The following is a 144179-nucleotide window of genomic DNA, read 5'->3' as shown; positions in this document are numbered from 1 at the left end:
CAAATGCAGTGGGGAGGAGGCACTCTTTCTTGTTTCACCATTTGTTCATCTACTGTGGGAAATCCTGTTTAGTATTTGATTTTGAAGCAAGGCTATTAAGCAAAGGTATACCTCTGAATCTGAAATCCTAAGCCCATTTGCTAAGTAAGGCCAACCAAATATATCAGGACTTACTGTAGAAAGAGGGCTGCCCTCAGTGAGGGATGTCATGGGACCTGGGGATCCCCCTGCAATGACAGCTTATCTTCAGACTACAGAGATCATTTCCCCTGGAGGAAAAGGATGTTTTGGAATCATGTCCCACTGAGGCCCCTGTCTTCCTGAGGCTCCCTCCTGACATTTTTAGGAGTTTCCCAGCCTGGATCTGGCAATACTATGCCTCTCTCACCCACTGGAAACAAAGGGGAACTGAAAACCCTACCAACAACCTAGAGGGGAAAAGTCTTGCCCCTTTAACTGAGCCTTAAAGTTTAGAAATAGGCACTTGAAACTTTTACTGGCACAAAGATAAAGAACATCATTTGGTAAATAACATCTCATTAAACTTCTGCTAAGAGGCAAGACTTGCTTTCTAGATGATGTGTTTATATTCCAGTTCTTCTGTTCAAGGATTACATCTTAGTCCAGAAACTTTTAAAGGTAAATCCCGCTAACTTCAGCTTCCTCTTCAATAAAACTAGAGCAAGAAACACATCTGGAAAGATTAAAATGCAGAAACTAAAGAAGAGTAAACTGTTGCAGTTTGACAGTAATAACTATTTTCAGCTTAATAGTCTATTGTCCTGCACAGAAAACGATCATAAAATCCCATTAGTGAAACAAAACAGTTATTCTACAGTGTTGTGAGTTTATCCTAATATATCAAGTTAATTATAATAAATTAAAGAGTACAAGTCAGTGCTTGGCCCAAGGACAATAACCCTTTCTACTCTCATTTTAAAACCACTATTTAAGTTGTAGAAGTGTACATATATCTGTATCAGACACTACAAGTACTACATTATCATCTTGAATGACTTGGCTAGTATTACAGAATGAATGACTGCCACAGGATGAATGGCCACTACAATTACACAAACACAAAGGTGCAACTTTTGCTCTATTTCCAGAATTTTGCTTAAATTGTTCTGCTTCTGGTAAAAGAACTAGAATCCTAACGCTGATTCTCACATTCTTTTTTCCTTACACGTTAGCAGCTATGGCCGATCAAGCAACTATACGGATGGGGCAACATCAACATGCCATTTTGGTAAGAGATAAAGATTAAGATTTTTTTACAAGGTTGACAAGGCCTATAAGTTTTATCTTCACAGCAGCCTTGTGAGGTGGTCAGTCCTAGAGGGCAACATTTCATGGTGGATTGTTGATCTAAGAGACACTTAACAGGTTGCTTAAAAGTTCTCATTATATGTTGTCTGCCGTGAAAGTAAACTGGTTCAGGGTGTTCTAGTTCCCTTCAATTTTGGCACTGTACCTTCCTTCATCATTCTAAGGTTAATGGCCAGTTTTCAAACATGTAGCAATGTTTTCTGAGTTATACATGCTGCAGAGACTTAGCTTCAATTGCAAATAGCATGGTGTACTGGTGGTTTGTCCTATCTGGGCCAGGATTTTCCCAGGCCTTTCAATTTTGGCCACAATCATCCTGCAGCTGGTGGCCAATTTGAGTCTCCTAGTTTTATTCTCTGATGAGTTATGCCTGCCAATGTGGCATAGTGTTTTAAGGTGTAGGACTAGGATCTGGGAAGCTCAGGTTCAAATCCCCATTCTGCCATGGAAACTTGTTCGGTGACTTTGGGCCATCACACACTCATAGCTTAACCTACCTCACAGGGTTGTTGTAAAGATAAAATAGAGAAGCAAAGAATGATGTAAGCCACATTGGGTCCCCATTAGGGGAAAAAGTGGGATATAAAGTAAATAAATAAGCAAACAAACATGGACCAGCCAATTTTTTTATTCCCATAATTTCATGAAAACGGCAAACTATGAGATTTATTCATTTTGTTATGATATTTGGGATGGATCCGGGTCATAATAAGGAGAGGATCAGATGGAATCTTAGTCTGGGGGCCCATGGTGGCTCTTGATAGCACAGGGATAAATTCCCCTCAAGAAAACTACAGCTTTGGAAAACAGACTCTGTGGCATGACATTCCTGATGAGCTCCCTCCCCTCCTCAGCTCTGCCTTCCTCCATCTCCAGATCTCTAGGAATTCTCTAGTACAATATTGATCCCATCCCTTTGCCTGAAAAGGAGAAACAGACAAGTGATTCTGGTCTTCCACTAAGGACCAGTATTCCTTAGTATTTCTGCTCTTTGCTGCAGAGAGAAATTGGCAGTGTAAAGATAGTAAACTAAACTAGTGTTCCACCTTGTTCAATACTTAAATCAATTCATTTATTTTAATTTATTTAAAATATTTATTAGCTGCATTTTTATCTTGTAGAACTCAATATGATTTATGTTGTAAATAAACATTTATAAAAACCTCAATTTGAAATCTCAATTAGTACAGCCAAAAAATAAAAACAAAATTAGTCGAATGCAGTTGGTAGTCAACTGTATCTTGAAGATCAAAAGTGAGGGGGCCAAGTACAGATCTCTAGGTCCCATAATTGTGGGGCTGCCACTGAAATGGCCATTTCTTGTGTGCCCACCAGACGAGTTTGCTTGATTGGTGGGACAGCCTCTCTCTTTGATTATATGTTTTGGACCGAAATGCATTGGAGAAGATGGTCCTTCAGGTCCCAAGGCCTGGTAGATCTTTAAAGAATAAAACTAACATACTGAATTGGGATCAGAAGTGATTCCATAGTAAGTGTGATTACTGTAGTCTTGTGTTTACATGCTCCTGGTAACTGGGTTCAACCAGCAGTCTCACCACAACATCCTGCACTAGCTGCATCTATAGAACACTCTTCAAAGACAAACCAAGAAGACTCATTGGAATCGTCCAGCCTAGATGTAACTATAGCATAGTTCACTATGGCTAGATTTGTCTGAGTATGAAGATGTGGGGCTGACATGCTAGCTGAAGCCAGTTGAAAGCACTTCAAGTCACTGCAGTCACCTGATTTTCTAAAGTGACTGCTGTGTCAAGAAGTACTTCTGAGCTGCAAATTTGGTATTTCAAAGGGGATATAAAATAACTACTAGCAGCTCTCCAGAACCTCAGGCAGATAAAGGTTGCTATCTAAGAGCATTTAAATAGAGATGCTAGGGACTAAATCTGGTACCTTTTGAAAGCAAAGAAATAATTTCAGCAAGTTCAGTTTTTCTAATCCCTGCCTCACAAACTCTACCAGCTGGAATTTCCTTGTGAGAGTAGAGGAGCCCTGCCCTCCTTTGTATCCATTCACCCAGTCTAAATGTTAGACACCAGGAAAAACAATTTTAAGTTGACTCCTATTACTTTGGCTAGTCAGCTTGGGTTGCCATCTCTGAAGCCGTGCCCTGAGAGGACAGAATTTTCTGGGAGGGAACTCAGTAGGGGTGTGATGCCGCCGAGTCTAGCCTCCAATGCCACCATTTTCTCCAGGGAAATGGATCTCTGTAGCATGGAGATAAGTTGAAATTCTTGGAGAACTCCAGGCCTCACCTGAGAGGGCTGGAAACATTACTAGTCATTCATATGAAGTGGTTTACATTGTTGATCAGGTGCATTACTTAACATCTACAAAAACTGTCCTTTCAAAATGTTCAAAATAGTGTTTGAAAATGTGATAATCCGTGTGATAATCCATTCCACACTAGGGGGTAGCCCCAAGGTAACAGTTACCCAAGAGAGAAATTTCAAATAGCTTTCATTTTAGGGTTAGTTCATACACAAAAAGCACTTCTGAAACTATCTTACTCACCAAGGAAGCAATTGTCAAAGCATCTGAAGATCTTATCAGTGAGGATTCAAAAACTCCATCTTCTATTACACTTGGTGTCCAAATGCATACCAGTTATGCCAACTGACTTTTTCCTTTGTTCTGACCTAGTATCATTGCCAAGCATTTTTAGAAAACAAAACCAGAACTGATTTTTCAACAAAAACAATTGTTCTGTATTTAAAATGCTCTTGTCTTGCCTTTCTCCATTTCATGTGCCCCCAAATGATGCATGCACCAAATCTATTGAGACAAACTTGGCATCTCTGTTCATAGGCACAAGAATTTGGAAACTTTTCAAATGTAATATTTACTATATGACTGAAAATCTGTTGGTAATAGATCTCATTGCAGCACATGCCCCATGCTCATCACTTGCTATGTCAAATCAAATCAAGTCAAAATGTATTGTATTTGCTGAAGGCGATTAGCCAGTATTACTTGAGTATGGTTTTTATGCTTTCCTTTTGCTTCACAGTTCATTTGTTGTTTGGGTCATTGTTCCAGAGCTTTGCAACAATGTGACTTTATACATGGCACAACAGTAAAGCAAGAGATACCTAGAATTTAAAAAATGATTTTCATTATAGATCGAATAGATCGAAGAGGTGGAGGAGTGGCACTGTATGTGAGGAAATGGCTTACCTGTCAGGAAATTCTAGTGGAGGAGAACATATCTACAGTGGAAAGCATCTGGGTGAAAATAAGCGAGGGGAAAACAAACAGTGTGGTGGTTGGTGTCTGCTACCGACCGCCTGACCAACGAGAGGATGTGGATGCTGCACTTTGTGAGCAGCTTGAGAAAATATCCAAGCGGCAGGACCTTGTCATCATGGGTGACTTCAATTTCCCAGATGTGTGCTGGGAAACAAACTCTGCGAAGCGTCCTCAGTCATGCAACTTTCTGACCTGCCTGGCTGACAATTTCATTTATCAAATGGTAGATGAACCCACAAGAGGTTCAGCCATACTGGACTTAATACTGACCAACAGGCAAGAGTTGGTGGATGAGGTGAAGGAGGTGGGGACCCTAGGGGGAAGTGACCATGTCCTCATAGAATTCCTTTTGAGATGGAGAGCCAAGGAAGCTTGTAGCCAGACGCGGATGTTGGATTTTCGTAGGGCAAACTTTAATAAACTCAGAGACATGATGAGTGTCATACCATGGACGAGAATGCTGGAAGGGGAGGGAGCATGTGAAGGGTGGGCACTACTCAAACAGGAGCTATTGCATGCTCAATCAATGACTATCCCAGAAAGACGAAAACACTGCAGGAGCTCTAAGAAGCCTATATGGATGAACAGAGAACTTCAAGAGGAACTAAGAAAGAAAAGGAAAATGTTCAGGAAATGGAGGGAAGGACAGAGCTCTAAAGAAGAGTACCTACAGGTTACTAGGCACTGTAGATCAATCATCAGAAAGGCCAAAGCTGAGAGTGAGCTAAGATTGGCCAGGGAAGCCCATTGTAACAAGAAAAGATTTTTCAGTTATGTGAGGAGCAATCGTAAAGTAAAGGAGGCAATAGGCCCACTGTTGGGTGCGGATGGACAAACTCTAACGGGAGATGCAGAGAAAGCAGAAAGGCTTAGTGCCTATTTTACATCTGTTTTTTTCCCACGGGTCAAAGGGTTTAGGCACATCTAGAGATGGCAGTAGCCAAAGGATAGTGTCTGGATGGCAGATTAACATGGATAGAGAGGTTGTCGAGAGGCATTTAGCTGCACTGGATGAGTTCAAATCCCCTGGGCTGGATGAAATGCACCCGAGAGTGCTCAAAGAACTTTCCAGAGAACTTGCACAGCCCTTGTCCATCACCTTCGGGACCTCTTTAAGGACTGGAGATGTCCCGGAGGACTGGAAGAGAGCAAACGTTATTCCGATCTTCAAAAAAGGGAGGAAGGATGACCCAGGAAACTACAGACCAGTGAGTCTGACCTCTGTTGTGGGGAAGATAATGGAGCAGATATTAAAGGGAGCAATCTGCAAACATCTGGAGGACAGTTTGGTGATCCAAGGAAGTCAGCATGGATTTGTCTCCAACAGGTCCTGTCAGACCAACCTGGTTTCCTTTTTTGACCAAGTGACAGGTTTGCTGGATCGTGGAAATTCGATTGATGTCGTTTACTTGGATTTTAGTAAAGCTTTTGATAAGGTTCCCCATGATGTTCTGATGGATAAGTTGAAGGACTGCAATCTGGATTTTCAGATAGTTAGGTGGATAGGGAATTGGTTAGAGAACCGCACTCAAAACGTTGTTGTCAATGGTGTTTCATCAGACTGGAGAGAGGTGAGTAGCGGGGTACCTCTGGGCTCGGTGCTCGGTTCGGTACTTTTTAACATATTTATTAATGATCTAGATGAGGGGGTGGAGGGACTACTCATCAAGTTTGCAGATGACACGAAATTGGGGGGACTGGCAAATACTCCGGAAGATAGAGACAGAGTTCAACGAGATCTGAACACAATGGAAAAATGGGCAAATGAGAACAAGATGCAATTTAATAAAGATAAGTGTAAAGTTCTGCATCTGGGTCAGAAAAATGAAAAGCATGCCTACTGGATGGGGGATACGCTTCTAGGTAACATTGTGTGTGAACGAGACCTTGGGGTACTTGTGGATTGTAAACTAAACATGAGCAGGCAGTGTGATGCAGCGGTAAAAAAGGCAAATGCCATTTTGGGCTGTATCAACAGAGGCATCACATCAAAATCACAAGATGTCATAGTCCCATTGTATACGGCACTGGTCAGACCACACTTGGAGTACTGTGTGCAGTTCTGGAGGCCTCTCTTCAAGAAGGACGTAGATAAAATTGAAAGGGTACAGAGGAGAGCGACGAAGATGATCTGGGGCCAAGGGACCAAGCCCTATGAAGATAGGTTGAGGGACTTGGGAATGTTCAGCTTGGAGAAAAGGAGGTTGAGAGGGGACATGATAGCCCTCTTTAAGTATTTGAAAGGTTGTCACTTGGAGGAGGGCAGGATGCTGTTTCTGTTGGCTGCAGAGGAGAGGACATGCAGTAATGGGTTTAAACTTCAAGTACAACGATATAGGCTAGATATCAGGAAAAAGTTTTTCACAGTCAGAGTAGTTCAGCAGTGGAATAGGCTGCCTAAGGAGGTAGTGAGCTCCCCCTCACTGGCAGTCTTCAAGCAAAGGTTGGATACACACTTTTCTTGGATGCTTTAGGATGCTTAGGGCTAATCCTGCATTGAGCAGGGGGTTGGACTAGATGGCCTGTATGCCCCCTTCCAACTCTATGATTCTATGATTCTATGATTATGCATCCTCCTATAAATTAATTTGTAAAAAAAGGAGAACATGGAGAATTGTGTCTTTGTGAATAACCAGGATGGCAATTCACTTTCCCAATTCATTAGTTTTTTAAAGCAGACAGACTAGGGCAAGAAGTAGTATATATAGAAAAAGCAGACTTTACAACCGTTCCAGATCTGTACTACTTCAGCCTGCAGATGGAAGAGTTTATTTTTGAATGCCACATCACATTACCAAAGTACTATTGGATCTTGAGATCATTCAGGATCCAACCAAACCATTCCCATCTGTAAATACAGTAAATCCTTCAAATATAAACAGAATTCTTTCTGGCATTTGGGAAGCATTGGAAACCTTCTGATCTCACTGACTAGTTTCATGTTCCCAAGCTTCAGGAGGTACAATGAGGGAAGGTACAGTGGTTTTGTGCCTGACAAGCTAAGGGTTCTTTATGGAAAATGTCCCTCTCTTCTTGACAATTAAGGAACACATCTAGGTGTTTTTGGGCACCATTCTGTATTTTCCATCATTCTGTATTTTCCTACTACCTCGGGGTTTGAGGGTAATGATGGCAGCTTTTGTTTTGATAAAGTACGGGCCCTGTATTTGTGTGAACTATTTCATTTCTTGGAGATTTTGCTGCCGACAGGCATGCAGGGCAGATGGGAAGCACATACTATGGCTTGATTTTCCACAATAAGCTGTGGTCCTGCATACTAGGGAGTGTAAAGCAGAAAGCTAAGGCTTCCCCCAGTTCATGGTTGGCCATATTGTCTGGCCCTAATATCAGTTGAGTGTCAGAATATTTGTAGAACTAGTAAAATAAAGAGTGGTGGGCAACTAGAGTGCAAATGTTTCAAGACTGTACTTCTGTTGTAGGAATACTATGCTTGCTCAGTGCCATATTTTTTTTGGTTGAATCCAGTCAACATGAAATAAAGGCAAGGGGGAGATTTTCACTGGCCTTTCTCTTCCTGTTCCAGGAGCTTTGACTCTTTCGCATGCTGTTCATTGCTATTGTCACTGCAATGTGGAATGCAGGGGCTCAAATGTTATGAGTTCCCTCCCTCTCCTCAATGGCATTTGCTAATGTTTAACATTTTATTTTAATGCATTTATTTGTAGTGCCTTAAGAGTAGTGCTTCACTATATACAACGGCATCTAGAATCCCTTGAGGTTTAGGGCCTAGACTTTTCAGTACTAATGAAGAGTTTAGAAAAAATGTGTGGCAATTTTTTAAAAATATAGTTTTGACCTTTGATTATAAAATATGCAAAGGAAGAAATATTGGATCTTGAAAAAGAAACAGTTACTCTCAAAGACAAATTAAAACCATCAGAGGAAGATTATGACCAAAACCTTATTGATTTAATGACTGAAGATTTAGAAATCAAAATACAAACTTACAAGAAAAAGAAATTTGAATGTGATGCTAGAGACTGTACAGAATCAAGCATTTATAAGTTCTGTATTCCAAAGGTTAAATCAGTTTCTTTGGCTAATCCCCTCTCTTCCTCAGACTTAGATTCATCTGAGGGAGAATCCTCTGATTAATCTTTGAAAAGTGAAAACAACAGATCTAGAACTTATTATTTTTGCTCTGCTAGGACCAGAAATAATCAATATTTTAGACCAGCATAAAAAAATAAAAACAAAAAACAAACAGAAGAGATATTAGTAAATATGTCCAATAAGATTTTTTACAGACGATAAAAAGAGAGTTCTTAGTTTTAGATTAAATTATGTACCTACTCCCAAGCATGACTCTTTTGGTGCCTGTGTTGATGTCTTTAAATTGATTAAACAAATAAGACAGAAAATTTCCACAATTCTGAAACATAATAGAAGTGCATTAAGGCCTAAATCTGTTTTTATTCCATCAGGCCAAACACCAGAACTTTTAAGAGACTTAGAACAAATGGGGAAAAAATTTACAAACCTAGATAGTCCAATTTATCTAAAAAAAGAGAAATTCTAAAAAATTTAAAAGTAAGAGAAATAATATTTAAGCAAGCTGATAACGGTGGTGCAATTGTATGTATGAACACTATAGATTATATAAAGGAGTGTGAAAGATAATTGAATGATACCCTATTCTATAAAAGAATATCAAATTATATACATATAATAATCAAATTTGGGCCAAAATTTTGCCTCTTCTGAGGCAAAATTAGTTATGAAAGAATGGGAAGCAACAACCATTTTATGCCCAGGAGTTAACCTTTTTGCCAAGGAGATATTATTTTTCAAAAGATTCACAGATTACTTGGTTTTTGTACTGCACTCAGATAAAATAGTAGTCCCATTCATGAATTGGCTGAATAGTCTTGATACAGATCTTAAATCTACTTATCATTGTGATTGTATTTTTCTTCCATATTTGGACACAACCATTTACATTACGGACAATAAAATTTGTATCAAACTTTATTCTAGATAAAAATACCTATCTGCATTTTCAGTCTTGTCACCCAAGACATATGAAAGAAAACTTGCCTTATAGTTTATTTATGAGGTTAAAATGTAATGTCAACAACCAGAGGGAATTATGAGGAAGCAGCAAATAAACTGAAAGAACAATTGTTAGAAAGAAAATACCCTTTGCCCATTATAAATAGAGCAGCTGCCAGAGTTAATAATTTGAAAAGAGAAACTTTCTTTAGACCTAAACTGGACGAGAAGAACCATAAAAGGATAATATGGCATTTAAATGTTATACCTATGGCAGCCAGAATTAAATCCATAGTATATAAACATTGGCAAACATTGGCCGGGCTGCCAGGAGTACAGTGCTGTGGAGCTTTATACCCCATGAGGAACACATTTCAGTGCCAGATCTGCTCCAGTGCGTTCCACACAATTCCAACTTCCTGCAAAAAATAATTAAATGTCCCCATCCACTCCACAGCACTGCAAAGCTGACCTGGGCATTTTTAGCCCCCTCTGGGCCATCATAGGATGGGGAGGCTCTTTGCTGCCCACACGGAACTGCCACGGGACAGCCCTGGTGGTCCCCTCAGCAGGCTTCTCCCGCGTTCCCTTAGCCCAACTGATGGCCCAGTCCATGGCAGCCCCGGGAGGGGGCAAGCCTGGAAGCTGCCTCATGTGAAATGGGGATTAGCCCTGCTTCCATGTGAGCACCCTCTCAGCCTTTTCTGCCCATGTGGAATCGGCCTGTGTCTGTTTTCTATTCCTCCTAGAAGGATGGTTGGGCTTTTCAGGAGTGACTGAATTCATCTGCATTTTCCCCTGTGTCATGGATGTCCTCACTTCATTCCTGCCTTTCTCTTTGAGAAAATCTCAGGCAAGGTTGCCTTTCCTGGAATCCTATATTCCTCTAGCACTAAAACACATCGCACTAATTAGGCAGATTCATTTTAAAGATGTTGTAGACTGTTGTCTTCTGTATGTTAACTTCGCTGCAGTTAAAGGTGGAGGGAAAAGCTTGAAAGCTTTTTTTTTTTTTTAACTTGCATGATGAATTGCATTGTCGAGTTGGAGATATGTGGGCCAACTATGATCTTAGAGTTTGGAGACCAACCTTTTAAAAATTGTTGTTGTTAGTGATACTTTGGCCATTTGATTGTTTCCTGCAATTTGAAGTCATTTTAAGCCTTGGCAGATTCCCGTGCTCTTTGTAAATGCATAATTAAGGCTTGTCTGTAAGTTTTCAGCTGTGAATGATCCTCTTATGTCAAATATAACCCATTCAGCAATGAGTTAGCAACTTGCCTTGGAACTATGATGAATAATTTGATGGCTCACACACAAAGGCTATTTTCAAATGTATATAGGTATATATTCAAGTGGGTAGCCGTGTTGGTCTGAAGTAGCACAACAAAAATAGAGTCCAATAGCACCTTTAAGACCAACAAAAATTTATTCAAGGCGTGAGCTTTCGAGGGCATGCACTCTTCCTCAGACTGAGGACATATATGCTATTGGAATCTACTTTTGTATAGGTATACATCTTTATTATCTCTTTGATGGCTGCCAGTACCAGGATGTTGCTAATTAAAGGTCCTAAACATGAGGGAAGATGCTCATCCTCCACTGCAATCCAAGTAATGAAAGAAGGCCAGCATGGCCCTTCTGGGCACCTCTGAAATGCCCTTTCCTCTCAGCCATGACCATGATTTGACCTTCAGTAACAGCTAACACTCCCAGCTAACAGGGACCATATATCAGTTGAGGTCTGGACACCAGGCTGCAGTATTGCACAGATAATGAAATTCTGCTGACACACACAAGAGGCTTGCAGAACTCAGCAAAGGCACATTAAAAAATGCCACAGACAAAAGAAAGCTAGATTTTCGGAGTTGAATGCCTGGATGCCAGTAGAAAAGGAGAGAGACAGACTTTTCTTTGTTTGGGCTGCCCATGTCTCTGTTCCAGGGGAATGATATGAAACCAGGCAGGCATTGTGTGAACAAGCCTGTCTGATACTACTTGTGCTAATCATTGGACTGAAAGAAGGCAAAATAGGAAATTCTTCAGGATCCTAGGCAATGAAGCATCAGTGAGAACAACTGGACATAAATGCCTGTGATTTTTTGTTTCCTATTGAAAAAATGCTGAGCAACAATTATTGCCTGAGAAGGCATTTAAACATTGGACTGACTGATGGTAACAAATAAAATATGCTGGATACTGATCTTTCCAAGGCCCTGGCTTTTCTTAATCATTTTCTGTCTCACCAAATAAAAGTAAGGGGGAGAGAGAATGGAGGGGAACCTAAAACATCTATTTCATTGCCAACACTTAAATGAGTATAAAGTAAACAAAAAAAGAGCAAAAAGATCAAATAAACTGAGTTCTGAAGGATTTTCCAAGTGAGGACAGTTCTCTAGAAGCATCGTGCAAAAGGTCACATGTAAGAACTGGTGGCAAAACCAGAAAGTGTCCTCTTGTCTGGTGTCTCCTGCCATGGAACAAGATTTAAAAAGATTGGATGGGCCTGCAACACTTTGTGCTAATATCTTGTTGCAATGCATATGAATGAACAAAGCAGCCTTATACCCTCAGACCATTGGTACACCCAGCCCAACACTCTCCACTTGGGTGGAGAAAGGTTGTTTCCTTACACAAGCGACCTGGAGATGCAGTGGAGATCTTCTCCATTGAAAGCATACCATCCCACTCCCCAGTTTTCTAGATGCATCTCTTACCTTTATTGTTCCTTGGGTCACAGTGCTCTTCTTCTTTTTCTTTTTTTTCTTTTTCGGTACATGTGTACTCCCTTTCCTGGGACTGTGGTTACTCCTTGAAAAACTGTATCTTCGAAATGTGCTCAAAGATCCTTGTGCATCCCACCATGCATCTCACTGAAGTAGGGAAAATGGAACAAGGCATTTCTGCAGTTAACAACTTGCATTAGACAAATTAGGTAGCAACTCCCACCCCCCTAACAGGCAAAAACCATTTGCCTTTTGATGAGAATTGTTCCCTAGATCAATGTATAATACCATTTTAAACACCATTATTAAAGCTACAGTAATGGAGAAAAAGGATCAAGAATAATAGCTGGGATGAATGGCATTCTGAGGTGTTTGTCCAGGGTTGAATCTGCACTTACTTTGTTTATTACGTCGTGGATCCTGCTGAATCCAGATCAATTTGAATGTGGGTCTCCCCCCCCCCCCCCCATTGAAGCAGAAATATGTTCTGCATGTGGTTAGGAAGGCTTAGAAGGGGAGGGGGGAGCCAAGCACAGCAGGAGCCTCTTTCTTTTCTTGAAGGGGGGGGGAGAGGATTGGAGACAGCAGAGGAGGGAGAAAAAAACCAAGAGGCAAATCTCTACTGAGAGAAGTTAGGGCTTCTGGAGCCTCTGCTGAGAGAAGTTAGGGCTTCCCCTTTAAGACAAGCTTGCAAAAAGGAACTGAAGCTTGGCCAATCAGGGAGTCTCTACCATGGAGCTCAGCAGCAAGAACAGGCAGAGTTCTGCATGCTTTCTCATGCCGATTTTTCAAATATTGAGGGTTATATCCACTCTAGGATATTGCAGGGAAAAGGTAGGGTCACTTCGGATCAATCATGTTTGTTGCAGAGGGAAAATTTAAATCGGACAAAATCAAAATGGAAATCGCATTCAGTGGAGATAGCAGGGACTGAATGGACCTGGGATAGGAATAAAAGCTTCATGCAGATTCAGCCCAGGGTAATGTAAAAGCCATTTAATTATGTTTAACAAGGTGGTGTCATGCAAAGAAATTTAAGCACAGTGCTTTAATGGGCTCTGGGTTGAAATGTAGGCCCTTTTCACATTACCATTCTTAACTGGTCTGTGTCAGAAAAAAGCAATATTTGGACAGGGGTTTCATAAGGTGAATTTCATTCCATTGATGAGCTGTCTCTGAAAACAGCACTTCTCCCCCCACCCCCACCCCACACCCCACACACACACTCTATTTCACGGTGTGACCTTCGTCAAACATTTTTGAAATGCTTTAATTTGAGTGTTATAGCACTGGACCAATATAGCACATCAGTAGCACCATTGAGATGCATTGAGTAGCCCCATTAAGATGCATTGAGATCACAGCTATTGTTACATGGAAACAAGAGGAATGGATGAAGCTGGCTGAACATTTGCTGTGGATATCTTAGATTAGCAACTTCTGTAACACCGGTCACTGACGCTCTGGTCACCCACTGCCCAATGAGCTACTTCTCTTCTCCTGTATCCACATAACAAAAGCTGCGGTCTCAGTGTCCAGACATCTCAGTGGTATCCCTATAATACTGAAGTGCTATAATGGTCTAGCGCAATAGCATGCAACTTAGAATGTTTTTTTTCTTTTTAAGTTTGATAAAGATTGCGCCACAAAAAAGGGCTTGTGTGTGTTGGGGAGCAGCACTGCTGGAAACACTACAGACATTTTAAATTATGCACTGCAGTGATTCAGAAGCGGAAAGAAGAGGTGAAAATGGAAAAACGCAGTTTCTCTCAAGAACAGTTCAGCCATGTTTTACTAATGCAGCTTTGTATGAAAAGGTAAATAGAATTCATTAGCAGCCTGTTGGTAAAATGGTAGTGTCTGAAATGACACAAAAAATCCATTAGCAACCAGCTACTAAAATGGATTACGAAGGCTGTTTGAAAGGGGCTACAGATTTATGATGAGTGTCACATATTTAACATTTGCTGAACATGTTGCCTATGAGTCTTCTTAAAGGACCAGAAGGTACACACACAAAAACCCACAAACCATTTATTTATTTAAAACATTTTGTGCTGTCTTTTCACCCAAAGTAAAGACCCCAAGGCAGAGAAGAATCAAACATTAAAACCAGCTTTAAAAAATAAATATATACATTGAAAACTATTTTAAACAACAATTTAACAAAACACATCAACAGGAAAGAGGGCCAGTGAGGGAACATCACACAAAGCAGATAAGTCTTTACCCCCCCTCCCCCCAGCAGAAGACAATGATTTTTTAAAAATATATTTAGATTCTGGACAGATTCTGAGAGAACCTTTAAAGATAGTAGTAGAAGAAGAGTTGGCTTTTCACTACCGAAAAGTGCCTCAAAGACCGTTTATGTACTGGAGGTTTCATGCTGGGCTGCAGGCTGCAGTTTTAGTTGTCGCAGGTTGCCCAACTTCTTCCTGCACCCACATGGGGAGCATTTGGCCCAGTGTGCCTCATCCACCTCCAATTTGTGCTCCTGCACGGGAGCTGGAGCAATGAAGTTCCCAATGCGTAAACGGTCAAAGTGACTTAGAAATGCCTTCCCTTCCCCTCCCTACAACCAACCTCTATACCATTCTTCCCACTGGTAGGTTTTGCTGCAGAGGTTTCTTAAGAGACGGAGTAACTTGTAGGCAAGCAGTTTGGGTAGGAGAAGAATTGGTGAAAAGTTGCATGAGCTACATTACAAAGAACAGGGGTATAACATTTTGTGTAATACCTAATGTACAACAAAGGTATACTTCAACTACTGAAGTGGACTCCAGCCCTCTTGATAGGGATTAGCTATTTTACTTATTTGTGACTTTGATTGTGATGAAAACAGGTTTGGGAAGTCACTTTTTACTTTATGTAGGCCCCACTGAATAACAGAAGTAGGCACATTCTAAAAACATAAATGGGTCATACCTGCTTGAGAGCATGTAGAGCTCTATTGGGTTATGGCCAACTTACGGAAACCCCCTAGGGTTTTGAAAATAAGTGATTAAGCACTTGTGAGCTATTGTTGTCTTCCTTGGTGGTCTCCAATCCAAGTACTGACCCCACAGCTTCTCAGATCTGATAAGATCAGGCCATACTATACCTTTCAGAGAGCCAGTTTGGTGTAGTGGTTAGGAGTGCGGACTTCTAATCTGGCATGCCAGGTTCGATTCTGCACTCCCCCACATGCAGCCAGCTGGGTGACCTTGGGCTTGCCACGGCACTGATAAAATTGCACAAATATCAGAGCTCTCTCAGCCTCACCCACCTCACAGGGAGTCTGTTGTGGGGAGAGGACAGGGAAGGCGACTGTGTGCCGCTTTGAGCCTCCTTCGGGTAGGGAAAAGTGGCATATAAGAACCAACTCTTTCTTCTTCTTCTTCTTTCCACATTAAGAAGAATAAATTGATATGACAATTTCATGGTGTACTTTTTGTATTTCTTTGTAATAGTAGGTTCTAGCTTTTTTGCCTGTCATTAACTGATTTTCTCTAGTTGTGTTGTTGTTGTTAGTTGCAAAGTCGTGACCGACCTATCATGACCCCATGGACAATGATCCTCCAGGCCTTCCTGTCCTCTACCATTCCCCGGAGTCCATTTAAGCTTGCACCGATTGCTTCAGTGACTCCATCCAGCCACCTCATTCTCTGGCGTCCCCTTCTTCTTTTGCCCTCAATCACTCCCAGCATTAGGCTCTTCTCCAGGGAGTCCTTCCTTCTCATAAGGTTGCCAAAGTTGTAACATGTAACATATAACATATGTGAACTTAATTATTCAAAACTTCAGGGGGGGAAATATTGAAATAAATGTCCTTTGAAATTATCCGTTAAAATTATATAGAAACATAACATTAACCTGGAGCTATTTTCCTCAACTACAATATTATTAATGATGAATGGAAATCATTCATTAAATCAAGGGAGCTCGTTCTGTGTATGTCTGTGCATGTCTATAGCCTTCGCCCTCCCTTTAGCCCGGGAAGCTCTCCCACCGTGGTGAGAGAGCTTCCCGGTCTAAAGGGACCCTCCCGCGGCAGCACCGTGGCAGGAAGGGGCTTTCCCACTCAAGGGAGCCCCAGCCCGCCCCTTTCAAAGCCCATTTTTACAATGGACTTTGACACTAGTACATAAATAAAATAATATATATGTTTAAAAGCACCTTCTAAAAATGTTATGGGGAAGCTAATTTTCATTGGGCAGATTGATATTTTGTGTGAGGGGTTCTTAGGCAGGGAGGCCAGCATTTCCTCAATGTTAACTTTTTGGTCTCAACCGCAGACCTGACAGAACTGCTGAAGGTCTGGGAGGCCCTCATCTCACCAGGGATAACATTCCACCCGCAGGGGACATTCCATACATGATAGGAGTGAACAACACCTGGTTGTGAAAAATATATAAAACTCTTTGACTGTGTTCTATATATTTAATGTATTTTTGACCACTGGGGACGGCTGTAGAGGCCCAAATGCATCTGGTTTCATGCAGTTCATCAGACATACTCATTCACTAGGAATGGTGGTAAATTGTGCAGTCTTATATTTAAACATCTGATGTTTTTAATTTTACGTATGTTCATACTACATAATAAACTTACTTAGTTTCATATTATTTAACTTGACCCTCTTGACAAAACTGGAATATTTAGGCTGACTAGGCATCTCTCTGGGCAATTCCAGATTCTCATACATAGCATCTATATGGATCTCGCAAATGTAGCGATGCAAAACAATCTTTCAAGATTATTATATTATTTCAACAGTGAGGATTCAAGCAGGAAAAATATATTTGTCAAATGTTTCTTTTCAAAGGAGATGATCAGTTCCAGTTGATTCTGGAACTGGAGCATTTGTTTCTCAGGCTACAGATGTAGACAGAGCACCCCCTTGTGGGTATTGTTACATGTACAGGAACCAACATATTTTAAAATCATCACAAAGCTAATGGCATGGTAAAGAATCATAAGAATTTATTTCAGCATAAGCTTTGGTGGATCACAGCCCAATTCCTCGCGCACCTGATAAAGTGGGCTCTAACTCAAAAAAGCTCATCCTGGAATAAACTTTTTGTCTTTAAGGAGCCATTAGACTTCAGTTCATTTTTGTTGTAACAGGTGAATACGGCTACTCCTATGGAATCAGACCCAGCCATCCTCCATGTAGTCTTCTTCCAGTCTAGAAGCCTTGTTCCAATTTAAGCTGCTCTTCCTCCAATGAAATGCCTTTACATTGGAATAAGGCTCCTTAGATTGGAGAAAGGCTTCAAACATGAGTAAAAGCGAAATGTAGGGCATAAATATTTTAGTATATAAATAATTAAATAAATTTTGCTCAATAGTAGTAAGCTAACAACACTATGTACCCCATTAATGTGACTCTATAAGAATTACCTTACTGGCTTAGATTAAAGTTCATCTTGTTTGTCATTCTGCTTCCGGCAGAACATTAATCGTGTTCATCATTCTGTTTCCGACCAGATGCTTCTAGAGGCTGATAATCAAACTATGATTATGATGATGCCTGCCTTCTGTTTTTTGTTTATTTGGTATCTTATCTGAGCATGAAAATCCAGAGCTTTTTAGTTATTATTTTGAGGTTGAAGAACAGCAAAATGACATTAAGAAAGAAGTTCCAATTCAGTCTCGGCATGCTTTAGAAGGGCAGACAGCAGAAGCATTCTAAACTAGTCTGTCATTATATAAAACAGTGTTGTCCAGGAGACATTTTTATAAAGATAATAAGGCTCTATTATAGTGGTTCAAAGAGTACCCAGCTTGCTGGGGGGTAAACGGTAATGACTGGGGAAGGCACTGGCAAACCACCCCGTATTGAGTCTGCCATGAAAACGCTAGATGGCGTCACCCCAAGGGTCAGACATGACCCGGTGCTTGCACAGGGGATACCTTTACCTTTTTATAGTGGTTCAGGAAGGTGCTATAACAAAACACTTTCTTTATTACAGGCGATATAATTCAAAGAGGTGCAGTAATAAAGACTATGGGACTGTGGACTACATTACTGGGTAAAGTGTGTGATCTGTTTGCTTGCATGTATTATCTTGCTTTCATGGCATCATTTTCTTCTCATGTAGTGTTGTTATCTACATGTCCAATACTTACACAAACATTCTGGTGCTTCTTGGCAGACGTGAAAATTGGGACTATTGCAGATCTCACCTGTTTATTTCCCCTTTTCCTGTGTCCCAGATGGAATCAAATCTATTTGTGCGGCAGTCCTAGGGGCTGGGAAAAGAGCAAGGCTCAGAAGGAGAACAAACACAGAGACATGACTGGAGAAAAAAATCAGTCACAGGTTTATCAAACACAACTACAACATAGGGCATGGATTCAGATTCAGACAACCCACCTATTGACCTGTGGCACCAACCATCCACCCACCCCCCCTGCTGGGGAGCAATGTGGGATGGCAATTCTTGGAGCTACACATGTGTGGTTCCCTTGCCATCTAAGGCAGTGGTCCCCAACCTTTTTATCACCGGGGACCACTCAACACTGGGGACCACTCACCGGGGATCACTCAATGCCTTTTACTGAGACTCCTCTACTCTCAACCACTGCCCTAGCGCTCTCTGATCGCTATGGTAATGTTTAAACATCCCTTCAAAATAAGATACAGACACGCCACAACAATGAAGTGTGTTGTAAAGGGCTGGGGGGGATGAAGTAAAGGGCCGGGAGGGCGGGGGAGAAGGCGTCCTTCGGGGCCCACCTCCAATTAGTCGAAGGACCACATGTGGTCCGCAGCCCAAAGGTTGGGGATCGCTAATCTAAGGGAGAGAATTGACTCTCACAGAATGGTCCCACCCCCAAGAACCCTTATTGGGATCCTCACATTAGGAGATGCAGCCAAGCAGGCTCCAGCCCAATACCCAAACTGCCTATTAAAGCTGTGAAGAGAACATGTAAAAAAAACACAATTCAATTACAAAGCACAAAGAAACAAGGGACAGTGGGTAGGAAAGCTGGAACTAACTGCCCAGGGCCCTGGCAATATTTGGGGGCAGTGGACCAGAGTGAAGACTCTGACTTTCCAGTTAGCTCTGCCCCTCTGCAGGCAGCCCAGATGCCTGATTGGCTGGCCTGGCCTTTGATCACGCCCTGCCCTCCGACCACAAAAGCAAACTCAGGTGTGTCCAGTGATGTTGCATGTAAAAAAAAAGAGGTTGAAGTTCTTTTTGTTGTTTGTTATCCTCAGTGAATAAATACAACATGGATTAAATTGAGAACAGCATCATGTATGCCACTTGGGGTCCTTAATGGAAAGAAAAGTAGAGTATAAAAGAAGTAAGTAAATAAATATACATAAATGTATCCTCATTTATTTAGAACATTATAATGCTGACTTTCCAACACAGTTAAATTCTCCAAGGCAGTGAACCATTAACACTAGGATTGCCATTTCCAGGAGGAGAAATTCCTAGAGATTTGGAAGTAGGGCCCAGGGATGGTAGAATTTGGGGAGGGGGTTCAGTAGGGAAGCAATGCCATAGAATCTGCCCTCCAATGCTGCCATTTTCTCCAGGGAAACTAACCTCTCTAATCTGGCCATCAGTTGTAATTCTAGCAGCTCTCCAGGACCCACCTGGAGGTTGGGTTGCCATCAAACCCCACTTCTAAAAAATATACATATTATAAAAACAAATGAGTAAAACACATAAACAACTTAACCTTCAGGATGGCAGCACAAACTTCAACTTTCCTCACTCCCTTCCAAGGTTCTGGAGGGCCTAGCTGAGAGCCATGCTGTCATTTTACTCTCCTGTGATGAAGGCAATGTAAGCTGCTGTGTAATTCCCTACTGGGAGAGAGGTGGGGTGTAAATTGAGCTAATAAATAAAAAGGCAGCCATTTATGAATGGGTGCTCGCTACAAGGTGATGCTTCCCAGGTTCTTCTGAAGCCTTTCCTGCTCAGATGAGATGGAGGAAAGCCAAGAGCCAGCTTGGTGTAGTGATTAAGAGTGGCAGCCACTAATCTAGAAAATCAGGTTTAATTCTCCACCCCTACACATACAGCCAGCCGGGTGACCTTGGATTAGTCACAGTCTTGTTAGAGCTGTTCTTGCAGAGCAGTTTCTCTCAGCTCTCTCAGTCCTACTTACCTCACAAGATGTCTGTTGTGAGGAGAGGAAGGGAAGGAGATTGTAAGGTGCTTTGAGGCTCCTTCTGATAGTGAAAGGCAGGGTGCAATAAACAGTTCTTCTTCTTCGTCTTTGTCTTCTTCTTTGCTTTGGGGAAGAGATGCTTTATGAAAAACCAAAGAGGCAGCAGGAAACCCATCAGTGGCTGCCACACTGGAGATCACGGCATTATAATTTTCAAACCTCCCTTCTCTAAATCTACAAAGACAACACTTTACCAAAAGATTCCAGGAATCCGTGGGATCAGAATTGCCTAGTCCACTTTCCTCTCTCCCAGGTAGGGTTCCTGAAAAGGATGTGAAAGCAGAATCAGAGAGTCCAGTCATATTCCTCACAAGACTGCAGGTGTCAGTGTTTGACATGTTTTCAGCTCCTCATGGTCCAGTTTTTCTTGAATGGTCTTGAATTGTCAAACACACCAACGAACATAATTTCTCAGGTGGATTATGTGTAGCTACATACTTTAAAAATAAAAATAAGAGAAGATCAACATTGGATAATGTGTTGAAAAGTCCATATAATCAGTCTTCAGTAGAACTGGCCTGAACAAAACGATCAAGGAGTTCGTAAATATGGTATTATTGTGAATTTGGGGTATGGTGGCTCTCCTATGGTCTTAGCCTCTAGTGACATGCCTATGGCAAATGGTAATGTTGCTCAACTGGCCTTCAGTGGTAGGAAATAGCTCTTTCCAAGCAGCCATGAGGGCTTGGGGAGGGGGAGTCACTCTACCAGCTGAAAAGTTGGGATGATGATCCCCAGGTGGGATCTGGAGAGCCACTGGAATTGACAGAGATAAGTTTCCTTTGAGAAAATAGCTGCTTTTGAAAGTGGGGTCCATAGCATTTAGGCTCCATTGAGGTCCCTCCCTGCTCCAAATCACACCCACTCCTGGGTCCACCCCCAAGGTCTCCAGGTATTTCCCAATCCAGAGCTGGCAATCATAGGGGACCTGTGTGTCTGTATTGGCAGTGGGGGGAGGGCAGTTTATATTTTGGGAGAAGCAGAGTGAGAAAACAGACTGCTTGGATTTTACTTAAGCACATGGGGGGATGGATCTCTTTGGACTGTTGTTTTTGGTGGAGGATATGCTGCTGCATTGGAGTGTCTTGCATATTTGTAAATATTTTACTTGCATATTTGTAAATAATTAGGGGAAGCACTACCCCTGGAACTTCTCACTACTTACAGAAGTGAGGAGCAAAACAAAAATTGAGTCCAATAGCAACTTTAAGACCAACAAAGATTTATTCAAGGCTTTTGAGTGCATGCACTCTTCCTCAGACAAAATGGAACAAGGGTCATAAAAATGTGATGTAAGGCAAAAGTAAATTCGTGGCAAATTAGTAACTGTGTCATAATATCCTAAGTATGCAGTATGGTAATTCTTTGCAAAAACAGCTAATTAGTCCTTTTGGGTTCAGTTGTAGTTCACAAAACCATTGGAGAAATAAAAATGTTAAGGTTAGTAAATAATGGCAGACATTTCCCTAATTGTAAAAAGAAATAATTAAAAGAAATTAGCTGCTTGTTCCATCCATCTCCACCCAAACATGGAAGCATCCCCACAAGTGACAAGGTGCTCAGTTTGTTATTTTGTCCTGAGACCAGAGAGTTAGATTCTGAATTACATTACATACTACTTACATTGCATTACAATTACATTGTCCCAAATAAAATAATAAGAAGAGGGGATTGTAAGGGATGTGGATATAAGAGTTGAATGACGTTAGCATACATAAAGGTAAAGGTTAAAGTATCCCCTGTGCAAGCACCGAGTCATGTCTGACCCTTGGGGTGACGCCCTCTAGCGTTTTCATGGCAGACTCAATACGGGGTGGTTTGCCATTGCCTTCCCCAGTCATTACCATTTACCCCCCAGCAGCAAGCTGGGTACTCATTTTACCGACCTCTGAAGGATGGAAGGCTGAGTGAGATTAAAAAAAACCTATGTCCTTGTTGAGTCCAGGGTATTCCATTGTTTTGAGGGTTATAATAACTTGTATTTCTGCAATCTCCCTTTCTAGTCTGTTCTTGAAGTTCCTTTGCAATAAAACAACTACTTTGAAGTCCCTTACTGAATGTCCTACAGTGAGGAGGGCATACCTGTTTTGTTTGTTTGTTTGTTTATATGATAAGAAATGGTTCAGTATAGAGAACATTATGGGCACAACAGCCCTCCATTTTCAGGCTGATTTGGAAACCTAAAAGAGTACACAAATTCTGCAATCAGAGATGAGCCCTGAAATCATTAACAGTGTGTTTTTGGGTTTGTGTGTGTATGTGTGTTTTGTCCTCTTTTTTTTTTGTAATGCTTGCTTTATTCAAAAACATTCTGCCTTACTTATCAAGCTGAGGAATGGTCAGTTAGTCTCCGTTACAATAGGAAAGAAAAGTGTCCTTGTGTAGAATGTCATTCTCTCTTTATCCAAGTAGTTCCAGTTGGTCACTGGTATTGGAATACGCAAGATCTGTAGTTTGCATGATTCAAAATGGATATGATTAATATTTATTTATTTATTATATTTATTATATTTTATACCGCCCTCCCTTGCGGCTCAGGGCGGTTCACAGGGGACATGAAACCAATAATACATATGCAACAAGGTAATGTTGCATCAGTCAAACAATAATAATGTTGAACTTTTAATATTTGCTTTATCATTTCAACCATAACCCTACATGTTGGTTAAGTCGGGGGTGGGGGTGAGATTCTGGAGGACCCCATAGCTGTTGTCGGTTTCATTGGTCTCAACCAAATGCTTGGCAGAAGAGCTCCGTTTTGCTGACCCTATGGAACTGTGCTTGTTCCATCAGGGCCTGGATCTCCTCTGGGAGTTCGTTCCCCCAAGTGGAGGCCAGGACAAAGAACAATCTGGCCCTGGTTGAGGCCAGATATGCTTTCTTATGGCCAGGGATCACCAGCTGGTTGGAATTGGCTGAACATAATGCTCTTTGAGGGGTGTAGGCAGAAAAGCGGTCCTTCAGGTACACTGGGCCCAGACCACAAATGACCTTAAAGGTAATTACCAGGACCTTAAGCTTGATCTGGGATTCAACTGGTAACCAGTGTAGCTGTTAGAGCATGGGCCAGATATGGCCCTCCAAGGTGTTCTTGTTGGAATCCTGGCTGCTGCATTCTGGACCAGTTGTACTTTCCAGAGCAGGGATAAGGGTAGGCCAACATAGAGTGAGTTGCAGAAATCCAATCTAGAGGTGACCATTGCATAGATATTACAGGAGGCATTGGAAATCTGTATTTAGCATAGATCAAGAACTTCCTGATATTTTTCAAATTATCTCCTCCTATGTCCTGATGGGTTTGTTGAAGACTTTCTGCTCCCTTGAGCACACTTCTTCCCTGCTAGCCACTAGAATAGATGAATAAATGCAGAACAGAACAGTTAGATAGTCAGGACTATCTCCTTTCTTTCTATACATAGTTGTTTCTCCTTATAAACTATTTTAAGCAGCCTAGTACTTTGTTCCTCTTTGCATATTAAAACTCTGCCAACAACTGGAAGTCTGGGATTGGGAACTGAGAGCCTTCAAATAAAAAAGGATAGCTTCTGGGCAGCATTAGCCCTTCTGATTCCAGAAAATAGACAGTGTCTGAAAGTCAAACCCAGGGGCTTTCCACACAAAGGGCAATGTGGCTAAATCTGTGCGCTATTGAAAAGCGCTGCAGGCAAAAGTGGCAGATCGTGGTAACGCTCACAGCCGTTTCTAGCGAAAAAAGGCTCTCCCACTAGCACTGTTCTCATAACGCACAAGTTTCCGGTCTCGCTGAAATCGCAGTAGGGGGGGCAATATTTTTCCATGCTTCCTCCCGCCCCTTAACAGCCAGTTAACTGTTGTGTTTGTGTTTCCCTTTAAGAACTCTTTTTTAAAAACCTGAAAACACCCGTAGCAACACATATTCGTTCCTTCGATGTATCAGAAAGACCTTTTCCGCAGGCGTAGGAGCTGGCGCTTAATCGTTTACAGGCTCCTCAAGTAACGCCCCCCCCTCCAATGGGCAAGATTTGTGGCCGAAATTATGGGCAGTGGGGAACAAGGGGCTGTATTGTGCTTGGGAACTTTAAAGACACTTGCAGTAGGGAGCTTTGTTTAACTTTTAATCACTTCTGTGGAGGGACTTTAGCCGGAGAAGCCTCTGAGAAGCCTCGCTCGTTCGTTGCTTTCCCCGTCTAAGGAAAAAAAATAGTGATCGCTTCGCTGGAAATTCGGCGGTGAGAGCGGGGGAGGGACATTCTTTCTGCCACTACATTGAGAACGCACATGCCTTTTGCTGATGTGTTGCAGCTTGTGCGCAGAAGTGTAGCGGTTTTCTCAGGCGGAATCCACTTTTCCCGATTTCCCGAAAAGCGCTACAACGAAGCGCTTTTTGCGGGAGTGTTGCAGGAGTGTTGCAGATTGTGTGCGACATCATGTGGAACATTGAATTAGTAGTGTTTACCAAAGGTAAGACTTCTGCTACATTTAAGTCGTGCGGAATGGCTCCCACAGTTGTACAGGTCTTTCATAGCATAGCATAGCTCTTCTTATTCTGTTGTAACCGAGGCAATACAAGTTCTGGGAGAAATTAATAAGACTAGTTTGTCCTTCCTGCTCTTTTTCCACCTCTTGTCCAAAAGGAACAAACTGCTTTGTGCAACCAGCCATCCTCCTTGAAATGAACCTTCAATTAATTCAGAAGGGCTATTTAACAGAGCGCTAAAGATTTTCTTGTCTGAGAGGAGAGCTGCTCAGTGAAACTGATTACACCTAATGAAACCTTTCCTTGAATTTTTACCTGCCACCCCAATGAAGGCTGTTTGGCATATCTAAGAATTCTCTGAACATATCGAGAAGGAGATAGGCCAGGCAGTCCTCTTGTCCTTTCACTTGGGCTTTGTGCCAGCTCCAAAATATCTTCTGAATTAAGTCCCAAAGCAAAGTCACAGGAGAGCAGAAAGAATATGGATGTTGATGCAGTGCCCTGTTCCAACCTTCTACCCTCTTCCTTGAGTGGGGCCTAGCTCTCCTTCTGTGTTGCTGACTTGAATCACTCTTCCCCAGGGACAGTGAGAGCCCTCAGCTAGGTTCCTAGTGTTTGGGGGTTAAAACATTGAACCTTCAGGTCCCACCAGGGGAGTTGGCAACCATCCAGTTTTGCCTTGACTGGGCCTTTCAAAAGTGCCAGCCACTATATCCAATCAGAAGCTGAAGGTCCTAAGGCAGGGCAGGCTGATTTGTCCAGTATCAGCCACTGTAGAAATTAGTTTGGAGAGGGCTTGCAGCTTCTTTTATCTTCCTCCTCTCAGCACTGGGAGGTAAATAGCCAGGGGGGAGGAGGGAGGCAATGTGCGGGACCCCTGAAAGAGTGGGGCCTGAGGCATATGCCATGTGTGCTACATTGTTAAACCACTACTGATCTGAGGCCTGATTCTTCTCAAGCTTCTGCAACAGCCTGTACATTTTTTACCTTGGTAAGTGTTACTGGGTTAGAGTTGCCAGGTCCCTCCTGGCCACTGCTGGGGATGGTTTGTTTTTGGGAGTTTGGGGAGTTTTTGCAAGATCCAGATTGCAAGATCTCCTGGAGATTTAGGGATAGAGCCTAGGGAGGACAGGGACTTCAGTGGGGTACAATGCCACAGAGTCCCCCTTCCGAAACATCCGTTTTCTCTGGGGAAACTGATCTCTGAAGTCTGGAGATGACCTGTAATTCCAGGGAATCTCCAGTCCAACTTGGAGGCTGGCATCCCTATACTGAGTTCTGATTAGGGCTGTAGCTTCAAACTGAATAGCAAAATGCTCCTTTAATTGAAAGAACAATTATTTCCCCTCTGTATTTTAGGGTCTGTTTGGTCCTCACAGCAAAAAGGTAAAGATACAAATTACATCATGCTAAGATGTTCCCATGAGTCAAAGAAAACCTGTTTGAGGTGAATTCCATATGTCAGCAGTTCTTTGTTAATTATTGTACTTGCAGATTAGAACATGACATTTATAGGAACAGGTCAACCCAAAACTTCCCCAGAACTGAACACAGTGATGTGTTTATAGCCTATCATCAATAACGTCTCTCAAACTCTGAAGCATCCTTCTTATTTCTTTCCTCTTAGCATTTTCGGTGAGGAGAAAGACTCGGAATGGCTTTTCCATTTGTTCTCCCCACCTCTGTCCCAAGAGATCTGCAGCATGTTTATGGTTATTAAAGATCCTAGTATAGTTCACAGATTCAGCATGGGTGTGTTTGGCAAAAGGGATAATTCAGACTTCCTTCTGATCCTTGTGCGTCACGCTTTGAGGCAGACTTCCTCCAGAAAATCAGGGGGGAAAATAATCTTAATCTTTATGAGGCAATATTTCTGGTTCAGCATTGGATTATTTGATACCAGATGGGATATGATTTAATTACACTGTCTGAGCAATGAAAACATGGAACTAAACGAAGACTCCTTTTTTGCTAGTTTTAAAAGCTTGGTATGAAATGCTCAGTAGATATCTAGCAAACGTAAAGTAAAGGAGGCAATAGGCCCACTGTTGGGTGCGGATGGACAAACTCTAACGGAGGATGCAGAGAAAGCAGAAAGACTCAGCGCCTATTTTACATCTGTTTTTTCCCACAGGTCAAAGGGTTTAGGCACATCTAGAGATGGCAGTAGCCAAGGGATAGTGTCTGGGTGGCAGGCTGACATGGACAGAGAGGTTGTCGAGAGGCATTTAGCTGCACTGGATGAGTTCAGATCCTCAGGGCCGGATGAAATGCACCCAAGAGTGCTCAAAGCACTTTCCAGAGAACTTGCACAGCCCTTGTCCATCATCTTCGGGACCTCTTGAAGGACTGGAGATGTTCCGGAGGACTGGAAGAGAGCAAACTTTATTCCAATCTTCAAAAAAGGGAGGAAGGATGACCCGGGAAACTACAGAACAGTGAGTCTGACCTCTGTTGTGGGTAAGATAATGGAGCAGATATTATTTTCAGATAGTTAGGTGGATAGGGAATTGGTTAGAGAACCGCACTCAAAGAGTTGTTGTCAATGGTGTTTCATCAGACTGGAGAGAGATGAGTAGTGGGGTACTTCAGGGCTCCGTGCTCGGCCCAGTACTTTTTAACATATTTTTATTTTTATTATTATTATTATTATTATTATTATTATTATTATTTAATTTTTAGACCGCCCTTCTCCAAATAGGTCTCAGGGCGGTTTACAACATAAATAGTATAAACACAATAAAATCCCCATAAAAACCCCAATTAACATCAACAACAAGTCACATATAACATATAGCGGTGGTGGTCACAGTTCTGATCGTCGTTACCTGGGTTCCCCCCAAGTTCAGCCTGGTGGAGAGAATAATATTCAGAAGAGCGTGGCATCAATACAATAGATCTAACAATGATCTCGATGTTAGAGATCTCAATATTGGAGGGGATCCTCTGATGAATTAGTGGGAAAGCTGCCCTGGCCTCAACCATATGCCTGGCGGAAGAGCTCCGTCTTGCAGGCCCTGCGGAAAGCTGGTAGATCCTGCAGGGCCCTTAGCTCTTCTGGGAGCTCATTCCACCAGGTTGGGGCCAGGACTGAAAAGGCCCGGCCTGGGTCGAGGCCAGGCGAACATCCCGTGGGCCCAGGACAACCAGTAAATTCATACCCACAGAGCGGAGTGCCCTGCGGGGGGCATAAGCAACCAAGCGGCCCCACAGGTAGACGGGACCCAGGCCACGTATAGCCTTAAAGGTCAATACCAATACCTTGAATCTGATTCGGAAACAGACTGGTAACCAGTGCAGATGACGAAGCACCGGCTGAATGTGGGCCCTCAAAGGTGTTCTAGTGAGGACCCTGGCAGCCGCATTTTGGACCAGCTGTAACTTCCGAGTCAAAGACAAGGGAAGGCCCGCGTAGAGCGAGTTACAGAAGTCTAATCTGGAAGTGACCGTTGCATGGATCACTGTGGCCAGGTGTTCTGAGGACAGGTAGAGCGCTAGTAGCCGGGCTTGGCGAAGATGGAAAAATGCCATCTGAGCTACATTGGTGACCTGAGCCTCCATAGAGAGGGAGGCATCAAATGTCACTCCCAAATTCCTGGCAACTGGTGTAGGTGTTAATTGCACCCCGTTCAGGCATGGGAGGTGCGCTTCCTGGTCCTGCCCTCTTCTGCCCAGCCACAGGACCTCCGTCTTGGAGGGGTTGAGTTTCATTTATTAATGATCTAGATGAGGGGGTGGAGGGACTACTCATCAAGTTTGCAGATGACACCAAATTGGGAGGACTGGCAAATACTCCAGAAGATAGAGACAGAGTTCAACGAGATCTGAACACAATGGAAAAATGGGCAAATGAGAACAAGATGCAATTTAATAAAGATAAGTGTAAAGTTCTGCATCTGGGTCAGAAAAATGAAAAGCATGCCTACTGGATGGGGGATACGCTTCTAGGTAACACTGTGTGTGAACGAGGCCTTGGGGAACTTGTGGACTGTAAACTAAACATGAGCAGGCAGTGTGATGCAGCGGTAAAAAAGGTGAATGTTCAGCCTGGAGAAAAGGAGGTTGAGAGGGGACATGATAGCCCTCTTTAAGTATTTGAAAGGTTGTCATTTGGGAGGAGGGCAGGATGCTGTTCCCATTGGCTGCAGAGGAAAGGACATGCAGTAATGGGTTTAAACTACAAGTACAACGATATAGGCTAAATATCAGGGGGGGAAATTTCACAGTCAGAGTAGTTCAGCAGTGGAGTAGGCTGCCTAAGCAGCTGGCACATTCACCTGTATTGTGACCTTTCTGGGTTCTGCCCCTCCCCTAACTCTCTGCTCAATCTTGAGATCCAGTGTGGTGAAATGGTTAAAGAGTAGCAGACTCTAATCTCAAGGGCCAGGTCTGATCCCCCACTCCTCCTCCATATGCCGCCAACTGGGTTGCCAACCTCAAGGTGGAGTGATGGAAACCTTTAGGAAGATGAAAAAGAGAAAGGCAGGAAGGAAGAAAAAAGGATAGAAAGAGGGGGAAGGGGAGGGAGGAAGGAAGGAAAGTATCAGTTCTCCAGGAGAAAATAGCTGCTTTGGAGGGGTACTGGCACTCCTACCACCACCCCCATACAACAGTGTCTACACAGCTCCCCACTGTCCTCACCTTCCCATCTAACTCCACATCTTCCAAGGGCCAGGCTGGGCAGCCCATGGAGGGGGGGCTGCCACCTTCTTGCCCCCAACATCTTCCAAAGGCTGGACCAGGAAAGGCCACAGCGGGGCTGCCTCCTTCCTGCTCCTTCCTCCACATCTCCCAAAGGCCAGTCTCGGTGGGGAAGGCCACAGGGGAACTGTCTCTTTCCCACCAACCCCCATCTCCCAAAAGGCAGGATGGTCAGAGAAAGCTGTGGGTGCTACCTATTTCCCCACACCCCCACATCTCCCAAAGCCTGGGTCAAGCAGGGAAGGCCATGGAGGGGTGGGCTGCCCCTCCCAACCTCCCCACATCTCTAAAATGCCAGGCCTGGTAGGGAAAGCCATAGGAGAATGGGCTGCCTCCTTTCCACCTCCTTCTCATCTCCCAAATGTCAGGCCAGGAAGCGAAAGTCACAGGGGAGGCTGCCTCCCCCCCCAAAGGACAGGTAAAGCTCCTTCTCATCCCCCCACATCTTCCAAGGGCCAGGCTGGGTGGGGAAGACTGCTGGACCCCCCATCCCTTTTGAGGAGATGGAGGGTGCTGAGGAGAGGGAGGGTGGGGGAAATCAAAGAGTGCTCTGATGGCCAGCTATGGGACCATGGGGAGGTGTTGTGAGCCCAGGTCCTGTTAGTGAGGACTCCTCAGAGGAAAAGCCTTGCCAGGAGCTACCAACTTCACCTGAGCCTCATATGGATGAGAGTTGAACCCAACCATGTTCAACAGGCAGAGAGCTCTGACAAGCAAGAGGTAATGGAAGTGCAGACAAACCAGGGCTTAGATTCCAAACTTGGTGCTGGAACTCGCCGTTGCTCAACCCAGCCTTCAGCTGCAGCTCCCTTTCTTGTTAGCCAACCTGGCTCACTTGAGCCAATTAAGCAATGCCAGCTATGTGCTGGAAGAGAGCTCCAATCTAAAAGGCACTATATCATGTTAGCAAGACTGTTGCTGACTGCAGAAGACTGTAAATCAGAATACCTTTATTGGCATATAGCAGAAGACTATGAGTCATCACAGAGTCAAGACTAAGAGGCTGCTGACAGTCTATATTAATTTGAGGCTGGAAGGCCTGGGTTGTGGAACTGCTCCTTCTTATTATGCCCTTGGGCAGCCTGAACAAACCCTTCACTAACTGGACTGAGTTGAGACATTCAGTGCATTCTGACTATCCTTTGGCATTGTTTTTTGAAATACCAATTCTCTCTGCCTTCCTGTCAGCTTATCTGTGCCTCTTTCCAGCAGAGACCTGCGACCTGAGACCAACACAGAAGACCAACACAGAAGGTCCCTCCCTTGCCTGGGGGAGATGGGGGATGGGAAGGGGCTGAAGATGGGGCAACTTACTAGGAGCAGGGCCTTTCAGAGAGGCAAGCAGCAGGAAGAGGAGGATAGATAAGCCCCACAATTGGCCCTCATTGGGAGAGTTCCCTCTCTCTATTGTCTTCACCCCCCCAGGGAAGGCCAATCAGGTAGGAAGTGTCTACATAATATTTGAACTGCTTGGCCCTCATTGAAGAGTGCTCTCTCTCCCTAATGGAAGCACACCCCCAGAGAGGGCCAATCAGGTAGGGAGTGAGTTGTCTGCATGCAATTTTAACTTTATTATATTTACTGATAACATTGTGAGTCAAATAGGGGTATGCTAAACCACTCCCAGATATCCACACCTAATGTGTATGAAAACACTTCTACAAATCCTTCTGATATTTCTTAATTTTCACCTTGGGGTCAGAAAAATATTATGTGGGAGGCACACTTGGGCTCCAAGAGGGAAGTGTAGATTTCCAAAAGATTGAGGGTAGAGGTTAGCAAATTAATGTCCCAAACAGAAACAGAAGGGGAGTGGGAAAAGCCAAACACAGTGATCATTAAGCCTTTTATGGTGTAGTTCTAACTGTCTTTGATGGACTTGGCAGGAGATAACTCTGGTTAGGATTGTGCTGTTAATATATGCTGTGGCAATGCAATAAGCAGTAGCCTATTTCTTTTTTAATGAACCAAAACAATGGACTATGATCGCACATGTTCTCCATCCCTCTTCTGGTATGGTCTTGTTGATCCCACCAAAAGGAATACAATTGGGCCAATTAGTTTTGATCTTAATAGCTCTCTCTGACTATTCAGAACTCCCCTTCAGCCAGTATTATTCACCTGTGCATCAGTAAGCAGCATTGGTGTTTCATCACACCTAGGGGCTTTGCTTCTGGAAGACACAGGAAAAAGTTCTCTTTATGACATATACTTGCAAAAAAGTCTGAAGTATGGCATACACAGAAAGTGCAATTTTCAGATACAGGTTCTAAACCACCAATTTTACTGTCATCATGTCATTTAGGAACCAGTTAAAAAAAAACAACCTACTTCCAAACCTGGCCTGTAGTTACATCTGTTTCCTTTAATAACCAGAAAGAAAAGTTCCTGTGGTTTCCCCAGATAAACATATGAACTGAGGTTGTGAACTGCAGAGTTGAAAAGGTGCAAAGTCACAGAGAGTGTATTAGAGAGAGGTTGTGGGATAATTATTTTGGAACCTCAATCTAATTGTTTCTGGGGGCTGTGGAATGGTGTAGTGTAGCCCAGTCTCCTCAGATCTCAAACGCAAAGCAGGACTTGGATGGGAGAGCCCCAAGGAAAACTTTGCAGAGGAAGGCAAGAGTGAAACCCTCTTGGCTTCTCACTTGCCTTGAAAACCCTATGTGGTCATAACAAAAGAACAGGGAACCCTGTGGAAAAATAAGTTGGAGGAAAATTGACAGCATTTTACGCATGCATGCGCGCATTCTGAGTTAGCAGAATGGTACACATACACAAAGATGCCCACAAACACACACTTTTTCATTCCAGCAGGGCAACCAAACATTTCTGAGGATCTAAAATGTGTTACTAAATTATTTTAATATTAAGTTCTTCAAATATTATAAGAAAGAAAAAAATTAAAAAACAAAATCATATAATCAAAAAGCAGCCATTTTGCATTCCATCCAATCTGAAGAAGTATTTCTAGTACCTGCTGCCATTACCATGATGCTTGCTTCTTCCTTCCTTCTGTTAACTCATTCTTCCTGGCCCATGATATCTCTGGATTTGGACTTCAATCCTGTACATAGTCTGCTAAAGGAAAGCCATTGTGGAAGTTATAGCATTGGGAGACCTAGGTCAAGTCTGAACTTTGCTTTTTATCCTCTTGCAGCCCGAATAAACCCCTCCCCTCTGAATTATATTCAATTTCCATTTTGATTTTGGGCACTTTAAATTTTCCCTCTGCAACATCCATGATTACCTTACCCTACCTTTCCCCCCGCAACATCTAGGAGTGGATATAAGTCACTATGTTTGAAGAACTGGTTTTTAAAGCTCCCAGTATAAGTGTAGATGTCCTGCACTTTGTAGATTAACTTCTTGCTCATGCCTGCAATGCTGATGTAGCAAAGCAGTCTTCCCTGATTGGTCAGGGGATCAGTTCAAAGACTTCCTGGTTCCTGGTTGCAAGACTTCCCTCCCAAGACTTATTTTTGTCCTCATTTGGGATCTCCAGTAGCCCCGTTTCTCTCAGCAGAGATTTGCCTCTTGGATTTATTTTCCCCTCCTCATTCTCTGTGAGGCTGCTGTCTCCAATCCTCCCCCCCTTCAGGAAAAGAAAGACAGAGCCTCCTGCTGTGCTTGGTTCCCCTCCCCGCTCTGAGCTTCCCTAATCAAGTGCAGAACACTTTCTGTTTCAATTCGGGGGGGGGGGATAGGAAGGAGGAAGACCCGTGTTCAAATTGATTTGAATTTATCACAATCAACAATGGAAAAAACAAAGTAAGTGTAGAATCAGCCCTGGATTCAAACCCCCACTTTGCCATGGTAGCTTACTTGTTGACTTTGGGCCTAACATACCTCACTGGGTTGTTGGGAGGATAAAATGGAGAAGCAGAGAATATTCTGAGCCATCTTTCAATAAACTTATCACTCCTTGATTAGGAATCCTATCTTGGTATGTCAATACAGACACAAGATTAATTTCCCACATGCTCACAATCCAATTGTTAATATGGATTTCCGGAAGAATATTACCCCTTTTATACCAGAAAAGGCGACCAGCCATTGAGGGAAGGGGGAAGAATGTTTTGAGAAGAATGTACCACAGCTTTATTGATTATAAATCAAAGTGGATCAAAGTCACTGAAAGCAAACTAAATAGCCAAGGCTTTTCACCCTTAGCGATTCTACATTTGGACCATGATCAAGCTAGACAAACAATAAGTCAAAAGGTCAAAGATACTGAGCGTCAAAAGGACCTTGCTAGCTCCTAACATGTATTATATATATTAAAAAAACCTGCTCCCTATCTCTATCTGCTGTAAATAAATAGTCACAGAAGGGCATATATGCTTGCCAGATGCTCAGCCCTACCCTCTACTATTCTAGAAGGAAAATGTAATAACATCCCTAGGGAGAAGAGAATCTAGCCAACACTAAGGAATTGGAAACTATCAACCATGTTTTCTTTGGATGCCCTTTTTATAGAGAATGTTGTGCCAAGATTATTGAGCCTTTTATTAGAGATATGAATGCTGAGGATGAAGAGGACTAGATTTAAAATCTCTTTATGGGAGAAGACACTCCCACCACCTTCCAGGTTGCAAAGTACTGTGCAATTTTAATTAAGATCAGACAACTAAGAATAGTTGCTGTATAGTTTTTATCTCTTGGTTGATCTGTTTTATTAACCATTAACTTTGATTCCAAGCTTACTCTTTTATAGTTTTTGTTAATTGCTATAATAAAATTTGATTGATTGAGCTTTATTGATTATAAAGTCCTCAGGTCTTGGCACAGCATTGGCTGGGGACAAGAGACAACCAGCACAGCACACAGCCCAACAGCTGTCAATTCCTTCTCCAATTCACTGGTTGTGGTAACTGAGGGCAGAAGGCTGGTATCAGGGCTGGAATTGGTAGAAGCTATTGTTCTTAGTCCTCACCACCTTCCTAGGTATGTAGTCAATGTGTCATTCCTGAGTTTGGCTGTTGTGCATCCTGCCCCATAGAGCCCTTTAAGAAGACCTTCCCTTTTGGCCACACAAGGAGCCTACCCTGAACAATCTGCACTAGGTTCTGCAATCAATTTCTAAACATCACAGGAGGCAGACAGCTTAGTTTGCCTGACTCTGTTATCAAACCAGCAGAGCATGTAAAACATGTATTAAGCCATCTCTGAAATCACTAATCCTACATTCCTTTTCAGTCTGAGCAAAGGACCAGAGAAAAGGCTGAAACCCCCAAGGCTGCCAACACTTTGGTTTAATTCCTGGGGATTGCCAGGCCCTGCCTTGAGGATGGGAACCACACGCCCTTTCACTTTATACATGATTGGCTAGAGTAGCATTTAAAGAACAATCTGCTGCACCTGTTAGGTTTACCAGGTCTCCCCTGGTCAGGAGCAGGGGATGTGGGTGTAGGGTTGCCAGATACAGGTTGGGAAACTCCTGGAGATTTGGAGATGGAGCCTGGGAAGGATAAGGACCTCAGTGGGGTACATTACCATACAGTCCACCCCCCAAAGCATCCATTTTCTCCATGGGAGATTGATCTCAGTAGTCTGAAGGCATTCTGTAATTCCAGGAGATCCCCAGGTCCCTCTTGAAGACTGGTATCCCTAGTCCTGTCTGATTTTGCCCTTGTGCTGTACTTAGAACAGTATCCCCCCCCCTCTCCCCCAGGAATCCATGCCACTGGAAAAATATTCACTATCTGCTTGCAGACATTTAAAAAATGTTCCTGCTCTAGCACAATCCACCCATTCCTTGGCACCAGAGCCTCAAAATAAATTCAGATCTTTCTGTCTTAGTTGAGTGGTCCTTCCAGTTTAATCATCTGTCTAGAGGGAAACCATTAGGACATGATTTACTTAAGAGCTGTGCTGCTGCAGTGCCTGCTTCCTGCCAGTGACTGTGCGAGCAGAGCAGACGAGCCCGCCTGTTGTTCTTGTTTACTGGCCTCGCTGTCTGTCAGCCATCGGTCTTGAGTCCCTTTCCCCCCTCCTGCTCTGTGTCAACTCGTGGTTTTAGACTGAGGGGTGGTTTCTCTTCCCACTGCCTATAAAACAAGACAGCAGGGAAAGGAGCTGGGCAGCCACCAGTGGGATGAGCAACTCAGCCAATTGACAGCAGACTTTTGCTTCTTGGGTAGCAAGGTCTCCGGACACAGTCTTGGAAGCTTCCCAACAACCTGCTATATGCATGCTGTGGCCTGTCACTGCTGTACTCTGAGAACTGCAGTAAAAAAAGAAGGAAGAGGAAAAACTCGCATCACCGAGGGGAAACTACAGGCAGCATCCAAGTGAAACTAGACAGGAATCTGGTAGGAGACGAAACCTGCAGTAGTGCTGGCAGATCTCCCTCCCAGTGCTCAGCCAGAAGAACCTGCCTCCCTGACACAGACAGCAAAAGGCTCCGACACCCTCTGCTTGAAGGCTGTGGAAGCAGGTAAGGAAACAGGATAGGATACAAATCCTAGCGAAGGCATTGAGCCAAAGAAATATGGATGGGAGAAATGGATGAGGGAAGTGGCAGCTACTTTAGGTGATCTGGTCCATGCACAGGTTACAAGCTCTTGAAAACAGATATATACAGTTCAGAAGACTTTTACTGGCATACAGTAACAGATATTTGAAAATGCCAGGAAACAACATCCTACATTTATTAGGTTTTGTAGTAAAATAGATTTCCACTTATACTTTTGTACCTGCAGAACATGTATGGCAAAGCATACACATACCTATGGATGGAAAGAGGAGAAAATGCTCTGTTCCGTTAATGGAGGCTAAATGGGATGTTATTTATTGGGTGGCATTGTTTATCTCCATGCCATGAAAAGCTGTCCATTTCTACACATTGGGTTTCTGACAGTTTTCTTCAGGACTCTTGGAAACCCTAGAAGCCATTAGAATCAAGAAATGAGAGTTCAGAGGGAAAATGCCTATCCCGATGTGTATACTCACACCTTCAGTTGTGAAAAAAAATGGCTGTAACTGGATACAGATAAGTTTGTGGCAAAGTTCTGAACCAGAAGACTTCATGGATAAGTTTTGTTTAGATGCTCAGTATGTAATTACCATAAAATTATAGCTAAATCATGTGATAATATGGTGATCCTTGTGGCTTTGTAGTTTAAGGAATGGCTTGTTGTGTTGAATCAATTCAGGGTCAGGCCATACAAGGTATGGTATAGTGCATCATACCAGTATGTGGCACTTTATAATCCGAATGATATAGAGCATTTTCATACATGGCACTGCTGAAAAGTATTTTTATGTGGTGCATTAAAAAATAAAGACAATATAATACAACACAACCAAATTTGGTAACATTACCTAGTAGATGGGCATATAGGCACAGCTCTATTATTTACTGTTGGAAGATGATTTTTCTCCCATTCTTGATATTGGCTAAATTTTTTATTCTCTGAACCAGACAAAAATGTCATGGAAAATTATGCATCCTTTAATGGGTGGAGTTTGGGAAGGGGACAGACCTCAGCAGGGTATAATTCCATTTTCTGCAGGGGATCTGATCTCTGTCTTCTGGAGATTGATTGATTGATTTATTACAGTTGTAACTACAGGAGATCTCCAAGTCCCACCTAGAGGGTTGGAACTCTGTAGAACAATCAAGTAGCTCCAAGATCTTCTTTATATCTAGTGTAGCCTAATTATTTAAGTATGCATAGCACCTCCTCTGCTCCATTTTAAGATGGTTAAAATTTGTAAATATAATCGTTTCATCACATCCAGCAACATCTCTTATCTACCCTTCCCATCATCTTGTTTACAACCCAACCCAAAATAAGACTTCTGATGGATTCAAAGCTTGTTTGTTATTTCATGACATTTTAGTTGGTCATAATACAAGTCTTACCTGCTTTAGTGGGTTTTTGTGTTTGTGTGGCTAGCATAGCTATCAGCAATTTTTGTCTTCTTTCTTGCCACAATTAACATGTTTTCCTTTCAGTTATGCTCACCTGTAAATCAGTCACAAGTTGTCCTTATTTGAGTTAATTTTTAAATGAAGCAAGGAATCAGACTTCATTCCTGGTGGTTAGAATGTCAAATTAGGACTGGAAAGACTGGATCCAAATTGCCATTCTGCCATGATACTTTCTGAGCCTCTGTCTCTGAACCCAGTTCACCTTATAGAGTTGCTGTGAGGATAAAGGGGGAGGGGAGAACACTGTAAGTCATTCTTGGAGGGACAAGGTAAAATATAATAAATACAAAGGAACAGACCAACAGAAAGGGAAATCTATGGGATTGGAAACTTCTTGGACAACAGAGTAAATATTGTCTTTTCCATACTGTACTGGATGGCATCTCTCACTCCCCCTGCCCCAGCTTTAAGTCCCATAGCAACTTGCTTGTCACAGTTATGTGAAACCATGGACTATCACAGCCCAGTATCCCAATTCATGGCAGTAATTACTCTAAAGAAAAATGCTTAGACTGAATAGTTTCCCTGAATACAGGGTTGTGCTATGGACCCCCAAGGCAACTCTAGCTGTGTGTGTTTCATGCAACTAGCAGCCCCACTGAAGGATGGGAATCCTCTCACCAGGTACTGTGGGGTCCGGATGAGGACCATAATGAGATGCACAGCTGCCTGATCTGTATCTATGGACCCCTATTGGGTTGTAATGATTTCTCTGGATAGAAAGAGTGCAGTTCAAATGTTAAAATAGATATTATTATTATTATTATTATTATTATTATTATTATTATTATTATTATTATTATTATTATTATTATTATTATTATTATTCCAGTAGTCTCAATGTCCAAGATTTGCTTTTCCTGTTAAAATAATTGACACATGATTCTTCTCAGCCCAGATTACTCCTAGCAGCTGTCACCAGAATGCCTTTTTCACAGAATGTGATCTCAGGGAACAGCTGCCTCCTCTGTATTCTGCAGCCCTTCTCCATCACTTTGGGAGGATGCTTATTTCAGTTTCACATATACAACATGAGAAGTTTTCAATACAGTAAGGATGCAAGCTCATTCCAATTGTTTAGGAGCTCTGGGAATTACTAACCAGGGCTTTGAAGAATAAACAGATTTTGTTTTTAATGCCCTGTTTGAAAGGGATTAGGGCATTTGTTACAAATGGTATTGTCTGTGTGCAATAGGGTATATTCCTCCATCTCCCCCACATCTGACACAGGCCATCTCTTTGTTTGGGGGTAAAACTGCCAGCTGAACTATTCTGCTGAAACCAAGCCCTATTTCCAGCTTAGTGCTGAAATCACTTTGCAGGCATATCCTGACCATAGTACCCATGAGGATTGTGGTTTGCCTGCAATGGAGAGCTCATTAGCTCACATTGTAAGGTGCATTTCCCTTCCCACAGGAAAATAATCATAAGAGGGCCTGCCAAATCATTAAGATAAGGAGCTCTGAAGACAAGTGGCAATGGCATATTTATCACATCAACAGGGACTGACAAATGCACTATTGATGGTTAATAGACAATACAGTGCAAACTGATCAAACAAGCTCCCAATTTTTTAAAAAAGAAGAAAAGTAAGCATGTGAAGCTAATCCTTTACTCTTTCTTCATTTACCACTAAAAATTATCCCTCAGGATATGTGTTGTGTATGTAGTTCCCCAAAGGACCAGAGCTTGAGATTCCAGCTGGGGATTGTAATTACAGCCAGTGGGGAACAAGGATTACCACTGTCCTGTAACCAATGAAATGCCAGAATTAATGGCCAATGAGAGTTTTTCGCTGAGGAACAATGAGGATACTGGGTGGCGGGATCCTTTTGTTCTATGTTGTTGTTATGTGCGAAGTCGTGTCCGACCCATCGCGACCCCATGGACAATGATCCTCCAGGCCTTCCTGTCCTCTACCATTCCCTGGAGTCCTTTTAAGTTTGCACCTACTGCTTCAGTGACTCCATCCATCCACCTCATTCTCTGTCGTCCCCTTCTTCTTTTGCCCTCGATCACTCCCAGCATTAGGCTCTTCTCCAGGGAGTCCTTCCTTCTCATGAGGTGGCCAAAGTATTTGAGTTTCATCTTCAGGATCTGGCCTTCTAAAGAGCAGTCAGGGCTGATCTCCTCTAGGACTGACCGGTTTGTTCACCTTGCAGTCCAAGGGACTCGCAAGAGTCTTCTCCAGCACCAGAGTTCAAAAGCCTCAATTCTTTGACGCTCGGCCTTCCTTATGGTCCAACTTTCGCAGCCATACATTGCAACTGGGAATACCATAGCCTTGACTAAACGCACTTTTGTTGGTAGGGTGATGTCTCTGCTTTTTATGATGCTGTCGAGATTTGCCATAGCTTTCCTCCCTAGGAGCAAGCGTCTTTTAATTTCTTTGCTGCAGTCCCCATCTGCAGTGATCTTGGAGCCGAGGAAAATAAAATCTGTCACTATCTCCATTTCTTCCCCATCTATTTGCCAGGAATTGAGAGGGCCGGCTGCCATGATCTTTGTTTTCTTGATGTTGAGTTTCAAGCCAACTTTTGCACTCTCCTCCTTCACCCGCATCAACAGGCTCTTTAGTTCCTCTTCACTTTCTGCCATTAGAGTGGTATCATCTGCATATCTGAGGTTGTTGATATTTCTCCCTGCAATCTTGATCCCAATTTGTGACTCCTCTAATCCCGCATTTCTCATGATGTGCTCTGCATACAAGTTAAATAGGCAAGGCGACAGTATACAGCCTTGCCGAACTCCTTTCTCAATTTTGAACCAGTCAGTGATTCCATGTTCAGTTCTCACTGTTGCTTCTTGACCTGCATATAAATTTCTCAAGAGACAAATAAGATGCTCTGGTATTCCCATCTCTTTAAGAACTTGCCACAATTTGTTGTGCTCCACACAATCAAAGGCTTTAGCATAGTCAATGAAGCAGAAGTAGACGTTCTTCTGGTACTCCCTAGCTTTCTCCATGATCCAGCGTATGTTGGCAATTTGATCTCTAGTTCCTCTGCCTCTTCGAAATCCTGCCTGTACTTCTGGAAGTTCTCGGTCCACATATTGCTGGAGCCTAGCTTGTAGGATTTTGAGCATAACTTTGCTAGCATGAGAAATTAGTGCAATGGTGCAGTAGTTTGAACATTCTTTGGCATTGCCCTTCTTTGGGATTGGAATGTAAACTGACCTTTTCCAATCCTGTGGCCATTGTTGAGTTTTCCAAATTTGCTGGCATATTGAGTGTAGCACTTTTACTGCATCGTCCTTTAAGATTTTGAATAGTTCAACTGGAATGCTGTCACTACCACTAGCTTTATTGTTGCTCAGACTTCCTAAGGCCCATTTGACTTCACATTCCAGGATGTCTGGCTCCAGGTCAGTAACTACCCCATTGTGGTCATCAGGGATGTTAAGCTCGCTCTTGTATAGTTCTTCTGTATAATTTTGCCACCTTTGTTTGATCTCTTCTGCTTCTGTGAGGTCCCTACCATTTTGGTCCCTTATCATACCCATCTTTGCATATCTTCATATCTCCAATTTTCTTGAAAAGATCTCTGGTCCTCCCCATTCTATTGTTTTCTTCTATTTGTTTGCACTGTTCATTTAAGAAGGCATTCTTATCTCTTCTAGCTTTTCTCTGGAATTCTGCATTCAATTGGGTGTATCTTTCTCTTTCTCCCTTGCCTTTCACTTCCCTTCTCTCCTTAGCTATTTGTAAAGCTTCCTCAGACAGCCATTTTGATTTCTTGCATTTCTTTTTCTTTGGGATGGTTTTAGTTGCTACCTCTTGTACAATGTTGCGAACCTCCGTCCATAGTTCTTCAGGCACTCTGTCTATCAGATCTAATTCCTTAAATCTATTTGTCACCTCCACTGTGTATTCGTCGGGGATATGATTTAGTTCATACCTGAGTGGCCTAGTGCTTTTCCCTACTTTCTTCAATTTAAGCCTAAATTTTGCAACAAGAAGCTCATGATCTGAACCACAATCAGCTCCTGGTCTTGTTTTTATTGACTGGATAGAACTTTTCCATCTTTGGCTGCAGAGCACATAGTCAATCTGATTTCTGTGTTGACCGTCTGGTGATGTCCATGTGTAGAGTCGTCTCTTGGGTTGCTGGAAAAGAGTGTTTGCTATGACCATTGTATTCTCTTGACAAAATTCTACCAGCCTGTGCCCTGCTTCATTTTGTACTCCAAGGCCAAACTTGCCTGTTATCCCGGTTATCTTTTGGCTTCCTACTTTAGCATTCCAATCCCCCATGATGATAAGCACATCATTTTTGGGTGTTGCTTCTAGAAGGTGTTGTAGGGCTTCATAGAACTGATCAACTTCATCCTCTTCAGCAGCAGTGGTTGGGGCGTAGACCTGGATCACTGTGATGTTGAATGGTTTGCCTTGGATTCGAACTGAGATCATTCTGTCATTTTGGGGATTGTATCCCAAGACTGCTTTTCCTACTCTCTTATTGATTATGAAGGCTACTCCATTTCTTCTGCGAGATTCTTGTCCACAGTAGTATACCTGATGGTCATCTGAATTAAATTCACCCATTCCTGTCCATTTTAGTTCACTGATTCCTAAAATGTCGATGTTCAGTCTTCTCATTTCTTGTTTAACCACATCCAGCTTGCCTTGATTCATGGATCTGACGTTCCAGGTTCCTATGGAATAAAAATCTTTACAGCATCGGACTGTCTTTTCGCCACCAGTTACTTCCACAACTGAGCGTCCTTTCGGCTTTGGCCCAGCCGCTTCATTCATTCTGGCGCTACTCGTACTAGCCGTCTGCTCATCCCCAGTAGCATATTGGACACCTTCCGACCTGAGGGGCTCATCTTCCAGCGTCATATCGTTATGCCTATTGGAACTGTCCATAGAGTTTTCATGGCAAAGATACTGGAGTGGTTTGCCATTTCCTTCTCCAGTGGATCACCTTTTGTCAGAGCTCTCAGCTATGACCTGTCCGTCTTGGGTGGCCCTGCACGGCATAGCTCATAGCTTCACTGAACTACGCAAGCCCCCTTGCCACAACAAGGCAGCGATCCTTGAAGGGGGTTTTGTTCTATATTTGTATATAAATTGGGGCTGTTGGTGGGACTTTCTCAGTTCAGTGTTGCCTATTATAACATCATGCTGAGATCACAATAAAAACCTGGTTGACCTCCCATTGTCCTGACTTCATTTGAAACCACAGATTTAACAGTATGTACCTTTTTCCTGAGGAAAAAGAGGCTAAGAATTGTGCAGCCCCTGTACTATTCTGCCAGGCCTCAGCTTCTGATTGCTGCCTTCTTACCTTTTAAAATAAGAAATAGTTATATGTGTCTCATGTAACATCTAGTCTAGCCCCAAGCAATTTCATTTTGCAGTGCAATTCAAATATGAAAATGTTTTATCGAATTATGTCAACAATAAGGTTTGATTTAGTAACACCTCTGCGCTCCTGACCTGCCAGTCTTCTTCCGCATAGCTTCCTGTAGCTCCACCCATTTCAAACAGTCTCATGGTTTCTGTGGAAGTTTCTCACAGATACAAACTGAAGTAAAATTGTTCTTGTCATAGCAGTTTTCGCAAGGGAAGAACTCTCATACGAGTCCACTGCTCTTCTTTTGCCTTTCCCTTGTCAGTACAGAACTTATAGTCCTGGGGGACTTCAATGTCCATGCGGACGCACCATCCCCAAGCCATGACTCAGACCAGGTGTCGACCATTTTTATTTATTTATTTATTTATTTTTCGATTTATTCCCTGCCTCTCCCTGGCCGGCTCATGGCGGGTTACGATGTCTTATAAAATCCCCAGTAAAACACCCATTAAAAGACATCAAAAGAACCCAAGATGGTAGAAAACCCAATCTCAACCCCCACCACCAAAGGGGTGGAGAAGGAGATCTAATGATGTACTACTCAAACTCCGGGGGGGGGGCATATACCTACCTCGCCAACCCCAACCTCAACCATAGACCTGACGGAAGAGCTCCGTTTTATAGGCCCTGCAGAACGCTGAAAGATCCTGCAGGGCCTGCAGCTCGCCCAGGAGCTCATTCTACCAGGTAGGGGCCAGGACCGAAAAGGCCCTGGCCCTGGTTGAGGTTAGGCATGCTTCCCCAGGACCAGGAATGAACAATAAGTTTTCACCCACAGAGTGTAAGTCCCTGCGGGGGGCATAGGGTGATACGCGGTCCCTCAGGTATGTGGGTCCCAACCCGCGTAAGGCCTTAAAGGTTAAAACCAAAACCTTGAACTGGATCCGGACAGCAATTGGCAGCCAATGCAGCTGCCTCAGCACAGGCTGGATGTGGGCCCTCCAAGATGTACCAGTAAGGACCCTAGCAGCTGCATTTTGCACCAGCTGAAGTCTCTGGATCAAGGACAAGGGTAGTCCCGTGTAGAGCGAGATACAGAAATCTATTCTGGAGGTGACCCTTGCATGGATCACTATGGCCAAGTGTTCGGGGGACATGTAGGGCCATGGCAACACTGGGGCTCTTGCAAATTGTTGCTGGGCCCACTGATCAAGCTGGCCACACCCTCAGTTTGATCTCCAGTGCTGGGATAGAGGTAGATCTGGAGGTGGCATCAGCCACTCCACTATGCTCTGTGTGCCCAGCTCAGGGTGCCACCTCTTCCCTATTAGGGCAAGGGTCGTATTTTTGCCCACCCATGGAGACTGATGGATCTGATTAGATTCTGGAATGCTCTGCGGGACCCAATGCCTCCTGGTGACTTGTTGATGGCGCTTGTGGAGGATTGGCAGTCCTGCCTGTTGGTGGCCATAGACAAGATCACCCCTAGACTTCCTCTCAGCCCTCGCCTCAAACAAGTCCCTTAGTATACCGAGAAGCTTTAGGAGAGGAAAAGCAAGTGAGATAACTAGAGTGAGTGTGGCAGAAAACTTGCAACAAAGTGGCAAGAACATTTTTTCACACATTTATGAGCGCATACGAGATGACAGTGAAAGTGGCGAAACAGGACTTTTTTTGCCATCAGCTAGCTCTCACCCAGCACAAGTATTTAGGGTAGTACGATAGCTTACCGCCCTCGAAGGGGGGCACCAAAATGTTAGGAAATTGGACTTATGCTGTGAGTCATTAGCGAGCGTTTTTGCAGATAAAGTCTTGTCACTCCACCAGGACTTTCTGGCCACAGTTGATAAAGAAAGGGAACAGGAGGCCTGTTGGGCACCTTTGGAGGTTACGTTTGATGATTTCAGACAGCTTTTAGTATCCAAAGTGGACAAGTTGCTGAGGTTAGTGAGGGCAACCACCTGCCCCTGCCTGTCTTGGCTAGTCAAAGGGGGTTGCCAGCATTTATGAGGTCCTCTCAGGGATATTATTAATCTCTCCCTATCTACTGGGGAGTTCCCTCAGCAGGTGAAGGGGTGGTGGTCTGTCCTCTCCTTTAAAAAACCATCACTGGGCCTGCCAGCTACCACCCAGTCTTGCATCTTGTGTTTCTGGGTAAGGTGGTGGAAAGGGCTGCTGGTGTTCTTGGATGATACTTCAGCACTTGACCTATACCAGTTGGGCTTCCATCCTGGCCACAGGGTGGAGACCATATTGGTCACCCTGACAGATGATCTCCGGTACCAGCTAGTTGGGGGTGGTACAGCATCCTCATTTTGTTGGATCTGTCACCTGACCACAAGTTATTGGCCCACCGCCTGGCTGGGGTGGGATTACAGGGCACAGCTCTTTGTTGGCTGTGCTCCTTCCTGCAGAAGGAGGGTAGCAGTGGGGGATAAATTGTCATGGCCATGTTGACTCCCTTGTGGGGCCCTGCAGGGAGCAGAACTGTACCTTATCTTGTTTAACATCTTTATGCGCCCTTGGGCACAGCTGGTCTGGAGCTTTGGGTTGGGCTGTCATTACTATGCTGATGACGCCCAGCTCTATCTCCTTAAGGATGGCCATTGGGATTCCTCAGCAGAACCATTCGCCAAATGTTTGGAAGCCGTAACTGGATGATTCAAGCAGAGTCACCTGAAACTCAACCCCTCTAAGATGGAGGTCCTATGGCTGAGAAGGAAGGGGGCAGGACTGGAAGCGCGTTTACATTCCGCAGGGTCACAACTGACCACTGTGGCCCAGGCCAGGAACTTGAGAGTGATCTTGGATGCCTCACTGACCATGGAAGTGCAGGTCACAATGGTAGCCCACTGGATGTTTTACCATATTCACCAGGTAAAGCTACTAGCATCCTCCCTGTCCCCTGAACACCTGACCATGGTGATCCATGTGATGGTCACCTCCGGAATTGATTCCTGTAACTAGCTCTATGTGGGCCTGCCCTTGCCTCTGACCCAGAAATTACAGCTAGTTCAAAATGTAGCTGATAGGGTCCTCACAGGAATATATTAGGTTTGGTGAAGTTAATCTTGAGTTGGTTTTTATTGCAGTAACTTGAACAAACTTGAAGAAGAGCTTTTAGGCCAACCTTAATACAGGAAAGGAGGACTGCATCGTCCATGTACAAAAGGAGGGGGACTGGAGAGGTTCCCAGCCTTGGGGCATGGCATTAGATTCCCGTAAAGTTTTCAGCCAGATTGGATACATATAGGTTGAATAGATATGGGGCTAAAATGCAGCCCTGTTTAACACATTTGTTGGCAGATATACTATCAGAAAGCTTTCCTGGCACTGTGGATTCAACAGCCAATGTTTGTGGAAAAGTTACAAATAGGGTTGTGCGGTTCGGCCACTGAAGCAGCCATTCCCACCCATAGCAGGCAGTACACAGTGCAGGCGGGAGGGGAGGTGCCGGTGCCAGCGCCAGCATACTGGTCGACACACACATGCAGGCGTGGAGCTCCACACTTGCGTGTGTGTGCCCGCCACCGTGTTGCCGCCTACACCTCGCCCCTGACTGCGCCACAGCACTGGCAGCTACATACGGGAACGGCTGCTTTGGCAGCCAAATTGCACTACTCTAGTTCTACAATACAATACAATACCTTTATTGGCATAAAGCAGATAAGCAGGATAAACAAAGTTAGTCAGGATACGTCAGACAGTTTAAATTTAAAAACTGAGGCCAGAAATTCAGCCATAATAAAAGTGACGTCGGCATCCTTATCACTCAGTAAAAATTGGCAAATCAGGTCTCTTGAATGGTTTCTCCATTTTGGTGTAAGAGGTATGATATGCCTTCTCTGTTCAGTGAACAAGGGACAATCCAGTAAGATATGTTGGATGGTGTCAGGAGAACTTGATTCACAGGTGCATAGTCTGTTTTCGAAGGGGATCTTGGCAAATCTCCCTTGTAATACTTTGGATGGAAAGGCGTTAAGCCGAACAAGCGAAAACGCTCTGCGATGGAGGGGATTTGCCAAGTTATGGAAATAAGCCGGCATTATCCCGTGCTTCACTTGGAGACCAAGCGCACAGGGAGAGCAGATTGCTGGCACAGTGGGATGGATTTTTTGAAATTCCTGATCAAGTAGCCTTTGTTTGATCTGGTACATAATGGAGGATTCATTCAGAGATAAGATGTAATCGTAGTCAATGCTAATTTGTTGGAGTGTAGTCAGGATGGTAGAGAACCATTTAAATTTAAAAGTGTCTCTCAGTAAACAGGCCAATAGACTATCTGATCGAACCCTAAAATGCAGTTTTAGCCAATATTTAAAGGTGAAAATCCAGGCCTTAGTTTCGAGAAGATTGTGTCCAGTTTCAAGACATAAAGAGGAGTAAGGGATGCAATTTGAAGTTCTCAAAATCTGCCGGAAGAAAGCAGACTGTAACCTCTCTGTGTTTTTGTTAAAACCTGAGATCCACAGAGGGATACCATATAAAATTTGGGGAAGAATTTTAGAGTCAAACACACGACAGACAGCTGGGACAAACTGATTGCTTTTAAGGAAGAAAAACCGGTTTAGATGGGTAATGGAACAGTTAGCCTGCAAAGTAATCCTATTTCTGTGTTTGGTCCAGTGCAAATTATGTTGGAAGGTGATTCCTAGGTATTTGAAACATTTGACCTGCTCAATTTTATGACCACCAATGCGCCAGTTTGAGGGAGACCACTTCTGTGCAAAGACCATCACTTTGGTTTTTTTTAAGTTTATCGATAGGTCATTGAGTTGGCAATATTCGTGGAAAGCATTCAGATATCTATTCAGACCAATTCTGGAATGGGAAAGCAAAACGGTGTCATCAGCATACAGAAGAAGTGGGATTGGCAGTTTATCTAGTTTGGGTGGATAACCATTTATGAGTCTTAGGGTTTTTGGGAGATCATGTAAAAAGAGGTTGAATAAGTGAGGAGCAAGGACGCAGCCTTGTTTAACTCTTCTCAGGATGGGAATTTGATTAGTTAAATGACCCTTTTCAGTAAGTTTAACCTGACAGGTATTGTTGGAATGGAGGTTCATTAGAAGTAGTAATAGGCGCGAATCAATATTAAGGTCTTGCAATTTTCTCCATAGTAAACACCTGGAGATAGAATCGAATGCACCCTTGAGGTCAACAAAAGCTACATAGAGTTTCCTCCTACCTGTATGGAGATATTTGTCTGCAAGAGAGTAGAGGGTTAAGCAGTGGTCTAAGGTGGAACAGTTTTTAGTGAAGCCAATTTGTTCAGGACCTATTAGGTCATTTGAAGTCACCCAATCTAGTAGCTTAAGTTCTAGATGTTTGGCATACATTTTGCTGGTTATAAATGAGATGTAAAAATTGGCTGTCCCATATCTAATAATTTTGTCCATTATCAAGATCTTGGGATAGAATCAAAAGTAGTTTGAAGGTCAAGAAAGGTGGTATAGAGCTTGCCCTGCTTGGCTTGAGTGTATTTTGCTGCAAGGTGGTAGAGAGTTAGACTTCCCCATCATAAAACCTATATTTTCTGGCCCCACTTTAGTAGCTAACCACTCCACTAATCTGGATCTGAGATCGCTGGCATAGATTTCTCCAGCGACAGAAAGGAGGCTAATTGGTCTGTAGTTGGCTGGGAGGTTTGAGTCACCTTTTTTGAAAATCAGAATGACTACCGCTTCCAGGAGGCAGGAATGGTTCCACTGGAGTTTATTTTGGTGAAGAGAGAAGCAAAGAAAGGGGCTCAGTAGTTGGCAAATTTTTGGAAGATTTCTGGTGGGAGACCATCAGGGCTGGTGCCTTGCCACATTGAAGTTTGGAAATAAATTCCCTGGTTTCATCTTCTCTGACTGAAGGCCAGTAGGGAGTCCCAGGTATTATCAATTTTTAATTTCCATCAGCTGATAGGTTGGAATCATAGAAAACTTTGGAGAAATAGCCTACTCAAGAATCCATATTTTTGGTGAAATTTGGTGTGGATTGAATACCACAAAGGCCCATGAGTTATCAGAACAGCCGAATGTCATGAGATTGAAGTGCCTATGTTAAATTATCTCAGGACTTGGATAAGGCTAGTTGTTTTTTGAATTTAGGCTGTAAAATTTCTTTCTGTCTTTGAACTATTCTGTAAACCCTTCAGGCGTGTTCAAGTGTTTGCTATATCGAAACAATTTCCTTAGTCTCTGTTTCTCAGCCCTACAGTGTTTATCAAACCAGTAATGTGCAGAATCAGTAGGATATTGCTTTTGGTGAGAAAACCAGATCAAGCACAGTTCAGCTGATTGAATAACAAGAGTCAAATAATTTTGGAAAGCATTGTGGATAGTTCTAGCCTCTACTCCGCACTGACGGAGTGCAGGTGAGGCATTGTTGTTAAAAAAAACTCATGGGCTCTATCCTCATATTTGGAAGACCATCTATAAGAGAGAATATATTCTGCCAATGCAGGAGAGGGCAATAGCCGAAAGCAGTTTGGGCTTATTGTCTTTAAGGTTAGTGGATGATGGTTGCTCTCCCTGTGTTTGTCAACTTGAAGGTTGATGATGTTTCCCTTCAAGATAGAGGAGATGATATTATAATTGATAACATCTTGGAACATCTTGACCTGAACATGCTCTCACCTGGCATGTCTCATATAGTATGCCCATTTAATAGAATTTGATTTGCAGGGAGACAAAGATCAGTCAAATGATGTGCTGCTCAATATAAATAAATAAATAAATAAATAAACAAACAAATCAATAAAATAATTCTTTGTCTTTGGAAACCCAAGTAAAAGAGAGGGTATTGGAGCAGACTTCATCTCAATTTAAACCATTATAATTACATAGGTCCAAATCATTTGCACCTAGTCTTTGAAGTAGCTAGCAATTATTGTAAGTGTATTTAAGAGTTGTTATGTTATTTGTCCACTGTGTCCAGTTGTCCTCTAATTGAGATGGCTTCTCTGTGAGAGGCATGTAGACATTTACCAAAATAAAAGAAGATTTTGTTACCTTGAGATAGGTTGCCTGTGCAAGAGGAGCACAACTATCCAGATTTGCGGGAATGGGGCAAAGAATTTGAGATGACTGTGCAGATACCTTATTTGTTTGATCTGTGAGCCAGAGTTGAGAACACCACATAGCCAGGGAGAGAGATATCCTCTCTCAACCAAGTTTCTTGGAGCATGATCACCTCAAAACATGAAAGGATCTAAAGTCAGGATCTGATGCATTTTGTTTCCACCCAGATATAGTGCAGGATAGTAAAATTAAAGGAGCCTCTTGTGGCGCAGAGTGGTAAGCAGCAGAAATGCTGTCTGAAGCGATGTCCATAAGGTTGGGAGTTCGATCCCAGCAGCCGGCTCAAGGTTGTCTCAGCCTTCCATCCTTCCGAGGTCAGTAAAATGAGTATCCAGCTTGCTGGGGGGTAAACGGTAATGACTGGGGAAGGCACTGGCAAGGCCATCCTGTATTGAGTCTGCCAAGAAAACACTAGAGGGCGTCACCCCAAGGGTCAGACATGACTCAGTGCCTGCACAGGGGATACCTTTACCTTTTACCTTTTACCTTTTAGTAAATTTAAGGACGACTTGCTGAGAGAAAGTTTTAGTCAATCTTGTTCTACTAATTGATCCAAGGCTGAATGTTAATCATAGTAAATGCTGCCGTTCCTAAAGGTGATGATATTAGATTTAAACAAATGGACACTGGGAGGATTTCTCAAGGAGTTTGATGATGCAGAAGACTGTTAGTTTAGGAGATCCTCATCATCTAGGGTTTTTTTTGGAGGGGTGACATTGATGACCGATGGTCAAAAATAATCCAAGGTAGGTTCTTATGCAGTTTTTGTTTTGTATTCAGACTGTTCCTGAGTTCATTTGACAGCTTATCTAGTTGTAAATAAGAATTTGTTTGATTTGCATTTGGTGCTGTTGTGGAGGGGCGGCGTCTTCACAGTCACCTCTGCAATGTGCCGTTCTTTGGGGGTCTGAGAATTCCTAAGAAGGACAGTTTCTTGAGCAGTTGATGTGCAATCTACATTTGTCCCACCCACTGCCTGAGGAGGCAGGTTAGGAGCTGTAGAGGCACGAGACCAAAGTTTTGGGATTTGTTTTGGAGACCCAAGGGATTGAGCAGTTCATCACCTACTAGGGTGATTTTTGGCTCTTTAAACTGGTGTTTGACATTGGTAGATAACTGAAGTATGCTGCTGTCTCGAGATTCCTTGTCAACAGACACTCACGTTCCCCTGAGAGTCACAACGTTTGACCTGTCTTTAATAGAATTTGTTGGACAGTTCCTTTTATATGTCAATACATGTACAATTGTGTCTGTGAAAGCTCGATGTGTATAAATATTGAAGGAGGCTAAATAATGACTTTTGGCCCAGAGGATGCCTGGGATTTCTGGCTTATAGAAGGTGAGCAATATCATAGGTACTCTAAAGTCTTTTAGATCAATAGAGGTCCTATATCTCTTGGTGAGTTGACTAATCACAGTGATTACCTGAGATTTATTTTCCCATCTCCCCCTGTCCCATAGATAGTTGACAATTTTATTCTTTTCATATTTGAAATTGTGATTTCCAAGGGTTAAGTTGTGAGGCTTTGTCTGTTGTTGATATACACACATCACGCACATACCATGTTTGATTTGGACTGGGTATCCATACTTTGGATATGTCAGTCACTTTGGTTTAGTTGTGATAAAATCTCATTGGATTGAGAAAATAACATTTTGATTGTTTATCTCATAATAGCCAAATTTGCTAACAAAGACCAATGTTTTAGTTGTAAAATTGCTTCTGTTGGTTGCTTCTCACAACTCCCTGAATGCCTATTTTTAAGGGGAGGGTCTGAAAGGGAGGCAAGGGACTGTGTTTTCATAGCCATCCGAGTCCCCCAGATTATTAGCAGATAAGTCCCACTCTGTTACATTTAAACCCAACCGCCATCTGGGTGGATATTGTGAAGATGTTGCTTGTAATGTTGAAAAAATGGCCTCCGGAGGGAGGTGGTTTGCAAGCGGTTACAAACTCATGAGAGCCTCTGGAACTTCAGAGGGGCCCCTTGAGGAAGTACTTGATGGGTTGGACACTGGCTGTACAGTTTCAAGTTCTAAAGGCTTCAGATTGTGAGCAGGGCCGAATTTACATGAAAAGAGGCCCTAGGCTATTCCACTTATGTGGCCCTTTCACCTCCCATTTTTGAGTTTGTAAATTACATGAGAGATAATAAAATACATCATTACTGTGATATATATCAATATGTTAAATGAAACATGTTGTGATTGGTACTAACCTTTATAAAAAACGTGGCACGGATAATACATTTTAAAAAGTCGAAAACACTTATTTGGTCATTTATTCTCAGCACCATATATAGTACTTGTAACAATAACTAATCAAACATAACACACAACATTTACAAAGAAACAAAATTTAAATAATGAAAATCTTTGACTACGAAAATAAAATACACAATAAAATTATCATATTTTCTATCAAATTAAATTAAATATATTCAATACATTGAAGATTAAACCAAATTCAATTCAGATAAATTTATTTCATAATAATTCGCATTTAAAGTTTAAGCATAAATTATTATGAATTTTAAGTCTTAAACTAAACCAAAAATGGAACTTTATTCAAACAAAATCCAGATCACAAAAAAGAAAATATCAAATTGTTGTTGTTGTTGTTATGTGCGAAGTCGTGTCCGACCCATCGCGACCCCATGGACAATGATCCTCCAGGCCTTCCTGTCCTCTACCATTCCCTGGAGTCCTTTTAAGTTTGCACCTACTGCTTCAGTGACTCCATCCATCCACCTCATTCTCTGTCGTCCCCTTCTTCTTTTGCCCTCGATCACTCCCAGCATTAGGCTCTTCTCCAGGGAGTCCTTCCTTCTCATGAGGTGGCCAAAGTATTTGAGTTTCATCTTCAGGATCTGGCCTTCTAAAGAGCAGTCAGGGCTGATCTCCTCTAGGACTGACCGGTTTGTTCGCCTTGCAGTCCAAGGGACTCGCAAGAGTCTTCTCCAGCACCATAGTTCAAAAGCCTCAATTCTTTGACGCTCGGCCTTCCTTATGGTCCAACTTTCGCAGCCATACATTGCAACTGGGAATACCATAGCCTTGACTAAACACACTTTTGTTGGTAGGGTGATGTCTCTGCTTTTTAGGATGCTGTCTAGATTTGCCATAGCTTTCCTCCCTAGGAGCAAGCGTCTTTTAATTTCTTTGCTGCAGTCCCCATCTGCAGTGATCTTGGAGCCGAGGAAAATAAAATCTGTCACTATCTCCATTTCTTCCCCATCTATTTGCCAGGAATTGAGAGGGCCGGCTGCCATGATCTTTGTTTTCTTGATGTTGAGTTTCAAGCCAACTTTTGCACTCTCCTCCTTCACCCGCATCAACAGGCTCTTTAGTTCCTCTTCACTTTCTGCCATTAGAGTGGTTCATCTGCATATCTGAGGTTGTTGATATTTCTCCCTGCAATCTTGATCCCAATTTGTGACTCCTCTAATCCCGCCTTTCTCATGATGTGCTCCGCATACAAGTTAAATAGGCAAGGCGACAGTATACAGCCTTGCCGAACTCCTTTCTCAATTTTGAACCAATCCGTGATTCCATGTTCAGTTCTCACTGTTGCTTCTTGACTTGCATATAAATTTCTCAAGAGACAAATAAGATGCTCTGGTATTCCCATCTCTTTAAGAACTTGCCACAATTTGTTGTGCTCCACACAATCAAAGGCTTTAGCATAGTCAATGAAGCAGAAGTAGATGTTCTTCTGGAACTCCCTAGCTTTTTCCATGATCCAGCGTATGTTGGCAATTTGATCTCTAGTTCCTCTACCTCTTCGAAATCCTGCCTGCACTTCTGGAAGTTCTCGGTCCACATATTGCTGGAGCCTAGCTTGTAGGATTTTGAGCATAACTTTGCTAGCATGAGAAATGAGTGCAATGATGCGGTAGTTTGAACATTCTTTGGCATTGCCCTTCTTTGGGATTGGAATGTAAACTGACCTTTTCCAATCCTGTGGCCATTGCTGAGTTTTCCAAATTTGCTGGCATATTGAGTGTAGCACTTTTACTGCATCGTCCTTTAAGATTTTGAATAGTTCAACTGGAATGCTGTCACCACCACTAGCTTTATTGTTGCTCAGACTTCCTAAGGCCCATTTGACTTCACATTCCAGGATGTCTGGCTCCAGGTCAGTAACTACCCCACTGTGGTCATCAGGGATGTTAAACTCGCTCTTGTATAGTTCTTCTGTATAATTTTGCCACCTTTGCTTAATCTCTTCTGCTTCTGTGAGGTCCCTACCATTTTGGTCCCTTATCATACCCATCTTTGCATGAAACGTTCTCTTCATATCTCCAATTTTCTTGAAAAGATCTCTGGTCCTCCCCATTCTATTGTTTTCTTCTATTTGTTTGCACTGTTCATTTAAGAAGGCATTCTTATCTCTTCTAGCTTTTCTCTGGAATTCTGCATTCAATTGGGTGTATCTTTCTCTTTCTCCCTTGCCTTTCACTTCCCTTCTCTCCTTAGCTATTTGTAAAGCTTCCTCAGACAGCCATTTTGATTTCTTGCATTTCTTTTTCTTTGGGATGGTTTTAGTTGCTACCTCTTGTACAATGTCGCGAACCTCCGTCCATAGTTCTTCAGGCACTCTGTCTATCAGATCTAATTCCTTAAATCTATTTGTCACCTCTACTGTATATTCGTCGGGGATATGATTTAGTTCGTACCTGAGTGGCCTAGTGCTTTTCCCTACTTTCTTCAATTTAAGCCTAAATTTTGCAACAAGAAGCTCATGATCTGAACCACAATCAGCTCCTGGTCTTGTTTTTATTGCCTGTATAGAACTTTTCCATCTTTGGCTGCAGAGTACATAGTCAATCTGATTTCTGTGTTGACCGTCTGGTGATGTCCATGTGTAGAGTCGTCTCTTGGGTTGTTGGAAAAGAGTGTTTGCTATGACCATTGTATTCTCTTGACAAAATTCTACCAGCCTGTGCCCTGCTTCATTTTGTACTCCAAGGCCAAACTTGCCTGTTATCCCAGTTATCTTTTGGCTTCCTACTTTAGCATTCCAATCCCCCATGATGATAAGCACATCATTTTTTGGCGTTGCTTCTATAAGGTGTTGTAGGGCTTCATAGAACTGATCAACTTCATCCTCTTCAGCAGCAGTGGTTGGGGCATAGACCTGGATCACTGTGATGTTGAATGGTTTGCCTTGGATTCGAACTGAGATCATTCTGTCATTTTGGGGATTGTATCCCAAGACTGCTTTTCCTACTCTCTTATTGATTATGAAGGCTACTCCATTTCTTCTGCGAGATTCTTGTCCACAGTAGTATACCTGATGGTCATCTGAATTAAATTCACCCATTCCTGTCCATTTTAGTTCACTGATTCCTAAAATGTCGATGTTCAGTCTTCTCATTTCTTGTTTAACCACGTCCAGCTTGCCTTGATTCATGGATCTGACGTTCCAGGTTCCTATGGAATAAAAATCTTTACAGCATCGGACTGTCTTTTCGCCACCAGTTACTTCCACAACTGAGCGTCCTTTCGGCTTTGGCCCAGCCGCTTCATTCATTCTGGCGCTACTCGTACTAGCCGTCTGCTCATCCCCAGTAGCATATTGGACACCTTCCGACCTGAGGGGCTCATCTTCCAGCGTCATATCGTTATGCCTATTGGAACTGTCCATAGAGTTTTCATGGCAAAGATACTGGAGTGGTTTGCCATTTCCTTCTCCAGTGGATCACCTTTTGTCAGAGCTCTCAGCTATGACCTGTCCGTCTTGGGTGGCCCTACACGGCATAGCTCATAGCTTCACTGAGCTACGCAAGCCCCCTTGCCACAACAAGGCAGCGATCCTTGAAGGGGGATCAAATTGTATATCATATTAAATTTTATGTTAATAGTTATTTTATTTAAGAACTGATTCAATCCAAGTATACATTTTAAATGAAATAGTAGATTAGAAGAATTTCTTTCTAAATTTTTTCACAGCATTCTTCTATAAGTTCATCAAAATCTATTTTTCTGAAGGTCTCATTTTCGATGCACAAAATACTCAATGAAGACAACCTCGTCTGGGTTATTGTGCTTCTTAATTGATTTTTTATATTTTTAAGTCTTGAAAATGACCTTTCTCCAGTACTATTAGTAACTATTAAATTGAGAAACAGCCATAAGATTGATTCCATGTTGGGGAAGGCCACTTGAATATTTTCTTTGAATATTATTTGATACAAGTCTGTATGCAACAATGTGAATTTTTTTGAAGGCGTATACGTTTGTCTCACATATGTGTGGAAATTAAATAGTTCTTCAGTAAGATTTTGGTTGACGTCTTCTGGGTATTCTTGCATTAACAGCTCAACACCTCCTTGATAATGTAAGATCGGCAAGAAAGGAAAATATTTTCACTACATCATCATAAACAGAAGCTCTTCTTCCTAAATTTGTTTCTAATATAGGAATAAATAATTTAATCCTAAATTTATCTCTTGAAGAGAGTTCATCTAGGGCATTGGGGTCAGATGAATTTTCATAATTCCCTTGCCTTTTTCTTATTATCCTTCTGGCAGTTCTATATTCAGTATTTGGCAACGTGTTTTTTACTTGTTGCTCAACTGCATCAAAATCTTCCCTAATTCCATGTAAAATATCCAAAAGTGACCTGCACCAATCTGCACAACTACTAAGTAAAATATTAGGGCTTTGAATAAGTTTATTTATTTTTGAAAAATGTCTGAGAATTTGATTCCAGAAATGGAGCATAAACACGAATTCAAATTCTTCCATCTTCTCTAAAAGATTGTTGGCCCTCAATCTAGTATCACCCTTTGTATTATTATCTGAACTAGATATTAAGCTCACTGTACCCAAAATACAGCGGGCGCTAGCGGGGTGGAGGGATGGGCAGAAGGAAGGAAGAAAGGGAGAAAGAGAGACAGAAAGACAGAAAGGGAGGAAGACAAAAAGAGACAAAAGAAGAGGGAGAGAAACAGGGAGCAAGAAAGAGGCAGATAGGAAGGAAGGAAGGAAGGAAGGAAGGAAGGAAGGAAGGAAGGAAGGAAGGAAGGAAGGAAGGAAGGAAGGAACCAATGAACAAACAAAGGATGGACAAGGGGAATGCTGGGAGGAAGGAAGGCAGGAAGGGAGTCAGGTAGGTGGCATAAAAGGGGACGGGGCAGGGGTGAGAGGAAGAGGGGGGAGTTGCCATGGGGGGTGGACAGTAGCAATGGGTGGGGAAGGTGGGGGAGGGTGTGGGTGAGGGGGCTGGTAAGTGGTGGTGGAGGTGAACGGGGATGTTGGGGGCCAGGTGGGAAGATCACATGGGGGGAGGAGGGAGGGCTTGTTCGGGGCAGCGGAGGTGAGCGGGGATGTTGGGGGTGGGTGGGAAGATCGTGCGGGGGAGGAGGGAGGGCTTGTTCGGGGCAGCGGAGGTGAGCTGGGGTGTGGGGGCGCAGGAAGGGTGACGGGCTTCGCAGGAAGCCCAACAGGCCTGACAGGCCCGGCAGGCTCGACGCCGGGGCCAGATCTTCCTGCGCGACAAAGGGACAGCCCCGCTGAGGCTGCACCACGGCCGGGCTATCCCTTTGCCCGGCCAAAGCTTGGGGGGCCGCCCTGACCGCCGCCTACCTTGCTTGGCTGCAGGGTAATGGCAGCAGTGGGGCAAGGTGACCCACGTGGGGGGGTCGGCAGGTGCAAAGTGCCTGCCGCGTCATCAGTCAGAGGTCAAGGGGCCAATTGACCCCTTGGCGGCGGACTGACAACTGGAGGGCCCTCCGGTTGTCAATCCAGGGGGAAGGAGCCAATGGCCACCCTTCCCCATCCCGGACAGGGCCCACCTCAAGGGCCGTTACTGCTTCATTTATACCGCTCCCACGGAGCTGTTTAAGGATGTAAATAATTGAGTGCACCGGTGATATCATTATAATTTTCTAAAATATCTTCTGTAGCTTTTGCGTGTGCCTCCCACCTAGTGTCTGATAAATATTTAGGCACTTTAGAATGAGGCTTCAAATGTGATTTCAGAACTTCCCATCTTTTTGTGGAAGACGAAAAAAAGATATAAACTTTGTCCACAACACGAAAAAAATTAACAGCATCAAGGCAACAATCAATAGCTGATTGACCTACTAAATTCAAAGAGTGATTAGTGCATGGAACAAGTCTTGCAAACTTGTTTTTTCCGATAATTTTTTGCTGCATACCATTGTATTATCATTGCATTATCATAAGACTGTCCTCGGCATTTTCTGAAATCAATTTCAAGTTCAGTAGTTATATAGTTAAATACTGAATCAGCTATGCTTCCCCCTGAGTGATCTTTTAGCTCAAGGAAAGCAAACCGTCTTCAGGTGACACATATCTAATAATTAAGGTCCACTGATCAGTATGAGATATGTCAGGAGTGGAATCTACTGAAAAGCTAAAATAGCCAGCCTTTTTCACTTCCGCCACAATTGTGTCTTTCACTTTATTTGCCGTAAGTTGAATAATTTTCTCACATATAGTTGTAGACAGATACAAAGGTTTTCCTGAGCTAGTATTTCCATATCGATTGATATGATCTCCTAAAAATGGATCCAATTTTGCTACTAGTTCTAGAAGACCAAAGTAATCGCCATTATTTGGAGTTCCAAACTTTTCATTGTCTCCTCTGAATGGTAAGCCTCGCTCCGCAAGAGTGCAAATTACAGCGAAAACTCGGTCTATAATGTAACGCCAGTATTGCTGCTCTTTTCTTATTTCTTCCTCTAGCTTTGAAGTTAAAGTTTTCCCTTTTGCTCTTGTTAAGTACATTAACATAGCATTCCTATGATTTTCTGAATTTTCATGAGTTTGAATGATAGCAGAAGTTAATGCAGAAGATGCAATATTTGGGAAGAGTTTACAAACAAAGCAAAAAATGCGGCCTTTTGAGGGAGAGTACAGAAGCCATTCTAGGGTATATTTTTCTCCATTGGCTTTTGTTGAATAAAAAATTGCTTTTGTACAAAATCTGGACTGATTCTTATATTCTCGCTTAGAATTTAAAAATGGTCCACAGTGATACTGAACTTGAGAAGGGCCCTTCTCTACCCAATATGAGACATCATTTTGCGATAAATTTGTCCACAAGCCAACATCTGTTACAGTAGACATATATTTGACATCACTATCTAAATTTGAATATAGGCCCCTCTTGATCTTGAAGCCCTAGGCTGAAGCCTAGTTAGCCTATAGGAAAATCCGGCCCTGATTGTGAGCTCTGACTGGAGATCGAATGGGGTCTAAAGTTGTGTTTCGAATGGAAGCTCTTTAACGCGTGGCTGTTGAAAGGCTTTTTGGTTTCAGCCTGCTTCTTAAGCCTCCCTCAAGCATTTTTTCTCTGTATGGTTTGATAGTACTCAATGAGAAAAGGTGTGTAAGCCCTCGGATAATTTAGTGAGATTAATTTAGCAAACTCTGATAGTTTGGCACAAAAAAAGGTTACTTTTCCTTTCCCCGGACTCTACAGCTGTGCCCTATCAATTGTTTACTGGCCAACACCCACTTACAAGCTGTGAGCCTTGTAATCAGAGAATGGAAAGCAAATTTCAGAGAGCATCCCAGTTAAAACAGTCCAACTGTTTTTAAAAACTGTTCAGTTTTGGGCACCACAGTTGAAGAGCATGTCTAGAGGAGGGCAACAAAGATGGTGAGGGATTTGGAGACCAAGACGTATGAGGCAAGGTTGTGGGATCTTGGTCTGTTTCGTCTGGAGAAGGGATCTGATAACCATCTTCAAGTATTTAAAAGGCTGCCAAATAGAGGATGGAGCAGAGTTGTTCTCACTTGCCCTGGAGGGACAGACCAAAACCAGTGGGATGAAATTAATGCAAAATAAATTCTGTCTAAACATCTGGAAGAAGTCCCTAACAGTTAGAGTGGTTTCTCAGTGGAACAGGCTTCCTTGGTAGGTGGTGGATTCTCCATCTTTGGAAATTTTTAAAACAAAGGCTGGATAGCCATCTGATGGAGAGGCCTTCTGTGAAGGTTCAAAGGTGTGGCAGGTTACAGTGGATGAGCGATAGGGTTGTGAGTGCAGGGGGGTTGGACTAGATGACCCAGGAGTAAGGTGACCAGATTTTAACATTGGTAAAGCGGGACACCATTGACCGGGGGAGGGGGTCTTGATTAAAAATCTGGTCTATATAAAGTAACAAAAAGTTTCATAGAATGCATAGAACACAAAAATAGTATTGTAATATATATATATTTAATTTCAACATAAGTACAATTTGCCAGGTACTCCCAGATGTCCCTCCAAAAGTGGGACAATCTGGTCACCTTACCCAGGATGTCCCTTCCAACTCTGTTATTCTATGAGAGAACCATGACTGGCCCAAGGTCATCCAGCTGGCTACATGTGGAAGAGAGGGGAATCAAATCAGGTTCTCCAGATTAGAGTCCTCTGTTCTCTAACTACTACACCATACTGGCTCTAAATTAGTGTGCTTATTTCATGGTCTTCACTTTATTTACATGTTTGTCATTAACCTAGATTTTTGGTTTTGATGGATCCTTGGCTAAAACATCACAGTGAGTAAGAAAATGAATCAGAAGTTTGGAGGTTCCAATAACAGGTACTTTTCATATTGGAATATTGTTGTCAGCATCTACTGATCCCATTATAAATGACCTTGGTCTCCATTATCTTTAAACAGCCCCGTGGCACGGCGCGCCGCAGACTGAATAAAAGAGTAAGGGCTGTCTGGGAGGAGTTAGGGCGGGCCCTGTCCAGGATAAAAACTCGGAGGGGCCAATCAGGAGCCGCGAAGCGGCTCCTGATTGGCCCCTCCGAGTGTCCATCCTGGCCAAGCAGCCAATGGGGAGCCGCGCAAAGCACGGCTCCCCATTGGATGGTTCGCCCGGTGAGGGAATCACCACATAGACTGGACTGCCAGCCAATGCAGTGAGTCCTCTGGTGGGCCGCGCCGCCTTCTCTCAGCTGCTGGAGCAGGCAGGGTGGGAGGCCGGGAGCGATTTCGGTGTCACATGGAAAATGCGGAGGGGAAGAAGCGAAGCAAACCGCTTACGCATGGGACGGGATGCAACGCAATGGCAGCAAAACCCAGACTAACTGATTATGCATGCGGCGACCCCGGCACCGCTTCTGGTTGCGCCCCGGTCACCCGGAAGCTCCGCTTTCTTCCACGTTTCGGTAACGCGGCTTTTTCGGCGCCATGCATTATCGGTGATTTTAGGCGATGCCATTCCACCCCGAATGTGGACCTTCCCCTCCGTGCATAAGGGGCCAATGACTGCTTGGAAATATCTGTCACACAGGTTCCTCAAAGGGTGAGCTATTGAGATCCCATTATGTCAGTGCTTCAGCATTCACATGGCCTTTCCATTGTATCTCCAGTTTATTTAAAGAGAGACAGTGTGGTGTAGTGGTTAAGAGCAGTGGCCCCCTAATCTAGAGAACTGGGTTTGATTCCCCATTCACCCACATGCAGCCAGGTGAGTGACCTTGGGTTAACAGTTCAGAGACGTTTTCTTAGTATTCTCTCAGTCCCACCTACTTCACAGGGTGTCTGTTGTGGGGAAATGAAGGGAAGGTGATTGTAAGATACTTTGAGGCTCCTTCAGGCAGAGAAATGCAAGGTATAAAAACTAACTCTTCTTCTTCTTCTTCTTCTTCAACTAATGTGATTATCATGTTGACCAGTCAACAGAATATATCATGTTGATAGGTTTTGTGCCTTTCCACCAGTCACTGTCTTGTCACTGAGGGATCCTACTTGTACTGCTGTCTCTTCCAGTATTTGCATGGAAATCCTCTGCCCTGTATCTCTTCCTGCCCACCTCAGCAGGTTCCTAAGGGCTAACTCTTCTCTCTCTGTAGTGCTTCTGATGTCTTGGAGTGCCAAATGATTTCTTCTGCCTGTTCTGCCAGACTAGTGCTCTCTCAGAGCTCAGAAACTGAGCAGATTTGGTACTTGTGTGGGAGACCCCCACAGAAGACAGGGCCTACTATGCAGAAGAAGGCAATGGCAAACCACCTCTGCTCAACTCAAGCCTTGAAGGCCTCATGAGGCAGAACTTCATGGGGTTACTGTGTCAATTGTGATTGTGACTCAACAGCACAGTTTTCTAAAATAATAAAAAAATATCTATAAACAATAAAAACAAAAATGATGATGCATACCCTACCCGATTGGCTCCCCGGGGAGTCACTCACCTGGAGGACCGATCAGAAACACTATGCATCCTTCCTGAGTTCCTCCGTTTCCTACTTACCCCCCACAGGAAGAGCTGGCCCATGTCCCCATGGTAAGCTGACCAAGTTGGAAGGGAGGGAGAGGCAGGCCTCTAAGGATCCACCTGCCCCAGATCCTGAGGGTGGGGGCAGGTGGCTAGGAAATAGCTGCCTGCAGGCAGAACAAGGCCCACTGGCTTGGAGAGGCCACTGCATTGCCTACCTGATTTTTTTTTTTTGGGGGGGAAGCCTTGCAAACACCTGTCCCTGACCCAAAAAGCTTACCTTGGGCTCTGCCCAGATCCAGGGTGGCAGGAAGGCCTCGAAAATGACACGTGCTGGCCTGACATGTCTACAGTGGCCTCCAGAGGCCTCCAGCAGCCTGCCCTGTACTGGGGCAGCTGCGGGAGGCCTTGAAAGCACCAAATGTTGGGGCTGCTGTATGGCATCCCAGTTTCATGCAAGGCCGGGGTAGCAAGAGGCCTCCCTGCCAGCTGCCTGCCCACCTCCCTTCCTCCCTGTGGCCCAAGAAATGGTGCTGGCTGTACCAAGCCCACCAGATGCATCCATGCCACCTGCCCGCCTGCCTCCTTGTGGCCCAGGGAGTGGGGCTGGCGCAGCTCTGGGGACACTGGGGCAACTTCTGCATAGCCTCCTGGTCCTGTGCAAGGCCAGAGCCACCAGAAGCCTCCACGCTGCCTGCCTGTTTCCCTGGGGAGCAGGACTGGCATGGCACCAGGGACGCTGCCACCTCCCAGCCCAGCATGGTCAGAACTGCTGCACTGGGGGGGTGACGTGTGGTCTCCTCCTTGTGAGGCCAGGAGGACTGGAGGCCTCCTTTTGCCTGCCCATATGGCCTCCCCGTGTGAGGCTAAGGCCGCTGGAAGCCTCTGTACCACCTGTCCCTGTGCCTCCTCATGTCCCGGGGAGCAGGGCTGGCATGGCACTGGGGATCCTGTTGCATCCTAGACTGCCACATTTCCAGACCAAGTGGAAGGGCTTTGTAGCTTCCCAGTCCCTCATGGGGCCAGGGCCATAGAGACCTGCACACCACCTGCCTGCTCGCCTTCCCATGGCACAGTGAGCAGGGCTGATGCAGTACCAGGAATGCTGCTGCCTCCCAAGCTGGCACAGTCAGAGTTGCCATGCCAGCGGGGGGGGGGTTGCAGTATCCCATTTCTAGCGCCTGGTGCATTCTTGGGTGTACTGGGCTTTGCTGCTAGTTGTTACGTATTTAGGAAACTGAAAGTGTAACCCTAAGCATTTGTAATAATGCAGTCCTATCATTCTTTTCAATGGGCTTTGACTGAAGTCACTGCATAGGATCAGACAGTTGCAGTTTATCCCCTGAAGTTGCAGAAAAGCTCAGTAAATCCATATGTTGTACAGCTATAGCAACAGCACATTTATAGATACTTTCATCTAGAAAGCGTCTAAAAATAATGAAAACATGGTGTTGATTCAGACCAATGTTTCCTTGTTCCCAAGAAGCCATAATTTCTCATGACACCCAAATTGGACAGATTAAAAGGAGCCTATCCTTTCATCCCATTCAGATGTCACAATGAACTATGGAAACCCAGAAGCAGGAACACATTAAGATGCCAGCTGAATGTCAAGGGAGGGAGGAGGGGAGGGGAAAGCACAAGAGTTTAAGTACTTCCAAGGTTCACTCCCATTCTGACAAATTGAGGTCTGCTGTTATCTCTCAATAGAGCGATGGGGGCAGTTATTCCAAATGTTACATTCCTCATTCCTTCACCAGAGTGAAGTGCATAGGTTGCAGGTTTACATGTTGTCTCACAATTTTTCCATTACTCTGAGTAGCCTTGTCCGTGGTTTACAATTATAATGTTCTTAACTACAGCAAGCCAAGTATTTACCATGGTTAAGATAACTGCTGATATAAACTGCAATTATAGTTAAGAAGGTTGGTCTGAAGCAGTAGAACCAATAACACCTTTAAGATCAACAAAGTTTTATTCCAGATATATTTATATCTTAGATAAAACTTTGTTAGTCTTAAAGCTGCCACTGGACTCAAACTTTGTTCCATAGTTAAGAATGGAAGAGAGACATGTGAGGTTTGTGTGTAACCAAGGAGTTGTTTTCAATTCCATAGCCTGCTTGATCTCTTACCACTGTGAGGTTTCTTCAGATTGCTTAAAAACACAAATCCTTGACTTAGTGCAAAAGATTGAGTTTAATGAGAGCAAGCAAGTTAACCCAACAATACCTTGGCGGAACCCAACAATATCATGGCAGAATAGACACAGCATATAACACTCCAACCACGTCCCCTTCAGCTTACTTGTCACCAGATTCCTCAGATGACTGTAGTGACAGAAGTTCTACCAAAGGTGTTAGGAGAACCTGGTCACTTTGCAAGGGTTTTTTTTTTAACCCTCTTTGTGCAGCAGGCTTCTTGGGGGCAAAGGGAGTATTCGCTGCCAAAGGTTTCACCCCCTTGTTTGAGGGGCAATTAGCCAGGAAGTGACCAGTGCTTCCGCATTCCAGGTATAGGCCCTTCTCCTGGCGCCAGGAGCACTCTGCTGTCTCAGCAGGTTGGATACGCTGGGGTTCAGCTTCCCGACCCACACCAGTGTTCTTCTCAACCACTTCCCTGGCATGTCAGGCCTTCACTGTTTCAGTGATCCAAAAATGGGTTTCCACTTCCCTGTTGAGTCTCCACAGTGATGGGGTCCACTTGTCCCTTGCAGTGCCACAGGAGATCAAGATGCAGGCCCTTGTGGGGGCCTCATTCCAGTCATAGATTTTGGCCTCCAGGTGACGGTACTATGATGGATACTGAGAGCCGTCTTGGAATGCAGCTGAGGGTCCACTTGGAGAAGGTCTTCGAAGTGCTTGCACATGGCCTGCATGAACAGGTCAAAACTGAGTAGCTTCAGGGTGTCTAGGGTGTAATCTGCATGGGGCTTTCTACCCAGTCCCAATTCGAATGAATTCCTCCCGTCTACACTAAATTCGATTTGCATTTTGATTTTGGGTACTTTAAATTTTCCCTCTGCAACAAGCATGATTAATTCATGGTGACCCTATCTTTCCCCTGTGATATCCTGGAATGGATATAAGCCTCAATATTTCAAAAACTGCCATGAGTAAATGTGCAGATCTGTACTCTTTGTGAAATAACTCTGCCTTGTGCTTCATGCCACCAATGCTGCAGCAAAGATGTCTTCCCTGATTGGCCAGGGTGTCAGTTCAAAGTCTTCCCAGTTGGAAGGCTTCCCTTAAAGTGACTGTGCTACAGAAGCCCTAACTTCTCTCAGCAGAGATTTGCCCCTCCTCTGCTGTCTCCAACTCCCCCCCAATTCAAGAAAAGAAAGAGACTCCTGCTACACTTTTCTCCCCCCCCCCCATTCTACGCTTCCAAAATCAAGTGCAGAACATTTTCAATGGGGGGGGGAGGGGAATAGAGGAAGACCCAAGTTCAAATCGATCTGAATTCACCAGGATCCATAACAGAATAAACAAAGTAAATTCAGAATCAATCTAGGTCATGGAGCCCCACATACAATTCCATGGCTTCTTTCTCCAGAAAGGAGCCTGCATAGCACATGTATGAGGCCCCATCCGGGAAGATGAACTCACACTCATCCATGTAGGCCTGTACCTGCACCAGGAATAATGACAGTTTCTCGGTTGACCCATCAAAGTAGATTCAGAAGAGCTACATCTGTCCATGACCGAATTTTAGAAAAAAGATTTCAAAAGAATCTTACTAAATCCTATTTCCAGATTTATTATTTTTCCTTTTGGGTTTAGGAAGACAGAGATGAGCAAGGATGGGTTCATGGGTAAACATCATGATTTTAAATTTATTTGTATACACGTAAGAATACATAAATACACATACAGAATAGATTCATGTGTGATGCTGTGTTGGTCCAAAGCAGCTAAACAAAGTTGAGTCCAGTGGCACCTTTAAGACCCAAGGTAAAAGATTTTGTGTGCAAGCACACTTTCTCAGATATCTGTCAAATTGTGTATGGACACAAAAGCTTGGATAAAGCTTTGTTTGGTCTTAAAGTTATCACTGGACTCAAACTACATACAGAAGGAGAGCTAACAAATCTTTCATGATATATACAACTGAGTGTACTTCTTTTCAACAGAACATGTTGCTACAAGCTCATTTTAGTTGGTAGAAGTTGGGCTGCTTCTCCATATACAGTGTCTTCCTTCAAGGAAATAATTTTCCTAATATGTCATGTGCTCTTTTCACATGGCAGTCTACATGCTGTTTACCTAGAGAATTTATATACATGTGAGAACCCTTTTTCAGACTGTTTTATAGACTGTTTTATAGACTGGCTCCTTATCTCCTTATACCACTCAAGACTGCCACTGCCAAAGAAGCAGATTCTTCAAATATCTATTTTTAACACTAATCAAAAGTTCTCTCAAATTGGGGGGTTGCAGGGTGAGTGTCAGGAAATCAGGTTTAGCCAATGGTTCAATTTAAAAAACAAACACATTTTGTGTGAGTTTCTGAACTTCTACAAATCTATTATTTCTGTCTGAAGATAAATTGGCAGCAGCTTCAAGAAAACCACTGTCATTCACCATTCTACTGAAATAGCCTTTAATCCAAAGGATAACAGACTGTGCTATTCCCAGTCCCCAAGCAATTTGGGTTTTAATATTACAATGAACAACAATAATACATTTTAGAATCAGAAAGCTCTCAAGAATATCAACAGGTCTGTTTTCGTCATATGTAGGCAGCAGTGCACAAGCAAGATGATAGTTCTATTTCATCCTGTTCCTGCTATTAAGCTAAACATACCATCTTGCTAATTTAAGACAAGTCTTGTTGTGATTGGCAAGAGAACTGGTTTCTTTCTCAGGACCCCTGGAGAAAATAGCTTTTTGTGCTTTATCCACCCATCCCTCCTCCACAGACAAATTGCGGATCCAGATGTAAAAAAGGACCACAGAGCCTCTTTTATTCATTATCTTGTAAAGAATGCCTAAGATAAAAATGTTAGTTGGGGGAAAGGGCAACAAAGAAGGCAATCCACTGTGTACTGGCATTGTGTGAGTTCACTGGAAATGATTTCGAAAAGCAGAGCAAGAGGCGAGGTGGGTCCTTGCATATTTCAAGGACAGACCAAGAACTGAGTTCATACCATCAGGCTTCCTTGAAGTAATGACTAACATCAACAGCACTTGAGGCCATTTCCCAGAGCCAGGGATGACACCAATGGTTTCAGAAGAAAGGCAGGAATCTGAAATCACATCCAGGAAATGTGAACACTCATTGAACTTACTGCTTTGCCTGTAGTGTCTCAGGGCAAGGAAATATCCTTCTGACAAGGGTTTTTTGTGCCTTGATGCGAAATTAGAAAGCCTGGATATGAAACCACACAAATGCACACATTGACCGTTTATGCACTGGAGGTTTCATGCTGTGCTGCAGGCTGGAGTTTTAGTCATGGCAGGGTGGCCCACCTCTTCCTGCACCCACATGGGGGAGCATTTGGCCTGGTGCACCTCATCCGCCTCCTGTTTGTGCTCCTGCACGGGAGGTGGGGCAGTGAAGTTCCCAGTGCATAAATGGTCACAGAGAGATGAAGCCTTATCAGTTAGACTATTGGTCCATGGTCCAGCTCAGAAGTAATCCACCCTGACTACAACAGACTGGGTCTGTTCCCCAGCTCTACTACCAAGATCCTATTAACAGGATATGCCAGTTGATTGGTTCTACACATGTAACGCACATACCAGTGAGCTATAGTTCTTTTTAAGAGGACTGCCTTCTTTCCCATAGTTCCACACCTGTGGTATAGATTCTTCACTACTTGCTTGTTTAAAACACAATGGCAGATGAGTCATAGCCACATATCACTAGACACTGAGCTATCATTGTGTCACAGGAATAGTTCACAACTAGTCCATCTTCTCTGCACACAATTCCTCAATATATAGTAACTAGATTTAAAGCCCATTTTATCTTTAAATAAAATGGGCGCTAGAGGTTCCCTCCCCCGGGGCCGAGTTCCAAAGGCTTCTGCGCATCCGGGGCCGGCGTGGGTCGCAGAAGCAGGCGTCCCTGCTCCTTTCCCCGCATCAAAGCGTTGTGTATGGTGGCCTCCCCACTGCCTCCCTGGTCCAGGATTGACACTCGGAGGGCCGAATCAGGAGCCGCGCAGCTCCTGATTTGCCCCTCCGAGTTTTTATCCTGGACAGAGCTCGCCCTAACTCCTCCCAACTTGCACTTACTCTTTTATTTATAATTTATAAACCGCGGAGCGGTTTACAGATGTCAGGATACATCTGGGCAGGGCTTACATCAGCATATCCTGAGATGGGGCAGCTGTCAGGGCCCAGGAATTTGGGTGGGGCCCATTGCTGCTTACCCCCACCTGCCTGTACCCATGGTCCCAATTGCCCAGAAGCACTGAGAAAGGGGAGGTGGGTGGTGCCACAGTGGTGGCAATGACAGAGTGTGCAAGCAACTGAGCATGGACCATGGGGAGGATTTACAAAGAGGAGAAGAACACAGAGACAGGTGAGGGCATGCAGGTGCGAGGGCAGAAAACAGAGTGGGCAGATGGGCATCCCTGGATATGGTCTAATCAGGACCTGCCAAAACGTAGAATCTATCCTGCTTCTGGGAAATAATTGTTCATGTGCTTGAATGACTTTTGAATATATACATGGATATATGAATGCCTTTATATATATACACACATATGCTGATGCAGCTATCATTTCACTTCTGAATAAAGAACACATGGACGTTGCATAAAGGAATGGAACTTGGAAAGAAAACGGAATTGCATGAAGCAGCTGATAAGGCCTGATTGCACATTACGTGGTTGACACCAACCTGTTCACTCCCCTCTATCTCCAGTAATGTAAGAAACATAGACTACGGCATTCCACTGCTTAGCCTTTCCTGCCTGTACTTGTCTCAGTTTAGCTGGTTGGTTTGACAGAATAGGGAAGCACTGGTCACAATGATGTTGTAGCACTTTAAAATAAAAGGGTGTTTCCAAGGAAGAAGGGGAGACTATAGACGAACAACATGAGGGCCCTTTCAAGGCACAAAATGCATCCATATGGTTGCCCGGAATTTGGAATAAAACTTGACCTGCTCAAGATTTTTTTTTTAAATCAAAGTATAAAACAAATAAATTACAAGAGTTTTCTTTTATGATGTAGAATACATTCATGGGGGAACATATGTGCTATAGCAGCTGGTATTACCGGTTTATTTCCATTGGGTGGGAAACAAGCATATCGGGAGAAAGCTGTTTTCTTCTGGCTCTGGCGTCATTCTAGCAGGCTACATATTGTGGGAGTCTGTGTGTGCTGGAACGAGTCTGAGGAGAGGATCCACCAATTCCAGATGTAATAGACATAAATAAATGAAATACACACCCTGGGGATTGATTCTTTTTGCCAATAAAAGTCTTCATGACACGTGACAATACAGACAAGCACTGGCTCAGCAGTTCATTGTATTCTTTAGTGCAGTGGGTGAGAATGGCGTTTTGTGTCATTATTCTCATGTTAGTTACTCCAGGCTCCTTTTGTCAAAATGAAGCATGATTCTGTACAAGCTGCTCTCTCACAGCTGTACCAGATGTCAATCTGTGCTGGTTTATTTTCACCTTCAATTTGATCTACATGCAGGAGGAGAATGTCCAAGCAGGGAACTCACAGAGCATTTCTGCACATCTGTAAAAATAGTGTTAGACCAGCTGAATAACGTAACACTAAATATAATTGCGCTTCCAGGACCTTCCTCACCTTTTTGATGTCTCGCTCTTCTCTGGCACCTTTTTACGCTTCTCACCCTCCACATCGCCTGCTTGAAATGTTGGAAGAGAGCAACGTGGTTCATATGTGACTTTCTTCTGCCTGTCAATCAAGCCAGGCAGCCAATCCCCTTTCTTCATGCTTCAAAGGTGCCGCGATGCCCACAATTTTTTTTAATGCATACTTCTCCGTTGCTATGCCTATGCATCTAATCATAGATACATAGCACTTTTTGAATGCTACCCATTATTGAATCACGAGTGTTGATAATTTAAAAAATTAATCTTGTTCCCGATTTTTGGATAGGCAGCTTGCAAGAGGCATTCTTTGTGCTACAACATTGGGGGGGGGGGTATTTCTGGCATCGCCTGCACACTTGTCCTCCTATTCATTGCTCCAGGATGTCAGGCATTTTTAAAAAGACATTCCTGGCCCCAGGAACAAGGGAGAGGGAGGTGGGTGCGAGGGTAGGATGAGACAGGAGCCTTTAGTGCATTTTAGCCTCCATAACTTCCCTCCACTGGTTGCCTGCTGGATGCTCTCCATTAGCTAGCACTACATAGGTTGGTGAGTCTTGCACGTTATTCTTCTCTTCTCCATTGTATGCTCACACCCTATGAGATAGTTTAGGTGGAGACTGTTGCTAGAGTTTAAATATGCAAAGGGGCAAAGCACTGGCTGTTTAATGGACTGTGGGTGGGCAGGTAGATGTGAGTTTTCTGCATTGTGCAGGGATTGAACTAGATGATCCTGGGGTCCCTTACCACTCCATGATTCTATGATTCTATAAAAGAACTTTATTGAGGATGGAGAAGCAACTTTGTAAAGAGAGAGAGAGTCCTAACAGTCTGGGAAGTGTGCTCAAAGGAACATGAAGTCTCCATGTTAGGACACAGGAGGAGATTATATGAAAAATACTAGTAAGTTCCTATCCAATTATACTAACTACACATCTCTTCCTCTGTAGGATACCTTCAGATGCTGCTCAATCATGCACACTACACATCTTGCATATTCCAACAGAGAGTGACTGGCCCAAAGTCAACTAGGAAGCCTCACTGAAGAACTTGGGTCTCCCAGATCCTAGTCCAGCACTCTAGTCTAAACCACACACTGCATTATCTGGCTTGAAAAAATCAAGCTCAGGCTGAGGGTTTGGGACCAAGTGAAGCCTTATTGGCCTCTTATGTGAACTGACAGCCTTGGAGCTGCAGCGTTGATTGTGCCTAAGCTCAGCAGAGTGCAAGTCGTTAGTTCCTTCTTCTGAATACTGTTCTGAAAATAAGGCACCTGGTTCTGTTTTCCAGGGTCCCTTGTTGGAGATCTTGCTGCCTTGCTATCAGAAAACTCTGAAAGAGGGACTTCCTTCTCATGATGGCTGGTCTACTTACCGCATTCAGCAAACAGACCAAGACTGTTCTCTTGGTTATTTTTTTCCAGAATGCTACAGAAAACTGAGTTAATTCAGATACTCAAAACTCCAAGTGTAGACACTTCACATTGCAACTGCTTGGTAGCATCAGACAATGTTAACACAATTAGTATCCTGAACTGGTATAGCCTGTCATGACTGCTGATAATTAAGTCATCCTGGCAACCATAGGAAGATTTATAAACAACTTGGTAACTGTCTATGTTTGTCCAGCAAGTATTAAATAGCCATTAACTTTCCATTAATGTTTCTGCATGGTGCAGGGGGTTGGACTAGATGACCCTGTAGGTCCCTTCCAACGCTATGATTCCAGAGGCAAGATGTTGGTTTCTGGTATTCAGTGATAACTGACTTATTTGTTAATGAGTTACACTGGCTGCGGATTCATGTCTTGGGAAGCAAGTTCATGTGGCTGTGTGTTATATACATTTAAGCTTCCATAGTCACTCAATACATTCAGTCTTACAGCCACAAAAATTAGATCAGACTTGTATTTATTTTTATTTCTACTTTCATTTTTTATCCTGCCACTCCCAGCATCGCTAGTCTGTGGCGGCTCACAACAGTTTCCATAATAAGCAGATGTTAAAACCATACCATAAAATTTAAAACCAACCTAATAAGAACATCATCTGCAGAATTAAAGATTCCCCCGATTGTCTTTGCATCTTTGTACAGGGTTGTGAAATTGAAAGGTGGGTATAAAATAAGAAAACACATGAATAAGAGGCATTTTTTTATTGAGATGCTCAACAAGAAGCTAAAAAGTGCAACAATCCTAGCTATTAAGAGCAACAATAACATGGTGACTCTGGTAATCCTTTTCTAATAAGATCGATTCAAGTGGGTAGCTGTGTTGGTCTGAAGCAGCACAACAAAACAAAATCAGAGTCCAGTGGCACCTTTAAGACCAACAATGATTTATTCAAGGCGTGAGTTTTCAAGTACAAGTTTGAGGAAGAGTGCTTGCACTCGAAAGCTCACGCCTTGAATAAATCTTTGTTGGTCTTAAAGGTGCCCCTGGACTCTGATTTTCTTTTCTAATAAGTGAGATCTCTTCCTTCCTTCCTTCCAAAGTAGGACCCTTGCTGTACTGGTGGAAGTTTCCAATAACAGAGTCTTCACATAGTGGACGGGAATGATTGGAGCCAACCCAGTGTTATCTGTTGAAAGGAAGCACAAATAACCATGGAATGGCAATGGCTGTCCAGAAGTATTGTGAAGGAGCTGTTTTTAGAACAAGCATGCAATGACTCCTTAAAATATTTTTCTCCATTGCAGTTGGAATGTGCCAGGTTTTTATCAGTAAAATTCCAGCATTCTTTACTAGGAAATGGAAAGTAATTTCTTCAGCTAAAATAGCTTTTCCTTGTTCCCCGCTCCCCTGCCTAAACATTGTGATGTAAGACGGTGGAAATTAGGTGGAACCTTAACCAAATAGCTGGCGTTCTTGAACTCTCGCAGTGTATTCACATTTCTAGCTGTAGTTTCACTAGGCACTCACAATCAACCTTTCGATTCAAGTGTAGTAGCATCTTTGAGATCAACCAGATTTTCCAGGTAATCACTTTCAAGAGTCAAAGTTCCCAGTACCCTCAAAATGTTGTTGGTCTCTCTAAGGGCTCCAATCTAAATGTTATATTGCAGTACAACACAGCTACCCACTGAAACTATTTTTTTTAGTTAACTTTGAGCACCATCTGCTGGAAAGCTATTCATATGCTACCTGCAGCACAATACCAACAAATCTTTGTATCATTTTTAAGGAACTCAATACTAGCCTTCTACATAGCAAGTAACCTGCATATGTACAAATCTCATTCCATGTGATGTTTTTTTTTCTGCCTAGGTCAGTGTACCATCTGTCTGTCTGTCTGTCTGTCTGTCTGTCTGTCTGTCTATCTATCTATCTATCTATCTATCTATCTATCTATCTAATCATCTAAAATAGCGATCCCCGACCTGTGGGCTGCGGACCACATGTGGTCCATCGACTAATTGGAGGTGGGCCGCAAAGGACGTGTCTTTTTTGGATGTGTTGCAGATTGTTCTCAAGAGTTCCCAAGAGTTGGGATTCCCCAAAAATTGCTACAAAATGAAGTGATTTTTGTGAGAGTGTTGCAGGAGTGTTGCGGATTGTGTACGGTAGCGATCCCCAACCTGTGGGCTGCAGACCACATGTGGCCGTCGACTAATTGGAGGTGGGCCGCGAAGGATGCCTTCTCTCCCCCCCCCCGGCCCTTTACTTCATCCCCCCCGGCCCTTTACAACACACTTCGGGTGTCATTGTCTCCCATCACTCCCAGATGGGACTATCTCGTTGCAGAGAAACAAGCTCAGGGTTCCCATTGATTTGTCATTGTCATGAGTTGAAATTTCCATGAAAATAAAATGTTCCTTATGTTCATTGTTGTGGCGTGTCTGTATCTTATTTTGAAGGGATGTTTAAACATTACCATAGCGATCAGAGAGTGTTAGGGCAGTGGTTGAGAGTAGAGGAGTAAACTACCCCCCCCCCCACCGGGCCTCAGTAAAAGGTGTTGAGTGGTCCCCGGTGATTAAAAGGTTGGGGACCACTGATCTAAAACATTTTTATGCTGCTTACCTAGTCATGGTTGCCAACATGAAAGCATCCAACCATTTGATCAATTAAAAAACATTTAAAATTCTATAATAATTCAACTTGGTTGATATGATCAAGAAGAGGGGAGTATATCAATTGAAACATGTTTGGCTCTTCCTAGCCCCTCCACGGGGTTCACCCTTCTCAGCCGTGGCGTCCCCTCTTCTTCCGACCAAGAACCACAAAGTATGCTGGATTTTCCAAACACCGTTCTTTATTCTCTCCCTCCCGTACACTCGCAACGTCCTTTTTCCTCCTCCACACCAACCAACCCCCATGCGTACTCCCCACCTTATATTCCCCACCTTGGACCCCGCCCCCTTACATAACCCATCTTGCCGCCGCCGCCCTTCTGTCCTAGTCGCTCTTCGGTGTCTGGAAGTTCCCTTCTACTTTCAGGTAGTAAGCTACTTTCTTTCTAGGTTCCAGCGTCGGCGACTTCTCGGGCGAGCCCGTCCTCGGGGCGGGCGAGTGGGGAGGTCCAGCTGCCCACAACTCCCTTTCTCCCCGCCCCCTTCTCGGGCTGGCCGGGCACTCAACGCAAGGACCGGTTCTATGTTGGCCGCTATTAGTCCCTTGCTTTTAGCGTCTTCATTCCAGGTTTGAAGTCCGGGCGTATCTCTACAGTCTCCCTCCCCGCGTTCGTATTCTTTGGTCCCTGACTCTCCATCCTCGCCCGGACAAAACATAAATAAAATAAAAACACACAAACATACAACAAAAAATAGAGGGTTGAAAAGCATGGAAGGCAAGATGCAACCTTGAGGAACCCCAGGGTACAGAGCAGCAGTCCCTCAGCATCACAATCTGAAATATACTCTCAAGGTAAGATTGGAACTACCACAGAATAATGCTGCTCAGTCACAGTCCTAATCCAGAAATCAAACCATGATTGATGGAATCAAAAGACACTGAGAGGTCCAGGAGAATCACCGGGTCATATTTGTTGGAAACAACTCTCTGTGCGATGTCTCCTGACTTGAGACTCAAACAGGAATTCTCTACACCACAGAGTTAGTGAGATAGATAGGAACACTGACCTCTCACTTTCTGATCTCAGTGAACTGTCCCTAGAGGGTAATTTCCTGTTCTGTCTCTTCTCCTCCATTCCTCAAGCCTGCAATATGATGGAGCAGAGATGCCTCAAACATATATCTCTCTCCAGCTATTTAGTTTAGAATAGGAAGCTTATCTTCCCCTCTAAGTATGTAGAATTAAACTATCTAATAAATAGTTGCTATATGAGTTAAGTACCAGCTTTGTGAACATTGCTTTGTTTGCTGTTTTTCTGACCACATGCACTCTGCACACGCTGTGCTTGCTTGCCGTACTAAGGCACTCTACTAACTTTCAGGATATTAAGACTTTACCACAAGTTAACCAATATTTAATGTCCTTTGATACTTTCCTGTCCAGCTTGTAGTGTGGATCATCTCCCAAGGAGACAATGACTGATAGTACTGAAAGAATGAGAGGTCTAGGAAAATTACAGGTCCATACTTCCCTATCCAGCTCCTTGTGTCTCCTAGGGTGACCAAGGCCATCTCAGTCCCATAACCAGGAATGAAACTACACTGGAATGGATCAAAACAATCTGCTCCATCCAGGAAACCATGAAATTGCCCAACTACCACTTGTTCAGTCATGTTGCTCAAAAATGGTACATTTGAGGCTGGATGATAGTCACTGAAATCTCCCCAGTCCAGACAGAGTAGGTTTCTCTAGGTATGGACACACCACCCTTATTCTCAGGGAGGTATTTACTGTATCTCAGATCCATTCTGGCAGCCCCTCTGGCACATTTAAGCAGCCTGTGGAGGCAAGGGTTGTATAAGCAGGTGTAGCCAGTGTGGTGTGGTAGTCAGAGTAATGGACTGGGATCTGAGAGATCCAGATTGGAATTCTCACTCTATCATGGAAGCTCACTGGATTGCCTTGAGCCAATTCTCTCTCTCTCTCTCTCTCTCTCTCTCTCTCTCTCTCTCTCTCTCTCTCTCATGCTCACCTACTTTGTAGACTAGTGAGGTCAACACGTAGAAGAGAAGAACAATATTATAAGCCACTATGGGTTCCTTTGGGGGGGGTGAATATAAATATTTGAATAAACTATACAGTTGAAGTCAAGCAAGTAAACACTGTGAAAATATCAGACCTTGCTCTTCCAGCATACAGAAGTTGTAGAGGCTCATGCAGACACTTAAGTTCATTGCTTGCCCTTTGCAGGATCAAGTAATTACATGCATGTGTGATGCAAATGTCCAAGATCAAACACCAAAGAGCTCCCAGATCACCTGCTGTCACCATGAACATAGTTGGCACATGTAACTGTGAGTTCCCAAGTAAGGAGATATTGTGAAGAAAAAGGCAAAATCTGAATGTAGTGAAAAACCAAGCAGTATAAGAATATAGCTGCTTTCACTTGCAATGCACTTTGCAACTGGATTTTACTGTGTGAAATAACAAAATCCACTTGCAAATGGTCACTGAAGTGGATTGAAATTGCATTCTTTAGTGTGTGTGAAAGCAGCCTAGAGTCTCATGGTTTACCAGTTTGACAGACAGAACAAGTTAGGAAGAATCGAGCCAGTTGGAACATGCCCTTTTTGCAATCAGTACCTTTCTTTTTCCTGTTATGAACATTGAATAAAGTTTAACAAATTTCTCAATAGTTCACTTTGAATTAGAGAGAAACCAGATGTAATCTGCCTACTGGCTAGTTCCTGCAAAGTCCCCAATAACCTCACCACTCTGGAATACTTTTGCCACTCTTTTCCCTCTAAATTCTGTTATAAGGTATTAAATGCACGTATAAAATCAACATAACAAGAAGAAGTTGTATGCATGAACACATATGCATGGCAAGTTGCAAAGCTAGGATCACAGTGAAAGATCAACTTCCTTGACTATGATTGATGCATTAGGTCTGCTTTCATGCTGAGCTATGCAGTTCTGGAATGCAGACATATGCAAATTATCATCTTCTCTACAGTTTATATGTTTCTGTTCAAATGCGATCCTCAAGACTGATCAGTTTCCCACTCCAGTTTTAGAACTCTGTTTTGTTTTTGCCATTTTGTCCCTGCATTTGTTTCTGTTTATAATTTGGATTTGGGGGAGTAAGACGCTGCATATAGTCAAGAAGAGAGCAATTTTCTATTCCAAGAGTAGTTTTCACAACTGAAAAGGTGCATCTATTCACAGGTTTCAATTATAAAAGCACCCAGACTATTTTTTTTTTCATGGAAGGCCTGGGCTAAAAGTACCGACAACTCAAACTTATAATTTTGCCCAATCTTATAGAATTCTAAACCCTTCATTTACTCCTTTTCTTTTATGTGGTGTTTTTTGTTTTGTTAAGAGGATCAGGGAAAGGGTCGTTTGGGCTTCTAGGGGGGAAAATCTTTGGAACCACCCTACTATAAGAAAACCAGAAGAAACCAGTGTATTTAAAGCTGTGGGTTTCTTTGGCACCAGAGTAGGAACAATTCTTCTAAGTATTGTTACCTTCGTGACCAGATTTATTATGCTAGACTTTTTTGATATCAGCCTTGGGATGCATACAGATTCCTCCCTCCCCTTTCAAGCACACAAATTTTTCTAGTAGTTCAGCTCCCAGGAGATCACCCACAACATTCCCTTTCCCAAAATGCTCTTTCAGCTCTATGTTAGTTAAAAACTCAACCAGAGAACACAAGAGCTTCCTAAATACAGAGGGGATGTATGTCTACTCAATCCCTAAACTGCTTTTTAAAAAAAAATTGGCAGGCAATGGATCTTTCAGAAAAATTGGGATGTGCATCTCATTTCATCACAGCTATAAATTTAGGGTTGCCAACCACTTTGGGAAGTGGACTTTATGGCATTATAATCCATGGAAGGCCCTTCCTTCCCCAAGCCCTGCTCTCTTCAGGCTCTACCCCCCAAATCTCCAGGTATTTCCTAATCCAGAGCAGGAAATCCTATATAAATGGCACCTTTACTAATACACCCACAGCTTAATGCTTTGCCTTCCATAAGACTTAGGGCATTTCCTCACATCAGAAAAAATAGTGTTACACCGGCTGAATGGCATAGCGCTAAACATTACCATGCCTCCAAGCCCCTCCTCACATTTTTGCAGTCTCGCTTTTGTTTGCCGCCTTTTTATGCTTCTCACCTTCCACATATGCTGCTGGAAATGGCGGAAGAGAGCAATGCGCTTTATATGCAACTCTCTTCTGTCTGTCAATCAAGCCAGGCAGCCAATCCCCTTTTTCCATGATTTAAAGGTCCAGTGATGCCCACTTAAAAAAAAAAAAAACTTGTCCATGGGCCTCCTTCTAAATGTACAAATAAATAAATGGGTTAAATAATTGGGCTCAAGATCACCGCAGGGGCTCCACTTCACTTAAATAGGCCGAGGAGGGAGTGTGTGTGGGGGGGAAGTAGCGGGGTGTCTGTGTCAGCTGCCAAACTTATGCTGGATGTTCCTCCCGGGTGCATCATCACCCAGTTGGGCATGGGATCCGTGGCCTCTCCAGGGGCTGGGCACAGTCTGTGGGGAGGCAGCCCCGCGCACCACACCGCTGCTGCCTAATTCGGCAGGGGAGGGAGTGGGGGGGGGCAATGGAGCCTAAATGTGGCTGGGAGCGCCAAGGAGGCAGCACTACCAGAGGATGGGCCACCCCCCTACACACACACTCCCCTACTATACTATTCTATTATTCCATTGTAGCATCATTAATTGCTCACAGATCATCTGGATGAACCCACACTCGTTACCAATTGGTTGGTAATTTGTTGTTTATTTGGTTACTGGATATGTGCTATTTTAACAGCAATTGTTTTATTGTTTTTGTTATTTGTATTTTATTTTTAATAATTGCTGTTAGCTACCCCCATGATGCAAGTAAGGGGCAGGATATAAATTTAATAATAAATACATATATTCCAGACTGTGGGAATCTCATATTTTGAAGGGCCTTAAAGATCAACACCTTGAATTAGGATCAAACACTCACAAGCAGCCAGAGCTTGTTGCCAGTAACAGTATTTTGCAGTCACTGAAGGAACTATCTAAATCATCCCAAGTGAGGTGTATTATGGTGGTCAGTCCTTTAAGAAGCAAATGCACGGATAAGCTAGTAAATAATACAAAAGCTAGTAAATAATCCAAAGAAAATAAAGTAAGAAATGAGGAATCGTTCTACTGTTGACTTTCCCAAAGGCCATCAGCCAGTAAAAGAAGGTGAATCTAAGTTATCCATGTCGACTGATAATGACTCTCAAACTGGCCAGAGATTAAGAATTCAATGCCATATTGTTTAATTGGTTTGACCTTGTGTCTCAAGATAGAGCTCACTGTGATACCTGGGTGAATTAGACTGCTTCCTTCTAGCTTAATCTGAACACTGAGGAAGTGTTATAGACACAGATGGTCCTAGATTAGAATTTCTTTTTTTTAATTATAATTTTTATTATTTATTATTATATAAAGCATTTACAGAAAGGTAAGAGAGAAAAAAAGCGACCAGCTGATAAGTAATTATTATTACATAGTCTATACATCGTCTATACAAGTATACCATATATAGTATAGTGTGATATTATCTCAAGAAATATGTAGTCAGTTCCAATTGCATATTAGTTCTAACCTAACAGTTACTGCAGAGCCTCTTGTGGCGCAGAGTGTTAAGGCAGCCGTCTGAAAGCTTTGCCCATGAGGTTGGGAGTTCAATCCCAGCAGCCGGCTCAAGGTTGACTCAGCCTTCCATCCTTCCGAGGTCGGTAAAATGAGTACCCAGCTTGCTGGGGGGTAAACGGTAATGACTGGGGAAGGCACTGGCAAACCACCCCGTATTTAGTCTGCCATGAAAACGCTAGAGGGCGTCACCCCAAGGGTCAGACATGACTCAGTGCTTGCACAGGGGATACCTTTACCTTTACCTTTAACAGTTACTGCTGTCTTTCTTAAGAAAGTCCAGGTAACCACTCCACTGTTCGTCATATTCTTCCGGTGGTTTCTTCTTAACCATGTTAGTGAGTCTTGCCATTTTTGCTAAGTCCACTAATTTGTCAAGCCATGTAGAAATAGTTGGGGTCTCAGTCGCCTTCCAGTGCTTCACCCACACCAACTGTGCCGCCGTAGTTGCATGGAAGAAGAGGATTCTAGAAGAACTTGGTAAAGCACTTGGGTGAAAACTTAGCAACATAGATTCAGGCTTCATTGGGTATCGCATCTTTAAACAGCGAGGCCGTAGACGCGGCGAGGCTGCTCCGCCAGCCGGGAAAAGGCTCGGGAGAGCCTCGGGTGGGGGGTGGGCCTTGCAGCCTTCTCCCGGCCGCCGAAGCACCCTCGCCGCGTCACAGATGCGGCGAGGCTGCTCTGCCGGCCGGGAGAAGGCTCAATAGAGCCTCGGGTGGGGGATGGGCCTGCTCTCAGGCCATCTAGGGCCCATTTCATTACAAAGTGAAATGGGCTTTAGATCTAGTTTTAAATATTTCCTGTAACACCATATGTATTTTAGCCCAATACTTTTTTGCTTTCTCACAATTCCACCACATATGATAAAAGGAACCTATTGCTTTATTACATTTCCAACATTTATTATCAAACCTATCTGAGATTTTTGCAATGACCTTTGGAGTAATGTACCATCTATAAAACATCTTATACCAGTTTTCCCCTAAAATCTGGCTGTTGGTTTGTTTAGGAATTTTGGTCCATACTCGTTCCCATTCCTCCATAGCAATTATGGAGCCCAAATTTTGCATCCATTTAATCATACAGTTCTTTACTTGTTCCGACTCAGTCTCATATTTCAAAAGTAGTTTATAGATCTGGCCCTGTAGGTGTGGTTTTCTGAGCAGTAACATGTTTTCGAAATCACTAAGAGGCAAGTTTTTGTCCACTCGAGTCTCAAAGTCTGTTTTTAGTCTAGCTTTCAGTTGATTGTGCTCCATCCATCGTAGCTCATATCCTTCTTTGTTTAATACTTGCAGACTCTTGAGCTCACCTGTTCTCGTTAACAAGTCCTTGTACATTGGGCATGTTATTCTTTTTTGCTGCTGTCTGGAAAAATACGCCTCTATTGGCGATTTTAATAGGTATGATGAAGAGCAAAGTCTTTTTTCCTATTTGTTCCAGATCTTTAAGAGAGATCTTGTCCAAAAGTTGACCTTAGGTTTTTCCTTTCCTTTTGTTTTCAGGGAGGGCCAGAGCATTTCATGAAAGCTTTGCTTACTATCTACCTTTTCCAACACCAAGTCTCTTGTCATTGGGTCAGTTATCCAATCTGCCACTGCTGTCAGTGTTGCCGCATGTAGGTATAATTTTTAATTTGGGACGCCCTGTCCCCCTCTCTTCTTGTCATCTTGTAAAATTTTAAAGGCAATTCTTGGCCTCTTATAGTTCCAGATGAACTTATTTATTTCAGACTGACATTTATTTACCACGGAGTCGTTGATATCTATTGGCAGGATTTGAAAAAGGAAGTTAAATTTTGGTAATATTGACATTTTTACTGTGGCCATTCTTGCTGACCACGAAAGGTTCAAGCTGTTCCACTTCTTAATGTCCTGTTGGATTTGTAACCAGAGCTCCCCATAGTTGTTTGCAAACAAGGTCTCAGAACGATTTCCGATTTGGACTCCTAGATATTTGATCTTCTTGGGGTTGATCTCAAACCTTCTAGATTAGAATTTCTGTGACTGCACAGGAGCAGAGTCCTTCAGATGGAATATTCTTAAATATTTTCTAGTGTCAACGGACAGGGCCTGATGTGAGAGTCTTGCCACAAACAACAGGGCATTTGTATTTTTGGGTCCAAATATACACGGAGTGGGACAGTTGTCTATAAATGGCATTGAGAAATAAGTGCATTAAAGGCCATGCTTTGGTCCAGGAGTGATTTTTTTTAATTGGTGTATTTTTCTGGCAATATGGAGCGGGAGGAAATGGCTAAGTGCTTCTGTAGGAGGTGGTCAGGGCAGGATCTTTCTGCTGAGGAAGCCACACCTGCAGAAAAACACCAAACAAACTTGAGCTGTATTGTTTTTGTGGTCTGACATTTAGGCCTATGTCTCACACAAAAGTGAAGGGGTGGTGGTGGAGAAGGGCTAGGTGGCAACAGTTGTGAGTTAAATGATTATCTAGCCCTATTTAACCTTGGAGTGACATTGTTTTATATTTCTATAATGTTCTCTGTTCAACTCACTGACCCTTTGCCTTAACCAGTTATTGAATCTTTATTGATCTGATTTCAGTTCAGAACACTTTGACATTACTTCTGACCAAGATTCACAACATCAACAGTATTGAATATCCAGCATAGGAAGGTTATTCAGAATCAAAATATACCATCAAAAGCTGTATGATAACAAAATGACAAGCAGGTGGTGATGAGGCTGAATCCATTGGTGTTTCAATGCTCAGATAATAAATAGAAAAAGTTGAACATATTCCACCATTGACATACATCAAACAACATGAAATACAAACTTTACCTAAGAAGGTCAGTAGTGGTCTGTCTGAATAATACAGTACAAAGCTTAGGTTATATGGAATGTAACATGCTTAGCTACGTTGCTTGCAAGCTACATGTTAATATTAATTAGCTTTTTTTTAGCAAAGGATTACCATACTGCATAATTAGGATGTTATGACACAGTTTACTGATTTGCTACTAATTTACTTTACTTTTCCCTTATATCTGTACTCTTATGATCCTTGTTCCATTGTTTGAGGAAGAGTGCATGCACTTGAAAGTTCACACCTTGAATAAATCTTTGTTGGTCTTAATGGTGCTATTGGACTCAAATTTTGTTGTGCTACTAGAGACCAACAAGGCTACCCACTTGAATCGATCTATTTTTTATTCTTGCTCGAAGGAATGCGGAGGGGAGGGGAGTATCCATAGCTGTCCAATTCTCTATTTTATCCTCACAGTGACCATATGGGGTAGATGAGAGAGACTGACTGCCCCATGGTTATCCAGTTGACTTTAATGGCTGATGGGGGATGTAACTAACAACTGAATCATGACCTTTGTAATACAGACAGTTATACTCCCTAGCTCAGTTCTGTTTGCTTATGTCAGCTTACATATGTCCATTCCAACGTTAGTTAAAAGTAAAGTTGTTTCAAAAGTGTGTTTTTCTCCTTCCATCCCTTAATTAGCTATAGCAATCTTTGCCATTCCATATTTTAAGCTGTCAGTCCTTAGGTGATACTTCTCTACTGTACCATTAAAGGCAATTATTATCTTTGCCACCAATTGAGATAATCAAAATATGGATTTTTGTTTGTTTTTTCCATTTTGTATTGCTTATATTGTATTTGTGTTTATAGCTGGACTTGAAACACAGAAAACATAAATCTAGGGCATACACTTCATTTATCTCAAGGAAGGAATGGGTACTTGTAAGCTCTTTTAAAACTCAGGTTCAGCATCTGCTGTCATTTCCTTAAAAAACTATACATGTCATTATATCATAAGATACAGCTGTATAATGATGTAACATTACCAGAATTTCAAAATATAATAAAAGAATTTGACCTCTACACAACATTTTATTATAAACTATTGATTTTCCATTTTCTGTCCATCAAAACATCCCTTTCTAACAAATTGCATTCTTTTAATAGCCACTATGCTACCCTAGCTGGCCACACCTGGTAGCAGCTGCCTCGGTGAGGCCTGGGCGGCCAGCCCAGATGGAGATAAAGTTCAGTCCAAGTCACCGGGAGTTAATAAGGACAACGTAGGGCAAAGCAAAGAGCAGTCAAACAGTCCAAAGGTCTGAGTCCAGAAAATCCGAGAGTCAAACAAGTCAAAGCATTTTACCAAAAGCCGTCGTCTGGTCCGAAACCAGGGGGTCAGAGATAAAGCAGCAGGTCACGATAGCAGAGCCGGTCCAGGGTGTAGTTGCATAAATTGCTTCCATGCTGGCTAGCTGTTTCTGTCTCCCTAAATGCAGCCCATCTAATGAGCTGCACCTGTAGGATGACTCAGCCCTCCTCTCCCGGCGTGAGTCCAGCTGAACCCCATCGCTTCTGACAGTTCTCCTGCAATCTCTGGCTCCTTCTGCGTTCTGTCAGCCCCACCCTTTGGTTTCGTCTGAGACGTACAGCCACTTCGTCTGAATCTGAGTCTGAGTTAGACTCCTGTTGAGATCTGTTATCTGCCAACTGCCGGGAACATCCCTCGCCCGGGTCCATCTCCTCACTCAGATCTGGCGGGGCTGTTGACCCTGGTTGCTCCAGCAACCTCGGGGAGCCGGGAGGCAGCAGCGGGGGTGTGACAGCCACTGTGTTTCAGAAGAGTATGTAGGTTGAGGATAAATATAGTTAACTGGTTGAGGATAGATATAGTTAACTTAAAATCTAACCAAATCCCTAATATTTGCTTTATAATTTGTGAAAACAGACCCCAATAAGGTTGTGCATTTTACTACATAAACTGAAAATCCAGGTCCATTCCGCACAGTGCTAATGTTGCCGAAGTATTACCATTGTGTAACGCTATTTATTTTCCATTATTCACAATGCCGTACACCAATGGTCCCCAACCTTTTTATCACCAGGGACCGGTCAATGCTTGACAATTTTACTGAGGCCCGGTGGGGGGGGGGTATTTTACTCCTCTACTCTCAACCACTGTCCTAACGCTCTCTGACTCTGGTCGCTATGGTCATGTTTAAACATCCCTTCAAAATAAGATACAGACACGCCACAACAATGAACATTAGGAACATTTTATTTTCATGGAAATTTTAACTCATGACAATGACAAATCAATGGGAACCCTGAGCTTGTTTCTCTGCAACGAGATAGTCCCATCTGGGAGTGATGGGAGACAATGACACCTGAAGTATGTTGTAAAGGGCTGGGGGGATGAAGTAAAGGGCCGGGGGGGGGGGAGAAGGCATCCTTCGTGGCTCACCTCCAATTAGTCGACGGACCACATGTGGTCCACGGCCCACAGGTTGGGGATCTCTATCGTACACAATCTGCAATACTCCTGCAACACTCTCGCAAAAATCGCTTCATTGTGTAGCAATTTTTGGGGAATCCCAACTCTTGGGAACTCTTGAGTACAATCTGTAACACATCCAAAAAAGACACGTGCGTTCTCAATACAGTGGTAGCAAGCATGTCCCTCCCTAATCTCTTCCACCCGAGCTTTCGGCGTTGCGATCGCCATTTCCCCCCCCTTAAACTGGCCAAAGCAACGAATAAGCGATGCTGCTTTGGCTGAAATCCCTCCACAAGCAATTGTCCGTAAAGTTTCCGAGCACAATACAGCCCCCCGTTCGACCATAATTTCATAATCTGCCCATAATTTCAGCCAGAAATAGCACTGGGGGAAGGGTTTACTTTCAGAGCGTGTAAACGAGTAAACGCTAGCTCCTAAGCCAGTGAAAAAGGACTTTCTGATACATTGAATGAACAAATATGCTTTGCTACTGGTGTTTTTGTGTTTTTAAAAAACAGTTTTTAAAGGGAAACACGAACACAATCATTAATTGGCTGCTCTCTTTGATTGACGTCCAGGGGAGGGAGGAGGCGCGGAAAAATATCACCTCCATTGTTTCGATTTAGCGAAATTGCCCGTTGTGCGGAATTGCCCCCATATTTTGTTTTCTGCCATATGTCACTTGCTTAAAGTGCAGTTCTAAGCAAAGTTTTAACATTGACTCCAGTTGATTTGGGAGCTTGCTACTCTGATTAGAAAAGAGCTGCAAGACCCAAATTTAGTCATAACCTATATCCATTAGAAATTTAATCATTAATAAGTCACCCATTATGGATTAATTGAAATTCAAGCTGCAGATTTTAATAAATCAAATTAACCCAGATTCTGAACTGGGGACAAACATTACATTTCTCAAGTACTCTGAATAAGAATGGCTATTCTACCATATCAGCGGCCTTGGCAGCATATAGGAAAAGAAGTTAAACTTTCAATGTTATTTATTTAAGTAATCACTGCTCCATTGTTAGCAACTAAAAGCTGCCTGGGATTGATCGACATAATTACAGGAGAGAAGGAACTATCTACTTCTAAAAAGCTATCAAATAGCAACATATGTAGGAGGAAAGGAGTAATAACCTCCCTACAAAAAGGAAATCTAAAGAAGTCAAAGCTGACAAATCAACAGAGTACAAGAATAAATCTAAGTAAAAGTTCAAGGAATTTAACCACCTGTCCAGACTATTCAGACTTTAAGAGCAAAGAATAGCAGCCACAAAGAAAGCCAAATAGACTTAGATCTCTCCCTAAACACAAGTGAAGGGAGACCAGTAACTCCTGACTCAATGCCAGCTTTAGAATCCACCTTCTGTTCAGCAATGGAGGTGAGTGTGAGGAAACCAGACCCATTTAAAGGCCCGGAAATGGAAGAAAAAAATAAACCGAGGGGGTCAAGAGATGAACTTGAAGCAAATCCTCAAGGAAAGAGAATAGAAAGACCCATGGCATCATCACAGCCAACAGATCACAGAGAAGATTTTGAGTTGGACTCACGAATAATTCTTAGTACTTTGCTGAGCCAAAGACAAAACAACCAATCCAATACTAAATCTCTGGCCCAGGAATTTTCAGAATTAGCAAATAAAACACCACACGTTGCATCCAGGGAACTTTATAAGATGATTGAAGAAAAGAAGCTGTTGTTAGATTCTTCACCTTCCACCTCATCCCATAATATGCCAAAGACTAATGCAAACGTGAAAGGAAAATCTCCACAAGCAAAATCTCTCCAGGGAGATCATAAGACCCCAGAAGGGGAGGAGCCCACTCAGACCAACTCTGATCCTTCTCCCCAGTGGACGCAACCTGAAGAACCAGCGGCAAGAAATGATTGACTATTTGGAGACCATTCCCATCCTAGACTTCGGATAGCATCCTGGAACATCGCTGGATGGAAAAACAAATCCGGAGACTCTGATTTTGCGGAATTCTTAACCTCCTTTGATTGTATTCTCCTCCAGGAAACTTGGTTTCAAGAAAAAATTCATCTCAAGGGATTTACATCATTTAACTTACCAGCCTATAAAAATGAGCCCAAGGGACGTTTCAAAGCGGGCATTTCCACCTTGCTGAAGATTGACTCTGTTGCTAACCCTTCTATTTTAGGCTGCTGCCAAAATTTAGCTATGGCCATCCTATTGCACTGGAATAATTCCTCACTAATAATAATCAATGTTTACCTCCCTCCTGCCCAGAATTATTTGACTCTCAACCAAAACTGGGCCAAATTTTCTAATTTTATATTTTCAATATATAAGGACCACTCCTCAGCACAATTCATTATTTTAGGAGATTTTAATGCTCGAATTGGCACTAATAATAATGATATCTTTGCAAGGTTGGGGTTTGGGGAAGATGATGAGGACTTACTACCCTCCATTTGGCCTTTGAGGAACTCAAAGGACAGTGTCGTTAATGAGGCAGGGATCAAATTAACTGAATTCTGTATAGAGCACAATTTTCTGATATTAAATGGTCAAAGCAAGTTTCCCACATCTGCAGATTTCACATTCGCGTCCCCTCGAGGACAGAGTGTGATTGATTACGGCTTATGCACTTTTAACTGCTTCCAAAATATTTCTTCTTTCTCCATAGAGTCACGTACTGAGAGTGACCACCTTCCACTGACTCTAAACTGGGATCATACTGGGATAGATGTTTGCAGTCCCAGTGTATCTCTACCAGCAGTTCCCACTGAATCTTGTTTGAAACGGATTAGATGGTCCGCTAAGATGGAGAAAGAGATCACATCTCTTTTGGAATCTGAAAGAATGATAGAACTTCGGGAGACTTTAATTAACTCAAGCTCACCTATGACTGCTGTAGAGCTGTATTCTCAGATAGTTGACCTTTGCGGCCTTAAAGCACAACCAGTCTGTAACAAAGGCAGCAATTCCTCCTGGTTTGACCAAGAATGTCATATCTCAAAAAAAACCCTGAGAGAGCTATTTAGACAGGCCCAATCGTCAGAGGATCAGACTATTATCCACAGTTACTTTGAACAAAAAAAACAGTATAATTGTCTTATCCGAGAGAAAAAACGGCTTTACTCTCACGATAATTGGGCCCGCCTATTTGACATTGTTAAATCCAAAAATTCCAAAGCATTCTGGTCAGCTGTAAGAGGACCCTTGAGGGGGAAGACTGATAATTTAGAACTTATTATTGCCCCCCAAGTTTGGGTTGATCATTTTTCTGCTCTATTTAATGTCCCAGCAGCTCCAGAAAATCTGCTGAATGACTCCATCCCAACTAATGTCCCTAGATGGTCCCCAGTTTTGCCTGACGAAGTAGAGGAACTAATTCTGAGCCTTAAGATAGGCAAAGCCCCAGGCCAGGATGCCCTTTCAGCTGAACTTCTAAAAAACAACCCTAAATGGTGGGCTCCTCCCTTGGCCAACTTATTTACCTTAATTGACTTACATGGGATTGTCCCAAGTTCTTGGTTGAATTCAATCATTATTCCCATGTTTAAAAAGGGTGACCATAATGACCCTAATAATTTTAGACCTATTAGTTTATTATCAATTATAGGTAAGATTTATGCAAAACATCTCGAACGGCGCCTAACTGATTGGGCTCGCTCTCAAAGAATTATAGGTCCTGAACAGATTGGTTTCTTGCAGGGTAACTCTACTATAGATCATTGTTTAACTCTTTCATGCCTGGCCGAGAAATATACGTCCCAAAATGGTAAGAGGCTATACACAGCTTTTATAGATCTTAAAAGTGCCTTTGATAAGATAGATAGGGATATGCTCTGGAATAAATTGCGATCAATGGGTATGGAACCGAGACTTGTGTTTCTCATCCAAAAACTTTATGTGTCCACCTCCTGCCAAGTCCGGTATTCTTCAAAGGGAGACTTAACCTCCAAGATTCCAATGACCATTGGAGTTAAGCAAGGCTGTATTCTGGCCCCCTTGTTGTTCAATTTATTCATTAATGATTTAGCGTTAAAACTGGAACCAATTAATGGTCATCCCCCAAAACTTGGTTCCCAGCATATTCCTTTGTTGTTGTATGCCGACGATACTACAATACTCTCATATACAAGGGTTGGCTTACAACGATACTTATCCACCTTTTACCAATATTGCCAAGATAATAAGTTAGTAATTAACTATGGTAAAACAAAAGTTTTGGTTTTCTCTAAGAGCTGGCATGCAATGACTTGGTCTATTGGAGGCACTTCAATAGAACAAGTCAAAACATTTAAGTATCTAGGTGTTACCTTCCAGTATAACCAGAAATGGAGCTCCCACTGCCAACGAGCTATCAATCTGGCCAAATCCTCATCTTCTTTGATAAAACAGTTCTTTTTCTCTGTGAAAGGTAACCAATTTATCCCTGCAGCAATTAAAATTTTTAATGCCAAAGTAATGTCCCAGCTCCTGTTTGGATGCCCCTTATGGGTTCCTGCCTTTAATAAATCTATTGAGGGTGTTCAATCTGCTTTCTATAGGCAAATTGCAGGGGTTCCCAACTGTGTCTCCTACCATGCCATTTGCGCAGAATTTGGCCAAATTAGGGTAGAGACAAGGGCCTGGATAGCTACTTTTAAATTTTGGGTCAGACTGTTTTTTAGAATAGAAACTGGCAGCCTTTTAACTTGTCTAAAAAGTGACCCTCTTAAATTTCAATGGTTCCAGGCTATTGAACAAAAATTAGTCTCCATTGGCATTGATCTGAACTCCCTTCTACCTCTGGAAGAAAAATGTATCTTCCGGATTATTAAACAGAGAATTTTAGACCATGAGCAGCAGGAACTCATACCTACCCAGCCTCGAGTCTGCTCACCAGCATTCTTTGGCATCATTATGCAGAGAAATATTATGCCTTCATATTTGCATCTCCTTGATGTCCCACCCCTGAGAAGAGCTTTTCTCCTCGCACGAATGAATGCTTTCCCCTCAAAGGTCTTAGAGGGAAGATTCCACCATATCCCATACCATGCGAGACTCTGTCCGTGTGGTTCTGGTTGCCCTGACTCTGTCTCACACATTTTGTTAGACTGCCCCTTATATGAGCAGTGTCGGGATGACAGCTTTGTTGCCTTGCTGGGAAACAAGCCTTCTGTAAGTAAATCTATGACCTTGCAATTTCTGCTCTCTGACAGACCCAGAGATAACCATTTTAGTTGCCAGAGTTTTAACTAAGATGCTTTTATAATATGCTGCCTACCTTGTATTTTATCTCTTATAGTTTATTTAATCATTTTAAGATCTGTTTGGTCATGTAACCCCATTTTATTATTTTGTTGAAATTTTAAACCGTATTTTTATATGTCTTATACTTTTTACGCCAATAAAAGGTTACTGACTGAAATTACCAAGTACATTGTTTTATTTTTCTGCCTGTATCTTTTCCCTGTGTCTTCATATAAGCTTCATATCTATCTTATTTATTTAATTTATTTGCTTGCTTGCTTGCTTGCTCTCTGTCCCTCTGGTCAGAGCCAGCTTGGGGTGGTTTCCAACAAGTTTCATTAAAAAAACATCCAATCCAACAATTCATAAGACAAAAATCAGTCAGTAAGTTAATGTAAACAAGCAAATAACTATTAAAATCAGTTAAAATAATCAGAACAGTTGCTGGGATATTCATAGTGCTGTTAAGTAGTTCTTTTAATACAAAGTTCAGATTCTGGATTTTGGGGGAGATTTCCCCAATCCACATTCAACAGTGACAATGGTCTAAAGATTTCAGACTTGTGTCCTTTCCTTGTTTAAGGATCTGAAGACTGCTGCTTCATTTATTGTTCTCATAGTCAAACAGTACTTAAGTCAAACAGTAATGATAACATTCAGCACTAATGCTGTCTAACCCCAGGATTTTTACATATGTAATCTAAGGGCTTTTCTGCATGTCATAAATTTATCTTCATACTTACCCTTTGAAGACACAATATTCCAGCCGCTCCACATGACGTCGCCAACCTCCGTGTCAGGCCAGCAAACTGCTTGTGATGTCCACCATTTTAAAGCGCAAGTTGGTAAATCCCAAAAAGTGGATTCACTGACCAAAAAAGCGCTAGCAACTGGTGGACAAGCAGCAGGCCAGCAGTCACAGAAATGTGTGGAGGCAAAGGAGACAGAGAAGTGATGACAGCCTGCTGGGATTGTTCGGGCCCATGTCCTTGGTTGACTCTGCCACCGTGCCCACCACCGCCATCTGTACATGCTCTGATAATATTTGTCAGCTGCAGAGCGCCTCCTCCTTTTTAAAAATGGAGAACTACCTGGAGCAACAAATAGGCGGTCACATGCCTCTGCTGTGATTGACTGTGCCTCCATGAATATGCAGAGAGTCATTTAAATGAATAAGTCCATTTAAAAAAATGGCAATCACCGGAAGTTCACATGTCAATCAGCCATGGCTGGAGGGGATTGGTTAGCCAAAGTGATTGACAGTGGTCGGCGGGCCAAATGCAACAAGCCTAAAGCGCATTGCTCTCACTTTTCTGGAAGCTTGTGAGGAATGCAACGCAAACAAAAAGCAGCCAGAAACATGTGAGACAGGAGTGCTGGTGAGTCACTATTATTTTTCCTGCTTTGCCGTGCAGCAGGCTTCATGTGATAATGTGCAGAAGAGTCCTAAGAACTGAGTGACATAGAAGGCAACATAGGTTGTTAAATGGATTAATAAGGAAGTTAGAAGAGAAACTTGCTAGACCGGAGTTTCGCAACCTTTTTACTGTTGAGAAACCCCGTAGGCCACGCATATCATATCTGAGGTTAGCGTGACCATTTATGGTCATCTAACCAGAATATTTTTAAAATCAGTAATAAAAATATTTTAAAATTAGTTTTTCCGGCCTGTTCTTGCAAAACCCCTTGGGGCCCCCCAGGAAACCCCAGGGTTTTGCGAAACCCCAGTTGAGAAACTCTATGCCAGACCATCTAGAAAGCAACATAGTTCAATCACAAAACACATATAAAGAGTGGAATATATGATAGAGCAAGTACAAATGTGAAACAAAAGCATATTGGAAAAGGTCCAAAGGTTTGCAGGCTTTTGGCAAATTAGGTAGCAATGAAATAAAATATTCTATAAAAGCTGTGGGAGGACTAGCAGCAATGAAGGGGAAAACTGGAAAGTAGTTTCTAGTATATAAGTATATAAATCAGGCTTTTGAAAAGGAAATCTTCAAATTGCACAATGGAATAAGATTGTAATTTGTGGGCTTAGTGTGCACAACTACAACACATTTTCCTTGTTTTCTTGTGTACACTTGCACTGTTGCTTAGAGTCACAATCAATGACATTTAGAAGCTTACAAATAGTAGGAGAACATTCTCAGAAATGGACATTTGACTGCCCTACTGCAGAAGGTTTGAATTTTCAAAATGCATGAATGCACAGGAATCACACATCTTTTTGGGGGGGAGAACTTTTTCCTTGATTCTAAATCTTTCCACTGTCACCGAGGGCCAAGATACATGATACACCTGACATGTGTCAGATCACAGATGTGTTAACTGGCGTGGCAATCACATGTAGAAACACTTGTTTAATTGGCACTGTAAGGGTGGGACAGGGAGAAAGAGACTCCTGTTTCTCTTCCACTCCATTTTCCACAGCAGAAAGGGGCTGAAAAGCTCCCTAAGAGTCAGTTTGTGTAGTGGCTAAGAATGGCAGATTATAATCAGAAGAACTGGGTTTGCTTTCCTACTCCTCCACATGCAGCCATCTGGGCAACCTTGTGTCAGTAACAGTTCTCTCAGAGCCCTCTCAGCCTTGTCTGTTCAGGGGTGGAGAAGGGAAGGAGATTGTAAGCTGCTTTGAGACTCCTTCGTGTAGTGAAAAGCAGGGTATAAGCTGTTCTTCTGCCTCTTTCTGCTAGAGAAAGTGGAAGGGAAGGGAAAGGGGAAATTCCTTCTCCCCACTTGCAGAACTCCTTTGCAGCACTGAGTGAGTTCCCCTGATGTTCATCTGACCTGGCATGGGTCAGATATGCCATGTAGCTTTGCCCTGAGGATCCTTCAGAATGAGCATGCTTATTCTGAAGGAAAGAAATTGCAGTTATACCAGACTCAACCATGTGGTGTCACTCTTGCAAGCCATTTTCCATTTGTATATATATATTTTAAAACCATGGCAAAGGTAACAAAGGAGGCAGTAGATAGCCTGGAGATTAATTCATCTGTCACACTGAACTTCTTAGCAAATCATGGCAAAGAATTTTACCATAAGTTAAGAGAATTCATTTTTCTCACATCCCCAGAAAGATTATCCCCCACTCAAATAGGCAAAATAATAGAAAGAAACTTAAAATAAAATAAATCAAACTTGATTGTGTAACCAGCTTGCAGACAGAAAGCCTAGATTAGTTAACCATTAACACAGGTTCTTATGCTATCAAAAGAGTGCATTCCTTGATACTTGCGTTCCTTGATACTTTTCAATGAAGAAAAAGTTCTAATCCATAAGAGAGCAAAATAGTCTTAAGTACAAGAGCTGGGCCATCCAGGAGTCCAGGACTCATTATTCCACCTGGCTTTTCTCATTACATGGATTATTTCTTTTGTGAGGGTTTTACATTCTTGGTCTAACCACAGGATTGCATAAGATTGTAGGTCTGATTGGCCTATTGTTCATAAGAAACAGTTTCAGAAGGATAGTAATGGCTTCCCAGATTTGGATAGCATCACTACCTGACTGCAGAACAGCGTGCCTCAAGGATTCCATTTCTTGGGTATGCAAGGAATTGAGATAGTTTAGATTGGAGCTGGTCAGACTGAGACTCTGAGCACCCGATGTTATATCATCCGCTAGTTCAGGAACTGGTTTCAAGAAGTTATCACTAGTGGCTTTAAGTGTTAGTCTCAGTGGGGAGCCCTATCGACAACTTCAAGCATAGCTAGAAGAAGAAGAAGAAGAAGAAGAAGAAGGAATGTTGGTTCTTATATGCCACTTTTCCCTACCCGAAGGAGGCTCACATTGGCTTACAGTCGCCTTCCCAATCCTCTCCCCACAACAGACACCCTGTGAGGTGGGTGAGGCTGAGAGAGCCCTGATATCACTGCCCGGTCAGAACAGCTTTATCAGTGCTATGGCGAGCCCAAGGTCACCTAGCTGGCTGCATGTGGGGGAGTGCAGAATCGAACCTGGCATGCCAGATTAGAAGTCGGCACTCCTAACCACTACAACAAACTGGCTACTAAGTTCAGTAAATCGGATGAAATTGAAATGTAATCAGTTATGCTAGCTTGACAGGTAGGAGGGTAGAAAGGGGATTTTATTATTGCGCCGCCATGCTGTGATGGTTTTTAAGTCTTTTAATGGGAGTTTTAATGGGGTTTTAAGACACTGTAACCCGCCACGAGCCATTTGGGAGTGGCGGGAAATAAATCGAAATAATAATAATAATAATAATAATAATAATAATAATAATAATAATAATAATAATAAGTACCTCCCATTATATCCAAGCTCGTACCATGAAATGCATATAAAGTTGGCCAGAGAAAGCAGTCTTAGAAGTTTGAGGCCAAATCTGTTAACAACCCTGCCCTTTGAAAAACCATCCAGAAGAGAAGCATGGATGGCAATTTGAGTACTCTTATTCCCTCTTCCATCAGTTGCCCCCAAGCCCACTCTAGCATTGAATTCTCCACCCACTATAATATAAAAATTTGAATAATGAAGGAGCAAAGTTTCTATGGTATCAGCCAAGGAGTCCCATAGTTGTTCTCCTTGATTCTTACTAGTATTCGATGAAATATAGATATTAATACATATTAAGCTCTTAACTAGTAGAACCTGGAAATAATTACGCTGGCTATTTTCTAAAATTGAAACATCAGCATTTAAAGCAGATGAAATTCAGAGATGATGAGAATAATAAAATTTCAGTGCAGTTTTCCTTCCTCTGGTCTTCTTAATAATAAGGGTGTAACAAAGTGAAACAAACTGTAAATACAGCAGACAACCAATAATTCCATCCCAAAAGTAAGGAGCTGCTAGTTACAGATAATTGGGGTTTTGTCTTCACTATAGGTGACTTCTCCACAGAGCTCCAAAGTAGAGACTCTCTTAATTAGCAGCGCTCAGTTATTGGCACACAACAGTCTGCAGATTTTAAGTATAAATAAGTCCTACTGGATATTTAAAGTGTCCAAACTTGGCTGGATAGTCTCAAAATACTTCAGGTAGCATCACCGATGAAACAAGCAACCCAAACATGCTCTAAAAGTTACGTAATTAGAAAAGGAAATATGTAGGAGAGCTGCTATTGCTCTGTCGCCATCTTGAAAGTTGACAGGATTATACAGCACAAAAGCTTCTTGGATACTTTACTTCTTTGCTTTTCAATTATATAGAAACGCTGAGAGCTGCCCAGAGAATCCTTTTTCTATCTGTAGAAGAAACTCTGTTCACAAGTGAAAGAGAACGCACATACCATCCATATATAGTACACACTTGATTGTTCTTTGTATATGCACTTAGTAATTCTCACATTATATTTAACTTGGGTACAGCTAAACGTGATACTAACACCACATCTATCCAGTTGTGGGAACCCCATTTAATTTGCAAAGGGAATGTGTGTTTCTTGCAGGCAGATGTACATAACAGAACTAAGGAAAAGGGAGATTGGGGAAGAACTGGCTTCTTCCATGTCCTGCGCTGATTTTGGAAGCACAGTGTATACTGGTTTGGTTCATAAGGAGACTGTTTGCTTTGCCCCTGTGATCCAGACTAGTGGCTCGTGTGCATTTTTGAAAAAAATGACAAACACAGATTTAGAAAAGTGAACTGTCAGGGAACATGGAGGCTCTTGAAAATAACACATTTATTGTTCATGTTTGTTCAATATGTATACCATTTGCTTAAAAGTTATCAAGAGACTCATCTGATATCAATGACAGGGACCAGAAACTGTGGTTTATTTTCTCAGTTTATTAAAATAGCAGCACAGTGGTTTAATGTCTTTTTTAAAATCTCCTTCAAAAAACTCAAAAGAGAAAACAATATACATAAAGACAGAAACGTAACAACTGGGGTGGCAGACCTATGCAAAAGTATGTATAAATGGATTCCAAATATCTATAAGTGAGTCCATGCACAATGCTTCTCTATATGCCATGCATTCAAATATTGATAAGAGTTCTAAGGTGCTCAATCCAGTGCTTCACTGGTGGTGGGTTTTTATTGTTCCAGTGTTGTAATACTTATAGGTGCCATCATGGCATGGAGGGTTACTCCAGTTAGTTTTGAGGGGCTAGCTATCATCTCTGTTCCTGCATTCTGAGTTGTTTTGATGGCTGCAGCTACTGACTTAAAACAATGAGTGCTGTACAGAATCACAGTGCTGCAAAACCATTACAAAGTACTTAGGTAAAGGTAAAGGTATCCCCTGTGCAAGCACCGGGTCATGTCTGACCCTTGGGGTGATGCCCTCTAGCGTTTTCATGGCAGACTCAATACTGGTGGTTTGCCAGTGCCTTAGAAGTCACAAACCATTGTGTCAGAAAGCACACTGTTGACAAATGCAGGAAGACGCAACAAGCTCCAGTTCTCAAAGAGGGTTTTTCCAGAGCTAAGTCATTGTAGGCAGCAAGGAAGGCTGATGTTCTGTAGAGCCAGCTTAAGAGTGGCAGCCTATATTCTGGAGAACCAGGTTTGATTCCCCTCTCTTCCACATGCAGTCAGCTGGGTGAACTTGGGCTAGTCACAAGTCTCAGAGCTCTTTCAGCCTCACCTACCTCACAGAGTGAGGTAGGCAATTCTAAGCTGCTTTGAGACTCCCTTAGGTAGTGAAAAGCAGGGTATAAAAACCAGCTTTTCTTCTCCTAAAGCCCAGAGCTACCTGGGAAGCTTTGGTAGCCAGCCATGGTTACAGAAGCCACTGGGAAGCTGAGAGTAGACAACAAATGAAGCAAGTAGGGTGGAACTAGAAGAAGGAGAGAGACTTCAACAGGAAATCCTCCCATAGACTGGAGCAGATGCTAGTGTGTCTTTAAAACACCCTGTTAAAATGCATAAAAGACATCTGGTCTCAACCAGGACCAAGACATTTTCTGTCCTGGACCCTACTTGGTGGAATGAGCTTCTGGAGGAGACCTGGATCCTGTTGGAACTGACACAATTCCACAGGTCCTGTAAAATGGAGCTCTTCTGCCATGCTTTTGGTTGGGGCCAAATTGAGTCCCCATTAGAACCTCCATCAGAAATGCCCAAGTAGAACATCTGGGGTGAGCTGGAAGAAACCTGAATAAGTTTGACCGGACAACTGCTAATACAGTTTTTTTTAACGTTTATAAAAAATGGTTACAATTTTAATGACTTCAAAAATTTAAAATATATGTTGTATATTGTACTGATTATGTTGTTCACTGCCCTGAGACATTCTCGGGAGGGTGGTATACAAATTTAATTAATAATAATAACAATTAAATTTGGGTGGCAACATTCAGGTACAGGATCAACCAATCCATACATGGGAGAATATTGTTATATTCTCTCTAGCAACAGCATTATTTTATCACAACAACAAAAATTTTATTGGCGTAACAGAAGGAAAGAATAAACAGAAATAAAATACAGTACAAACATGGTGTGAACCAGGTTTGCAAAACAGAACAATTATAGACAATCAAGTTTGGTTATAGCAGTTGTAGCATTCATCCGTTCCAAGCTGGCAACTAAAATCTGGACTAAGATCGGTGCAATCACAAACATCTTAGCTGGGTCCTTCTCATTCAATGCTACCCCTATGCAGTGTTTCCCATCTAGATGGATACTCTCCAAGCTGGACGACTACTCTCAAAGTCAGGACAGTGTAAGATTAAATGATCCAGTGGGACACCCATGCAGGCATAGCCTTTGGGAAACATGGATCTTATTAAATCTGTCTTTCATTAAATTAAACGGCTAGCAAAAAATCACTTTTTCAAAGTGAATTGTCTAATGCATGAAGATAGGGATGCATTTCTCTATAGTCTGTTTTTACTCCACAGTGCTTTGGCAAACACAAACAAACTACCTCAGATCTCAAAAATTGAATTTCCAGATCCTCCAGTCTATGGATAATCTGCAGCAATGTTGATTTCCCACCATGTCCAATCATAAATGATAGATCTAATCCCATTGTTGCTATTTTCTGTTGGACTAATGCTAACCAGTTGGACACAAAGAGATCTTCCAGTAGATTAGAAACCAGGCCCCCCTGGTAGGTCTTACAGTACAACCCAAGCCAGTACTTAAAAGTTTGCTTCCACGCTCTTGTTGCTGACTAAGTTCTGCAACCAGAGTTTTATCACCTTCACAATTAGGCACTCCAAGCAGTGACCGCAAGAAAGAGGCTTGCAATTTTTCAAGATCTCCATTTGCTGCCTCAATCCACACTGGGACCTCATAAAGGAGACAAAGCAATATTTTGGATTTGAGCACTTTCATTACAGCTGGTAGATTCTTACTACCTTTACAATGAAAGAATTTAGATAGCAGTGCCAGCTGACTTTTAATAGATTTTGTGGCAGATCTCCTGTGCTCTGCCCAGTTGTTGTTGCAGGAAAAGTTTATGCCCAGATATTTGAAATGGGGGGGTTGCTGGATCTCATTTTCCATCTATATCTATGCCTCCTAGTAGCAAAACCCATCATTTATTTGAAGTAAGTTGTTTTGGCATGAATTGTTGTTGTTAATTGGTTGTTAATGTAGGCATGAATGTATCTCAATAGACCTAATCTTGTTCTTGATAGGATTACTGTGTCATCAGTATATAGCAGTAGTGGCGTAGGGCTTTTCCCTAGGATCTGCGGGTGTCCAATGACCTCGGACAGGACCTTAGGGAGGTCACTTAAAAAGAGACTGAAAAGCTGTGGAGCTAAAATGCATCCCTGTTTTACCCCAGTATCGATGTTTACTTTATTTGCAAGTGCTCCTTCTGCTGTATAATTGATCGGACCCGTATTTCCTTTGTGAAATTGTTTTATTGAGAAGTCTTTGATCTATTTTTAGAGAGTCAAGCTTCTCCCACAGATGTTCCCTAAAGATAGGATCTGATTTTAGATCAATAAATGCTGCAAAAAGTTTCCCTTTTGCAGGTCTCGAATATTTTTATCTTTTATCTTGAGAAGCCAAGTATTGAACAATGATCTAAAACTGAGTCCCCTTTTTGAAGCCAATCTGTTCAGGTCCCATGTCATTTACATTGCTCCATGTGGTCAATTTTTGAGCCAGGAATCTGGCATATAGCTTATCTGAGATTGCCAGTAAATTAATGGGATGAATGTTCCCCAGAATATCAGGTTTTCCTTTCTTATATGGACGATAATGACATTCAGCCAAGAATGTGGGACTGAGCCAGACTGATTGATTATTGAAAAAAGTTTGTCCCACCATGCAGGAAATTGTATTAATAGTTCCAGCGGTATCCCATCCGGGCATGGGGATTTTTGTAACTTCAGGGATTTTATCATCTCCAAAATTTCATTTGGGACAACCTCTCCCCAGTCAGGTAGGTTGGGTGGGTGGGGGGGGTTGATTTACAGGTGCCAACAACTCAGCAGAGGGCCTGGAAAACTGCTGTACCTCTGTCTGGTTTACTGTTCTGTCCTGGCCTTCTTACTGCAATGGGACTACTATAGCACCTTCTGTCATTTAAAAACAAAAAACAAAAACCTGAATTGTCATCCAAGCTCTCTGCTTTGGCTAACATTCATTTACTTTGTAATACCAAAAGTATTTGTATTTAACCTGAGGGGCTTAATTACTCTCCATATAGTATCAAACTTAAAAATAGCCTTTCCCAGTTAAAGAGTGCACAATCAGGGTCTGTATATTATAAAGGTCCAAGTATCCAAGGGGATGACAAGCACATTGACTAGCAGGTGGAGACTCTCCCCAGTAACGACGCAAATCCAGTTTTTTGGCAACAACTTGGCCGCAGCTTTTTATTGAACAGGACCCCTCCCCACGGAGGGTTGGCCCGAATGCCGGTAAGGGAGCCTAACCTTGTCAGCCGTCCGGCTGACCAACCAATCCGCGGCGCTCCGGCTCCACGCCTCGCTCCCAGCCGGGAGGATGGGAAGCCTTCCGCCGCGGGATCCCTGGGAAGCGGCCCTGGAGGACCCAACGGGCATCCACCTCTATTGGGTCCCCTACCCGCTTGGCCCCGGGCCCCTGGCCACCCAGCCGGGTAGGCCGCGCCCGGTTAACGGCCGGTCTCATTAATAAGACCCCCTACTCCAGGGAGTCCCGTGCGCAGACGGGCTCCCCGCCAACAGGCTCCCTACCTGGCATAACCCGGCTGCGATGCTGAAAGAAATACAACATCTCAGGGAGGGATGGGAGGGTAGCTGTCCGGGCTGCGTCGTTTTGCCAAAAGGGCATGTCCCGCTCCAAACCTTTTAAAGGCCGGCAGCCCCCGCCCCTTATCGGCGCGCTGCGGCGCGCCGATGACCCAGCTGGGTCCACGACGCTCCCAGGCGCCCTCGCCGCATCAACGGAGGCCACGCTTACTCGCGGCCGCTTTTTAGTATCAATACAAGTTCAATAGTATCAACAACACCATGATAATAAAAAATAGAATAAGTAGCATAAGTCCCTAAAAGCAAACACTGGAACAATTTAGGGACAGCAATACAAAGGGACAGATTCCAAAACATTGAGGCAATACCTAGGAAACAAAGGCATCTTATGCTGGATCAAGAGACCGTGGATCTTAGCTGGCATCTTTTGAGTGAGAGTGGCTCTTATTTTCAGCCTAATAAAGATTTTTATATATAAACTAAGGTTGCCAGTGCAGGCTGGAGTTCTCCCCAAATTATACAAAGATTCTATCAGATTTCCACCTGCAAAAGACTCTGTCTACATGGCTGTAAAGTCCCCACATATTGTCTTGGAATGTCCAGTCCTCTCTCCCCAATGAGCTTCTATCCAGTCATATTTGATGGATTTAAATTCCAAAGTCAATTCTAAATCCCTCATCATCAAATTAATGCTTTCAGAAAAGGATCTCATTAAACTTGCCAGGGTAGCCGATTCCCTTGGAAGCAGGTTTCAAATAAATAACTTACGTTTGCTAGTGCAGGAACGAACTCTTGTCTAACCCATTTTGATGCTTTGGGTTGTGTTTGTGTATGCCAATAACAGTTTTCTGAGTCTACAAAGATCAATTGCCCTGAAGAAAATGACTGCTTTGGAAAGTGGATTCTCCCTTCTTTCCCCAGACTCTATCCTCCCCAGGCTGTTCTTCCAAATCTCCAAGAATTTCCCAGGCTAGAGTTGGCAGCCTTGGAGTAGTGCCTCCATGTCAGATCACATTCTAAGTACAAAAACTGATGATTTTGCAGAATGCCAACTCAGATGTATTTCACAATGGAGCCAAGCTACACATTACTTTTAAAAAAGCCGTCGAGACATGGTAAAAAGGTTGCAACTAGGGTTGCCAGCTCCAGATTTGGGGGATGTTGCCTGAGGAGGGCATCGTTTTGGGATGGATCTCAGGAGAGTATAATGCCACCATCTAAATCAACTGTTTGCTCCAGGGTAGTTGATCTCTGTAGTCTTGGGTTGCCAGGTCCCCCAACATCTGGCAGGGGATAGGGATTAGGCTTACTAGGTCTAAGCTGTGAAACTTCTAGAGATCTGGGGATGCAGCCTGGGAAGGACAAGGACTTCAGCAGAGTACAGTGCCATACAGTCCACCCTTCAAGATGTAATTCCAGGGGGTCCCCAGGTCCCACCTGCAGGTGGGCATCTCTACTGTAGTCTGGAACTCAGTTGTAATTCTAGGATTCTTCAGGCCTCGGTGGTTGACAGCCCTAACTACAACCTAGCATCCTCCTTTTTATAGCTGCTGTTGTCTATTACTGTCCTACAAGATTCTGAAACTGCAAAGGATGGGTGAAAAAATCTGGAAGGATGGGTGAAAATAAGCCAGTATACACTGACATGGCATACCTGACTTGTATACCTGCCATCTTGGGCTTTGCTTGCTCCCCCAGAACCGGTATCAGAAAGAAACATACATTATTTTCACCCCTGCTGGGAAGGGCCACAAAAACTTTCCTGACAAGGCATCAGCCTTTGGACCATTTCCTTTGCTCTGTGGAGTGCTGCAGAGCTGCTGGAAAAAAGATGTCTCTTGCTTAGCATCTTGGATGAAAATTCATGCTCCTCTCCAAGCTTTTTAATCAATAAGAGGTTAGGCTTCTAACCAGAAAAATAAAGTCCATGGATGTTGTCTTTGGTTTGCATCCTCTCTCTCTCTCTCTCTCTCTCTCTCTCTCTCTCTCTCTCTCTCTGTCTGTCTGTCTTCCATGCTCACATATTCATTCCCGTAAAGCCCAACGTCCCTTTGCCAAAAGAATAATAGCAGGGCCATGAGTGGAGCTGTGCATGGAATACCAATGACATGGTCATAAAAGTATGAGAACAGCGTTCATGTCTAGCACAACAGGACAATGGGGGCGGAAAATAGTATTCATTCAACTTCTTGTGTGGAGTCAAAAGCTGCTGGCAAGCAAGCATGCATTCTAAAAATAGTGTGGAGTCTTATAGGAGTACAGTAATGTGAAATTAACAAAATCATTTCCAAATGTCCGGCAGACTGGTTCTGCTAAAATGATCTAGAGAAGCACTTGGATCATTGGCCTCCTAGGTGCACCAGGGAAACATCCTAGCCTAGCCCTTCTGTTTTTAACATATGTAAGGGGTGAGTCCTGGCTTAGGGTTTTATTTTGCTGCCCCCTGTATCTGGTAAGTGAAGGTTTGGGTATAGATTCAGGTGGGTAGCCATGTTGATCTAAAGCAACTGAACAAAGTTTGAGTCCAGACCTGTGAAGTTTTCTTCAAGGTATAAACTTGTGTGTGCATGCATTGAAAGTTTATAATTCAAATAAAATTTTGTTGGTCTTAAAGGTGTCACTGGACTCAGACTCATTATATTTTGGCCCCTCCACATAACGTTGCCAACATGCAGCATCTGAGCAGCATCTGGCCAGCTACATAGTCCATTTTAAAGTGCTAGTTGGTGAATCCCCAAAAGTGGATTCACCAACATATGTTGCGCTACCTAAGGATGGCTCAAATGTGCAAGGCGCCTGCCTCGTCCCGCCCCTGCTCCTGCCCCCCTCTTCTGGTGGACAAGCATGCAGGCAATGGCAGAAATAATTTTTTCCAAACATCTCTCCTTTGAAGAAGCCTCCCCATCAGATTACATGGGGAGAGCTGGGCACTCTCTCCTCCCTCCCTCCCTTTCTTGAGAGGCAGGCAAGGAGCTGCAAGTGCATGGCAAGAGGCAGCCAGCCAGCGAGAAAGGCCCCCAAGCAGGCACCCCTGCCACCCGCAGCAAGGGAACTCTGCGGAGTGTGTGTGTGCATGTGTGTGCTTGTAGGGGAGGGGAGGCAGCAGCAGCAAACTCTTTGTGGGTAGTAGATGTGTGTGTGTGTGTGTGTGCACATGCGTGTGAGGGGAGAGGCAGTGGCAGCAGAACAGAGGGTTTTTTCCCCAAGTGAACTGCCTGGAGCAACGAATAGTTGTAATTCAATCGTACAGGCAAAGGTGAAAAAAAATTATCCCCAAAGTTGTAGCACAAAGCCTCTCTACGCTCCCCCCCCCCAAATTAGGAACAAGTTTTATTTTTAAAAGAATCCATAAGGAATGGCAATAAAGAAGCACTATGCATCTATGATTAGATGCATAGTCGTTTCAACTGAGAACTACTGCTTTAAAAAGCACAAAATGGCAGCAGAAAAGAGCGAGATAGCAAAAAAGGTGAGGGAGGGGCTAGGAAGCGTGATTATATGTAGCATTACACAACTCAGCAGGTGTGACGCTATTTTTTGACCATGTACAGAAATGCCCTGGGTCTGCCATGCCATCCACTTTTTTTTCTGTATTCCTGTATACATTCCCCTCAGCAGAGAACTTTCAGGTCAGCTTTCAGAGGGTGAAGAAGCACAGCCTTTGCAACAACAGCCTGGAATTTCACACAGAATAATTTCTTCCAACACCCTTGTGAGTTGGCATTTAAGTTCCTGGATGTGGACAGTGCTAGAACTTATCACATTGCTTCCTTGTGCCTGCAGAAATTGATGTGCTCTGTCAGAAAACTTTGGCTTGAGAGACATGCCCTGGTTTGAATATGCTTGGGTAGGTCAGGGAATCTTCCTGGGGAGATCTTGGCTCTGTGGGACCTAGGACAGTTTCACAGGGCCTGCAAAACAGAGCTGTTCTGCCAGGCCTACATTGAAAATCTGGACAAAAACGGAATGCCAAAGCTTACTTTTGAATCACTGTTACATAGAATAATGCTGTTCTTTCTCTTTTTGTGGCCAATGGACTTCTCAAGCCATTCAGTCTTGTCCAGGGTGATGAAAAAGGCAGTGAAAGGTGGGAGGGGTTGGTTAGAAACCGATACTGTTCCATCATTAATATGGATTCAAGATGGAACTAACCATTTTATTTCTACAAGACAACACTTCTCCATTGTGTGTGTAAAGGCTGTGGAGATAGAGAGCTTCTTTCTATGATAACGTACTTTCAATGCACTTTAGAAGCAGATTTGCCCAGAAAAAGCCAGCTGCAACAGCACGCTGGAAGTGCATTATTCCATGTATGTGGATTGAGTCCTGGATCAATATGCAGCCGAATGAGGTGTCTGAATTAAGAGACAGCAGAGTTAAATGTAAAGAGAGTAAAGCACCAAATTGCTTAAAAGAATAAAATAGTTTTATTTAGAAGATAGAAAGAGGAGGGAGATAGTCCTGTTCTGTTCTGTTCAGACCTGGACCCTGAATAGAGAGGGAAAAGAGAATCCTGAGTGGGACTGTGAGAGAAAAGGAGTTTACATATGTGTACACAGTTAATTGTACACAGGTCACCTGTTTTGAGTAGACAATGGCAGCAAGTGAACTGAGTATTCTGTTGCTATGATTGCTACTGTTTTGAATTTCTCATCCAGGTGTGAAGCCCTGACACCCAAAGAGGCAAAGAAGAAATGGCCGAAGGGGAAATAACAACATTCATGGCTCTGACAGAAAAGTTTGTCCTTCCAATGGCAAATTACAAGAAGCCCAAGCTGCTTTACTGCAGCAACGGAGGCCACTATTTGAGGATACGTCCGGATGGCAAAGTTGACGGCACGAGGGACCGAAATGACCAACACAGTAAGCTTTTTTGGGCCTTGCTTTTTGGCTTCAGAGATTTTCTACCTCAAGGAGTTCTTCCTGTCTCCTAATGAACCTCTGAATACTTGCCATGGGCCCCTTGTGTATTGGCAAGGGTTCATGGGTGGACTTACCATGCACTGAGAACATGCCCAGTTTTCCCATGTGACTGGGCATTGATTGAGAACATCAGGGATAGTATGCAAGCTTCTGACCAGGAAAGTTTGTCTGCCATCACTGTTCCCATTGAGGGATGCGTGATAATGGACATTACACATCCTGAGAACACAGTTTTAAAATTCCTGTTGTAGATGGCTAGCATTACTTTTAGTCCCCCCCCCTTAATTTTCTCTTTTGAATGGTGGCATTTTGCACAGTTCTTTTGTCAACCAAGAAAGAGCAGGCAAGTGGTGCTTCACACCAAGTCTTCTCTTCTGCATAGCAGTGAACCATGATGATATTTACCACATGCAAACCAAAATGGTGCCAAAGGTACATATATACACAAAGAGGGCCTTCATTTTTAATTTTTTTATTAAATGACTAAATGCCAGCCCCTGAAATGCAATTCATAGCCAGACTTAGGATAACTACAAATCTAACAGAAGTATAGTTGGGAGAGTGTGATTCTGCAAAGTAAAAGTTGTACATTATCAGGAAGAAATCTACCACACACTGCATATTCAAGTTGTCTTTCCTTTACCATGAACAAGGTCAGAAGGACATTGTGGCTTACAAGGTGCTTTAAGGGCTTAATTAGAAATCATGGGGGACATGTGGCTGATGCTAAATCCTATTTTCCCATGCATTTCCCTGGTAGTGTTTAAGGGAGGAAAGGCATGAAAATGGCACCAGCTTATTTACCACCATTTCCATATCTCTGGAGGTCACAATGAACCGGAATAGGCACTGGGAAATATTCACTGCAATAAGTCTGTGTTAGAGCTCAAATTTATTTTACTCAACCTATTAAATGTGGATGTGGGAGTGGGAGCTTCAGTTTAATGGCAGCCACACTCATTAGGAAAGTCAAGCAAAAGGCCCTGAGTCTTTCTTACTAGTGTTAAGTAGAAAAGAGCTTTTTCTTGTATGGCTATGTTAGGGATGCTAGCCTCCAGGTGGGACCTGAAGACCCCCTAGAATTACAGGTCATCTTCAGATTACAGAGATCAGTTTCACTGGAGAGAACAGCTGCCATGAAGGGTAGACTGTATGGCACTGTGCCCCACTGAGTCCCCTGTGCTCCCCAGACTACCTCCTCAAATCACCAGGCGTTTTCCAACCTGGATCTGGCCACTGTACCCCTCAGTGGCCTGGGAGGACATGGCAGTCCTAGGCTGTGTGCATGATCACACCTAGAACTGGGCACAACCTAGATTTACAGTCTAATTCTGTGCAGAAGTATTCCAGCCTAAAAATTGTGCATGGCTTAATTTTACATAGCTTTGCAGTCTTTCTGTCAATTCCAAACCCTGTTTTCTCTGCCCTCATCAAGCCTTGGAAAATGGGAAAGATTAAACAAAAGCACGTTTCTGAGCATGTGCAGAATGCCTTTATTTCCTCACAGATCATCTGCATATACATGGAACGATAAAGGAAGAATACCAGGGAAAATGCCATCAGTCTTGCAAAGACGTGTGTCTTGCCATCTTTTCTTTTAGATCTTAAGATAACAGAGGTGGATGGTCAGCGTCTATGAGAAAAGGGCAAGAGTAGCAACCACATCATAAGTAGCAATATTTTAAATCTCTTGGTGATGCTCCCTTACTCTTTCTATATCACATGTTTGACATCTCCTGCTTGTGGAGCTGGGAGCAAAAGAAGTGCGAAGACGAGAGGATGCTCAGTAACCAATATTGTATTTAAAGCAAATATATTAAAGAATACACCATTAGTCTCCAGTTGACAGGGCCAATCCGCACGACTTCAATGTAGCAGAAGGCTTGCAAATTGTAAACGCTACTAATTTGCAGTTCCGCAAGACGTCGCACACAATCTGCCACACTCCTGAAACAGTCCCGCAAAAAGCGATTTGTTATAGCACTTAAAGGGAAATTGGGAAAAGTGGATTCACCCTCCAAAAAGCGCTACACTCTTGCAAACAATCTGCAACACTAGCGAAAAAGACCTGTGTGTTCCCATTGTTGCGGTTCCAGCAAAGTCCCTCCCCCTGGCTCTCTACTCCGAACTTCCGGCGAAGTGATCGCCATTTTTTTTCTGGGAGCGAGCAGAAAGCAATGAACCGGCGAGCCTTCATACACCCAGCGAGGCTTCTTCGGCTACAGGCCCTCCACAGAAGTGCTTTAAAGCTCCCCTAAGTCCCCAAGAACAACACAGCCCCGTTTGCAAGTTCCCTTTATTTTCGGCTGAAAATCACGCCCGTGCGGGGGGGGGGATTTTTCTTTTCACTCGGGGGAGTGTGGCAACGATGAATCGCCAGCTCACATGCTAGCTGCCAGCTAGATAGGTCTCTCCGTTGCAACGAATTAACGCATATTCGTTGCCACGTGTTTGTTTTTTTTTTACTGTTCTTAAAGGGAAAGGGGCTTTCCCGAGCATGATAACAACCACCCATTGGCTGTTCCTTTGACTGATGGCCAGGGGCAGGACAAAGCACAGGAAAAATCGCTTCCTGTGTAGCAATTTTTGCAAGACCAGAAACCTGTGGGAAACGAATGAAACGCTACTGGATTCCACTAAAAAAGCAGGTATGCGTAACGCCGAGATTGCACTTTTAAAAATAGCGTTTCCGCTTTGTGGGACCAATTGGCAACATTGGTCGTGCGGAAACACCCACAGTATAAGACATTAAAAGGTAAAGGTATCCCCTGTGCAAGCACCGAGTCATGTCTGACCCTTGGGGTGATGCCCTCTAGCGTTTTCATGGCAGACTCAATACGGGGTGGTTTGCCAGTGCCTTCCCCAGTCATGACCGTTTACCCCCCAGCAAGCTGGGTACTCATTTTACCGACCTCGGAAGGATGGAAGGCTGAGTCAACCTTGAGCCGGCTGCTGGGATTGAACTCCCAGCCTTATGGGCAAAGCTTTCAGACGGCTGCCTTACCACTCTGCGCCACAAGAGGCTCATATAAGACATTAGGACAGCCTTTTCAAGCTTCTCAGTTAGACCAGTGATTTTTGACATTTATGGCATGTCCAGAATCAGGCTGCACTGAGTTAGGATGCAGTGGAGTGCATCATGCATCTATTTTCATCATGGACAGCATCATGCTTCCCTTTCAGCCAACTGTTTCCTTTTGATTCACTGCTTGAGGTAAGTTCAACATTCCGCTAAGTTGCTTCTGCCAGTGAATGATCAAGAAACAAGCAAAGGGGAAAAGATCCATTATTGTTTCTTTCCCATGTGCTGCCTTGTGAATCTGGTCTTCCACTGAACTCCACTACAGCTTAACACATGCTGCTGAGCCTGTAAGAAATTGCCTATGTGTCTTTAGGAATCACATATATGAATGTACCCCTTCCTGTTCCACCCATGCAAATAATCTCCCATGCGATCCCCTTCTCCCTTTAGCTTTGCCCGATTATCTAATCAGGCAAATAAGTCTGTAAGAAACGTTTACTGTGTTTTCTATCTCTGTTTTGCAGTCAGAAATGTATTTAAAACACAATTCTACTTGGGGACCATATGTGTCTAAAGTTCATACATAGCACAATTACCCATGGAGGTAGTCACTAATGGAGAAAAAATCCTAATGCATATATGGTAGCTTTACAGTAAACACTGTTGGTTTATAATTGCATTCCGACCTATAAATATTTTTCCCAACCCCCTCAGCATCCTGGAACCTAGGAGAAGACCTGATCCCTATGAGGACACCAGACAACGCCCCTACACACACACACACACACACACACACACACACACACACACACACACACACAGTTTCTCCAAGTACTGCATGAGGTTGTATTCACCTGTTTGTATGGGGGGGGGGCTAATTCCCACTTCTTGATAGAATTGGGCCCAGTCCAGGGCAATCTGAGGCCTGGCCTGACTCAGGCACTCTGGCCCTTTAAGGTAATGCTTTAAGGAAATCTGCATTCTCTTTTTTGCCCTGGGCTAGAATGCTGTGTATGTTGGGCCTTGGCTAGGCATTCACGCAAAACTCAGGCCATCCCCAGCAAGCTTTCCCCACCCTTGCACCCCCCCCCAAGCATCACTTCCATCCTCAACTCCCCCAACAACCTTCCCCAGCTTTCTTTCCCCCTTCAAAATAAGGCTAGAATTGCATTACAATGCAATTCCAGTATAATGAAACCCTCCCCGAGTCATAGAATCATAGAATCATAGAATCATAGAGTTGGAAGGGGCCATACAGGCCATCTAGTCCAACCCCCTGCTCAACGCAGGATCAGCCCTAAGCATCCTAAAGCATCCAAGAAAAGTGTGTATCCAACCTTTGCTTGAAGACTGCCAGTGAGGGGGAGCTCACCACCTCCTTAGGCAGCCTATTCCACTGCTGAACTACTCTGTGAAAGATTTTTTCCTGATATCTAGCCTATATCGTTGTACTTGAAGTTTAAACCCATTATTGCGTGTCCTCTCCTCTGCAGCCAACAGAAACAGCATCCTGCCCTCCTCCAAGTGACAACCTTTCAAATACTTAAAGAGGGCTATCATGTCCCCTCTCAACCTCCTTTTCTCCAGGCTGAACATTCCCAAGTCCCTCAACCTATCTTCATAGGGCTTGGTCCCTTGGCCCCAGATCATCTTCGTCGCTCTCCTCTGTACCCTTTCAATTTTATCGATGTCCTTCTTGAAGTGAGGCCTCCAGAACAGCACACAGTACTCCAGGTGTGGTCTGACCAGTGCTGTATACAATGGGACTATGACATCTTGTGATTTTGATGTGATGCCTCTGTTGATACAGCTCTGTTTGTCCCCCCCTCTTTCCAGGGAGGGAAATGCTTGCTCACGTTGGTTGGCAGAGGGGGTACATGGAGCTTGCCTACATGGCGTGCCTTTGTTCGCTGACCCAAGGTTGTGCAGAGCTTCTTTAATGGGATTCCAGCCCTTTAAAACAAAAATCTCAGAATGATTTCAGACTTGGAAGGGGGTTGCTCAAATATCACAAAATGACACAGGAAGATGTTTGGGGAGTTTTCACCACATGACAATGATTGACACCTAAAACAAACTGCAGGCAGTTTTGACTTCCTGTCCCTCAGCTCTCCCTCGTGTATACAACCCCTGGGGACACAGGGGGAGAGCGGGGCATGGACTTCCCGGGTGGTCCTGGGAAACAACGGGACAACTATCCCTGAGCCAAAAACCAGGGGGCCGTGCAGCACAATGCCTCCCACCTGGCAGACGTCTCTGTGTATGATTCCCCTTGATTCCAGTGCTGCACTTTGGGACAATGTTGAAACAGGAAGGTAATGGGCACTGAGGGCCTGATTACTGAGGGCCTGTGTCTGGTCCTGGGTCCTGTGGACCGAATCTTATTCTAAGGGGTGTGGGGGCCCAATTCAGATCAGGACTATGATATCTGAGGAGAGGGAACTTAAACTTTCCCCCAACTGTATTCCACCCCCACCCCCCAAACCTGTGACATCTCTGAGGAGCTATTTGCCCTGTTTCAAGATGGTTTTGGAGGAACACTGGACAATTATATGCCATGGTCCTGATCCAACTCAGGCTCCCGCTTTCTGGGAATTGAATTCAAAACGTGGAATTTCCAGGCAGCACACATCTAATCCACAGAAACCAGGGTAAACCCATAAAGGATGTATCCGGTCTTTAGGCTCAATCCTGTAAGACAATAATAGCCTTTCTCCCCTTTTTATATCGTCAACCACATATTTGTCGCAAACGTGGTAACCACATCTCAGTCACCACCATATTCCTTCCCCTCAGACTCTGGGCTCAAAAAAACTTGGAAATTTGAGGCTAAACCCTGGGAAGGTGGGTATAGGGAAGGGGAGGGGGGGACTTGGCAGAGTATAATGCCACAGTCCAGCTTCCAAAGCAGCCATTTTCTCAAGCAGAAGTGAAATAAATGTTTTAGATAAATAAATAATAGATTAACAAGTCTGTAGTCTGGAGAACTGTTTTAATTCCAGGAAATATCCAGGCCCCACCTGGAGGTTGTCAACCCTACTAAGGTTGTGCCTAATGGATCTTTCTGGCAAGTCCCAACAAAACTGCTATATGCTGTTGAAGGTGTCTGTAGGATCTTTGCAGTGCCTGTATGGCCACATGTCCCTATGGCCAATCCACTAGAGGTTTTTCATCCCAGATCCTCATTTTTTTCCTACCACAACATCTATCCCAACTACTTCAGATTACAAAGGATGCAGACATTAAATGGAAAAGAAACATGAAAGAGTCAAAAAGGGGGACATGGATGCAAAGGAATACGAGGTTTGAAGCTGAGAGGTCCCAACGATATTATGATTTCAAAATGGGTGGAAGGTTTTGTTGGGATCTCTTGCCAAGAGAAAAGGGGTTAGTGAGATGGATGCTGATATTGGAACAGAAAGCTTCATTCTTATGATTTCTCAGAAGATCTATGCACAGAGCTTTGCTATAGCCCAGAACACACAGAGGAAAGGCACAGGTTTCACAGAAAGAGTCTTTTCCTATTCTGTGTGTACACTGCTCTTCTAAAGGTTTACTGGAATACAGCTGGACTCCCTGCTGCAGGATGTACTGAAAGTCAGACACACGCTCCAGATTCTAAGAAAAGCATTTCTTTTTTTAAGAAAAACCGCAGAAATATGCGGTTTTCCTCCCCTGCCCCAGCTTTGCTTTCTGATTTGTTTCTGAAGCCAGTTTATGGTAGTGTTTTAGTTATAAATGCCATTTACGCAGTCACACTTACACACACTCAAAAGTAGACTGAATGAAGGTGATCTCATCCCAAATAAACATAGCAAAGGACAGACAGGAAGTCTCTAACCTAGAGTAAACTGGCATGTAACCTTTTTCTGAAACCCTGTTCAAGCAAGGGAGGCTGGAAAGCAAACAAGGAGGGAATTCTGCTGAAGGTCCAAGAGTGCTTGCCGTTTGCAAAGAATGAAAAGGCAAGCTGCCGCAGGAGATGCTTGATGAATGATGATATTGGGAAGCATTCCTGCACCCTATACCACACACAATGGGATCCAAAGAAGAGCATAGCTAGTTTTGTAAGTCCAAAAGACCTCCCTTTGCTGTCTTAGAAAACTTTTGAAAACAATTTGTGATGTAGGAAAGAGCAAGTCTATTGTTCAAAGAAAGTGTGGGGGGAGTTGTTGGATATATTGTAATTTAAACGTAGCAGAGTTAATATATAAATGATGAGACCAGGCAAGGCAATATTATTACAGTAAATTAAAAAGTATTTTACTAGACTACCAGGATAGGGGAACTTGGAAATAAAACAAAGAAATACATAGCTTCCTATAGCTCATGATAGAGCTTAGCTGTTTCATGGTTGAATTCCAAGATGGATCTCCCTCTGCTCAAAACAATTCCAGAGAACAAAGGTATGAAGGAGAATTGCTTGACCATTTCCACATGAGGAAACTGCCCCTGGACAGCCTTTGAATATTGGCAGCTTTTAGAATCCTCTCCATATGATGTCGCCTGCATCCTGAGGCTGTCAAGGAGCTGGGTCAAGTTTTGGCCATTTTTAACTAGTAATGAGGGAGATCGCCAAAACTGGATTTACCACCCTCAATCGCACATCCCATCAGTGAGCAGCCAGCAAGCAACCAGAGGCAAGCTCATATGGAGGTAGAAAGGCACAACAGTCTCTGTAGCATTGTCCCATCCTTGCACCCACCCTCCCTTCTCCATTTCCTGCTCCAAGTAATTTTTTTAAATGGGGTGGTCCACATTGTGGTGCGACCACAAAGGTAAAATACATTATCAAAGATAAAACAAAATCTTCTTTAAAGTGTCCACAGTCTTTTTGGGATCAGGCAAGGAAAACACAGCCCATTTTCTGTTTTCTGGAGGTGGGGAATGAGCTGGGGAAGGGGGGGCAAGTGATCCAGCAGCCTTCTGCCAATCATACAGGGGTCTGAGTACTTTGTTTTTAAGCCAATCATTTACACAAAATGTCTTTTTAGGCTTCAGTTACCATGTCCAGCCTTCTCACAACTCAGGTAAAAACAGTCCCGTTTGTGTTTTCTGGAGGTAGGAAATGAGCTGGGAAAGATGGGGGCGGGGCGGGAGATCAAGTGTCCTTCCTCCCGATCATACAGCGGTCTGAGCACTGCATATACAAGTGCATATGCAAGTGCATACAAGTGCATATGCAGTGTAATGAAAATGGCTTCTCTCCTCTTTAGCATTATGGAATGGCCCACATCCTGGTTTGTTTGTTTATTTCATTTTTATACCACTCTCCCTTGTGGCTCAGGCTGGTTCACAGGGAACATGAAAACCAATAATTAGAAGAAGAAGAAGTATTGGTTCTTATATGCCACTTTTCTCTACCTGAAGGAGTCTCAAAGTGGCTTACATTTGCCTTCCCTTTCTTCTCCCTACAACAGACACCCTGTGAGGTAGGTGAGGCTGAGAAAGCCCTGATATCACTGCTTGGTCAGAACAGCTTTATCAGTGCTGTGGCCAGCCCAAGGCCACCCAGCTGGTTGCACATAGAAGTCTGCACTCCTAACCACTACACCAACACTATGCCAAGACATATACAATATGAATACAGGAACTGCAATAAGATCAGTAGCATTGAACAATGAATATTTAATTTTCTACTGTTTAATTAGGACCTACCAATGGCCTATTTTGTTTGGGGCCAATGACCCCATAACATCTAACAGGGCCACCCTGATAAACACCCCCCTACAGAAACATCCTAATCTGGAAAAGATCTACTGACAGAGAACAATGCTGGGAAACATGATAATAATGGATTCTGCTATTGGCTATAGATGCTGTTATAAATGGCTGTATGTGGTACACCATCCTGAGCTGAATAAATAAAAATAGTAATCATTATATGAGCCCTCTAAATCTCATTTTATCCTTACTTTCCTAATGAACCAATTGAAAATACAGCCACATAGATGCACCTCTGTTTGGTGCTCTCTATGCATGAAATATCTTTCCATGTGACTCAGGCAATACTCAGCAAAGTTATATTGACCTGTTGAAATTTCCCAAACTACATAAGGAAATGAAATTTTCAGGTTATTCCAACACTAAGGATTGTGTGTGGGAATGTAGACCTATGCTTGAAAGGAACAAAATTAAGCACTTATTTCATAAGAGTGGAGAGAAGTCCAGATCCAAAGTCCAGTGTTTATCTTCCAGGCCTTGACAATAATGTGTGGCTCTTCAACTTTTTATAGAACCTCACCCACAGAAAAGATGTGTGGCCACATTTTGGTTTTATATTAGTTCTGTGACCATTTAATTCTAATAGAACCTATCTTTTATATCTCTATTTAGACCTTCTGATCAGAATTTCCTTAAGAATCTAAGAGCTTTCTTGTAGAATTAAATGAAGGCTAAGGGCTGCCAAGCTCATGATCGGGGCAAGGACTCCAGCACACTGAACTCACCAGCATCATGAGCATGATAATATCACTTCCAGGGGGAAACTGGAAATGATGGTGGCAGTTCTAGGACTCGAAGGAAATTCTCTGGTTCCTTATGCTATCACGGTTGCTTTCAGGGGGGTTTTCCTCCACAAGTGACATCATTATGTTCTCAATGCCACCACCATTATGTTCCTCCTGACCCACCATATCCCTACTCCCAGCCCTCCCTCCAGTTGTCAGGTTCAGCCTGGCAAACCTACTCCAATGTTATTTCCAAAAGTGCCTAGCCAGAGAACTCTTGTCATTCACAAGCCAAGCATACAATGACTACATCAGGCAGTCTCAACCAGGGTTTTATGAAACGCCGGGGTTTCTTAACAGCCCTGGGAGGTTTTCCTTAATCGGTGGGACTTAATTATTTTTATGTATTTTAAACATTTGTTAAACATTTGTTGAGAGATATGACCATATAAGGTCATGTCAACACCCCCTCCCAAAAATGGCCAATGATGGGCCTGGATGGGGTGGGAAGGGGAGGGACCCCTGGTGGGTGTGTACACAGCTATGCTTGTCAACTATATTCAGCACAATTGAACCACTTCTGGGGTCTCTTGAAACCTGAAGAACATTTCAGGGGTTTCTCAATGATAAAAAAGTTGAGAAAGGCTGAACTATATGTTACATGTTGACCTCTCCCACATGGTTTGATATAAGAAGGGCCCTGCTCTTGTGTACAGATGTGAATTTGTCTAATCCTTTCAAAAACCCATCTAACCTACTGGCCATCACCCCATCTTGTGATAGTCAATCCAGGAATGCAGCTGTATTGCAACCATGCTGGATTTTTTTTTTTTTTTTTTTTAGTCTTTCCTCCAACAGACCAAGAAACAATAAGAACAGGCGCAGCTACAAGGCAGGAAACAACCAACTGAAATGAAAAGAACCTGGCATCATTCCTTCATTAGGAGCTCTCTGGAAACATATTGCGTGTAGCCAGTGTAGCTTTTGAAAGGATGTGTGTTTGGGAGCCCATGCCAGAAATGAGCTTAGCGTAAATGAGCTATTAAACTTGGACATCCTGATGAAAAAATATTTACAGAGGAAACTCCTTAAATGGATATGTGCCAGTGGAATAACCCTAGTTACAGCTGACTACGTAAGTAAACTTGGGTGGCACCCTCACTTTCCACAACCTATGGCACTCATCTGTGCAATGACATTTGTACAGACAAGTAATAAATGCTGAGCAAACTTAAATGGACTCTGGGGAATGGTAGAGGACAGGAAGGCCTGGAGGATCATTGTCCATGGGGTCGCGATGGGTCGGACACGACTTCGCACCTAACAACAACAACAAGCCCCCAGTGCTACTGAAAATGGCAAAGACCAGTTATATTGAAGCAGAATTATCTAGGGGAGGTTTAGTTCAGCCCTGTCCCTCTTATTGGTGTGTCTTGATTTGCAGCTACACTAAGGATGCACATACCGCCCCCCCCCCCCCGACTCTCAGGAATATATTCTGATGCTAGGCGGAAGAATGTCAAACCAATCTCCTTCATATTGTTTTTCACCTTATGTGGAATGCAGGATGCCTTGATCAACATCTGAGAAGCCCTGCAAAGTCATAAAGGCCTTGGGGTTCCAGACTGGTTTCTTGTTTATGGTGACAAAAAGAGCTGACCCAGAGAGAATGCTCCTCTTCCCTCTAGGCAGGAAGAGAAGGATTGTCTCTAGCTCTACTCTTCTGGCAGAATGAAATGTTTTCAGAAGCAAATAATATTTCTTGAAAATAATTTTAACTGGTAGCTATTCAAAGCTTATTTTGGAAGGATTCACTAGTCTGAACACATTTGGAGTAATTCTGTAAAGATTATTGGGTCAGAATAAACTATGTTACAATTTACATTTTTTTCCTATTGTTTGCCTATCACAGGATTTTCTCAAGCCTCCAGGTGGGACCTGGGGATCCTTGGGGATTACAGTACATCTCCAAACTACAGTACATCTCCATGCTACAGAGATCAGTTTCCTCTGGAGACAATGGATGCTTTGGATGCTGGCCTTTATGGCATTGTACCCCACTGAGATCCCTGTCCTCCCCAAGCTCCATCTCCAAATCTCCAGGAGCTTCCCAGCCTGGATCTGGCAGCTCTAACCCCACCCCTGCCAGTAACCAGCAGGAACCAGGCAACCCTACCTGGACTGAGTTAATAAAAGTTTGGGGATGTGCACCTGAGTATGTTTGGATACAGCACAGGGTAGCACACAAGGGAACTCAAACCCAAGCAGAAACCCTCCCACCTGGGAGGATAAGAGTTAAAAATCTCAACACTCAAGGGCCAAAAAATGGGGAGGGGGTAACGACACAAAAGGTTCCTTGACAAGCCTCTGCTTCAAAATTCCAACTTGGTTTGTGTCTATTCCTTGGAACAGAATGCAAAGATAAAACATGTGGCTTATTCAATTGAGCCTTGGTTTTCTCCCTTTTCTTAGTATGTAATATTACTGCCATGTTTTGATATCATTTACCAGTGCTCCTATGCTCTAGTGAAGTGTTCTAGCAAATAAATAAATAGCAACTCACATGTATACACATAGCCACTATCTGTACTGCCAACTGTGGATAGCAAAAAAAAAAAGGGGGGGCAAAGTTTGAATGGGGGTGGCTACCCAAATACAACAAGAAAGGGGCAGGCAAGGGGGAAATGCAAGGCCTCACACACGCACGCAGAGTCCCCACTTCTTCTCAGGTACTTGCAGGTGAGGAAACCAAGAAAGAGAGGGGTGGAAGATCATCATGCAAGCTATAGGGCTGCCAGGCCCCAGTTGAGGCCTTGGGATCCCTCAGTTTGCTGCCTTTCCCCTCACTTCAGGGGTTTAAGAAACCAGAAGAAATCCCCCCTCTCCCCAAAAATGGGGAATAAACCTTGAAAAAAAAATGTACTTCTATGTCACTCAGAAGTGACATAGGGACATTGGTGACTGGAGAGAGATGCTTTGGTTTTGGAGCAGAACTTGATGGGAAGCAAGGAGTTGCAGGGCTGGAGCCAGCAACCAACATGTGAAATGTTTACAGTTCTTCCTTGCTTTCCCTCTTCCAAGGAGCCCCTTCTGATTCCAGGAAAATTGATTTCATGGGACCTAGCGGGGTGTAGTGGTTAAGAGTGGCAGTTTCTAATCTGGCAAGCTGGGTTTGATTCCTCACTCCTCCACATGCAGCCAGCTGGGTGACCTTGGGCTAGTCATAGTCCTGTTAGACCTGTTCTGGCTGAGCAGTAATATCAGGGCTCTCTCAGCCTCACCCACCTCACAGGGTGTCTGTTGTGGGGAGAGGAAAGGGAAGGCAAATGTAAGCTGCTTAGAGACATTTCCTGGTAGAAAAAAGCAGCATATAAGAACCAACTCTTCTTCTTCTATGGCTAGCAGCAGGATGGGAGAAGGTGGTGTAGCCCAGTGGTCCGCAACCTGCGGGCCGCGGCCCAGTGGCGGGCCGCGAAGGCCATGGCGCCGGGCTGCGGTTCCCTCTCCCCGCCCCCCCGCGCAGTAAAAAAATTCCCGGGCCGCAAGCTTGCGGCCCAGGAAGGTTTTTACTGTGGGAGGGGGGGGGAGAGGGAATCAGGGCCGCGCCCGCGCGTCACACATGGGCGTCAGGGCAGCGCGTCACGCATGCACCATGCGCTGCCAAAATCGTGCATGTGCGGCACTTCGCATGGTGCATGTGCGCATGCACGGCCTGGCCGTGCATGCGCAATGCGTGGGCAGGGCAGTTGCCCTGCCGGTCCCCAGCCTAAAAAAGGTTGGGGACCACTGGTGTAGCCAACCTCCTTCTTCCATTCATGCAACTCCACAGGGTCCAAACCACATCCTGCTTGCCCCATAAACTCTCAAGTGCCAAACCCTTCATTTATTATTGGTCACAAAAACAAACAAACAAACAAAAAAACTAGTGGGATTATTTTAGTTTGGGATTTAAACTTTAATTGACTAATTATATTGGCCAATCTCACTTTGGACTCCAAACCTCACCAGCAGGATTATTAATTTCAGTGGGATTTATTTCCAAGGAAGTATTGTTTAGGGCCAAAAAAAATCTATACCCAATAAATATGTAGGACAACAGAAACAAGACATACAGCCTTACTAGAATATGGATGGTTTTTATGAAAGCTTTCCTTTCCTATGGACCCACACAGGGGAGTTCATAGGGGCATGACAACTCATCCCCCACTGCCACACTGTGTCCAGTTCTGGAGAAAGGAGCACAGCCACTGTAAGGCTGTCCCCTGGATCCTGGTCCTAGTGAGGCCGCAGGCTAACAACTCATGGTCGAACACATCAAACACAGCCGACAGATCTAACATCGTGAGGGCAGTCAAGAAGTCCCCATCTAGGTGGCACTGGAGATTGTCCATCAGTGACCAGCACTGTCTCTACCCCATAGCCAGGACAGAAGCCAGACTGATATGGGTCGAGCACCAATGTTTCCTCCAAGAATGCCAGGCGCCAGTCCACCATAGCCTTCTCAACTACCTTACCCAGAAACGCAAGATGCAAGACTGGGCAGCAGTTGGCTGGGTCTCGCAGGTTCAGGGATGGTTTCTTTAACAAGGGACAGACCACTGCCCCCTTCAGCACCTCTGAAAACTTCCCAGTAGCCAGGGAGAGGTTGAGAATATTCCCCAGAGGGCCTCCTATCTGCTGGTTGCTCATCTTGAGCAACCAAGATGAACAGGGATCAAGAGGGCAAGTGGTCACCCTCACTGACCCCACCAAGTTGTCCAGTTCCAGAGAATTGCCTGAAGCCATCAAATGTAACCCCCCCCCCCTAAGATGGCCAAGGGGACTCCAGTTTCCTTTCTGTAGCAATTGTATCAGGAAGTTCCCAGTGGAGCGACAAGACTTTAGCTGTGAAAAAGCTTGCTAAGGCCTCACAGCCTAATTCCAATTGACTAGAATTTTGGCACCCTTCCTCAAGGGAAGTAAGTGGTCAAACTACCCTAAATAAATGTGCTGCATGAGAGCTCACAAATGCAATTTCAGCAGTGAAAACTCTCATTTTGCCACCTTCACCACCATCTCATATACCTTCATAAGCATGTGGTAAGAGAGCCAGCTTGGTGTAGCGGTTAGGAGTGCCGACTTCTAATCTGGCAAGCTGGGTTCGATTCTGCACTCCCCCACATACAGCCTGTTGGGTGACCTTGGGCTCACAACAGCACTGATAGAGCTGTTCTGACCAAGCAGTAATATCAGGGCTTTCTCAACCTCACCTACCTCACAGGGTGTCTGTTGTGGGGAGAGGAAAGGGAAGGTGAATGTAAGCCACTTTGAGACTGATTCTGGTAGAAGAAAGTGGCGTATATGAACCAACCCTTCTTCTTAAGATACTCTTGCCTCTTCATTGTGAGTCCACCTCCACCCTCACTCTAGCCATCTCACAGCCCTCTTCCTCTCATGCAGCTCCACCATATACCACAGGCCCATTTGAGTTGAGGGCAGAGAGGACACCAAGGAGCCAGTCCTCCAACTGTGTTGCCAGTGAGTCACTAGGAGGCATCAGGTCTCACAGAGCAGTCAGGAATCCAATGGGATCTGTAAGTCTTCATGGCTGGGCTAAAATACACCGATTGCCCAAGTGGGGAACAGGTAGTACCCTGAGCCTGGCCTTCAGAGCATGGTGGTCTGACCATGGGACCTCATCAGTCACCATCAGATCCACCTTGACTCCAGCCCCAAAGATCAAGTTGAGAGTGTGACCGGTCTGGTGGATAGGACCAGTAACAAATTGCTAGAATCCCTGTGTCACCATGGTCGACACCAGGTCAGAACCAGACCTAGAGGAGGGTGAATCAGCATGGACATTGAAATCCCCCAGAATCACAAGTCTTGGGTACTGCAACTCCCTGGCCACCTCTGCCTCCAGGAGGCTCAACAGGGCAGCCAGTGGTGTGCTGGGTGAACAGTACACCAACCAGATGACCAAGCTGTCTACTAAACCCCACTCAATGTTGATACACTCCACTCCCAAGATCAATAGTGCAGGGAGAGTCTTGTAGGAGAAGACCTCCTGGGTAAGGATCATCCCCCCCCTTGCCATGGAGCTGGGATCAGTGAAGGACCAAAAATACAGACAGAGCAAGATCTTTCAGTGCAACTGTTTCATCCTATTGTGCCCAGGTTTCAGTCACACATGCCAGGTCTGCCCCCTGCCCTATGAAATATTGTCACAGAGTAAAGGACTGTCACCACATTGAGCTCACCCGGATTTCTCCCTTCTCCTCTCCGGACTGCTGATGGTCACCTGGTGGCAGCAGCCACCTCTGCCAGGTCTGCAGGTTCTCCCCAAGGCTCCAACAGCCCGAGAGAGGGTATGTGGGGCAAAGATTTTTCCCCAATGACCTTCTTCTCATTCCTGTGTAGAGTTCTTTTCTGTGGCCCACTGAAGGTCACATTGCTGAGTTGCTACCCGCCCCCCCCAAGACATCAAGGAGTCGCAAATGGGGGGGGGGGTATTTGCCAGGTATGATGATATAATTGCCGGGGACTGATGTTATTTATGTTTCAATGTTGGGGGGCAGCTTCCTTCCCTGGCCTCCGCTCTCATTGTTCCCTCGTGGTACAATCTGGGACACATCTCCAGCTTCCACCAACAAGATGCCAGTTGTTACTTTCAAGCAAGTCCATAAAATAGAGGGCATGAACCCTCAATTTTGGAACTCTAGGATGGAGCACTCAGATGCTGCCTCCTCATAAGCTGCCATGTTCTTTGGTAGAACAGCACTGTGTTCTTCCTTCTTTTGAAATGCCACAAGAGAAACATACTAGCCTTGCTTCTTTGAAATTAGTGCTGGCTCTTTTTGGTCCCTTGCGCTAAGAAGGCAGCCTCTGCACTTCCTCTGTTCCTCCATTCCCCAATCTATTTGGCAGCAGTATTTAGAGACCTGTGAAAAGAAGATTCAAGAGTTGCTCAAATGCCAAAACTCAGAGCTCAGAGAACAAAGCAGCCACAAATGACTGAAAGTCTAAGCCCATCTGCAAATTACACAGCATTCTCTAAAGAGTGTCTAATTGAAGGAGAGGAGCTAAGTTGGTAGCCTGTGTCTTCCAGAGACAAAGTCATGTGAGGATTTTGTCATCTTTTGTCAGGTCAAAGCAATTAAAACACAAACAAACACTGTATGATGTGGACTGAGAATCTCTGGTCCCCTCTCCTGCAGAAAGCAATGACTGAATTTAGTAACTGTTGCTGGCTACACCTTGTACATCTGCTTAGCTCTGTTTCCACATGACCTAATTAATTCTGGAGAGTTTTCAAGTTCTTCAACACCAGAAGAATGGTTCATCTTATTGAGTCATTTGAGTGTCAGTTTCTGAATTGCTACTGGGAATGGTAGCACATTCCCCCTCCTGACTTTTTTCTTGGCATATTATGTATTCTTTGACTCCCTCCCCTCTTTTGGCTTAACCTGCTGGTAAAATTATATGTAGGTGACTGGTTAAAGCTGGATTCCAGATATGTGCAGGGAGTCAGACCAAACGATGTAATGATCCCCTCGGACAGTGAAATTTTATGAATCTGTGGAAAAGAAAGGAAAACAGCTGATCTCTAAAATTGTTTCCTTTCCCAAACGGCATTTTGTCAATGTAAGAGAACTGTGACACAAAAAACTAACACAGTTTTTATTTATTTATTTATTTATTTTACTAGTAATCAAGCCCGCTGCAGCTAAATGCAGCGGGCGCTAGGGACTCACTGTGGGTGGGGGCTCCCTCGGCGGCGTTCTTCCGGCTGCGGCGGCGGTCCGATGGGGCGGTGGCTGCCCTGGGCGGCGTTCTTCAGCGGCGGCGGTCCGATGCAGGGAGGCCCCGGCAGCCGCGCTTCGCCTTGGACGGCGTTCTTCAGCAGCGGCGGCCTGACGCAGCGAGAGGCGCATCGCGCCTCTCGCTGCGTCGCGCCTCTCGCTGCATCGCGCCTCTTGCCGCGTCGCGCCTCTCGCCGCGTCAGGCCGCCAGGCAGGGAGCCCCCGGCAGCTGCGCTTCGCGCGACTGCCAGGGGCTCCCTCGGGTGGCCTGGCAGGGAGCCCCCAGCAGCCGCGCTCCGCTCGACTGCCAGGGGCTCCCTTGGGGGACTGCCGGGGGCTCCTCCGCGCGGCTCGCAGTTGCTGAGGCTGGGAATCGGAGGGACCAATCGGCAGGCACTTCGCGCCTGCCGATTGGTCCCTCCGATTGTCTGTCGTGAGGAAGGGTCCAATCCGGACCCTTCCTCATCACGGACAAATCCCACCTCGGCAGCCCTTAACCATTTATTTAGTCCGTGGCGCCCGTGGCGCCACGGGCGGTTTAAAGATTATTATATGTATATACCACCCTCCACGGGGGCTCAGGGCGGTTTACATAATAACATAAGAACAATACATGGAACAGTCTATAAAACATTTGAATAACCGTGCAATAATAACTGATTCTATACAATTGTTTCTATACAATTATATGTGAGAGGTGTGGAGATACTTGTGTGGAGACAAGGAGATACATAGGGAATCCTTTGTTTGCAGAAAAATAGAAAATCAGAATTTCTTGTTAACAGAAAACTAAATTGGGGGGTAACCACCTAAGAGATGCACAGATCGTGCAAACACCCCCTCCCCCCCCCAAAAAAAAATCCCTGTGTTCAGGCAGTGATCAGGGAGCCGAAAGGGAGAGTCAAAAATGAAGTGAGAGTTACACTGAAGAAAAAGTCCGTGCAGTTTAGATTTGGCAGCAAATTACTCAGCTATACCTGAATTATCCAAACCCTAGTATTGGTACTGGTATTTGGAGTACAGTCAAATCATTTCAGGCATGTATGCTTTTAAAGGGACAATGTCCCCTTAAATGCAACCTCAGTACCGGCACCAGAGGGCACTGAGCCAGGTGCTCTGATCAATCCTGATACTCTCCTGGAGTTACCAGGAGATCACTGGGAGATCAGGCCATTCATCCCTGGATAGATGAGCAGTCTGGGCCCAGCCAAGCTGATACCCAGCCATACTATGTCAAGCCCCTCGGCAAAACAGCTACCAGCTCAGAAAACTCACCAGAGGATCTGCACCACTGTCTCCAGGCATCCCCAGGTCAAGGCCCCAGGAAGCCCCCAAACAGCAGTGGCACAATAGACAATCTACCCTGACAGCTGTGAGATGATCAGCATGCTTGTTAGTGCACTGTCAGGGTAGATGGGAGCTAGGTAGACCAGCTTCCTCTGACAAAGATAAACTTCAGCTGCAGGCTGTCTGGCTGAGGCCTGCCCCACTCAGTTCTGGCTATTTCAGAAGGATCTTGAGACAACATCCTTCATGGGGACAACATATGTGTTACTCTGCCCGTCTTCCCAAATGACTCCTGTTCCGGTTTGCAATAGCAAAAACTCTGTTCCTGTGACTCTTGGGTTGGCGTGCAACCACGCTCCAGCTCTTCAAGCCTAGGGTTGCATTTCAATCACATTCTGGTTCTTCAACCCCCAGCTTTGCTTCTGACCAACTTCCAGGTCTTCGACCCTTGGCTTGGCTTTGACCCATTCCAGCTCTTCAACCCTTGACTTGGTTTCCTACCCTTTTCTGATCTTTGACCTTCAGCTTGGCTACTGACCACTTCTGAATTTGGTCTGTGTTTTGACTTTCTCTATGGCTTTGACTCCAGCCCGGCTTGACTCCCCACCCCTCCCGTTGGCTGTAAATGCTGACTTCTTTGGCTCCCAACCTCCCAAACTGGACTCCTCTGCACATTGTCAACCTCTCTGCCTCAGCACAATCACCCGGCTGAGTAGGTGCAGCCTGGCAGGGCAGCATAATAGATTCCATCTAAATGATTCATAGCCTGCCAAACACCTGATCCCACAGAGAATTCTCTCAGAGGGATCAACTGTTTGTTGGTTAGGGTGGCAGTTAAAACTGCCTGACAGCCAGGGACAGGCTTCTCTCCCTGAGTGGGCTTAAGCTGTGTAGGGGGAGGGCAGTCCAAACTGCCCGCTCCCCATGCAGTCTGACAGCCAGCTGATCTGGGAAAAGGCTTCTCTCTGTGGATGGGTTTGAGCCAACCCCCCCCCCCACATAGCCCACAGCCAGCACCTGCTGCTATAAGGCTGGATTGCCATCAAGGCATTCCAGCAGACCTTCACTTCCCTTTAAATTTCTTTCCAGCAGACCCCCTCTGATGCTGCAAAGCACAGGCTCTCAGCAGTTTTAGGGGCAGTATTTAGGGGTCTGTAGGGGCAGTATTTTAAGATCCCCCCAAAGGCTGCTTATACTCAGCTCTCCCTCCCCCCAACCCTTACCAGGTAGTGGAAAGCCAGGTTTCTGCAGCCTGGAATATATCTGGGGGAGGCATTTAAAGAGCACACCAAACAGCTGATCCTGAGGGGGCTATTTCTCCCCCTTCCTGGACTGTGGACACAGGAATCTAAGCAGCCTGGAAGAGGTTGCAGGAGGCATTTAAATCTCCACCTCTGACCGTTTCCAGGCTTCAGAGCTAGGTCTCTGCAGGCTTGACAGGGTCTGGGGGAGGCATTTAAGGAGCCCAGAAAACAGCTGATCCTTAGGATCAATGTGCTGAATCTTGATTCTGCTTAATCAAACCCAAATTGATTTGGGTTTCTCTGATTCAGCTGATTTAAACTGATGGGATGTGTGATTCAGCTTGAATAAGCCTGAAAAGTACTCAATTCAGCATTGACCTGCCAGAGCCAGTTTGTTGTAGTGGTTAGGAGTGCCGACTTCTAATCAGGCATGCCAGGTTCAATTCTGCGCTCCTCCACATGCATCCGGCTGGGTGACCTTGGGCTCACCACGGCACTGATAAAGCTGTTCTGACCGGGCAGTGATATCAGGGCTCTCTCAGCCTCACCCACTCCACAGGGTGTCTGTTGTGGGGAGAGGAATGGGAAGGCGACTGTAAGCCACTTTGAGCCTCCTTCGGGTAGGGAAAAACGGCATATAAGAACCAACTCTTCTTCTTCTTCTTCTTCAAGCCAAATTGTCCATTCCTAGAAGGTAGCAGAGAAGGGGAGAATATGAGACATTGACAGTAGTAGTGGAAAGGAGATCCTCATGGTTACTCATAGTTGTTTGTGCTTTATGAGAGCCAGCATGGTATAGTGGTTAAGAGATGTACTCTGATCTGGAGAACCTGGTTTGGTCCCCCACTCCTCCACATGCATTCAGCTGGGTGACCTTGGGCTTGTCACAGAGCAGTCCTCTTATAGCTCTTTCAGCCTCACCTACCCCACAGGGTACCTGTAGTGGGAAGAGAAAGGGAAAGGAGTTTGTATGCCAATTTAGGACTCCTTCATGTAGTGAAAAGCATGGTATAAAAAACAACTCTTGTTCATTTTTTATAAATTGTTTTCCCTCTAAATAATTCAGAGCATCTAACACACTGTACCCTGTATATTTCCCATTTAGGTAGACAGGTTCTCTTAGCTTCAAAAACAGAATTATATCCTATTCCTTTTAACCATTTTTTACTTTCCTGCCATTATTTTTTGTAGTTCAGTTGCTGCTTACTGCTGAAAATCTGGGTGAAGTGTACATAAAGAGCACGGAGTCTGGACAGTACTTGGCTATGGATGACAATGGGCTTTTGTATGGCTCGGTAAGTATGGGGCTTCTGTGGGAAAGGGCATGCGGAGTTTTTGAGATTTGCAGAAATCTTGCAGCACAGATAGCCCACAAGCAGCAATTAGATGGTGTTTGTTGTTTTTGTCACATGATTGCCACCCTTTGCCCAGGGTTATTTCTGGAAAAATAAATAGAATAATTTGAAACCACATTCCTAAAACATTTCAGATACTGGATTTCTTACTCAGAACAAATAATTGGACTGGCAGGCAGGCATCCCTGGCCCCAAGAAGGACCCGAATACTTAGCTTGGCTTAACATGGCCACAGCTTTATTAACACATAAATACTGAGTGTTGTCATGGCATAGGAGGAGACCCGTGGTCAGCCAACCTTGCTCCCTTTTTCCCCTAGCAGCCCCCAAGGGAATATTTCCTGTTTCCCTGCCAGAAACCTGGGTTCCCCTTGCTGCTAGGATCCTGCGCAAGGGAAGTCCCACCCGAAGTACTGAAGGGGGCACACACCTCCATCGGTCTTCTTCAGGTCACCTGGCAGTGCGAGCCCCTGGTGCCTTCCCCTTGGGCTTGGCCCTGCTCGCACCCTGCCACCTCTTACAGGGGGCCCTGATCTGGGGAGTCTGGGACACAGGCTGGGCTCCCCTCAGAAATAGGCTCCTCCCTATGCTAACCCACCAGCTGTGATGAACAGAGTAAGCATAACAAAACCAAACGGAACAATAGCCATAACACAGGGTGGGTGGGAAGCTGTCTGGCTGCAGCAATAGGCAAAAGAGGCCTGGCCTGTGCACATGGCACCTTATATAGGCCTCCCTGGCCTCTGTGGCGCAACACTTCTGCGTCATGCCACTGCTAGAGCATCATTTTTCAGCACGACTTCCTGCTGCCTGTGCCGCCTGGTAATTCAGGGCCTTTATATCACAGTGGTTGTCAAATCACAGAGGATGATGTCATTAGGTATCCTGAGCTGAATTTAGCCCTAGGATAAGTAGGCATCATATATGTTGCATGTGGTATTCATCCAGTACTTTAGGATGCTGGGAGAAGAGTGAGCAAACACACTGGCAGTCTTAATAATGAAGGAGTAAGATTAGGCAGCAGCAATCCCCCAGGGCTATCACTGGTAGGCCCAAAAGGTTGTTTTGTCACATTGGTCAACTGACGTATAGGCAGCTCTACAGCCTTGCCAGTTATGTGTTGTCACTGATAGGTTTCTTTGCCACTGATGACAATCCAGCCATAGTAACAAAGTACTCAGCTTTTTCATTTGTCTCCCTTTATGAAGACACAACCCTCTTTATTTTGTTTTCCAGCAATTACCAACAGAAGAATGTCTGTTTCTGGAAAGGCTAGAAGAAAACCATTATAATACATATACATCGAAGAAACACGCAGATAAGAACTGGTTTGTTGGCTTAAAAAAGGATGGAAAAAGTAAACTGGGACCACGGACACATTTTGGTCAAAAGGCTATACTTTTCCTTCCTCTGCCAGTATCTTCTGATTAGACAGTTGACCTCACAAAGTACAGTGTGTCCCTTAGGATCTCATAGGATTAACTACCTAGTAGCCTTTCCATTTCCTTCCCATTTATTCTGCCACTCTAGGGGGACATTAAAAAGTGAATGAGAGAGAGAGAGAGAGAGAGAGAGAGAGAGAGAGAGAGAACTATATAAAATATGCACCTACTGCTCACATAATACAGATGCATCCCATAATATGACCTCCAAAATGGACCAAGTGAAATATAATAACAAATTTAGAGTCCAGTGGCACCTTTAAAATCAACAGGGTATGAGCTTTTGTGCGGATGCACACTTCCTCAGATACAATGTCATGGAATGGAAGTAATCAATTCAATCTTGTAGGTACAGTGTGAGAGTAAATTAATATACAGCATAATGAAAATGGTTAACAGGTACCAGAGATAAATGGGGTGGGGGGACACAGCAATTTTTTTGTATTCACTTGAGATTTTATGGGAAACATTTGGCCACAGTAAAATGCAAATGTGTACATTAAGAGAATAATGGGAAACTGTTTCTGTTTACAGATCAGAGAAAAGCATATATATACCATTCCAAACTACACTGCAGCCAAATGTTCTACGTCAAAGAAGATGATGCTCCAATATTCTTCCATGCTTGAGAGGACAGGCAGGGGCCAGGAGGGCAAGGCCTCAGCTAACTCCTGTCATCATTTGGCTATCTAGTCACCCATTATTCTCTTAATTGGAGACCTATTTATTGAATCCAAGATTTTTTTCATGCAATTCAATTGCAAGTAAGCACAAACAAATCCCAAGTGCTGTTTCTTCCCATCTATCTCTGGTATCTGTTAACCATTTTCATCATGCTGTATGTTAATTTACCTTTATTTTTTATTATTATTATTTTTATACCGCCAGAGCACTCCCAGTGGTCTCGTGGTGGTTTACACAAGATAAAACTGTAAAAATACAATAAAGCTCATAAAACACTCCTTACAACAAGACAGACAGACAGACAGAGATGATGACCTATAATCATCCTTACTAGTATCCCTCCCCACCCCCCTGTTCAGCTGGAGGGCCAAACCTTCTTCTGCTGGGGCCAGATATAAAAGGCATCGAGGGGGATCCTCTGTTAGAAACATCGGGACTCCACCTTGGCCTTAACCATATGCCTGGCAGAAGAGCTCCGTTTTGCAGGCCCTGCAAAAAGTTGACGATTCTGGCAGCGTCCTTAGCTGTTCCAGGACCTCGTTCCACCAGGTTGGGGCCAGGACCGAAAAAGCCTTGGCCCTGGTCAAGGCCAGGCGGATGTCCCAGGGGCCTGGGACAACCAGTAAATTCATACTTGAAGAATGAAGAGCTCTGCGGGGGACATAAACAACTAAGCAGTCCCGCAGGTAAGTGGGACCCAGGCAACGTATAGCCTTAAAGGTCAATACCAGTACCTTGAATTTGACCTGGAAGCAGACTGGCAACCAGTGCAGATGTTGAAGCACCGGCATGGGCCCTCCATGACGTTTTAGTGAGGACCCTAGCAGCCGCATTTTGTACCAGCTGGAAGTGACAGTTGCATGGATCACTGTGGCAAAGTGATCAGAGGGCAGGTAGGGCACTAGTAGCTGCACTTGGCAAAGATAGAAAACGCCGTTTGGGCTACTCTTGTGACCTGAACCTCCATAGAAAGGGAGGTGTCAAAGGTCACTCCCAAATTCCTGGCAGTTAGCGCAGGTGTTAATTGCACACTGTCCAGGCATGAGACCTGCACTTCCTGGCCCTGCTCTCTTCTACCTAGCCACAGGACCTCTGTCTTGTAGGGGTGGAGTTTCACACCTTCATACTTGCCTATGTATGAATTGATTACTTCCACTCCATGACATTGTATCTGAGGAAGGTGTGTGCACACGAAAGCTCATACCTTGAATAAAACTTTGTTCATCTTAAAAGTGCCACTGGACTCTAAATTTGTTCTGCTGCTTCAGACCAACACAGCTACCCATTTGAATCTATCAAGTGAATTATAGTGATAGATAGCATGCACACACAGCTCCTACAGCCATACATAGCAAGGCTTCCCTTTTGGAAACATGTATTGAGTTATTATAATTTTCATAATCCTTATTTATCGTGTGGAAGCATAATCAATGACACTGAAGCTGGTCTTTCCTTTGAAAAAAAATAATGTGCTTTTTAGGACCAAAAACATAATCTTTTCTTCAAATAATATTGCTCTGGTTCTTGTGAATGTACTTATCAGGAAAAGTTGTATACTGTTTAAACTGTTCAATAATTTTAACTATAAATTATCAAAGTACTATATATAGTAATAAGGGGAAAATAAATCAGCTCTTATTTTAGTAATGAAAATGGCCAAATATTGAAAAACACAAAGTCCATAATAGAAGTGAGAGTATTATTCTGTAATTCAAATTAAAGAATGTGATCCACAACTTAGTTGCACTGTATTGATATTGCTTGCCTTCCTACACCAACTCAGCCAGCTGAACAAAGATCTGCTGACCAACACCTGCTCAGGGTCTCCAGCCTAAAGGAGGTGAAGTTGGCTTTGACCGAGGCCTTTTCCGCCCTGACCCCCGCCTAGTAGAATGAGGTCCCAGGAGAGATCACGGCCCTGCGAGGCCTAAATCAGTTCCACAGGGCCTGTAAAAGAGAGCTATTCCACCAGGCCTATAGCCGAGGCCAAAAATAACACCCACCAAGAAAGGCTGGTCTCAGCACAAGAGAGGAAGGTCAGCCCCCGAAAAAAAGACATAAAAGCAACAAAAAAACAAAAAACCATGTCGGAATTTTCACTGGCAAAACACCCCGTATTGAGTCTGCCATGAAAACGCTAGAGGGCGTCACCCCAAAGGTCAGACATGACTCAGTGCTTGCACGGGGGATCCCTTTACCTTTATTGCTGCTGCTGCTCCTAGGTAACCTGGGTATAAGAAAACATTTAAAACAATGTGTTCATTTTAAAAGGAGTCCTGTTAAACAGACCTTTTACCTAAAATCCTGCGTACTCACTATTAGAATTATGCATGATATCTCTCTCTGACATTCGGTGGTAGGCTCGACCTCCTATGGCAGCCATTTGGTGGTGGGCTTTGCATCCTTTGGCAGCCGCATTTTACTGGAGTCTACCACCCTACATCAGATTTCCAAATATATCCACAGACTCAAGGAAGTTGGGGACCCCTGCCACAGGCTACCTGAAATCAACGGGCAGCAAGACCCACGTGCTACATACATAACAAGTTCCAGCACTGCATTGATTGAGACTACCCCCTCCCCAGTTGAAATCCTGTTTTGTCATGAAGCTCACTAAATGATCTTAGGCCAGGCACTTCCACCCTCACAGCTTAATCTGCTTAATTGGCTGTGATGATAAAATGGTGGGAGGTAACCGTGTCTGCCTCTAGGGAAGGGTGGGATAAAAATTAAGTAACTAAAGACCATCAGTCGCATCCACCTGGAAATACCATGGAATCTGGGCTTTGAATCCAGTCTGATATCATTTATCCCATCAGGCAAAATATCACCGTCATCATCTATTTTAGTGATCCCCAACCTGTGGGCCGCGGACCACATGTGGTCCTTCGACTAATTGGAGGTGGGCCCCAAAGGACACCTTGTCTCTCCCCTACCCGGCCCTTTACTTCATCCCCCCCCCCAGCCCTTTACAACACACTTCATTTTTGTGGTGTGTCTGTATCTTATTTTGAAGGGATGTTTAAACATTACCATAGCGATCAGAGAGCGCTAGGGCAGTGGTTGAGAGTAGAGGAGTAAACTACCCCCCCCACCGGGCCTCAGTAAAAGGCGTTGAGTGGATCCCGGTGAGTGGTCCCTGGCGTTGAGTGGTCCCCGGTGATAAAAAGGTTGGGGACCACTGATCTATTTAACAGCTTTGGGCCATGTATTTCTGGTATGTCTGGATTTTCTTGAGTCTCCAGATTTCTCTGGGCAACATCCAGAGACAGGTCAACTATGTTACTATGTGCTTAAATACCCTTGTTCCAAGTGATATGGTAGGATCAATTCTCTTTCGTCCCCTCCTTCTTTTACCCTCAATCGCTCCCAGCATTAGGCTCTTCTCCAGGGAGTCCTTCCTTCTCATGAGGTGGCCAAAGTATTTCAGTTTCATCTTCAAGATCTGGCTTTCTAAGGAGCAGTCAGGGCTGATCTCCCCTAGGACTGACCAGTTTGTTTGCTTTGCAGTCCAAGGGACTCGCAAGAGTCTTCTCCAGCACCAGAGTTCAAAAGCCTCAATTCTTTGACGCTCAGCCTTCCTTATGGTCCAACTTTCACAGCCATAGATTGCAATTGAGTAGACCATAGCCTTGACTAGATGCACTTTTGTTGGCAGGGTGATGTCTCTGCTTTTTAGGATGCTGTCTAGATTTGCCATAGCTTTCCTCCCAGGAACAAGTGTCTTTTAATTTTTTTTGCTGCAGTCCCCATCTGCAGTGATCTTGGAGCCCATGAAAATAAAATCTGTCACTACCTCCATTCTTCTCCATCTATTTGCCAGGAATTGAGAGGGCCGGATGCCAAGTTAAATAGGCAAGGCAACAGTATACAGCCTTGCTGAACTCCTTTCTTAATTTTGAACCAATCAGTGATTCCATGCCTGGTTTTCACTGTTGCTTCTTGACCTGCATATAGGTTTCTCAAGAGATAAGATGCTCTGGTATTCAATCTCTTTAAGAACTTACCACAATTTGTTGTGCTCCACACAATCAAAGGCTTTAGTATAGTCAATGAAGCAGAAGTAGATCTTCTTTTGGAACTCCCTAGCTTTCTCCATGATCCAGCATATGTTGGCAATTTGATCTCTAGTTCCTCTGTCTCTTCAAAATCCTGCCAATACTTCTGGAAATTCTCGGTCCACATATTGCTGGAGCCTAACTTGTCGGATTTTGAGCATAATTTTGCTAGCATGAGAAATGAGTGCAATGGTGCGGTAGTTTGAACATTCTTTGGGATTGGAATGTAAACTGACCTTTTCCAATCCTGTGTCCACTGTTGAGTTTTCCAAATTTGCTGGCATATTGAGTGTAGCACTATTACTGCAACGTCTTTTAAGATTTTGAATACTTCAACTGGAATGCTGTCACCTCCACTAGCTTTATTGTTGCTCAGACTTCCTAAGGCCCATTTGACTACAGATTCCAGGATGTGAGGGGCCTTACGTGATTCACAAACAATAGTTATAGCCTAGATTCTTTGTACTTGCTCAGTTCCATTGATTTCATTGCATTTTTAAAAGACTAAGCCTGTGGAAGTACTTATTATCCTTGATCATTAAATTGGTTTTCCAAACACCCCTTGTAAATCTGCCAGTGGCAAAGCCACATTGAATTTCTCTCATCCAAAGATTAATATTATTAATCACTATTATTTCACTGCATTTCCAAAGCTGCTTGATCAGCTATTTGTTTTGCTGCTGTATTTTCCAGTCACTAGGTAAAGCAAATGGTATTTCCCTGTTCGGATGCCTGGTTTTTCAATATATTTTTACTTTCAGATCAATTTCAATTGCAGGAAAGCATTCTGATTCTTCTTAAATAGGCAGTCAGTGTTGGGCAACCAAAATCGAGGCATTCAGAATCTTTTTGAATCTGAGGTGGATGAAGGGTTTTTTTTTTTACCTCTTTACTATTAGCACAGCCAAGAGACAACCCCCGTTGGTATTATTTCTTTATACAAATAAGGTTCCTGCCATTATTGGAGTGTTTCCCAAGACACAGTTAGTTCCAGAACAAACATGGATATGGAACACTCTGTTACCTACAAACCAGTGGTTCCAAAACCGGCACGGCAGGTTCATAAATTCTTTTAGACAAATTTGTCTAATAATAAACGCAATACTGACATTTCTCCAGAAATGTTTTGTTTCCTGGTTGTTTCCTCATTTCACCCTCACAGGTTCTTTCAGATAAAGTCTGTGGCTCAATGGGAGAACACATGAACATATATATGAAGGGATAATTCTGGTTTGTAGCCTACTACTCCACTAAGCAAGGTTGCAAAAACTTCCTATGATAAAAAGGTCTTCAGACTTTTCAGAGTGGACTAAGAACAAAAGGAAAGCCCCTGCAGGATCAGACCAGTTGTTCACATAGCAGTTACCCAGTTGTCCTAAATTACTAACAAGCAGAGCATAGAGGTCAAGGCCTTTCTCTGATATTGCCTCATGACACTGGGATTCAGGGTTTACTGCCTCTGAATTTGGAGATTCCCCTTTGTTCAATTGAGCCACGGATAGACCTATTTCCATGAATCTATTGTGACATCACTACTCACACAGACACAGTTTCTGCACTGAGAACTTTGTTGCTCTGGCTCCCATGTGGGAACACAAACCGGGGCAGATGAAGTGCACTGGGCCAAATACTCCCCCATGTGGGAGCAGGAAGAGGCATCGCAACCTGCCCCAGCACAAACTCCAGCCTGCAGCCCAGTGCAAAGCCTCCAGTGCAGAAATGGTCAAAGTGGCTACCACCCTTAACAACATCTCTTATTCAGGTTCAGGATTATCAATAGTTCAGGCTGTCACAAGCTACCCTTCTTGTATCTTTTAAAATTTATGAAGAGTCATGACCATCTCACACCTCAGGTCCTCTCTCCCATTCCCAGAGACATCCACAGGCAGGGTCGGCCAGCCCCCTTTAATAATCAGCCCTCACTCACACAGACCTTTTGGGTTTGGGCCCAAGCACTGTTGCAATCACTCACTGCCACCATCCATTCCTGTCCTGTCCCATGTGTGCTTTCCCCCCTTGAACATGCAGCCAATCTGTAAACAGCCCATGGTGCCACGGGCGCCACGGACTGAATAAAAGAGTAAGGAGTAGTGGGGAGGAGTTAGGGCGGGACCGGTCTGGGATAAAAACTCGGAGGGGCCAATCAGGAGCCGCGAAGCGGCTCCTGATTGGCCCCTCCAAGTGTCCATCCCGCCCGAAGCAGGCAATGGGGAGCTGCGCGAAGCGCGGCTCCCCATTGCCTGCTTCGCCCGCACAGCCACAGGTCAGCAGTCGGCCGCGCTGCCTTCTCCCGGCCGGCGGAGTGGCCTCGCGGCGTCATAGACACCGTGAGGCCGCTCCGCCGGCCGGGAGAAGGCTTCGGAGACCCTCGGGGGGCGGGTGGCCCTGGCTGCCTTCTCTCGGCCACCGGAGCGGCTTTGCGGCATCATAGACTGTTGCAATCACTCACTGCCACCATCCATTCCTGTCCTGTCCCATGTGTGCTTTCCCCCCTTGAACATGCAGCCAATCTGTAAACAGCCCATGGTGCCACGGGCGCCACGGACTGAATAAAAGAGTAAGGAGTAGTGGGGAGGAGTTAGGGCGGGACCGGTCTGGGATAAAAACTCGGAGGGGCCAATCACGAGCCACGAAGCGGCTCCTGATTGGCCCCTCCAAGTGTCCATCCCGCCCGAAGCAGGCAATGGGGAGCTGCGCGAAGCGCGGCTCCCCATTGCCTGCTTCGCCCGCACAGCCACAGGTCAGCAGTCGGCCGCGCTGCCTTCTCCCGGCCGGCGGAGTGGCCTCGCGGCGTCATAGACACCGTGAGGCCGCTCCGCCGGCCGGGAGAAGGCTTCGGAGACCCTCGGGGGGCGGGTGGCCCTGGCTGCCTTCTCTCGGCCACCGGAGCGGCTTTGCGGCGTCATAGACGCCGTGAGGCCGCTCCGCCGGCCGAGAGAAGGTTTTCAACGGCTGCGGGGCGCGGGTGGGCCTGGCCGCCTTCTCTCGGTCGCTCCGCCGGCCGAGAGGAGGTTTTGAACAGATGCGGCGCGTGGGTGGCCCTGGCTTGCAAGAGCCACGGGCTCCCTTGCCTAGGGCCCGCTGTATTTAGAACACAGCGGGCTTGAATACTAGTAGGGTTAATAAAACAAGAAAACTTGTATTTATGATATGAACAAAACACTGAGAAAAATAAAGTATATGTAATTATGTTTCACTTTGAACTGAAGTCCTGTTCCTACACTTGAGATCCTTTCGTTACAATTGACTATTTTCTGAATACTCCAAGCAGTTCTTCTGCACCAAAGCTTATATCCAGAATAAAACATGAAAAACATATACCCGGAAACTTAGCTGGTCTTAAAGGTGCCTCTGGATGCCAACTTTCTTTTGCTGCTTCAGACCAACATGGCTACTCACCTGAATCTACAGATCTACTCTGTCAAACAGCCTCCTTCCCCCGACTTTAATTCTAAATTGTCAACTTCTCTACTACTAACTCCAAATTGACATGCTTGACTGCTGTTTTTCAGATCTCCCTCCTTGACATAATGTCAGCTCTCATTGGTTGTTCTTAGAGAGAAGCAGATCCTAGGTCGAGTCTGCACTTCGCTTTTTATCCTCTCACAGCTCAAATAACCCCCCCCCCTCTGCACTGTATTCAATTTCCATGTTGATTTTGGGAGCTTTAAATTTTCCCTCTGCAACATCCATAATTGAAAACTTTCCCTCACAATATCCAGGAGCAGATATAAGTTGCTATGTTTGAAAAACTGGCTTTGAAAGCCCCCAGTATCAAGTGTAGATCTTCTGCATTTTGCCAGATTAATGTCCTGCCCCATGCCTCCAATGCTGATGTAGCAAACCAGTCTGTCCCTGATTGGCCAGGGCATCAGTTCAAAGACTTCCTGGTTCCCGATTGCAAGACTTCCCTTCCAGGACTTATTTTTGCCCTCATTTAGGGCTCTTTTAAAAAATAACTGCACTCCAGAAGCCCACACTTTTCTCAGCAGAGATTTGCCTCTTGAATTTATTTTTCTCTGTGAGGCTGCCTCCCCTCTCATCACCCCTTCAGGAAAAGCAAGAAAGAGAAACAAGCAGCTTTGAGCTGCACTTGCCTCCTCCCCCAGCTTGCTCTGGTTGTAGACTCTTGGGAGTAAAAAGACAAGCAATAAAGCACTCTCCTATAATGCTGGCTGGATTTCAACCCCCCCCCCCATTCAGGAAAAGAAAAATTAACAAGCAGCTTCGTGACCACCACTCCCCTCCCCAGCTCTGAATGTCCCCAATCAAGTGCGGAACACTTTCTGTTTCAATTCGGGGGATAGGAAGGAGGAAGACCCAGGTTCAAATTGATCTGAATTCAGCAGGATTGACAACGGAAAAAACAAAGAAAGTGCAGAACCAGCCATAGTCTGTCCATCACACCTGTCTAATCCCCTTTTAAAGCTGTCCGTCACTGTGGTCATCACTACACCCTCTGGCAGCAAATCCCATATTTTAATCATTCATTGTATAAAAATGAATTTTCTTTTGTCTGTCCTGAATCTACTGGCGATCAGGCTAATTGGATGCCCTTAAAGTAGTAGTTATTTTGAGAGAAAGTGGGGGGAAAGTCATACATATTGTTGGCATGGTGGGTGGATATATGGTCAAACAGAAAAGACAGACATAATAGGTGCCTGCAAAGTACACAGCAACTAACCTATTAATCACTGCATGCTAATGGGAGGAGGAGAGGATCTAGAGCAGGGGGTCCCCAAGAGAGTGCCCATGAGCACCATGACACCCACCAACATCTTTCCTAGTGTTCACCAAGTGTTTAGAAAGTGATTGGGTGAGATGGATCTGTTGCCCAGCAGGGCTTCTTACTGGCCACTGAAGATCTAAGCAGCACAAGGATCTTCACTGCACAACCAAAGTTAAACTGTGTGAATGAAATAATTCACACAGTCTGTGCCTGAAGTGTTGAAGAATTGCTCTTAGAGTTATGCCTGAATTCACTTCTGGCCTCCTACAGCAGCTGTTTTGTACTTGTACCCACTACTTTGTGTCTGCCTTCCAAAGATGCTCATGGACTTAAGAAAGCTGGGGATCCCTGCTCCACAGCAACGAGCCAATAATCCTTCCTAATCACAAATTTGCTGATTACTCCAAATGAAGTATGATCCCACATACACACACGACACAAAGTTTCTATTTAAAAAAAAATTCTCCAGGGACTCAGGCATAGAAAGAGCTTTCCATGAAATCCTTGAATCTGCAATGTCTCTACATATAGAGCGTGTATTCTTCCAGTGGGCTGAGAGCCACGTGGTAAGTATTTCCAGAACAGCAGCTAAGGATGTGCTGTTATTTCTTGGACAGAGGGCAATGCAGGAAATCTCTCTTCCCCCAAGAAAGAAACTGTTCCTCATTAAAGAGGCAGAGTCCCATCGAGCCAGAGTCTGCAATTAGTGTGCCTAAGTTTCATAAGGCACTTTTTTACTTGCTTGAAATTTATCTTCTCAGTGGTGTCTTTTTACTTGTGTAAAATACAACTCAGCAGTATTACATTGCAACAGACTTTTCATCTGTCGAGTAAGATGAGCTATCCTGGTTTTCTTCTGTTTGTAAATTCTTGCCAATTTTTTCCTTTGCGAATTGCTCCCAGTGCTCCCAGTCATCATCCTCTTTTGGGATGAAGAGCGGTGGTTGACATCTCCAGCTGTCTCCTGGGCTATGAACCAACTCATAGAGGCCGGTAGTTCTGGAATTGCAACTGATCTCCAAAAGGCCAGAGATCAGTCCCTCTGGCAGCTTTGGGAAGGGGATGTGGGGAATCAAACCTGGTTCTCCACGTTAGAGGCTTCTGCCCTTAACCGCCACACCAAACTGGCTTTGTATTAATCAGGCCTATATGACACAGAATTCATTGGAAGGGAACCTGGCCACTTAAAAATATATATTATTCTCTCTTGTGCACATAATTAGCCATTTAAATCCAGATATTTGTTATAGTCAAGACTGAAGTGAGTACTGGTATGAAGGCTTCAGCCATTTCCACATTGGCAATATGCCTTTGGGTCAATGCTGCTGGGAAGCTTTTACTCCCCCCCCCCCCGTCCTGCTTCCCTCCCCCTGGATCTTTGTGCATCCATGTACCTTGGAGTGGGGAGTCCCTGGCTTTTCTTTGATCTTTCTCAAATCTGCTTTGATCTGAAGTTTTGGGAAAGATTGCGGATAGTTGCTGCATATGGTTGTCAACCCACATATCTGAGGGACCGCCTGTCACCCTATGTCCTCTATACGGCTTTGTACTCTCCAGATACTAGAGAAGCTTGCCCGGCCCCAGAGAAGCTCACCTGGCCTTGACCAGGGCCATCAGCATTCCGCAGGGCCTGTAAGATGAAGCTCTTCCACATGGTCTATGGATGGGGTCAGCATGGAGAAAAGACCAGTTGAGGCCCGCCCCAAAAAAAGAAATAGACACAACTAAATTTTTGAACATCTTAGTACCAATCAGCTATGGTACTCTCTTGCTGCCTTGCTGGAAGTTGTGTTTGGTGGGGAGGGTTGATGTTGTTATACAGCCATGTTATAGTTCTGTGCTTTTTGTATTACTGTTATTTTAATAGGGTTTTATTGGGGTTTTATTCTATATTTGATCGATATTGAAACCCGCCACGAACTGGCATTCTGGGAGTGGCAGGAAATAAATCAAAATAGTAGTAGTAGTAGTAGTAGTAGTAGTAGTAGTAGTAGTAGTAGTAGTAGTAGTAGTAGTAGTAGTAGTAGTAGTAGTATCCTGAGAGCCCAGTTCAGCGTTCCAACCCCATTCCATTTGGGTAAAGGGTGTATTTTAGCCTGCTTGCGTAGACTTATGGATCCAGTAGGATTCCTGAATGCTTTGTGGGAACCAATGCCCATAGTAGCTCACTGGAGGATCTGGTCAATGACTGGTATAGCCAGATGCTGGCCACCGAGATCACTCCCGATGTCCTTTGCCTCCACCTTAAAAGGGAACCCTGGTACACAGAAAAGCTGTGTTAATGGAAAAGGAAGCTTAGACAACTAGAGCAAATTTGGAGGAAGATACTCATGACAAAGCTTTGAGAACATCTTATAGGATACTTATGAAGGCTTATGAGATGGTAGTGAGGACTGCAAAATGAGGGTTCTGTACAATCTCCATTGCATCTGTGAGCTCATGCCCAGCACAATTATTTAGGGTAAATTGCTCCCTTACTGCTCTTGAGTATCACCAAAATGATAGACAATTGGACATTGGCTGTGAGGCATTTGCGAGATACTTTGCAGATAAAATCTCAACACTCTGCCACAACCTCCCTCCAACTGTTGATACAGAAAGGAAACTAGAGGCCCCTTGGCTGGCTTTGGAGGGAGTATTTGATGACTCACACTGAACGATGCCGATGGCATCTCCACTGTGGGGTGCCACAAGGTGCCATTCTCTCCCTAACTTTTTAAAATCACCCTTATGCGCTCTCTTACCCAGCTGATCCGAGGGGGGGGGCAGTTGGGGTTGGGTGTCATCAATATGCAGATAACACCCAGCTCTACCTCCTGATAGATGGCACCTGGGGACACGCCCAGACAACTTTGCCAGATGTCGGGAAGCAGTGATGGGATGGCTCACAGAGAGCCACCTGAAACTCAACCCTTCAAATATGTAGGTCCCGTGGTTAGGTAAAGAAGGGACCAAATAAGGAAATGCGCCTATCCAGTCTGGATGGAGTCCAACAATCAGTTGCCATCTCAGACAGAAACTGAGATATGATTCGTGACTCCATGGAGATGCAATCTTGAGAGTAGTACCCTACTTGGCTTTTCGAAGTTAATCGATAGGTCATTAAGTTGGCAATATTCATAGAAAGTGAATAGGAAAGCAAGACTGTATCATCAACATATAGAAGAAGTGGGATTGGCAGTTTATCTAGTTTGGGAGGATGACCATTTATGATTCTTAGGGTTTTTAGGAAGATTGTGTAAAAAAGGTTAAATAAATTAGGAGCAAGGACGCAGCCCTGTTTAACTCCTCTCAGGATGGGAATTTGGGTAGTTAGATTACCCTTTTCAGTAAATTTGACCTGACAGATATTGTTGGAATGGAGGTTCATTAGGAGTAGTAATAGGCGCGGATCAATGCAATTTTCTCCATAGTAAACACCTGGAGATAGAATCAAATGCACCCTTGAGGTCAACAAAAGCTGCATAGAGTTTTCTCCTACCTGTATGAAGATATTTGTCTGCAATAGAATAGAGGGTTAAACAGTGGTCTAGAGTAGAACAATTTTTAGTAAAGCCAATTTGTTTGGGACCTATTAGGTCATTTGAAGTCACCCAATCTAGTAGCTTAAGTTCTAGATGTTTGGCGTACATTTTACTGGCGATAGATAGAAGGCTAATAGGACGATAATTTACTGGAGAGCTAGAACCACCTTTTTTGTAAATAGGCACAATGACTGAGTTAAGCCAGGATTCAGGGAATATTCCTGATTGGTCAATAGCTGTAAAAAGGATAGCCAGAAGTTGTTTCCACCAGTTAGAGTTTAGTTTAAGTAACTCAGCTGGTAGCCCATCGGGACCTGGAGATTTGCCTAGTTTTACTTGTTGGATAAGGTTTTCAATTTCAGGTGGCCAGCTAGGAAGAGAATCAGCAGAGGGGAGACTGGGGTGATTATTTTGGATCGGGGAGGCAGCAAAGAGTGTAGAAAAATAATTGCACCATGTTTTGGGAGAAATAGAAGATTTAAATGACCCGTTGCTTTCGCCTAAGTGGCTTGCAATCGTTTTCCAAAAAGAGCTGCTGTTATTGGATTGAAATGCTGCTAAAAGGTGGTCCCATTTCACCTGATAATAATAGCACTTCTTAGTGTTTATTAGAGATTCGTAATGTCTTTTTTGGAGTGTGTAGTTTTCTAACAGAGTGAGATCTTTGGACAGACGAGCTTCATGGAATGACTTCCTCAGAGCAAACTTTTCCCTGAGGCAATCGTTATCAAACCAAAAGGAAGGTTGAGTTGGAGTGGTTCTTAGGGGTGGGGCCTTAGATCTGCAGGCCGAGGCAATTTGGTTAAATGTTCTTAGAATCTCAGAAGGGGAGCCGGTTCTAGTAATATCCTTTCTTAGATTAATCATCTGAACAGAATTAAGGAAGAGGGTGAATTCAGTGCCAACTTTAGGTGACCATCTAATTCTATTAAAGATCATAGCATATTCAAGGGGAGAAAGTTGTGCTTGGTCTGAAGTAATGGTATGAAGGGTTTGGAATGAGAGTTGGAGCGGTAGATGGTCACTTTCAGTGCGTGAGTCTATTGACAGAGAATAAACTGATGTAAAAAAATTGAAAGAACATAAGCTATAGTCAAGTACACTCCTACCATGGGTTGTACAAAAAGTAAAGTCCTTTGAGCCAGGACATTGATCGAGGCCATTTAAAACAAGCAGATTGTACACCAAACAGTATTCGATCAATTTGAGACCTGCCCCATTCAGTGTGACATCCATGGCTGACCGGTCAAAGGAAAATTGAAAAGGTATATGATCTTCAGTGTCAATCCCCAGAAAGGAGGCTTGGTCTAAGTTAGAAGTGCCTATATGAGCATTAAAGTCTCCCATGGCAACTAAGTGGGCCATGGAAAATTGACCTTGTGTTGTTAGAGTGAATTCTGAAAGTTTGGACCAGTTATCATTCAATTCACTCTCAGTTGTGACTGGGGGTAGATATCTGTTAATCAGGATAATATGGTAGTCCGCAGAGAGGGATAGCAAAATGGCTATAGCAATCGGGGGACAAAATCCTAAAAATGAACTACTGAGTCCTGAGTTGGGCTTCACAAGACATGCTAACCCAGCCCTACAATGACCTTTGTGATGAACTCTGGTTGCAGGAGAATGATAAACAATGAAATCTTTGAAGTTGGGAGCATCAACCAACTAGGTTTCTTGAAGTAAAATACAGTGGAAATTGGAAAGATAATTAATAAAGTCTACATCGTTACATTTGTTAGTCCATTCCATGAAATAATATTGAAAGTGCTAGCAGTTGGACTCTGGAGTAGTCAGTTCTGATTATTGGTCCAGAACGCCATCAGAATCATCAAAAATGCAGCCGTTGAGGATGGAGGTTCTTGAGGTAGCAGTTGGGGCAGAAGAATTCTCAAATGCAGCAGGATTACATGCAGGTCCTCCCCAAAGGACTCCACTTCAGACAGCTCTTGTGCCAATGATTTGTTATTACACATTGCTTGTGGTATCAAACTGGGGCAAGTTTTATGTGGAGTTTGCATGGCCAAGTCACAGTCATTGTAAATATTGAGTAAGTGCGGAAGCATCAGAGGTCAGCAGGTCAGAGGTCAGCAGGTTTCAACTTTTTGTCACCTTCTGTCACATGGCTTCCCTAGGTCAGACTGGTTCTTACACTTTACTGATTGAGTTGAGTTAGGTGCAGGCCGTTGGTTGAGTAAGGGATCACAGGGTGACATAGTGACTTGAGGAGATGAGCCAATTTGTTGCGGATCTGAAGAGAAATCAAAGTCCATTGCTTCTGTTGCTTCTGGAGTTCTGGGTCCCTGAGAGTATTGATGGTAGTTTGAGGTAGGATTTTTGGTATGTTTGTAGATGTCTACCAATTGGAAATAGAGAGTTGAGCTTTTGAGTTTTCATTAAATCCTTTGGTGAAGAGGCTGCTGAGCAAGTATAACTTGGACAGGGAAATTTGCTTTTAGAAGATTCTTTGGCAATGATAGATGAACTGAGCTTTTTCCCAGGCACTTTAGCAGCAGGGGAAGAGGCTTTTGGAAATATGGTGAGATATCTCAGACTACACGAAGGTAGGGGTTTTGAGTCAGCAAAGATTCTGGTTGGAAATATCCAGAAATGTCTCAAGAAACTTTGTTTGTTCATGAGCAGGGAGGGAAGCCTTTCCGATCCGAAGGTAACTATTACTCTTCTGTAGAAAGAAGCATTTGGCAGCCAATTAAGGTCTATGATATCGATATCAGTAATCTTGCAGTCCAAGATCTGGGAAAAAGAGAGTTTGATTGATCTTCTACAGTTCCATTTGTTATGATTGAACCTTACATTTCCTATTAACATGGCCAGCTTCTTTGGTTGGAAGCAGCGGCTAATTGTGCGAGGAGGTTCATTTGACAGGCAGGGTGACATGTGTGAAGTGGATTTCATGGTTTTAGTTTTGGTAGGTGTCTTGGCAGTATTTACTTGCAGACCTGTTTTGGTACCACTGGGGGGAGAGGAGAGCAGCTTCTCAGATAGGGATTTCAAAGTTGTTTTAGCCAAGTCAAGTGTTATGTTGATTTGGTCAAGTTTGGTATAGATATTTAGAACTTTCTTCATTACTAGAGAGGCTTGATTGGCTAGAAGTTCAAAAGTGTTGATGTTGTTCTCGTAGCCAGAATTGGTTTCTTGCGGTAGGGGTTCCTTTGCAAATAAGGTAGGTTTAAAGGTAAAGGTAAAGGTATCCCCTGTGCAAGCACCGAGTCATGTCTGACCCTTGGGGTGACGCCCTCCAGCGTTTTCATGGCAGACTCAATACGGGGTGGTTTGCCAGTGCCTTCCCCAGTCATGACCATTTACCCCCCAGCAAGCTGGGTACTCATTTTACCGACCTCGGAAGGATGGAAGGATGAGTCAACCTTGAGCCGGCTGCTGGGATT

General features: G+C 43.8%; 1 protein-coding gene and 1 long non-coding RNA gene across 2 annotated transcripts; one reads left to right on the top strand and one right to left on the bottom strand.

The window, feature by feature from the left end:
• Nucleotides 1–35563: 35563 nt before the first annotated feature.
• On the top strand, nucleotides 35564–130601 carry FGF1 (fibroblast growth factor 1). Its single transcript, XM_077326938.1, has 4 exons — nucleotides 35564–36106; nucleotides 104937–105141; nucleotides 126176–126279; nucleotides 127575–130601. Exons 2-4 carry the CDS (start codon nucleotides 104973–104975, stop codon nucleotides 127767–127769), a joined length of 468 nt encoding a protein of 155 aa, XP_077183053.1. The 5' UTR covers nucleotides 35564–36106; nucleotides 104937–104972; the 3' UTR covers nucleotides 127770–130601.
• On the bottom strand, nucleotides 109432–125415 carry LOC143832466 (uncharacterized). Its single transcript, XR_013229273.1, has 3 exons — nucleotides 125363–125415; nucleotides 120912–121592; nucleotides 109432–110176 (listed from the first exon to the last, which is right to left on the bottom strand). It is a non-coding gene; the product is annotated as an uncharacterized LOC143832466 (long non-coding RNA).
• Nucleotides 130602–144179: the final 13578 nt, after the last annotated feature.

The sequence above is a fragment of the Paroedura picta genome, chromosome 3 (genome assembly GCF_049243985.1).
Source record: "Paroedura picta isolate Pp20150507F chromosome 3, Ppicta_v3.0, whole genome shotgun sequence".
NCBI lineage: Eukaryota > Metazoa > Chordata > Lepidosauria > Squamata > Gekkonidae > Paroedura > Paroedura picta.
Note: the sequence above shows the minus strand (reverse complement) of the source record. Positions and strands in the feature narration are given on the sequence as shown.

Excerpts from the sequence above, each read along its gene's own strand:
- FGF1 (XM_077326938.1), top strand. The coding sequence starts at position 104,973 with ATGGCCGAAGGGGAAATAACAACATTCATGGCTCTGACAGAAAAGTTT. Across the intron at positions 105,142-126,175 it reads GGACCGAAATGACCAACACA|TTCAGTTGCTGCTTACTGCT; the intron begins GTAAGCTTTTTT and ends TATTTTTTGTAG. Across the intron at positions 126,280-127,574 it reads ATGGGCTTTTGTATGGCTCG|CAATTACCAACAGAAGAATG; the intron begins GTAAGTATGGGG and ends TTTGTTTTCCAG.